Below are 144,179 nucleotides of genomic sequence, written 5' to 3' on the forward strand. Positions count from 1 at the left end.
GAATCTGAGACACCTCAAATTCCACCCCTTTTTCAGTTTGGATCCTGGGGGGGAACAGGGAGAACACTGAGAAATTTATTCAGAACTAATGGCTTGAGGAGAGATATATGAAATGAATTAGGAATTTTCAAATAAGACGGGAGCTGAAGACGATAGGAGACTGGATTGATTATTTCTGTGATGGAGTATGGTCCAATAAACCGGGGGGCGAACTTCATGGATGGTACCCTGAGGTGAAGGTTGTGGGTAGAAAGCCATACTTGATCCCCGACCCGCATCTGAGGAACTTTTCTTAGAAGAATGATATGATGCTTTGTGCGCAAATTTGGCCCATGGAAGGGACTCGGGGGGTCATTCAGACCTGGTCGTTAGCGCCGATGCACTCGGACCGGGGCAATGGCCCCCCACAGAGAATGCGCACGACAGCGCCACGCCGTCGTGCGCATGCGTGAGACCCGCTACGACCGACAGCGCCCGTCGTAGCGGGTCTCGATCCAAAGGGGGCGAGCTGTCGATGTTGATTGACAGCTCGCCCCGTTTGGAAGGCGGGCCGGGGGGGGTGGCAGCCCAAATGGAGGCGTTCCCATACCGTTTGGGGGCGGCCCCACTGACATCACTAGTGATGTCAGTGGAGAGCTTCCGGCTCAGACAGAGCCGAAAGCTCTCCAGGGATTACGACAAGGGAGACCCTACCCTAGGGTCTCGTCGTAAGCCCGATGGTCGCGATGGCCTTGACCATCGCGACCATCACCTTAGGTGGTCGTAAGGCTGTGGGTGTTGACCCACAGCCTTACCACCGCAAAGGAGGACGTCTTGAAAATTCAAGAGGTCCTCCCTTCATTCAGACCGACCGCACGCTCTGTGCGACCGGCTCTGAATGAGGTCCTCAGACCAGTTGTCCTGGGATGAAGACATAAAGATTCTCATAAAGGTCTCGAGATCCTGGTTCACCCTCTCGATGGACCCATTACTTTGAGGGTGATAGGCCGTGGAGAAGTTGAGTTTAACTTGTAGGACAGAACAGAGGGCTCTCCAGAATTTTGCAACAAATTGGACCCCTCGGTCTGATACAATTTCTGAAGGCAGTCCATGTAGACGAAATATATGATGTACAAATAGGTGAGCCAAATCAGGTGCTGAAGGTAAGTTTTTTAATGATATGTAGTTGACCATCTTAGAGAAACGGTCTGCCACCACCCAGATGGTGGTATATCCATGAGAACTTGGCAGGTCTGTCACAAAATCCATGGACAGATGTGTCCACGGACGAGATGGCACAGGAAGGGGCACCAATTCTCCAGCTGGAGACTGTAGAGGAGATTTATGCTGTGCACACAGGGTACAGGATGAGATGAACTCGGTTATCTCTGTCTTCATCGATGGCCACCAATAGGATCTTTTTAGGAACTCCAAGGTCTTGTGAATGCCTGAGTGCCTGGCAAAACGAGACGAGTGAGCCCATGTCAGCAACTGTTTTCTCAATTCCGGGGCAACAAATGTCTTCCCAACAGGTGGTTGTAGTTGTATAGTGGCAAAAACCTTTGACTCAAGCACGGGAGTACTCCGCAATGTTTCTGGACCACTCTCACTGGACAGTGATCATGACAAGGCATCAGCCTTCAGGTTGAGAGCCCCAGAACGATACGTCAGGGTAAAACGAAAGCAGGCGAAAAATATTGCCCATCGGGCCAGACGAGGACTTACACATTGGATGTTTTTCAGGAAAAGAAGATTTCTGTGGTCTGTAAAAACTGTAAAGGGGAACTTAGCGCCCTCTAGGATGTACCACCATTCCTCTAAAGCCAACTTGACAGCTAATAGTTCCTGCTCACCTATGGCATAGTTTATTTCAGCAGGGGAGAACTTCTTCGAAAAGAAACCACATGGGTGGAACCAGTTATCCTCAAAGCGCTGAGATAGTACAGCTCCCACTGCTTCAGACGAAGCATCCACTTCCAATAAAAATGGCCTATTGACATCCGGTTGTCTCAAAATGGGAGCTGTGATAAGGGCTTGTTTGAGAAGTTGAAAGGCTGTCTCCGCCTCAGGGGGCCATAGAGCAGGATTGGCACCCTTACAAGTTAAGGCTGTGTTGGGAGCCACCAAGGAAGAGAATCCCTTAATAAAATGTCGATAATAATTGGAGAAACCGACAAGTCTCTGGATGGCTTTCAAAGATGTGGGACGGGACCAATCCAGGATTGCTTGGACTTTCTTGGGATCCATTTCCAATCCTGATCCAGAGAAGATATATCCAAGAAATTGAATACTTGGTACACTGAACACACATTTCTCCAGCTTACAATACAGTTGGTTCTTTCTCAGGCGAGACAAGACTTCTTTGACATGATTGCGATGTTCTTCAGGAGAGGATGAAAAAATCAAAATATCATCTAAATAGACAACAACTGAGACATATAAGAGATCCCTAAAGATCTCATTAACAAAACCTTGAAAAACAGCAGGTGCATTACACAGCCCGAACGGCATGACCAAAAATTCAAAATGACCATCCCTTGTGTTGAATGCTGTTTTCCACTCGTCACCTGCTCGGATACAGATGAGATTGTATGCACCTCGGAGATCTAACTTGGAGAATATCGTGGATCCCTTGACCCTGTCAAATAATTTGGCGATTAATGGTAGTGGGTATCTGTTTTTTACTGTGATATCACTCAGGCCTCTATAATCTATACACGGCCTCAGGCCTCCATCTTTTTTAGAAACAAAGAATAATCCCACTCCAGCAGGTGATGTAGATGGTCGGATAAATCCCTTTTTTAGATTATCTTGGATGTATTCCGACATGTCGTCGGTTTCTGGTAGGTACAACGGATAGGTCCGACCGCGGGGAGGCGTCTTCCCAGGCAACAAGTCGATAGGACAATTTCATTCTCTATGAGGAGGTAAGACGTTAGCTTGTTTTTCTGAGAAAACATCGGTAAATGATAGATATTCTTTAGGTATAGATGGGGCCTCTGATGTGTGAATTTTCCTCACAGGTTGAATCTTTGGAAGACAAGACCCCGGGCATTCTTCACTCCATGACAGAACCTGCATAGTTTTCCAATCAATTCTGGGATTGTGTTTACGCAGCCATGGGTATCAGAGTATAATCTCATGGGAAGCCTTGGGTATGAATAAGAAGCTGATTTGTTCAACATGAAGGGCTCCAATATGAACTAGAATAGATTGGGTTCTTTTAGACACAGATCCACTAGAAATAGGCCTACCATCGATGGAAGTCAAGGAGATAGCAGGATCCAAGGTGATGCAAGGAATTTGTAATTTATCTACCAAACAAGAGGACATGAAATTTTCTGCTGCCCCAGAATCCAGGAGGTCAGATACGAATGCAGGACTAGACTTAATGTCTAGAGCTATGTTCAAGACAGAGTCATTTTGCTTTGGGGACGGAAGTATTACTCCTAACTGAGTGTCCCCAGGACTAGTTAGGAAAGGGCGTTTCCCAGTTTGTGGGTACAGGAAGCCACCAGGTGACCCGTGTCTCCACAGTATAGAGAAAGGTTCTTTTGAATGCGTCTCTGTCGTTCTGCTTTAGAAAGACGGGTGTTATTAACCTGCATGTGTCCTTCATCTGTAGGGAGGGAGAAGAACAGGTAGGAGCAGGTAGAGGATGAGGCCCAAAACGATCAGCTCTGTGCTTCTCAGCTTGGCGCTCTCTAAAGCGTATATCCACTTTGTTGCAGAGGGAAATTAGATGATTAAGGCATGAGGGTAAATCACAAGTGGCTAGATCATCCTTTATACGATCCGATAGTCCATGCCAGAAAGTCGATGTTAGGGCTTCTTCGTTCCATCCGAGTTCTGAGGCCAACATCTGGAACTGAATGACATACTGACTGACAGGACGGATACCTTGTTTCATATTCATAATACTGAATGAAGAAGAGGTGGCTCTTCCAGGCTCATCAAAAATCCTCCTGAATGATGTTAAAAATTCTGGATAATTCTCCAGTAGTGGATCTGATCGCTCCCAGAGCGGGGAAACACAATCTAAGGCTGAGCCGGACAACAGCGACACAATATAGGCCACTTTGGTTTTAGGAGTAGGGAAATTGGAGGGTTGCAAAGTAAAATGAATATCACACTGGTTTAGAAATCCACGACACAGTTTAGGATTGCCATCAAACTTGCCAGGTGTAGGTAAATACAAATGAGGAGGAGCTCCAGAGGGAGATACCACAGCAGTGAAGGCAGGAGTAACTGCAGGCATACTTGGAGAAGGTAGTGTAGCTTGTAAATTATCCTGACGGCGTGCCATTTCTTGCACATGTTGTGCTAATTGCTGTTGCATGGTTCCCAATCCTTCCAGGCGAGAAGCCATGCCGTGAATTAAATCTGTTCTGGACTCCTGCCCAGCGGCCGAATCCATTAGGTCAGTGCAAACTATCAGTGGGCCTGATTCAGAGCCGCTCGTAAGCAGCCCTCGCTCGCTCCGAGTGATGTTCGCACATCTGCGCATGCGTATGGGTCGTAATGCGCATGCGCCAACCAGTCATTGCGTTCGTAAATCGTGCGCCTGCAAAACAGCAAGGGGCTGCTAATTTGAGTGACAGAATGAGGTGTTTGTGGGTGGTAACAGGGGAATGTGCTTGAAAACGGGGAGTGAAGATCCGAACGCAGGCGTGCCAAACGGTCAAAACGGGCGTTTAATGGGTGTGCATAACAAAGCAGCGTCAACGACCACGTCACTTGGTTGTCTCTTAGCCTGAACTGGTCGCAGTGATAGCGGGAAGTAAAACCCACCACAAGCACTGCGAGCAGTTCAGACGCCTTTCGATGTACTCGATTAATTTAATAAATAGCGGAGATGACGTATGATGCGAACGGCCAGGGGGCGTGTTTTCAAAATAGCGAGCGCATGTATCGTTCGCTCGCTCAGACAGAGGCGTCAACAGACTGCAACAGACCGCAAAGAGCGAGCGCTCAATTTAAATAGCCGGCCCCTTTTCTGAACAACCGTTCGCAAATAGCGTCCGGCTCTGAATCAGGCCCAGAGTCTATATTTGATGTGGACCCGAGGTGGAAACAGGAGCAGACACAGGTTTAAACTGAAAGGTGGGTTGTTTTAATGTGGCTGTTTCCAGACATGAATAAAGATAAACTAAAGTCCAGTAATAAACAAACTGATATATGTGGCTGAAGGGATCTGCAGGGAATGGGAGTAACAAATGTCCAGATCAGTGGCAGAGATGAATCCAGATGAACTGTGGGAGTGAAGTGGAAATCCTGGTTTGCTGAATAGTGGCTGAAGGGGATATCCAGTAATGCTGTGATGCTGGCTGAAATGGAGACCGGAAATGCTGTGATGCATGAACTGAGGAGACAGGTTCAGGCAGGAGTGGGCCTGGTTGAAGCACAGGACTGATCTCTGCAGTGCAGGCTATGCAGGGAGCCAGAGACTGACAAGGAGCTAGGGCTAGCACCGGAACACCAATCTGGGCGCAGAGAACTCTCTCTCACAGCTACGCTGTGAACACGTTGCACTGGTAACTACAGGGAGCTCCAAACACTCTTAAGTACCCAGTAGCGGAACGTGATAGGCCAGAGAGAGCAGGTGACCTACAGACGATTGGCCTGATATGTCACATGGCCAAAGACAACATGGCGGCGCCTAGACACCTGTGACACAGAGATGCCACTAGAGACCCTTGCCAGGATGGTCCAATGCTGGAAGACCTCTGCATACAGCCAATGCCAGTCTCCTCATACCATCTCCCCAACAGAAGGACCATGCCACAGCGCCCTCACCGGTAAGGACCGCAAATCTACACGCTGCGAAACCCTGGTCGTGACAGCATGCTACTATGAGGTGTGTTGTTGGAGATGGAATGTATGCTACTATGTGGTGTGTTGGAGATGGAATGCATGGTACTATGAGGTGTGTAGTTGGAGATGGAATGTGTGTTACTATGAGGTGTGTAGTTGGAGATGGAATGCATGCTACTATGAGGTGTGTAGTTGGAGATGGAATGTGTGCTACTATGAGGTGTGTAGTTGGAGATGGAATGTGTGTTACTATGAGGTGTGTAGTTGGAGATGGAATGCGTGCTACTATGAGGCGTGTAGTTGGAGATGGAATGCGTGCTACTATGAGGTGTGTAGTTGGAGATGGAATGCGTGCTACTATGAGGCGTGTAGTTGGAGATGGAATATGTGTTACTATGAGGCGTGTAGTTGGAGATGGAATGTATGTTACTATGAGGTGTGTAGTTGGAGATGGAATGCGTGCTACTATGAGGCGTGTAGTTGGAGATGGAATATGTGTTACTATGAGGTGTGTAGTTGGAGATGGAATGCGTGCTACTATGAGGTGTGTAGTTGGAGATGGAATGTATGTTACTATGAGGTGTGTAGTTGGAGATGGAATGTATGTTACTATGAGGTGTGTAGTTGGAGATGGAATGTATGCTACTATGAGGTGTGTAGTTGAAGATGGAATGTATGTTACTATGAGGCGTGTAGTTGGAGATGGAATGTTTGCTACTATGAGGTGTGTTGTTGGAGATGGAATGTATGTTACTATGAGGTGTGTAGTTGGAGATGGAATGTGTGTTACTATGAGGTGTGTAGTTGGAGATGGAATGTGTGTTACTATGAGGTGTGTAGTTGGAGATGGAATGCATGGTACCATGAGGCGTGTAGTTGGAGATGGAATGTATGTTACTATGAGGTGTGTAGTTGGAGATGGAATGTATGTTACTGTGAGGTGTGTATTTGGAGATGGAATGTTTGCTACTATGAGGCGTGTTGTTGGAGATGGACTGTGTGCTACTATGAGGTGTGTAGTTGGAGATGGAATGTATGTTACTATGAGGTGTGTAGTTGGAGATGGAATGTGTGTTACTATGAGGAGTGTAGTTGGAGATGGAATGTGTGTTACTGTGAGGTGTCTAGTTGGAGATGGAATGTATGTTACTATGAGGTGTATAGTTGGAGATGGCATGTGTGTTACTATGAGGAGTGTAGTTGGAGATGGAATGTGTGTTACTGTGAGGTGTCTAGTTGGAGATGGAATGTATGTTACTATGAGGTGTGTAGTTGGAGATGGAATGTTTGCTACTATGAGGCGTGTTGTTGGAGATGGACTGCATGGTACTATGTGGTGTGTAGTTGGAGATGGAATGTATGTTACTATGAGGTGTGTTTTTGGAGATGGAATGTATGTTACTATGAGGTGTGTAGTTTGAGATGGAATGTTTACTACTGTGAACCCCACAAGCTCGCTACCTAGCTGTCATCCTTCACTATAAACTTTCCTTTATTCCCCACATTCATTCTGTCTCCAAGTAGTGTTACATGCGTCTAAAAGAAAAACTTATCCAGAATACGCCCTTATCTTACACAAGACCAGGCACATATCTATAATGGGAGCAGGGTGTGCGGGGCACACGGGCCGCTTGGTCCGCACTGAAGACCCTGCACCCATAGTATTTCTTACCTCTCTGGAGTCCCAAGTCGGCGTGGGGGTCTGGCGCTGTAAAAACAACAAGAAAATGGCCTCCGCGGCCATTTTCCCCTCATTTGCGCATCCGCAGTACAGGGAAAATGGCCGCTGCAGCCATTTTCCCGGTGACCTGCGCATACTCTATAGACTCTGGGTGCACTCTAGTGCCCAGAGTCTATAACTTCGGCGCTGGCCGCGCACAGCTCAGTGTGCAGCCTGCTGCCGGACAGAGAGGAGTGGGCCCCGTGTCGGAGACTGTACATGGGCCCACTCCTCTCTAGAAATGCCCCTGCACAAGGCACTTTAAAATCCCTAATCCATGCACTCATTATGAATTATTAATAATTTAATATCAATTGATGACACACGTTTGTTTCAATGTTTTTATTATATTTTTTCTTGGAATATTTCACTAATAAGGCGGAAATCTTTTTAAAATAATTTATTTAATAAAAGTTATATTTTATATATAATTATCCTCTATGTGCGCCAACAAAGAGACAATACCCTTTTCTTCTCTTTTTCGTAAACTCATTATTCCCGCATTGATTATTGCAATTGTCTCCTTACTGGTCTTCCCCAAAACAGACTCTGAGCATTACAATTTATTTTGAATGCCGCTACGAGGCTGATCTTCCTCACTAAATGTTCATCATCTGCTGCTCCGTTCCGTCAGTCCCTCCATCGTTTACCTCTATTCTACAAGATTCAATTTAAAATTCTTTTACTTACACATTAGGCTATTAACCAAACTACACCAACATACAGCTCTTCATTTATCTCAAAATATCTCCTAACCCGACCTTTCTGCTCTGCACAAGATCTGCGTCTTTCATCCACACACATCACCTACCCCCATTCACAGTTACAGGACTGTATTCGTGCTGCACTCACTCGTGGAATGCCCTACAATGCACAATAAGACTTTTCTCCCCACCTTTGGAACTCTCTCCCTCTCCCCATCAGATTCTCCACCTCTCTACAATCCTTCAAACGGGCTCTCAAGACCCCCTACTGCATCAATGCTTTCCAGCTCTCATCCTAACCCAGCTCATGCTCTTTCCTCCCTATCTTCCCCTTCTGTGTCATGCCTGTCTGCCCCTCCCCTTTAGAATGTAAGCTCTTGCGAGCAGGGCCCTCTATCCTCTTTTGCTTCTCCTTTGCTTCTCCTTACTTTATTTTCATCTACTTCTTACTCACCACTAGGACACCTAACACTTGGTGCTTATGCTCTGTTTCTTATTTGGGGTGTTATGGCCACTAATGTATCAATGTATATTATCCATGTCCTTGTCCTGCATTGTATTGTATTGTTTTGTACTGTAAGTTACTTTTTTGGTTATTTACTGTGTAAGACGCTGCGGAACACTTGTGGTGCCGTATAAATAAATGATAATAATAATAAGTCTCCAAACATTCAAGTGTTCCTTGAAATTTTCCATCTTCAGGCATCAATCCCAGAACCACCCACATAATCTCCTATACTACCCAATTATATCCCCAGGAATATGATAATCTGTCTGAAGAGTTGAGTTCTCAGGGAAGGATTGGAGGTTTAGAGACCAGAGGAAAGTATTATTGCACATGGGAGGGCAATTCACAGAGTGGGCGCAGCCTGAATGAAGTCCTGTAACTGTGAATGAGAGCAGGTAATGAGTGTAAATGAGAGACGCAGATCTTGCGCAGAGCAGACGGGGTGAGCCAGGAAATGTTTTGTCTGATTTAATGGGGCACGCAATGGCGGTTTGTGCACTTGAGTGATTATTTGCTACTGCACATGCACAAAAAGTCCTGAAAACCCCTATGGTGCAGGTATTCCCCTGAGTGTCCCCAGAAAAGTGCTGTTGCATACGGGACTGCTGGCATTAGGAACAGCAAGGTGGCAACTGAGAAGTGGCCCTAAGTGAATGGAAAAAAAGCCATCTCATGGGCATGATACGGGAGTGTTGCAAGTTGCATAAGAGTAAGCAGCTGAGTTTTCAGACGCACAGCAGCAGCCATAAAGGCCATGTTTAGCTGGAGTCCAGAATGAGACACTGCGCCAGCTATATGCAAGTGTCGCTGTTGATTGCGATGGTGGATTGTTAAGAATGACCAGCAGTGTTGCTGCATCCATGGGCACTGAAAGTGGGCATCCCAGGGCATTATGATATTGTTAAGGCTCAGGTCAGGCAATAGCATATTAGTCCCGTCACAGCCTTGAGGGCTGGTATTCTTTGGCTTGCTGCGGCCATGTAGCAGCCTTGAGGGCTGGAAGTGTCTTGGCTGACTGTAGCCAGTGGGCCAGTAAAGCAGGATGCGGCCTTAGGGCTGGTAGCAGCCTTGAGGGCTGGAGGTGACTTGGTAGGTAGTGGCCTGTGGGCAGGAAAGGTAAGTTGCGGCCTTTGGGCTGGTAGCAGCCCAGGCTGGTTGGGCCTGTGGGCCAATAAGGGAGATGTGGCCTTTGGGCCAGTAACAGCCTTGAGGGATGGTTGGGCCTGTGGGCCAATAAGGTGAGATGTGGCCTGTGAGCCAGTAGCAGCTTCTAGGCTGGGTAGCAGCCTTGAGGGCTGGGAGACCTTGGCTAGCTGCTGCCTGGGGGCCGAGGATGAGATGCAGGCTTTGGGCTGTGTGGCAGTCTAGATGGCTGAAAAGTCCTTGGCTTGGACGCGCCCTTTGGATGCTGAGGTGCGACCACTGCCGCCGAGTTGACACTGGGGTTGGTGCATCGGGTTGCGCACTTTGGATGCTGATGTGAGACCAATGCCGCCAGGATGACACTAGCCACCGGATGCTGGCGTGCACCCCTGGACGTGGATGCACTCTGTACAGCTGGGATGATACAAACGGCTGAGGACAGAGATGCACACTGTGCTGCCTAGATGACTCGAGCACACAGCAGATGGAATGCGGACTGTGCCACATGGATGGAACAAACGTCAGAAGATTGATAGCAAACTGGACACAGGAACTTGACTGAATAACAGGAGACTGGCACTACTTGAAACACGAGTAACTACTATCACCGGCATGGAGTGAAGGGCTGGCTGGAATTTAACAAAAACAGGGCCCAAACAGAGCAAGCCTCCCTAATGAGGGACTATTAAGCACCTGGGCTGTGCACAGACAGGAAAATCAATTAGTGCGCACCTGATACTGCACACAGACAGCCAGCAATTAGTGCAGAGCCTCAGCAGCAACCAAGACTGTAACTGCAAACAATATGCTGCTACCACAGATCCTAACAGGAAGGAGGAAACTTCAGCAAACATTTGCCCGGCGTTCACCCCGCACAGCAATGGCAGCGTGGCGGCTTGTGACAGATATGATGAAAGATATGGAGGTTGGTGGAATTGGGCAGATAACATTATGGGGCCTATTCATGATGTTAATTATCGGGGTCCAAACGGACCCCGATAATTAACATTCTAATTCGCCGTGGCTACCGGAGTAATTCAGCATTGCTCCGGCCTGTGGCAGCTGATATGAAATCAGCTGTCCCCGTGAGCGGCTTCACTGCTCCTTTTCGGAGCAGTGAATCTTTTCACTGCTCCTGTCAGAGCACTGACAGCGATGCGCATGCACGACCTACAGGTCGCGCATGAGCGCAAGAGCCCCGACGTCCAGCGGAAGGAGCCAGACAGGGGCGGAGGGATCCAAAAGGATCTGAAGATGGCGAATGCCCCCGCAGTCAAGCTTGATGAATTCTGTCCCCATACTAGTGTATGGGGACAGCGGGCCATTCCGCAAACAGAAGGTAAGCAGGAGATATCTGTGATACTAGTGTATGGGGACAGCGGGCCATTCCGGGAGAGGAAGGTAAGCAGGAGATATCTGTGATACTAGTGTATGGGGATAGCAGCCATTCCGGGAGAGGAAGGTAAGCAGGAGATATCTGTGATACTAGTGTATGAGGACAGCGGGCCATTCCGGGAGAGGAAGGTAAGCAGGAGATATCTGTGATACTAGTGTATGAGGACAGCGGCCATTCCGGGAGAGAAAGGTAAGCAGGAGATATCTGTGATACTAGTGTATGAGGACAGCGGGTCATTCTGGGAGAGGAAGGTAAGCAGGAGATATCTGTGATACTAGTGTATGGGGACAGCGGGCCATTCCGGGAGAGAAAGGTAAGCAGGAGATATCTGTGATACTAGTGTATGGGGACAGCGGGCCATTCCGGGAGAGGAAGGTAAGCAGGAGATATCTGTGATACTAGTGTATGGGGACAGTGGCTATTCCGGGAGAGGAAGGTAAGTAGGAGATATCGGTGATACTAGTGCATGAGGACAGCAGGCCATTCCGGGAGAGGAAGGTAAGCAGGAGATATCTGTGATACTAGTGTATGGGGACAGCGGCCATTCCGGGAGAGGAAGGTAAGCAGGATGTATCTGTGATATTAGTGTATGGGGATAGCGGCCATTCTGGGAGAGGATGGTAAGCAGGAGATATCTGTGATACTAGTGTATGAGGACAGCGGGACATTCATTGAAAGGAAGGTAAGCAGGAGATATCTGTGATACTAGTGTATGGGGACAGCGGCCATTCCGGGAGAGGAAGGTAAGCAGGAGATATCTGTGATACTAGTGTATGAGGACAGCGGCCATTCCGGGAGAGGAAGGTAAGCAGGAGATATCTGTGATACTAGTGTATGAGGACAGCGGGACATTCATTGAAAGGAAGGTAAGCAGGAGATATCTGTGATACTAGTGTATGGGGACAGCGGCCATTCCGGGAGAGGAAGGTAAGCAGGAGATATCTGTTATACTAGTGTATGAGGACAGCAGGCCATTCCGGGAGAGGAAGGTAAGCAGGAGATATCTTTGATACTAGTGTATGGGGTGTATATCTGTGATATCTCCTGCTTCATCTTCTTAATGAATGGCCCGAATACTTAATTGTCACAATTGCAGGTGAATGTGCTTTTTCACCTGCTTTTGTGACAATTAAGTGATGATGAATAGGCCCCTATGCGCCAGAAGAATGGTGTCTGTGCAGCGCCTGGGGGTACAATGCAGCTCCCATTTCCTCACTGCGATATACTGTACAAGGACTTAAATGATATTCTCTAGTCTTTTCCCATCTTGTCCAAGTCTATAACTTTATCTTTCATTTTCTGAGAATGCTCATTGGGCTCAAGGTCTCAGCTTTCCTCCAGATTCCCGGTATGACCAATGTTATATGAATTATGGATAATTCTCTAGCAGGTGTTAGGGTAATATCAAATATCGGTGTAAGCTTTGAGATTACACAGCACAAGGGTTGAATACCTATGCAAATAGCATTTTTCTGCAAATAATGTATGAGAAGTTAAAAAATGTACTATGTGAGAGCCTCTAATGTAAGAGCCTCCTGGTTCCGCACTGCGAGAACCTTCTGGTTCCGTACTGCGAGAGCCTCCTGGTTCGGTTCTACGAGAGCCTCCTGGTTCCGTACTGCGAGAGCCTCCTGGTTCCGCACTGCGAGAGCCTCCTGGTTCCGTACTGCGAGAGCCTCCTGGTTCCGTACTGCGAGAGCCTCCTGGTTCCACACTGCGAGAGCCTCCTGGTTCCACACTGCGAGAGCCCCCTGGTTCCGTACTACGAGAGAGAAAGTGGGCGGCCCTGGGGTGCGATTACGCGATTCACGCTGAATGGTGTCATTGTATTCCCGCCCCCTGCTTTATAATGGCGATAATAGCATTATAAAGTGGGAGGTGGGGCTGCAATGACGCGATCACGTCGGCACGCCCCCTCTCCCCCTGACTACACCGCCCCCACCATCCCTGCTGCACCGACCTGGCAGTCTCCTCTCCTGGAGGGGGATGTATTATAGGATGTACAGTTTGCTGAAATATTTATTTCTGAGAGCCCCTGAGCCAGAGCCAGATTAGGTAAAGGAGGCCAGGGGGAAGGAGTCCTGGAGGAGACAGAAGGGGCAGAGGAAGGAGAGAGTGACGGACATCGGGGCATACTCTCACACCACACACTGAGCACAGCAACACGTCATAGTTATCAAAGGGGAACCGGGGAAAGTGTCTCCTATTCTACCCATGTATAGTGCAGTGTCAGGGGTTCTAGAGCTGCCGCCCCTGTTGCAGACTACCAGAAGTGGTGGCAGATGGGCCCATTAGTGCCTGCCGGGCCCTAGGCAAGTGCATAGTTCACCTAGCTGATCATTTTGCCCTGCCCTGTGGGCATGGTGGGGAACCAGTCTTATGCTTTCCATATACCTGCATGTCCCTCTCACATCATCAGTAACTGGGACAGGTGGGGGGAGGGGATACAAAAAAGAATCATCTCTGTGGAAATTAATTAATTGTTATATAAGCATTTTGACTAAATACCAGTGACTGACAAAACCCACCAGTGACACACCCGAGTGACATCCCATGACTGGTGGCCATAGAGTGGTCGCTCTTTGGGCAAGCCATAGAGGACGATCCCTAGGATGCCAGGGAGCGAGGCGTAGCGCAGAGCTGGGAGAAAAACAGGTTTGTCATCTTGTTCTGTTTCAGGGTCTTACAGTCCTGGCGCTGGGTCCCAGGGGGCAGGGAGAAGGTGAATTTCTGGAGCAGGGCACAGAAAAGCAGGAAAAGTTCCATACGAGCCAGGTTTTCTCCAGCACAGATACGTTTCCCTAACAGAGAGGGAAGAAGGTTATACAGTGCCGGGGGAGAGTTATATCAGTATATAATATATCGGTATATAATATATGGTGTATCACAGCACCTGTACCTCACAGGACACACAGCTCCTAAATCCCCCAATTCTTACAGTTATCTTACATCAATGGAGAATTGCGGGTCCTGAGATGGACATGTGCACCCACAGTGGTGATACCTGTCGGTGGCTCGGGCCTACACCCCACCCTGCTGACAGCTCCCACGGTGGGGAGGCTGGGAATGTGGGCGGTATGTGGGCAGGGCACGGGTGGGCATACATTAAGCTGGTTCATTATTACTAGTGTAACATTAATATTCTTGGCTCTGGTGCAGAGTTGCCTGCAGTTGTATAGTGTGCATGGAGAATGATGGGGATGCCTGTGTGCATACTGTATATGTGGCCGGACCGCCCCTATCCGTTTACTTCATAGCGATCACCGTTATCAGCGCACACGTGTAGCAGCCCTGCCCATTGCGCAAACTGCGTTCTGTCTGGCACATACTGTACACACAGCTCTAAGCATCCCGCAATACCACCGAAACACCCTCAGCAAGCCATCGCCCGCACCGCGTTGTGCCCTCGCCATCTGCGTACATCCCATAACTGCCTACAGATGTGCCCCTTCTGTATAATGGCATGTAACTGTACACCGTACCCTTCTGTATAACGGCATGTAACTGTACACCGTACCCTTCTGTATAACGGCATGTAACTGTACACCATCCCCTTCTGTATAACGGCATGTAACTGTACACTGTCCCCTTCTGTATAACGGCATGTAACTGTACACCGTACCCTTCTGTATAATGGCATGTAACTGTACACCGGCCCCTTATGTATAATGACATGTAACTGTACACCGGCCCCTTCTGTATAATGGCATGTAACTGTACACCATCACCTTCTGTATAATGGCATGTAACTGTACACCATCACCTTCTGTATAATGGCATGTAACTGTACACCGGCCCCTTCTGTATAATGGCATGTAACTGTACACCGGCCCCTTCTGTATAATGGCATGTAACTGTACACCGGCCCCTTCTGTATAACGGCATGTAACTGTACATCGCCCCCTTTTGTATAATGGCATTAACTGTACACCGTACCCTTGTGTATAATGGGATGTAACTGTACATCGCCCCCTTATGTATAATGGCATGTAACTGTACATCGCCCCCTTTTGTATAATGGCATGTAACTGTACACCGTCCCCTTCTGTATAATGGCATGTAACTGTGCATCGTCCCGTTATGTATAATGGCATGTAACTGTACATCGTCCCCTTGTGTATAATGGCATGTAACTGTACATCGTCCCCTTGTGTATAATGGCATGTAACTGTACATCATCCCCTTATGTATAATGGCATGTAACTGTACATCATCCCCTTATGTATAATGGCATGTAACTGTGCATCGTCCCCTTCTGTATAATGGCATGTAACTGTACATCGTCCCCTTGTGTATAATGGCATGTAACTGTACATCGTCCCCTTATGTATAATGGCATGTAACTGTACATCGTCCCCTTGTGTATAATGGCATGTAACTGTACATCATCCCTTATGTATAATGGCATGTAACTGTACATCATCCCTTATGTATAATGGCATGTAACTGTACATCTTCCCCTTATGTATAATGGCATGTAACTGTACATCGTCCCCTTCTGTATAATGTAGGGGTGTGCACCGGCCACTTTTCGTGTTTTGAGTTTTGGTTTTGGATCTGGATCTTTCTTCGTGTTTTGGATCTGGATTGGTTTTGCCAAAACCAACCATCCGTGTTTTGGGTTCTGGATTTTGTGTTTTGGATCTGGAATTTTTTTTAAAAAAGCATAAAAACAGATAAAATCACAGAATTTGTGGGTTTTTCTGCTCCTATGCTATTATTAACCTCAATAACCTTCATTTCCACTCATTTCCAGTCTATTCTGAACACCTCACAATATTGTTGTTATGGCCAAAAGGTTGCACCGAGGTAGCTGGATGACTATGCTAAGCGACACAAGTGGGCGGCACAAACACGTGGCCCATCTAGGAGTGACACTGCAGTGGCAGACAGGATGGCAGTTTGAAAAACTAGGCCCCAAACAGTACATAATGCAAAGAAAAAAAGAGGTGCAAGATGGAATTGTCCTTGGGTCCTCCCACCCACCCTTATGTTGTATAAATAGGACATGCACACTTTAACAAACCAATCATTTCAGCGCCAGGGTCTGCCACACGACTGTGGCTGAAATGATTGGTTCGTTTGGGCCCCCACAAAACAAGCCGGCAATTAATGTGTCCCTGCACAAACTGGCTCTACGGAGGCAAGATGTCGTCCTCATCCTCCTCATCCACCAATTCCTTGGATAAAACAGGAAAAAGGGATTTAGGTGTCCCTGGACTGCTTACGGTCTTAGCCAAAGTTTCTGAACTTGACAGTAACTTTTTATGAACACGCTGCAGGTGCCGTATAAGGGAGGATGTTCCTAGGTGGTTGACGTCCCTACCCCTACTTATTTCACCTTTACATATGGTACATATGGCAAGACAGTTGTTGTCCGGATTTGGATAGAAATATTGCCAGACCAAAGAGGTGGAATGTTTGGTCTTCTGCCCAGGCATGACCGTGATGGGCTTTTTCATCCCACGGACAACAACTGTCTCCCCCGGAGCCTGATTTAAACAAACCACATCACCATCAGAATCCTCCTCGCCAACTTCCTCCTCAGTGCCAGCTACACCAGTATCCTCATCCTGTTGTACTTCAACAGTGACATCTTCAATTTGCATATCAGCAAGTGGACTGTGGGTGCTCCTTTCAGCACTTGCAGGGGGCGTGCAAATGGTGGAAAGAGCCACCTCTTCCCGTCCAGTGCTGGGAAGGTCAGGCATCGGAACCGCCACCACACTTGGACTCTCCTTGGGGATTTGTGATATCTTCTTAGAAAGCACAGTTCTTCGCTGTGCTTTTGCCAGCTTAACTCTTTTGATTTTTTTAGCGGGATGAGGGCTTCCATCGTCATGTGAAGCTGAACCACTAGTCATGAACATAGGGAAAGACCTTAGCCGTTCCTTGCCACTCCGTGTCGTAAATGGCATATTGGCAAGTTTACGTTTCTCTTCAGATGATTTAAATGTTTTTTTCAAGGTCATTTTCCTGAACTTTGTCATTTGGGATTCTATGTGCCCTCTACTATGACATTGGGCATCGGCCTTGGCAGACGACGTTGATGGCATGTTATCGTCTATGTCATGACTAGTGGCAGAAGCTTCAGCACTAGGAGGAAGTGGTTCTTGATCTTTCCCTATTTTATTTTTATCAGAGAAAGTTTGGTCCTCCATTTATGTTATATTGTTATATACGTGCGGCTAAGGCGCACACAAACACAGAAAATCATTTTTTATTTTTGTTGGAGACTAGTGCACTTTGTGGGTTACACCACCCTTTAAGAAATGAGCCAGCCGGCCCTTTACTTATGGGACACAGGCGCACGCCCTTGCGCTGCTCCTTTGTTGATGCACGTGCAGCCACAGTGCACACAAGTCACAAACACAGAAATTTTTTTTTTTTTTTTGCACTTGGGGGGAGCACCCCTGATGGACAGAGCACCCCCTGGACAACACTACAGCACCCCTTTAGGACTGGGATACTGCACAGGACTTTGGAGTGGACACAGCCCCTATGGACAACTGACTGCACAGCACAGTCCAGCCAGCCCCTATGGACTTTGGAGGAGTGGACACAGCCCCTATGGACAACAGCAGCACAGCGCAGCACAGCACAGCACAACACTACACTGCACTACACTACACTACACAGCCCAGCCAGCCCTAACTCCCACCCTCCCTCTTCACTGTCCACAGCCAAGTGAGAAAATGGCGCCGACGCGGGTACCTTATATAGGATCCAAAACCCGCAAGACCCGGAAGGCGGGATGATGACGTTTTGCCTCGATTTCAGATCCGAGTTAGGCGGGAAAAGTCGAGCCTGACTCGGATCGGCCTCGGATCAGGGGGGGCTCGGGGGGGTTCAGATTTCAGAAATCCGAACCCGCTCACCCCTAGTATAATGGCATGTAACTTTACATCGTCCCCATCTGTATAATGGCATGTAACTGTACACTGGCCCCTTCTGTATAACGGCATGTAACTGTACACCGGCCCCTTCTGTATAATGGCATGTAACTGTACATCTTCCCCTTATGTATAATGGCATGTAACTGTACATTGTCCCCTTCTGTATAATGGCATGTAACTGGACACCGGCCCCTTATGTATAATGGCATGTAACTGTACACCGTCCCCTTATGTATAATGGCATGTAACTGTACACCGGCCCCTTATGTATAATGGCATGTAACTGTACACCGTCCCCTTATGTATAATGGCATGTAACTGTACACCGTCCCCTTATGTATAATGGCATGTAACTGTACATCGGCCCCTTTGTATAATGGCATGTAACTGTACATCGCCCCCTTATGTATAATGGCATGTAACTGTACATTGTCCCCTTCTGTATAATGGCATGTAACTGGACACCGGCCCCTTATGTATAATGGCATGTAACTGTACACCGTCCCCTTATGTATAATGGCATGTAACTGTACACCGGCCCCTTATGTATAATGGCATGTAACTGTACACCGTCCCCTTATGTATAATGGCATGTAACTGTACACCGTCCCCTTATGTATAATGGCATGTAACTGTACACCGGCCCCTTCTGTATAATGGCATGTAACTGTACATCGTCCCCTTATGTATAATGGCATGTAACTGTACATTGTCCCCTTATGTATAATGGCATGTAACTGTACTCCGGCCCCTTATGTATAATGGCATGTAACTGTACACCGGCCCCTTCTGTATAATGGCATGTAACTGTACATCGTCTCCTTATGTATAATGGCATGTAACTGTTCATCGTCCCCTTCTGTATAATGGCATGTAACTGTACATTGTCCCCTTATGTATAAATGGCATGTAACTGTACTCCGGCCCCTTATGTATAATGGCATGTAACTGTACACCGGCCCCTTCTGTATAATCGCATGTAACTGTACATCGTCTCCTTATGTATAATGGCATGTAACTGTACATCGTCTCCTTCTGTATAAAGGCATGTAACTGTACATTGTCCCCTTATGTATAAATGGCATGTAACTGTACACCGGCCCCTTCTGTATAATCGCATGTAACTGTACATCGTCTCCTTATGTATAATGGCATGTAACTGTATATCGTCCCCTTCTGTATAAAGGCATGTAACTGTACACCGGCCCCCTACGTATAATGGCATGTAACTGTACACCGTCCCCTTATGTATAATGGCGTGTAACTGTACACCGGCCCTTATGTATAATGGCATGTAACTGTACACCGGCCCCTTATATATAATGGCATGTAACTGTGCTCCGGCCCCTTATGTATAATGGCATGTAACTGTACACCGGCCCCTTATGTATAATGGCATGTAACTGTACATCGTCCCCTTATGTATAATGGCGTGTAACTGTACACCGGCCCTTATGTATAATGGCATGTAACTGTACATCATCCCTTATGTATAATGGCATGTAACTGTACATCGTCCCCTTATGTATAATGGCGTGTAACTGTACACCGGCCCCTTATGTATAATGGCATGTAACTGTACACCGGTCCCTTATGTATAATGGCATGTAACTGTACCCCGTCCCCTTATGTATAATGGCATGTAGCTGTACACCGGCCCCTTATGTATAATGGCATGTAACTGTATATCGTCCCCTTCTGTATAATGGCATGTAACTGTACACCGGCCCCTTATGTATAATGGCACGTAACTGTACACCGGCCCCTTATGTATAATGGCATGTAACTGTACACCGGCCCCTTATGTATAATGGCATGTAACTGTACACCGGCCCCTTATGTATAATGGCATGTAACTGTACACCGGCCCCTTATGTATAATGGCATGTAACTGTACCTAGTCACCCTTATGTATAATGCATGTAGCTGTACACCGGCCCTTTATGTATAATGGCATGTAACTGTACACCGGCCCCTTATGTATAATGGCACCAGAAAAAACGTTGTTAATCTCACCTGCTGAAAACACCATAAACGCTGGTTTTGTCCGAAACTGACCCTTGTCATCGAGGAAATGCCCCGGGTTGAACATTTCAGGGGTCTCCCACTGGGTGGGGTCAGAGAGCACTGATGACAGGAATGGGATCACGATTGTTCCCTATATTGGTAATGGAGAGAACCAGTTACGTAATGTATTGTTTGAAGAACGCATGAGATGAAAATATAAAATTTTAAAGTAAATCATTCTTGTAAACTAGGTTAAATGTTTTACTGCATATAATCAAAAATATCACTTATTAACCATAGAAGTGACATTCTCCTGTGTGATGTACAAGGGAGTGCTGGTAGGGTCCATATAATGACAATGCAGCCATAAAACAAATTGTGGAATTATGGTAATATAATATATATATATCTGTATAATAAATGAGAACGCCTGTCTGCCAGTCTGTCTGTTTGTCCTTTGTGCACAGCCAGAGTTTTGGACCTAGCTCCCCTAAATTTGGCAGGGTGGTGTAGTTTGAACAGGATTAGCTTTTTGCCTACTGTAGGTTTGACCTTCATCAGGGCCACACACTGTCACACAATCCCTAAAAATGGGGACACTCTTACACATTACATTTCGGGGCTAGCTCCAGGGAAAATTGGCAGTAGGTCAAAAAGCTTTGAGAAAGCTACAAAAGTACAGTATCCTTTTAAACTCATTCTAAGCAAACTTGATGACTCCTGCAAGTTCATGCTGTATTAAATCCAGAGCCTCTGTGTTTGCATGCAAGGTTGTAACTAGAACTTTAGGGGCCACATAGCAAGATCTTAAAAGAGCCCCCCAGAAGTAAAAAAAAGAAAACATACATTTGCCCCCACACAGAGCCCATTTAGGTTATGCCACACACAGGGCCATACTAAGCTAGCTTGGGTCTTAGAACTATTAAGGGGACGTGGCCTAATCATTGGAGGTGTGGCCACACCCCCTTTGTAAAAATATTAAAAACCCTATTTGCACAGAGTCTGAGCTTCTGCTATTGCGTTTCCTGCTGTCTGTAAGTACATAAGCTTGTTATGACATCAGCATTGATGGGTGGTGCACTGAGTCTGAGCTTCTGTTATTGTGTGTCCTGCTGTCTGTAAGTACATAAGCTTGTTATGACATCAGCATTGATGGGTGGTGCATGGAGTATGAGCTTCTGTTATTGTGTGTCCTGCTGTCTGTAAGTACATAAGCTTGTTGTGACATCAGCATTGATGGGTGGTGCATGGAGTATGAGCTTCTGTTATTGTGTGTCCTGCTGTCTGTAAGTACATAAGCTTGTTATGACATCAGCATTGATGGGTGGTGCACTGAGTCTGAGCTTCTGTTATTGTGTGTCCTGCTGTCTGTAAGTACATAAGCTTGTTGTGACATCAGCATTGATGGGTGGTGCACTGAGTCTGAACTTCTGTTATTGTGTGTCCTGCTGTCTGTAAGTACATAAGCTTGTTATGACATCTGCATTGAGGGGTGGTGCATGGAGTATGAGCTTCTGTTATTGTGTGTCCTGCTGTCTGTAAGTACATAAGCTTGTTATGACATCTGTATTGATGGGTGGTGCATGGAGTATGAGCTTCTGTTATTGTGTGTCCTGCTGTCTGTAAGTACATAAGCTTGTTGTGACATCAGCATTGAGGGGTGGTGCACGGAGTCTGAGCTTCTGTTATTGTGTGTTCTGCTGTCTGTAAGCACATAAGCTTGTTATGACATCAGCATTGATGGGTGGTGCACGAAGTCTGAGCTTCTGTTATTGTGTGTCCTGCTGTCTGTAAGTACATAAGCTTGTTATGACATCAGCATTGATGGGTGGTGCACGAAGTCTGAGCCTCTGTTATTGTGTGTCCTGCTATCTGTAAGCACATAAGCTTGTTATGACATCAGCATTGATGGGTGGTGCACAGAGTCTGAGCTTCTGTTATTGTGTGTCCTGCTATCTGTAAGTACATAAGCTTGTTATGACATCAGCATTGATGGGTGGTGCACGAAGTCTGAGCCTCTGTTATTGTGTGTCCTGCTATCTGTAAGCACATAAGCTTGTTATGACATCAGCATTGATGGGTGGTGCACAGAGTCTGAGCTTCTGTTATTGTGTGTCCTGCTATCTGTAAGTACATAAGCTTGTTATGACATCAGCATTGATGGGTGGTGCACGGATTCTGAGCCTCTGTTATTGTGTGTCCTGCTGTCTGTAAGCACATAAGCTGGGTGGTGCACTGAGTCTAAGCTTCTGCTGGCACATGCAGTAACAATATTTTGTGTAGCCACATACTGTAAATAATATCAGCTTGTTATAGAGTAAATAATGGGAATACTCTGCATCAGAGTTGATGTATTACTACACACAGACTAGTGGTGCTGCTTATTAGAGTTCAGTCTACTTGAAACAGAATGAATGAACTTAGTGCTTCTTATTAATTTGCTTGTTACAGCATCTATAGTTGGTTTATTGAGGCAGCTTTTTGCAAAAGTGAATATTAATAACGCTCTGCATCAGTCTTCATTCACATGTTACAGCCTAAGTAATAGATCACTTTGGTACTTTATATCACTTTATATCACTTAGCTTATTATAGCATCTATAATAATAACTCTCTGCATAAGGCTTTAATCAGCTTATACAGTGCATCCGGAAAGTATTCACAGCGCTTCACTTTTTCCACATTTTGTTATGTTACAGCCTTATTCCAAAATGGAATAAATTTGCTTTTGTCCTCATACTTCTACACACAATACCCCATCATGACAACATGTAAAAAGTTTTTTGGATTTTTACAAATTTAATTAAAAAAACAACTAAGAAATCACATGTACATATACTGTAAGCAGGGTAGGTGTATGTAATAAAGCTTACTAATCACGGTGTGTGTGTTTTGTCTTTATTTAACTATTTATATTACAGTGGGGGTACAGGTGCCGCCCGTCTGCTGGCACTTGTAGTTCCACAAGTGCCAAAGGGCAGGCATGCTGGCACCTGTAGTCCCACTGTAAAATACAATAGTTTACTTATATTTCCCCACTTTATTACTCCCGTACCCAACACACCAGGGGTGCGGGGAAGAGCCCCGGGCTTCAGACCATGCCTGTGGTTAAGGGAGAGGGTGGACCCATATTTTGGAGTGTCCTCACCTCCCCTGAGATCCCCGGCTTGGCCTGACCAGCTTGGGCTGATAATGCTTTGGACCCGGAGCCCCAGTGAAAGGGTCCCTGGGCTGTGGCATTAAAGCCCGGCCGTTTTGGGTCTGGTGCCGGTTTTAAATATAGGGGGGACCCTACGCAATTTTTTCCCCCCTCTATTTAAAATCAGGACTGGCCCTGCAGCCTGGTGTTGGTTTCTAAATTACGGGGGAACCCTACACAATTTATTCCCTGTAATTTTAGAAACCAGGACAGGCTGGCAAGCCTGGGGCTGGTTAAGCTTTAGGGGAGTCCCTATGTCATTTTTTTTTTTACACTTTTAACCCGTTTTTTTACAGATACAACACAAGCAGCTTACACATATCTCACTGATCTATCTCACTGATATGTGCAGGCTGCTGGCTCAGGAGAGTATTGAAGAGAGAAGACACTGCAATCTCAGGTCAGTCATCTCCTGCAAAACCTGCTACTCGGGGGAGAAATCTCGTTCTGCTTCACCATCGGCCATCTCACTCTCAGCCAAACTCCCTTCTTTGTAAATTTGCGAGTATCAGGATCTTCAAATCATCCGAGTTTAGGTGACGTTAATCGAGTTGAAAAAAAGACCAAACTCTCCCAGACTCGATTCTTAGTAAATTTACCCCTATGAGTCCTCAGGCTACGTAGGGTAATGCAGTGGGTAATTTATGCACGCTCCTGCAATGGCGTTCAAATGCACTGGAACATCTGCGTTTCCCTGACCACTCACCTGTCACCACCCACAAATGGCACTTCCTGTCAATCGCTCTGTGATGGGTCTGCGTAGTCTCTGCAGTCCTGGTCGTGATGGTCGGTTTGCGCGTACTACAATGCATGCACGGAACGCAACAATCGGCCGATTTGGTGTGTAATCGCAGTTACGAACTGTAGTGACTCAGGCCCTAAGTGTGTTGTAGTTGGTACCAGTTTTTTTTTTTGTATTTTTTTTAAATCCAAATCCAAATGTTATTGTGTATTATCCCTCATACTCAGACTCTCTGGTGCTCATAAATGTACTACAGGGGTGGGTTACCCAATAGGGAGAGGGGCTGTGTGGCCAGCAGCTCAGTCTCCTCTTTTTTTAGTATACAGGTTGAGTCTCCCATATCCAAATATTCCGAAATACGGAATATTTTTAGCATGCCTTGTTTTTTGATGGATCAATGTACACAAACTTTGTTTAAAGCACAAAATTATTAAAAATATTGACTAAGATTACTTGCAGGCTGTATGTATAAGGTGTATATGAAACATAACTTAATTTCATGTATGTACACAAACTTTGTTTGAGCCACAAAATTATTGAAAATATTGTATAAAATTACCTGAATTCAGTGTGTATAAGGGGTATATAATACATAAATGCATTTTGTGTTTAGATTTGGGTCCTATTCCCAAGATATTTCCTTATAGTATGCAATTATTCCAAAATACGGAATATTCCGATATCCAAAATGCCCCCGGTCCCAAGCATTTTGAATATGGGAGACTCAACCTGTACGATGATTTGGAGTTAGCAGTGCATATATTATGTTTCTCCTTCATCCACTAGGGGACAGTGGAGTCTCAGTACAATGGGGTATAGAAGTGGGATAACCGGGAGCTGGCACCTTTAAAAATCTGAATGGTAGCTAGCTCCTTCCCATCTATACGCCCCCCCCCAGGTCAGTCTAAAATTTGTGCCCTGGGAGCTGGACCTATGCTCTTTAGGGCTCAACATTAACTGAAACTACAATTAGCAAGAGAACAGACAGGCAGCTCACTGCCCCTGCCTGTCTGCACCAATGGAGCTGCCGGGGAGACCTCACTGGAGCTGCCTGCGTTGTGCCCTGAGGTCTCCTGCTACAGAGACCTCAGTCTCTAGGGAGCCCGGACGCGCTGAATGCGGCGCACATCGCAGGCTCCCATAGCACATGCCCGCCGCCGGCAGCACAGGTTAGTGTATCCTGGCTCTCTGACTAGCAGATGAGCCAGGACATTACATTAGGCGGGCATACATTAGCGGTCCACTAGTGCTGAGTGAGTGCCACAGCGGAGGGCGGAGCCTAAGTGACTCTTCTGCTCCTGCCTCCCAGCAGCCTCAGCGCTTCCACAAGGATGCTGGAGGCCATTTTAGCTGCTGCATACACCCGGAGACTGTCTGCATAAGACGCTGTGATGCCGTGAGTCAGGCCAGTGCTACGGTTTCACAGCACTTATTACAAGTACAGCACTATTCAGTTATCCCTGCAGGGGTCATAGCATATCTCCCTCTATACCCTTTCCAGTTCTCTCAGGGGCCTATTCATCAACACTAAAATAACGTTTTTAAGGACATTTTCCTTAAATAACGTTATTTTGGTATTCATGTAGCCACTTAGCACAGGAGATATCACAGATATCTCCTTGCTAAGTTCCCCTGCGTTAATTTCCATACTCCCCATACATTAGTACATTAGTACATTAGTGTGGGTACATTAGTACATTAGTATGGGTACATTAGTACATTAGTATATGGGTACATTAGTATGGGTACATTAGTACATTAGTGTGGGTACATTAGTACATTAGTATGGGTACATTAGTACATTAGTATATGGGTACATTAGTACATTAGTATGGGTACATTAGTACATTAGTACATTAGTGTGGGGACATTAGTACATTAGTATGGGTACATTAGTACATTAGTACATTATTACATTAGTATGGGTACATTAGTACATTAGTATGGGACATTAGTACATTAGTACATTAGTATGGGTACATTAGTATTGGTACATTAGTACATTAGTATGGGTACATTAGTACATTAGTATGGGTACATTAGTACATTAGTACATTAGTATATGGGTACATTAGTACATTAGTATGGGTACATTAGTATGGGTACATTAGTACATTAGTATGGGTACATTAGTACATTAGTATGGGTACATTAGTACATTAGTACATTAGTATGGGTACATTAGTACATTAGTATATGGGTACATTAGTATTGGTACATTAGTACATTAGTATGGGTACATTAGTACATTAGTATGGGTACATTAGTACATTAGTACATTAGTATATGGGTACATTAGTACATTAGTATGGGTACATTAGTACATTAGTACATTAGTGTGGGTACATTAGTACATTAGTATGGGTACATTAGTATGGGTACATTAGTACATTAGTATGGGACATTAGTACATTAGTACATTAGTATGAGACATTAGTACATTAGTATGGGGACATTAGTACATTAGTATGGGACATTAGTACATTAGTATGGGTACATTAGTACATTAGTACATTATTACATTAGTATGGGTACATTAGTACATTAGTATGGGTACATTAGTACATTAGTGTGGGTACATTAGTACATTAGTATGGGACATTAGTACATTAGTACATTAGTATGGGACATTAGTACATTAGTATGGGTACATTAGTACATTAGTATATGGGTACATTAGTACATTAGTATGGGTACATTAGTACATTAGTATGGGTACATTAGTACATTAGTATGGGTACATTAGTACATTAGTACATTAGTATGGGACATTAGTACATTAGTATGGGTACATTAGTACATTAGTATATGGGTACATTAGTACATTAGTATGGGTACATTAGTACATTAGTATGGGTACATTAGTACATTAGTATGGGGACATTAGTACATTAGTATGGGACATTAGTACATTAGTATGGGTACATTAGTACATTAGTATATGGGTACATTAGTACATTAGTATGGGTACATTAGTACATTAGTATGGGACATTAGTACATTAGTATATGGGTACATTAGTACATTAGTATGGGTACATTAGTACATTAGTATGGGTACATTAGTATGGGTACATTAGTACATTAGTGTGGGTACATTAGTACATTAGTATGGGACATTAGTACATTAGTACATTAGTATGGGACATTAGTACATTAGTATGGGTACATTAGTACATTAGTATATGGGTACATTAGTACATTAGTATGGGTACATTAGTACATTAGTATATGGGTACATTAGTACATTAGTATGGGTACATTAGTACATTAGTATGGGTACATTAGTACATTAGTGTGGGTACATTAGTACATTAGTATGGGACATTAGTACATTAGTACAATAGTATGGGACATTAGTACATTAGTATGGGTACATTAGTACATTAGTATATGGGTACATTAGTACATTAGTATGGGTACATTAGTACATTAGTATGGGTACATTAGTACATTAGTACATTAGTATATGGGTACATTAGTACATTAGTGTGGGTACATTAGTACATTAGTATGGGTACATTAGTACATTAGTATATGGGTACATTAGTACATTAGTATGGGTACATTAGTACATTAGTACATTAGTGTGGGGACATTAGTACATTAGTATGGGTACATTAGTACATTAGTACATTATTACATTAGTATGGGTACATTAGTACATTAGTATGGGTACATTAGTACATTAGTATGGGACATTAGTACATTAGTACATTAGTATGGGTACATTAGTACATTAGTATATGGGTACATTAGTATTGGTACATTAGTACATTAGTATGGGTACATTAGTACATTAGTATGGGTACATTAGTACATTAGTACATTAGTATATGGGTACATTAGTACATTAGTATGGGTACATTAGTACATTAGTATGGGTACATTAGTACATTAGTACATTAGTATATGGGTACATTAGTACATTAGTATGGGTACATTAGTATGGGTACATTAGTACATTAGTATGGGTACATTAGTACATTAGTATGGGTACATTAGTACATTAGTATGGGACATTAGTACATTAGTACATTAGTATGGGTACATTAGTACATTAGTATATGGGTACATTAGTATTGGTACATTAGTACATTAGTATGGGTACATTAGTACATTAGTATGGGTACATTAGTACATTAGTACATTAGTATATGGGTACATTAGTACATTAGTATGGGTACATTAGTACATTAGTACATTAGTGTGGGTACATTAGTACATTAGTATGGGTACATTAGTATGGGTACATTAGTACATTAGTATGGGACATTAGTACATTAGTACATTAGTATGAGACATTAGTACATTAGTATGGGGACATTAGTACATTAGTATGGGACATTAGTACATTAGTATGGGTACATTAGTACATTAGTACATTATTACATTAGTATGGGTACATTAGTACATTAGTATGGGTACATTAGTACATTAGTGTGGGTACATTAGTACATTAGTATGGGACATTAGTACATTAGTACATTAGTATGGGACATTAGTACATTAGTATGGGTACATTAGTACATTAGTATATGGGTACATTAGTACATTAGTATGGGTACATTAGTACATTAGTATGGGTACATTAGTACATTAGTACATTAGTATGGGACATTAGTACATTAGTATGGGTACATTAGTACATTAGTATATGGGTACATTAGTACATTAGTATGGGTACATTAGTACATTAGTATGGGTACATTAGTACATTAGTATGGGGACATTAGTACATTAGTATGGGACATTAGTACATTAGTATGGGTACATTAGTACATTAGTATATGGGTACATTAGTACATTAGTATGGGTACATTAGTACATTAGTATGGGACATTAGTACATTAGTATATGGGTACATTAGTACATTAGTATGGGTACATTAGTACATTAGTATGGGTACATTAGTATGGGTACATTAGTACATTAGTGTGGGTACATTAGTACATTAGTATGGGACATTAGTACATTAGTACATTAGTATGGGACATTAGTACATTAGTATGGGTACATTAGTACATTAGTATATGGGTACATTAGTACATTAGTATGGGTACATTAGTACATTAGTATATGGGTACATTAGTACATTAGTATGGGTACATTAGTACATTAGTATGGGTACATTAGTACATTAGTGTGGGTACATTAGTACATTAGTATGGGACATTAGTACATTAGTACATTAGTATGGGACATTAGTACATTAGTATGGGTACATTAGTACATTAGTATATGGGTACATTAGTACATTAGTATGGGTACATTAGTACATTAGTATGGGTACATTAGTACATTAGTACATTAGTATATGGGTACATTAGTACATTAGTATGGGTACATTAGTACATTAGTACATTAGTGTGGGTACATTAGTACATTAGTATGGGTACATTAGTATGGGTACATTAGTACATTAGTATGGGACATTAGTACATTAGTACATTAGTATGAGACATTAGTACATTAGTATGGGGACATTAGTACATTAGTATGGGACATTAGTACATTAGTATGGGTACATTAGTACATTAGTACATTATTACATTAGTATGGGTACATTAGTACATTAGTATGGGTACATTAGTACATTAGTGTGGGTACATTAGTACATTAGTATGGGACATTAGTACATTAGTACATTAGTATGGGACATTAGTACATTAGTATGGGTACATTAGTACATTAGTATATGGGTACATTAGTACATTAGTATGGGTACATTAGTACATTAGTATGGGTACATTAGTATGGGACATTAGTACATTAGTATGGGTACATTAGTACATTAGTATATGGGTACATTAGTACATTAGTATGGGTACATTAGTACATTAGTATGGGTACATTAGTACATTAGTATGGGGACATTAGTACATTAGTATGGGACATTAGTACATTAGTATGGGTACATTAGTACATTAGTATATGGGTACATTAGTACATTAGTATGGGTACATTAGTACATTAGTATGGGTACATTAGTACATTAGTATGGGACATTAGTACATTAGTATATGGGTACATTAGTACATTAGTATGGGTACATTAGTACATTAGTATGGGTACATTAGTACATTAGTATGGGTACATTAGTACATTAGTACATTAGTGTGGGTACATTAGTACATTAGTATGGGTACATTAGTATGGGTACATTAGTACATTAGTATGGGACATTAGTACATTAGTATGAGACATTAGTACATTAGTATGGGGACATTAGTACATTAGTATGGGACATTAGTACATTAGTATGGGTACATTAGTACATTAGTATATGGGTACATTAGTACATTAGTATGGGTACATTAGTACATTAGTATGGGACATTAGTACATTAGTACATTAGTATGGGTACATTAGTACATTAGTATATGGGTACATTAGTACATTAGTATGGGTACATTAGTACATTAGTATGGGTACATTAGTACATTAGTACATTAGTATGGGTACATTAGTACATTAGTACATTAGTATGGGTACATTAGTACATTAGTATGGGTACATTAGTACATTAGTACATTAGTATGGGTACATTAGTACATTAGTATGGGTACATTAGTATGGGTACATTAGTACATTAGTATGGGTACATTAGTACATTAGTATGGGTACATTAGTAAATTAGTATGGGTACATTAGTACATTAGTATGGGACATTAGTACATTAGTATATGGGTACATTAGTACATTAGTATGGGTACATTAGTACATTAGTATGGGTACATTAGTACATTAGTATGGGTACATTAGTACATTAGTACATTAGTGTGGGTACATTAGTACATTAGTATGGGTACATTAGTATGGGTACATTAGTACATTAGTATGGGACATTAGTACATTAGTACATTAGTATGAGACATTAGTACATTAGTATGGGTACATTAGTACATTAGTATGGGACATTAGTACATTAGTATGGGTACATTAGTACATTAGTATATGGGTACATTAGTATGGGTACATTAGTACATTAGTATGGGTACATTAGTACATTAGTATGGGACATTAGTACATTAGTACATTAGTACATTAGTATATGGGTACATTAGTACATTAGTATGGGTACATTAGTACATTAGTATATGGGTACATTAGTACATTAGTATGGGTACATTAGTACATTAGTATGGGTACATTAGTACATTAGTACATTAGTACATTAGTATGGGTACATTAGTACATTAGTACATTAGTATGGGTACATTAGTACATTAGTATGGGTACATTAGTACATTAGTACATTAGTATGGGTACATTAGTACATTAGTATGGGTACATTAGTATGGGTACATTAGTACATTAGTATGGGTACATTAGTACATTAGTATGGGTACATTAGTACATTAGTATGGGTACATTAGTACATTAGTACATTAGTGTGGGTACATTAGTACATTAGTATGGGTACATTAGTACATTAGTATGGGACATTAGTACATTAGTACATTAGTATGAGACATTAGTACATTAGTATGGGGACATTAGTACATTAGTATGGGACATTAGTACATTAGTATGGGTACATTAGTACATTAGTATATGGGTACATTAGTACATTAGTATGGGTACATTAGTACATTAGTATATGGGTACATTAGTATATTAGTATGGGTACATTAGTACATTAGTACATTAGTGTGGGGACATTAGTACATTAGTATGGGTACATTAGTACATTAGTACATTATTACATTAGTATGGGTACATTAGTACATTAGTATGGGACATTAGTACATTAGTACATTAGTATGGGTACATTAGTATTGGTACATTAGTACATTAGTACATTAGTATGGGTACATTAGTACATTAGTACATTAGTATATGGGTACATTAGTACATTAGTATGGGTACATTAGTATGGGTACATTAGTACATTAGTATGGGTACATTAGTACATTAGTATGGGTACATTAGTACATTAGTACATTAGTATGGGTACATTAGTACATTAGTATATGGGTACATTAGTATTGGTACATTAGTACATTAGTATGGGTACATTAGTACATTAGTATGGGTACATTAGTACATTAGTACATTAGTATATGGGTACATTAGTACATTAGTATGGGTACATTAGTACATTAGTACATTAGTGTGGGTACATTAGTACATTAGTATGGGTACATTAGTATGGGTACATTAGTACATTAGTATGGGACATTAGTACATTAGTACATTAGTATGAGACATTAGTACATTAGTATGGGGACATTAGTACATTAGTATGGGACATTAGTACATTAGTATGGGTACATTAGTACATTAGTACATTATTACATTAGTATGGGTACATTAGTACATTAGTATGGGTACATTAGTACATTAGTGTGGGTACATTAGTACATTAGTATGGGACATTAGTACATTAGTACATTAGTATGGGACATTAGTACATTAGTATGGGTACATTAGTACATTAGTATATGGGTACATTAGTACATTAGTATGGGTACATTAGTACATTAGTACATTAGTATGGGACATTAGTACATTAGTATGGGTACATTAGTACATTAGTATATGGGTACATTAGTACATTAGTATGGGTACATTAGTACATTAGTATGGGTACATTAGTACATTAGTATGGGGACATTAGTACATTAGTATGGGACATTAGTACATTAGTATGGGTACATTAGTACATTAGTATATGGGTACATTAGTACATTAGTATGGGTACATTAGTACATTAGTATGGGACATTAGTACATTAGTATATGGGTACATTAGTACATTAGTATGGGTACATTAGTACATTAGTATGGGTACATTAGTATGGGTACATTAGTACATTAGTGTGGGTACATTAGTACATTAGTATGGGACATTAGTACATTAGTACATTAGTATGGGACATTAGTACATTAGTATGGGTACATTAGTACATTAGTATATGGGTACATTAGTACATTAGTATGGGTACATTAGTACATTAGTATATGGGTACATTAGTACATTAGTATGGGTACATTAGTACATTAGTATGGGTACATTAGTACATTAGTATGGGTACATTAGTACATTAGTGTGGGTACATTAGTACATTAGTATGGGACATTAGTACATTAGTATGGGACATTAGTACATTAGTATGGGTACATTAGTACATTAGTATATGGGTACATTAGTACATTAGTATGGGTACATTAGTACATTAGTATGGGTACATTAGTACATTAGTACATTAGTATATGGGTACATTAGTACATTAGTATGGGTACATTAGTACATTAGTGTGGGTACATTAGTACATTAGTATGGGTACATTAGTACATTAGTATATGGGTACATTAGTACATTAGTATGGGTACATTAGTACATTAGTACATTAGTGTGGGGACATTAGTACATTAGTATGGGTACATTAGTACATTAGTACATTATTACATTAGTATGGGTACATTAGTACATTAGTATGGGTACATTAGTACATTAGTATGGGACATTAGTACATTAGTACATTAGTATGGGTACATTAGTACATTAGTATATGGGTACATTAGTATTGGTACATTAGTACATTAGTATGGGTACATTAGTACATTAGTATGGGTACATTAGTACATTAGTACATTAGTATATGGGTACATTAGTACATTAGTATGGGTACATTAGTACATTAGTATGGGTACATTAGTACATTAGTACATTAGTATATGGGTACATTAGTACATTAGTATGGGTACATTAGTATGGGTACATTAGTACATTAGTATGGGTACATTAGTACATTAGTATGGGTACATTAGTACATTAGTATGGGACATTAGTACATTAGTACATTAGTATGGGTACATTAGTACATTAGTATATGGGTACATTAGTATTGGTACATTAGTACATTAGTATGGGTACATTAGTACATTAGTATGGGTACATTAGTACATTAGTACATTAGTATATGGGTACATTAGTACATTAGTATGGGTACATTAGTACATTAGTACATTAGTGTGGGTACATTAGTACATTAGTATGGGTACATTAGTATGGGTACATTAGTACATTAGTATGGGACATTAGTACATTAGTACATTAGTATGAGACATTAGTACATTAGTATGGGGACATTAGTACATTAGTATGGGACATTAGTACATTAGTATGGGTACATTAGTACATTAGTACATTATTACATTAGTATGGGTACATTAGTACATTAGTATGGGTACATTAGTACATTAGTGTGGGTACATTAGTATGGGACATTAGTACATTAGTACATTAGTATGGGACATTAGTACATTAGTATGGGTACATTAGTACATTAGTATATGGGTACATTAGTACATTAGTATGGGTACATTAGTACATTAGTATGGGTACATTAGTACATTAGTACATTAGTATGGGACATTAGTACATTAGTATGGGTACATTAGTACATTAGTATATGGGTACATTAGTACATTAGTATGGGTACATTAGTACATTAGTATGGGGACATTAGTACATTAGTATGGGACATTAGTACATTAGTATGGGTACATTAGTACATTAGTATATGGGTACATTAGTACATTAGTATGGGTACATTAGTACATTAGTATGGGACATTAGTACATTAGTATATGGGTACATTAGTACATTAGTATGGGTACATTAGTACATTAGTATGGGTACATTAGTATGGGTACATTAGTACATTAGTGTGGGTACATTAGTACATTAGTATGGGACATTAGTACATTAGTACATTAGTATGGGACATTAGTACATTAGTATGGGTACATTAGTACATTAGTATATGGGTACATTAGTACATTAGTATGGGTACATTAGTACATTAGTATATGGGTACATTAGTACATTAGTATGGGTACATTAGTACATTAGTATGGGTACATTAGTACATTAGTGTGGGTACATTAGTACATTAGTATGGGACATTAGTACATTAGTACATTAGTATGGGACATTAGTACATTAGTATGGGTACATTAGTACATTAGTATATGGGTACATTAGTACATTAGTATGGGTACATTAGTACATTAGTATGGGTACATTAGTACATTAGTACATTAGTATATGGGTACATTAGTACATTAGTATGGGTACATTAGTACATTAGTACATTAGTGTGGGTACATTAGTACATTAGTATGGGTACATTAGTATGGGTACATTAGTACATTAGTATGGGACATTAGTACATTAGTACATTAGTATGAGACATTAGTACATTAGTATGGGGACATTAGTACATTAGTATGGGACATTAGTACATTAGTATGGGTACATTAGTACATTAGTACATTATTACATTAGTATGGGTACATTAGTACATTAGTATGGGTACATTAGTACATTAGTATGGGACATTAGTACATTAGTACATTAGTATGGGACATTAGTACATTAGTATGGGTACATTAGTACATTAGTATATGGGTACATTAGTACATTAGTATGGGTACATTAGTACATTAGTATGGGTACATTAGTATGGGACATTAGTACATTAGTATGGGTACATTAGTACATTAGTATATGGGTACATTAGTACATTAGTATGGGTACATTAGTACATTAGTATGGGTACATTAGTACATTAGTATGGGGACATTAGTACATTAGTATGGGACATTAGTACATTAGTATGGGTACATTAGTACATTAGTATATGGGTACATTAGTACATTAGTATGGGTACATTAGTACATTAGTATGGGACATTAGTACATTAGTATATGGGTACATTAGTACATTAGTATGGGTACATTAGTACATTAGTATGGGTACATTAGTACATTAGTACATTAGTGTGGGTACATTAGTACATTAGTATGGGTACATTAGTATGGGTACATTAGTACATTAGTATGGGACATTAGTACATTAGTATGAGACATTAGTACATTAGTATGGGGACATTAGTACATTAGTATGGGACATTAGTACATTAGTATGGGTACATTAGTACATTAGTATATGGGTACATTAGTACATTAGTATGGGTACATTAGTACATTAGTATGGGTACATTAGTACATTAGTATGGGACATTAGTACATTAGTACATTAGTATGGGTACATTAGTACATTAGTATATGGGTACATTAGTACATTAGTATGGGTACATTAGTACATTAGTATGGGTACATTAGTACATTAGTACATTAGTATGGGTACATTAGTACATTAGTACATTAGTATGGGTACATTAGTACATTAGTATGGGTACATTAGTACATTAGTACATTAGTATGGGTACATTAGTACATTAGTATGGGTACATTAGTATGGGTACATTAGTACATTAGTATGGGTACATTAGTACATTAGTATGGGTACATTAGTAAATTAGTATGGGTACATTAGTACATTAGTATGGGACATTAGTACATTAGTATATGGGTACATTAGTACATTAGTATGGGTACATTAGTACATTAGTATGGGTACATTAGTACATTAGTATGGGTACATTAGTACATTAGTATGGGTACATTAGTACATTAGTACATTAGTGTGGGTACATTAGTACATTAGTATGGGTACATTAGTATGGGTACATTAGTACATTAGTATGGGACATTAGTACATTAGTACATTAGTATGAGACATTAGTACATTAGTATGGGGACATTAGTACATTAGTATGGGACATTAGTACATTAGTATGGGTACATTAGTACATTAGTATATGGGTACATTAGTACATTAGTATGGGTACATTAGTACATTAGTATGGGTACATTAGTACATTAGTATGGGACATTAGTACATTAGTACATTAGTACATTAGTATATGGGTACATTAGTACATTAGTATGGGTACATTAGTACATTAGTATATGGGTACATTAGTACATTAGTATGGGTACATTAGTACATTAGTATGGGTACATTAGTACATTAGTACATTAGTACATTAGTATGGGTACATTAGTACATTAGTACATTAGTATGGGTACATTAGTACATTAGTATGGGTACATTAGTACATTAGTACATTAGTATGGGTACATTAGTACATTAGTATGGGTACATTAGTATGGGTACATTAGTACATTAGTATGGGTACATTAGTACATTAGTATGGGTACATTAGTACATTAGTATGGGTACATTAGTACATTAGTATGGGTACATTAGTACATTAGTACATTAGTGTGGGTACATTAGTACATTAGTATGGGTACATTAGTACATTAGTATGGGACATTAGTACATTAGTATGAGACATTAGTACATTAGTATGGGGACATTAGTACATTAGTATGGGACATTAGTACATTAGTATGGGTACATTAGTACATTAGTATATGGGTACATTAGTACATTAGTATGGGTACATTAGTACATTAGTATGGGTACATTAGTACATTAGTATGGGACATTAGTACATTAGTACATTAGTACATTAGTATATGGGTACATTAGTACATTAGTATGGGTACATTAGTACATTAGTATATGGGTACATTAGTACATTAGTATGGGTACATTAGTATGGGTACATTAGTACATTAGTACATTAGTACATTAGTATGGGTACATTAGTACATTAGTATGGGTACATTAGTACATTAGTATGGGTACATTAGTACATTAGTACATTAGTATGGGTACATTAGTATATTAGTATGGGTACATTAGTATGGGTACATTAGTACATTAGTATGGGTACATTAGTACATTAGTATGGGTACATTAGTACATTAGTATGGGTACATTAGTACATTAGTATGGGTACATTAGTACATTAGTATGGGTACATTAGTACATTAGTACATTAGTGTGGGTACATTAGTACATTAGTATGGGTACATTAGTATGGGTACATTAGTACATTAGTATGGGACATTAGTACATTAGTACATTAGTATGAGACATTAGTACATTAGTATGGGGACATTAGTACATTAGTATGGGACATTAGTACATTAGTATGGGTACATTAGTACATTAGTATATGGGTACATTAGTACATTAGTATGGGTACATTAGTATGGGTACATTAGTACATTAGTATGGGACATTAGTACATTAGTACATTAGTACATTAGTATATGGGTACATTAGTACATTAGTATGGGTACATTAGTACATTAGTATATGGGTACATTAGTACATTAGTATGGGTACATTAGTACATTAGTACATTAGTACATTAGTATGGGTACAATAGTACATTAGTACATTAGTATGGGTACATTAGTACATTAGTATGGGTACATTAGTATATTAGTACATTAGTATGGGTACATTAGTACATTAGTATGGGTACATTAGTATGGGTACATTAGTACATTAGTATGGGTACATTAGTACATTAGTATGGGTACATTAGTACATTAGTATGGGTACATTAGTACATTAGTATTGGGACATTAGTACATTAGTACATTAGTATGGGGATGTGGAAATTGTGGTATTCATCCAATTCCGAAAATTATGAATTTTCGGAATTTGATGCAGTTACTATTCACCACTGTGAGGTGGCGAATAGCAGAATCCACTTACCTGTATCAACGTGTGCAGGTCCCCCGACGAGTCCCTCCGGCGCTCTGCTCCGTCCTCAGGCTCCGGAGGCTGGTCTGTCATGTGTGCTCCCCAGCAGAGCACAAGAAAGTTTAGACAAAAAAAAAAAGTTTTTTTTTTTTCTAATCTGTCATGTGGCCTGCTGGGAAACCACATGACAGACCAGCAGGACGGACCCGGAGGCTGCTGTGCGGACAGGTAAGTCAGGGGGGGAGGGAGGTGAGCCGGTGCTTTGTTTGTTCGGTTTGATTTAGCGCGTCCAGGTTGGCCGGCTTCCAAACAAACCATTTCAAGATGGATTCGTCTGGCTATCAGACAGGCTTATGTGGCAGCTTTCGTAGGAATTCGTAGTGGCGGTTTCTGCAATCTTCATCCCAGGAGTGGAAAATTGGGAGGCCGACTACCTCAGTCGGGTACACACACTTAACGCATCTGTAGGCAGTGCTGCGCATGCGCTGGTATTACAGATGTAACAGCGCATGCGCAGCACTGTTTCCAGACGCGATAAGGTAGTGTAGGCAGGAAAAGTATCTATTTCCCGAAAAGCTGTCATCGCAAAAATGACACCGGAATAGATACTTATGGAGAGGTGGAATGATTAATTCCACCTATAATTAGCTAGAACTCCATGAGAGTTCTAAAGCTAATTATCTCCAGAGATTTTTTACGTTTAATGAATAGGCCCCACAGTCTCTGTTGTAATCTGTATTAATCTCATCTCACTGTCCCTATCATCTACGTGTGTGTGTGTGTGTGTGTAAGTGTGTGTGACAGTACATTGCAAATATGTTAAACAAGGGTTCTAAGGCTGACCAAAAATCATTCTCCTGCAAAAATTCACACAGGGACAGTCTAATTCTTCCCTGCTGTGTGACAAGTGTGTTTCTCAGTCTCAGACTGCTGATTTACCAGCTCAGCCTATATGGTCTGATCAATTGACATCTGTTATATATAATCTGTCTGAAAGTAGGAAATTATGCAAAATACTTGGATGAGCTCCTGATTAAGGCCCCGTCAATAGCTCGTCAATAGCTCGTTTGTTACTGGACATTCAATTAACCCAGAATCTTCTCTTGCAAAATGGGTGGATTCTAAATTTCCAAAAATCCTCCCCGATTCCAACACAACGCCTGCTATTCCTGGGCATGATATTGGACACGGTGGAACAAAAGGTGTTTCTGCCTCAGGACAAGGTCTCCTCAATTCAGCACATGGTGCGTCTGATTCTGCGACATCACAGAGTGTCTGTACATCTCTGTATCCGCCTTCTGTGGAAGATGGTGGCGACATTCGAGGCGATTCAATATGCAAGATTTTACGCCCGGCCATTTCAGTTGGACCTTCTCTCCGAGTGGTCAGGGTCCCACCTCGTTCTCCACCAGTGAGTCCTATTGTCTCCCCAAACCCGTACATCTCTCATTTGGTGGTTGAGCCCCTCTCACCTGCTGGCAGGAAGACGGTTTGCAGTGTGGGATTGGATTCTCCTCACCACAGACGCAAGTCTGAGAGGGTGGGGAGCAGTGGCCCTGGGGAAACATTTTCAGGGGCACAGGACTCAGCAAGACTTCCTATAAATATTCTAGAATTAAGAGCAGTGTTTTATGCTCTCCAGCTGGCGCATCCTCTGTTGTCCAAAGTACCGTTGGACAATGCCACAGCGGTGGCGTATATAAACAGACAAGGCGGCAGCAAAAGCAGGGCCGCCATGAGAAAAGTAAGCAGAATTCTACTTTGGGTGGAGGAATTCGTAGTGGCGGTTTCTGCAATCTTCATCCCAGGAGTGGAAAATTGGGAGGCCGACTACCTCAGTCGACAGGACATTCAACCGGGGGAATGGTCACTCAATCCTCATGTATTTTACCAACTGACTCTGCAGTGGGGCCGACCGCAAGCTGACCTCATGTCGTCGAGGTTGAACCACCAATTACCAATTTACTGTTCATGAACAAGGGGCCCGCAGGCAACAGCAGTGGATGCACTGATAACTCCATGGACATCTGACTACATATCCCGCTCATCCCCCGCTTGCTTCAAAGAATCAAGCGCGAAAATGTCAAGGTGCTACTAGTAGCTCCAGATTGGCCCAGACAAGCGTGGTACTCACAGATGCGGAATCTGTTGATAGACGAGCCGTGGCCGCTCCCTCTACAAGACGACCTCCTTCTTCAGGGGCCGTTTATTTATCAAGACGGCATGGCTATTGAAAGGGCCATCCTCAGGAAAAAGGGTATCCCATCAAGTGTGATTCCTACCATGATTCAGGCTAGGAAAGAAGTTATTACTATTACTATCGTATATGGAAGACGTATGTAGCTTGGTGTGAATGACGCAATTCTCCTCTGTCAGTATTTAAGGTATCATGTCTCCTTCTTTTCCTTCAGGCTGGTTTAACTACAGGCCTTCGTCTTGGTTCCTTAAAGGTACAGGTATCCGCGTTGTCTATTTTCTTTCAGAGGAAATTAGCTTTATTGCCGGATATCCAAACCTTTCTCCAGGGCATAGTCAGAATTCAGACTCCTTTTGTGCCTCCATGGAACTTAGATTTGGTACTGACTTTTCTCCAGTCTGACATGTTTGAGCCGTTACAGAGGGTGGAGATAAAGTACTTAACGTGGAAGATGGTTCTTCTTTTGGCACTCGCCTCAGCGAGACGTGTGTCTGAACTGGGTGCTTTATCATGTCGCCCTCCTTATCTAATTTTCCACGAAGATAGGGCGGAGTTGCGCACACAAAAGTCCTTCCAAAAGTAGTATCGGCTTTTCATATAAACCAACCAATTGTGGTCCCTGTGTTTAAAGATGAGTCTCCAGCCTCTAGGTCTTTAGATGTCGTCAGAGTGCTTCGGATTTATGTAGACAGGACTGCTTCTCTCCGAAAGTCCGGTGCTTTGTTTGTTCGGTTTGATTTAGCGCGTCCAGGTTGGCCGGCTTCCAAACAAACCATTTCAAGATGGATTCGTCTGGCTATCAGACAGGCTTATGTGGCGGCTTCAACACAACCACCGGTTTCCATTACTGCGCATTCAACGTGCTCAGTAGGCCCTTTATGGGCAGCTGCTCGTGGAGTCTCTTTAATACAGCTTTGCCGAGCAGCCTCGTGGTCAGGCAGGAATACTTTTCTAAAGTTCTACCACTTTGATACTTTTGCAGCCTCTGCTTTGGAGTTTGGCCGTGATGTTTTGCAGGGTTCTCAGCGCTCTCCCACCCGGGATGTGAGCTCTGGGATGTCCCCATTGTACTGAGACTCCAGTGTCCCCTAGTGGATGAAGGAGAAATTAGGGTTTTGGTACTTTCCGATAATCCCTTTCTCAGATTCCACAGGGGACACTGGATGCCCACCCTGCGCTGTTCTACCTGCATTAGTTACCATTTTTCATGTTCAGACGGTTGCTTGTGTTTCCATAGTCTGATTGGAATGTTGTTTTTTTCCTCTTATACAACTGTTTACTTCTTTGTACATGAATGCTGTAGCTTTTCTGTCTCCTTCTCCTTTCTTTCCAGTTCCCCTCGGGCACAGTTTGTTTAGACTGACCTGGGGGGCGTATAGATGGGAAGGAGCTAGCTACCATTCAGATTTTTAAAGGTGCCAGTTCCCGGTTATCCCACTTCTATACCCCATTGTACTAAGACTCCAGTGTCCCCTGTGGAATCGGAGAAAGGGATTTATTGGCAAGTACCAAAATCCTAATTTCTTGTTTTCTCTTTGTACCCTTTCGTGACATCCTTGGCTAAAGACAACATAATTTTATGGCCTTAAATTAAATTTAATTCAATGAATCAATCAATTAATGCACCACTTTGATCTAGAGATGTACACCGGACCTTTTTTGCTGGCTTTGGATCGAATTTGTTGTCGGGTTTTGGTTTTTCCAAAATGCAGTGACTGGTTTTGGTTTCGGATTTTTTCCAAACACTTACAAAAAACCTAAAATCACATAATTTGAGCATTTGTTTTGTTTTTGTTTCTAGAGTATTATTAATTTCAATAACATTAATTTCCAGTCAATTTTGACCAACTTACATCTCACAATATTGTTTTCATCCAGTTTAGGCCAAAAGGTTGCACCAAGCTAGCTGGCTGACTAAGCTATGTAACAGCAGTGGGCGGCACATACATGTGGCAGTTCAGCTTACAACATGGCACATCTAGGAAAGGCACTGCAGTGGCAGGCAGAATGGCAGTTTAATAAAATATACGACCCCTTAGAATGAAACCAAGAATGTTTGAAGGCCGAGAAAGAATGGAAGGATTGATTCGTTTGTAAATTAATTTTATTTTTTTTGATTCTGAAGAAAATTTATGAGGTAGGATCAAGTTCTTCAGTTCCTGAAAGACATCTGTGATCTGGAGAAGGTTCGCTATGTGAGCGTGGAGAGTTTGTCAGAAGATATTATGCAGTGTCTGCACCATCGCACAGAGATGCTGGGGGCGTATATGGGAGCAGGATCCCTGAAGCCCACTTGTGTCCAATCCTATATGAACCAACCAGCTAAAACCTGATCACCTGAGTGACATCTGCAGAGCACTTGTCGCTAATACACAGTGAGGGCAGCCATTTTGTGCCACATCCTGATTGAATATTGATTCAGCCCATACACACTGTATATATTTTTTATACATCTAATAGAAATGCGGTGGCCTTGCTTGTGGAGGTGCTAAATAGTCCACACTGTAAACAGATGTTTATTTTGTGCTCAGGGAGGTTGTTGGGGATAATGGGACCAAGTCTTGCTCTTTACATCAGAGGAAAGCAGCCTGTAGCTCTCTGGCTGAACTGCAACTCCCAGCATCCATGCTGTTTGCTGGGCCTGCTGGAGGTTGTTTGTTAACAACGGGTGGTGTGCCTCAGGTTACCTCAGCCTTCTCTACGCACTGTATGTAACATGTAAATATGTATGTATGAGACCAATATACATAACTAATTTTTGTATTAAGCGTATGGGCACGTTATTGCACACATCCTGGCAGGAAGACGCTCTGTGCTGCTGCTGCTCATATTTCTGGTCTCTCACATGAAACCCATCATCTACATTATCCAGTTATTCCGCTTAGAGTCACCTACATACAGAGGAGGCAGGCGTTTATTGAGCTGAACCGTTATTTATAACAGCATATCAATTCACCAGGGTCCTGGGGCAACCGGTTGGGGTTGAGGAGGGAGCAATAAAAAAAAAAACTGGGTAAATTTAAAAATCTACCATGTTTTTCCCTCCCAATCAACTTGGTGGTTCAGAATTTTTTTTTAAATAAAAGGGGCATACAGGACATGCTGTCTGTGGCCATAACAATTTCTGGACATTTTTAGGATTCATCAACCACATGTAGAAGATTTCAGCAGCTGTGGCAGTGCAACTTCCAATGTGGCACATCTAGGAAATGAGCAAAGAAAGGTGGTTCAAGATGGAATTGTCCTTGGGCTCTCCCACCCACCCTTATGTTGTATATATTGTATATATTAAACCAGACACGCACAGTTTAACAAACCAATCACTTCAGCCACAAGGACTGACACGTGTGGCTGAAGTGATTGGTTTGTTTGGGCCCCCACAAAACAAGCTACCAATGGGCATCTGACATTGCTGGCAATTACCTCTACGTGCACAAACTGGCTCTACAGAGGCAAGATGTTGTCACCATCATCATCCTTTTCCTCACCCTTCTCAGAGTGTACATCATCCTTGTACATTATTAATTCATCCATGATGGAATCCACCATTACAGGTACCTCCTGTATTTTTTTGACGTAATTGGTGGTAAAGGTCTTCCTTGTGTAATTTCCATCTATTCCACATTTTGAGGAAGTAGACTCCTACTCCGATCGCTGACAAGGTTCCTGGCTGTGCTGAAAACTCTTTCTGAGTACACACTGGAGCGTGGGCAGCTCAAGTAAAGCAAAGGCAGTTTGTGCAAGGGCCTACAGATTGCCTTTTTGCCTGTCCAGTAGTCAAAGGGACTCTGGGCCTGATTCAGAGATGGATGCTAAAGCGATTTGCATGCAGATCTAGCGATTGTTTGCAATTGCCCATGCTTATAAGCTGCACTGCCTGTGCGCATTGTGATTACAAACACACAGAGGATCCCATCACAAAGTGACTGAGAGGTTGTCTGCGTTTGGAGGTGGTAGCGGGAGTGGTTAGAAAAACGCAGACGTGCCTCTCCTTTTAAATGCTGTTACATGGGCGTGAATAAATTAGCCACTGCGAGTGCATTCGCAGCTCTGCGTGTCATTAGAGCTGCTGAGTCTGCTGCTGGTCATACAGCCACAAGGGCAAGATGGCTGCTCAATGTGCATTGATGTTACCAATATTTACACTGGTAAGCAGTGACATACGCAGGTAAGGCAGCAGTGGGCATCACTATGCTCGGGTGATTTGAACCATTAGCATATTTTTGCAGCTGCGTTCTGTACAAAATTGCAGCTGTGGATGCATTAGCGTCCATCTCTGAATCAGGCCCTCTGTGACTTGCCTATGTGTACAGTGTCATGAAAATAATCCTCCATTTTTTGGATGGTAACCCTATCATATGGAGTCACGGTAGCAGTATTACTCATTTTAGACAATTCTTTTAGACCAGACCAGATGTCACAAATTTACTTCTCTGCATCATCACTGGGTCTTTTGGGAAAACGGAGTTTTTTCCTGGCAGCTGCCGGTGAAACTGAAAGAGGAGATGTTGTTGTGTCATGTACCACTTGAGCTGCCAACTTGCTCACCAGGAGCTCTTTGCATCTCTTAAGATCTGGGTCAGTTGGAAAGAAAGACACCACATATTACTTAAAGCACAGTCGCCAAAATGTAGTGATCCAATTTTCAAGATATTGGCCACCCGTGGATCCTGGCAATGCGACCAAAGGACTTGATCTTCAGGTCTGACATACTTAGTGGAATTGCTTTGTTTAATCTCATCCTTCAATTTCTCGAGCGGATTTTCCAAAAGCCTAATTTGGGGAATCACCTGAATCAGCTAGCAGTGTCTAAACTAACTTCACAGGTGGCTACATCGAAGGGTTTGAGCACCTTGCACAAGACGGAATGCATTCTCCACTGCGCTGTACTAAGGAAAACTCCCCCTCCTCTACCAATGTCGTGGCTTGTTGTATAGTTGTGGATGGCTTTATACTATTCATTCATCCATTGCAAGAAACTCTTTCTTTATGAGAGGTGTTTTGTTCTTTACCACTGTCACATACTGATTTTTGGATTTCAGATGCCCTGATGCTTTAGTAGATGATGTTGAAGGACTAGTATCTGTTTCGTCATGATGACTGGTAGCAGCAGCTGCAGCTCTAGCATTTGCCTGCAGAGTTACAGTATAATAATTCCTGCGCTATTAAAATAATAAACAATGACGATATGCTATCTGCTTGTACTGCAGATCTAGCTTGGCCAATGTTAACACTAAAGTCATTGTTTAACACTAATGGTGCTGGTCTGGACACAGCACAGCAGCAGCCACTGGAGATGGAGAGGATGGACACAGCAGCAGCCACTGGACACAGGAACAGGAGTGGACCACAGCACAGCACCCACTGGAGGTGCAGAGGATGGACACAGCAGCAGCCACTGGACACAGGGACAGGAGTGGACCATAGCACAGCACCCACTGGAGGTGCAGAGGATGGAGACAGCAGCAGCCACTGGACACAGGGACAGGAGTGGACCACAGCACAGCACCCACTGGAGGTGGAGGATGGACACAGCCACTGGACATGTTAGCCTAGACTGGGGTCAGTGTGAAATGGTGCCAGAATCACTGGAGGAAGGACTTAAGTAGAATCCAAAACCCATGAGAATCCGACTCCAGGATGATGAAATTTTGCCTTGATTTGGAATCAAAGCAAGGCAGGAAAACCCAAGCTGCCGCTCCGATTCACTCAGATGGGGGAAGTTCGGGTGGCCTCCATTTACAGAAAACCAAGCTCACACATTTCTAATATAACATATAGAAACATTTTTTAACTGTAAAAAAAATATTTTTTCCAAAAATATACCCCAAATTTTTGCTTTTTAAATGATCAATTTACATAAATAAGAGCTATTTATTTGTTAATAAAATTATACTGAATCGGGTTTAAATAGATATTATTTACATAATTTGATAATAAAAAAAAAAATAGACAATTTTTGGAACATTTAAAAAAAAAAAATAATATCTACTTAAGTGGACACCATGCTATTTATGCTCTCTTCATGGGCTGGGACACACGCTCTAAAAATCGCGCATTTGGAAACCCCTCTAAAAATCCTGTGTTTGTCCCTGGGAGCTGAACACACTTTGTCTATAGGTGTAAGTGTGAACACATAGTAATTCCATACCTTAGGGATGGTATATCCTCGAAACTGAGTGTCCTTGGTCAGCGCGTGGTAATGAGCCACCGGTGCCAGGTCTAAGATCCTCTGTATCTCGTGGACCACGGCATTAGTGTACGGCATCTGTGCCCGGTCCAAGATCCCAGGTGGGCGCAATGATTGGGTCACCTCATCAATCTCCTGCTGGACTTTCCCTGGAATATGCAGAAAATGAATGTGTTGGTCATGTAATTAAATAAATATGAAACAATCTAATATTGAATGAATGATACTATTTCAATATGGTAGCCTTAGGCTGGATCAAAGACGTTGTTACACCTTTGACAGAAATGGTCACTGGCAGGAATAATGAAACGGGGCCTCAAATCAGGAAAAGAATCTGGAGGTAACATACAAGACAAAAACAAAGAGCAGAGGACAGGAATAACCGAACAATAAACCAATCTGGAATCTGTGGTGGATTATATAGGTGATGTCACCAGAAAGCTGAGAAGCCAGGAGAGGACTATAGTGCTGGGCACCAATGATAATGAGCGGCTGGTTTAGGGTGCCAGTATTCCCTTACCAACTGAAATGAGTTGGATATTTAACAAGCTTAGCGGTCTATGTACTAAGCAGTGATAAGTGACAGAGTGAAAAGTGATAAGGTGCCAGCCAATCAGCTTCCAACTGTCATCTCACAGGCTGTGTTTGAAAAATGACAGTTGGGAGCTGATTGGCTGGCACCTTATCACTTTTCACTCTGTCACTTATCACTGCTTAGTACATAGACCCCTAAATCTGATTGTCAGAAACACAGAACACAGAACATTGCATCCATGCCGTCTCACAGCCATGAAGGGAGCTCCGTTCAGAGCTCCAGGGCTGGGATAACAAACAGACCTGGCCTGATTCTCACACGTGATGTCACATACACCGGCTGTGTCTTACATTACACGTCTGGGAAATTGCTGATTACAGCCATGCAGGGAGCATCGTGCAGAGCTCCAGGGCTGGGATAACATACAGACCTGGCCTGATCCTCACACGTGATGTCACATATACCGGCTGTGTCTTACATTACACGTCTGGGAAATTGCTGATTACAGCCATGCAGGGAGCATCGTGCAGAGCTTCAGGGCTGGGATAACAAACAGACCTGGCCTGATTCTCACACGTGAGGTCACATATACCGGCTGTGGCTCTTACGTTGCACGTCTGGGAAATTGCTGATTACAGCCAGAGAGAAATTTGTGGTAGAGCTTGTGGTTTCCATCCCAGCTGCGAGCAGATCCACCACAATCATCAGGAGGCTCATATCACAGAAGTGACTGCCCAACAAATGTTCCTCCTGGTAAAGAAACAACCGCGATTATCATCACCGACCTTTCAAAGAAGGAATATAGGATTATTTACAATAAACTGCAAAGCATGGTCTATAAATAGCGTTCCTTCCCGCTTGGCTGCGAAAACAACCTGCTGGGTGACAACCCCACCCGCGGGCCGCAATGTCCCGTGAATGGAAAAATAGAGGTGCAGCTATCACCGCTGGTGAATAAATGCCGTGCTCGTGTGCCCGGCATCTATTCACAGAGTAGGGTGAGCTTGAGGGTAGCCTGGCATGTCCATAAGTGGCGGGCACACCCCCAAGAGTGGTGGAGGCGTCCTGCACACACCCCCTTTTGGCCGAATGCAGGAGTTCCACTTTCTAGGTCCTAGAGTGAACACCATATAAAGTAGTAATAACATAATTATATATACACCAAAGAGCCTGCTGATTACACCCATCTACTTGGACTGCATATGTGACCATAGTGGCTATTCCGGCACGCGGGGATGGTCGGTCATATGGGATTGTCTTGGGCGTGGTTGCGTACACAGAAGCTTAATCACTCACATTGGAGGCCATATTGATAATAGGGCTGGTGCCAGGTTTGATGGGGCGAGCGATGATGGCGTGCAAAGAAGCACCAAGCAGGGTTGCAGCGTATTGAAACACTGAAAGCGGGCGTCCCAGTCCTTGTACACTCAGACGCCCGGCTGTACACCAGGGGAAGGGTCTATTATTAGCATATAGTCATAGACGCCCGGCTGTACACCAGGGGAAGGGTCTATTATTAGCATATAGTCATAGACGCACGGCTGTACACCAGGGGAAGAGTCTTTTATTAGCATATAGTCATAGACGCCCGGCTGTACACCGGGGGAAGGGCTTTTATTAGCATATAGTCACAGACGCACGGCTGTACACCGGGGGAAGGTCTTTTATTAGCATATAGTAACAGACGCACGGCTGTACACCGGGGGAAGGGCTTTTATTAGCATATAGTCACAGACGCCCGGCTGTACACCGGGGGAAGGTCTTTTATTAGCATATAGTCACAGACGCCCGGCTGTACACCGGGGGAAGGGTTTTTATTAGCATATAGTCACAGATGTGACAAAGATGCTACAGTAGTAGCAGCAGAACGAGCCCCTCTATGCAAAGGTCACAAACTTCTGCTACTAGTTGTGGAACTTGCAATGGATTTCTATGAGCTGTTAGTAGGTCACTGTATATCCCATGCGCTGCTCTCTGCACCAGAGCCGTAACTAGACTTTTTGGTGTCCTGTGCCAGAAAGAGCATTGGCACCCCCCATTTTTCAAATAGGGACATAACGCACCTAAAGAAGGGAATGGCCTCATGGGGAAGGGTCAGGGAAGAGATAGGGGAGGCCAGGAGATGCTGGGGATAAATAGGGGCATAATATAGTGCACCTAAAGAAGGGAATGGCCTCATGGGGAAGGGCCAGGGAAGAGATAGGGGAGGCCAGGAGATGATGGGGATAAATAGGGACATAATATAGTGCACCTGAGAGAGGGCCATGGCCTCATGGGGGAAGGCCAGGTGAGAGATAGGAGAGGCCAGGAGATGCTGGGGATAAATAGGGACATAATATAGTGCACCTGAGAGAGGGCCATGGCCTCATGGGGAATGGCCAGGGAAGAGATAGGGGAGGCCAGGAGATGCTGGGGATACATAGGGACATAATATAGTGCACCTGAGAGAGGGCCATGGCCTCATGGGGAAGGGCCAGGGAAGAGATAGGGGAGGCCAGGAGATGCTGGGGATACATAGGGACATAATATAGTGCACCTGAGAGAGGGCCCCGGCCTCATGGGGAAGGGCCAGGGAAGAGATAGGAGAGGCCAGGAGATGCTGGGGATAAATAACATAATATAGAGCAACTGAGAGAGGGCCATGGCCTCATAGGGAAGGGCCAGGGAAGAGATAGGAGAGGCCAGGAGATGCTGGGCATAAATAAGGACATTTTGTACTGCACCTGAGAGAGGGCCATGGCCTCATGGGGAAGGGCCAGGGAAGAGATAGGGGAGGCCAGGAGATGCTGGGGATAAATAGGGTCATAAGACAGTACACCTGAGAGAGGGCCATGGCCTCATGGGGAAGGGCCAGGGAAGAGATAGGGGAGGTCAGGAGATGCTGGGGATAAATAGGGGCATAATATAGTGCACCTGAGAGAGGGCTATGGCCTCATGGGGAAGGGCCAGGGAAGAGATAGGAGAGGCCAGGAGATGCTGGGGATAAATAGGGACATAATATAGTGCACCTGAGAGAGGGCCATGGCCTCATGGGGAAGGGCCAGGGAAGAGATAGGAGAGGCCAGGAGATGCTGGGGATAAATAGGGACATAATATAGTGCACCTGAGAGAGGGCCATGGCCTCATGGGGAAGGGCCAGGGAAGAGATAGGGGAGGCCAGGAGATGCTGGGGATAAATAGGGGCATAATATAGTGCACCTGAGAGAGGGCTATGGCCTCATGGGGAAGGGCCAGGGAAGAGATAGGAGAGGCCAGGAGATGCTGGGGATAAATAGGGACATAATATAGTGCACCTGAGAGAGGGCCATGGCCTCATGGGGAAGGGCCAGGGAAGAGATAGGAGAGGCCAGGAGATGCTGGGGATAAATAGGGACATAATATAGTGCACCTGAGAGAGGGCCATGGTCTCATGGGGAAGGGCCAGGGAAGAGATAGGGGAGGCCGGGAGATGCTGGGGATGAAAGAAGAGGAAGCTACAAGTGAGAATGATAATATAAAGGGAAAGTGACAGGCCCAAACAGCGACCCATGCCCTGCGGTGCCCTGTGCACTGGTCACACCACCCTAGTTATTTCCCTGCTCTGCAGAGGTCCAGCCACTGGTCTGTGGTAGGTCTAGGGGGGATTCTGATGATTGTGTCCCAAAGTGAAGAACTGGCATTAATATTCCAAGTGCTCCTGATGCGCTTCATTATGGAAAAGTAGTTTCAGGTAACTTAGGAGCTGATGCAGATACATACATAAAGCCCATGGTCTTCGTAAATATCTGGTTGTTGTGTGTCTGCGTCTGTGCAGAACAGGCCCATGAGTAACATGCTGCAGCATTTGTGGGCAGAGACCAGGACTGTTGCATGTGAACCCTGTTTTGTAGGCGTGCCAAGAGCTGTCCCTTGAGAAGAGAAGTAGTCCTATTGTGCATGCGTGGTTATTGGCCTGCACATGCGTAGTCCACAGGCTTCTCAGTAGGTCGCACCAACTATAGATGCCGCTCCCTATCGTGCAGAATCTCTGGGTAGTTATTCAGAGCTTTGCTGCTTACCGGCACATCACAGTCCCACAGAATTCTATGTACCACAAGCCCTCAGGGCATCTCTCTGATCATCTGCTGCAGAACCTCTTTAATATGAGCCATTATGTATTTCAGAGAACCTCCAAATACACCAGTTTTCTGAGGTGTTCCTGCATTTTTGGGATTGATACATCCAGTCTCCTGTGACCTAGCAGCTTAGTGGTTTCTACTACTATCACTACTATGGTTTCTACTACAAGTTGTGTCTCCCATATACAAATATTTAGACACAAAGGGGCATATCCTAATTATCGCGCAGGTTAGGATTCAATTAGCGGGGACCCCACGCGCGAGTCCCCGCTGTCAGGCTTTACCTCGCAACTCATGTAGGTGCGAGGTAAAATCTGCGTGAGGCCGCCCTATTCAGCCTCGCGCGAGCATGAATAACACACTGATTCCGCAGTTCTCGCGGAATCAGTGTATTCTCGCGTAGAAGTCCTGTTTTTGGAAGCGGAGAAAAAGCTTAACCCTGCGCCGCGGGACTTTCACCCCTCAATTACTCGTGGGAGAAGTCCCGCGGGTAATTGGATATGCCCCAAAGAATATTCCGAAATCCAAAATTTTTTTTTCCATGGCTGAGAAAGTGACACCTTTGGGCCTGATTCAGACCCACTCGCGAGCGGCTATCCGCTCGCAAGTGGGTCACAGATCTGCACTGAGCATGCGCACGACGGATGGAGCTCCGTCGTGCGCATGCGCCAGATGCGACGAGCGAAGGACTTTCCTTCGCTCGTTGTGTCTGATCAAAGGGGACGTGCTGTCGATGTTGATTGACAGCACGCCCCCTTTGGTGGGCGTGCCTCCCTGACGGGGGCGTTCCTAAGGGAACGCCTACCGTCAGAAGCCGACCCACTGACATCACTAGTGATGTCAGTGGGAGTGATTTTGGCTCTGATAGAGCCAAAATCACTCCGGGCCTTGCGGTTGAAAACCTCAACCGCAGGCTCCGGCTCGCAGTTTCGATGGTCGCGATGGTCAGGACCATCGCGGCCATCAAACTGCGCGCTCGTATAGGCTGTGGGTGGTGATCCACAGCTATACGAGCGTCCAGGAGGACACTCCATAGTTATGGAGGATGGCCCTCATTCAGAGCGTGCGCTCTGCTCAGAGCGTACGGCTCTGAATGAGGGCCTTTGTTTTCTGATGGTTCATTGTACACAAACTTTGTTTAAGGCACAAAATATAATATTACCTTTATGTGTATAAGGTGTATATGAAACATAAATGGATTTCATGTATGTACACAAACTTTGTTTGAGTCACAAAATTATTGAAATATTGTATAAAATGCCCTCAGGCTGTGTGTGTATAAGGTGTATATAATGAGCTGCAGGCTGTGTGTGTAAGGTGTATATAATGACCTGCAGGCTGTGTGTATTATTATTATTATTATTATTATTAGCATTTATTTATATGGCGCCACAAGTGTTCCGCAGCGCCTTACAAAGTACAAAAACAAATTGTATACAAGTGACTTACAGAACAATACAATACAGGACATGGATAATATATATTGCTACATTAGTGACCATATCACCTAGATAAGCAACCAAGTGTTAGGTGCCCTAGTGGTGAGTAAGAAGTAAATGACACTATAGTAAGGAGAAGCACAAGAGGGTAGATGGCCCTGCTCATGGGAGCTTACATTCTAAAAAGGTGGGGGAAGACAAACTGGGTTGACACAGATGGGGTAGATGGGGACGAATGAGCATGTAGCAAGGAGTTAGAATGATAGCTGGAAGGCTTTGATGAAGTAGTGGGTCTTGAGAGCCCGTTTGAAGGATTGCAAACAGGTGGAGAGTCTGATGCAGAGTGGGAGAGAGTTCCAGAGGTGGGGAGCAGTGCGGGCAAAATCTTGGAGGCGGGAGTGGGAGGAAGTAATCAGCTGGCATGAAAGGCGGCGTGCATTAGTTGAGCGAAGAGGGCGGAGAGGAGCGTGAAGGGAGATGAGATCAGAGATGTATATGGGAGAAGATTGGGTGAGGGCTTTGTGAGCGAGTGTGAGAACCTTAAATTGGACTCTGAAAGGGAAGGGGAGCCAGTGTAGGACTTGTAGGAGAGGGGAGGCAGATGCAGAATGTTTGGAGAGGAAGATAAGCCGTGCAGCAGCATTGAGGACAGACTGGAGAGGAGAGAGATGGGATTTGGGGAGGCCAGATAGGAGGAGGTTACAATAGTCCAATCTGGAGATGACCAGTGAGTGTATGAGGGTTTTAGTAGCATCCTGGGTGAGATAGGGTCTGATCTTAGAAATATTTTTGAGATGGAAACGACAGGACTGTGAAAGGTTCTGGATATGTGGTTTGAAGGAGAGGGATGAGTCCAGGATAACTCCAAGACAGCGCACCTTGGGACTAGATGAGATAGTTATTCCATCAATTTATAAAGAAATAGTGGGAAGTGAGGTGATGTGGGAAAGTGGGAAGATAATATGTCTAAGACAGAGCTAATCAAGTTTAAGAAATCGCTGGGACATCCAGGAAGAGACAGCAGAGAGACAGTTGGAGATACGAGTCAGAAGAGAGGGGGAGAGATCAGGGGAGGAAAGGTAGATTTGAGTATCATCAGCATAGAGATGATAATGGAGGTCAAAAGAGCTGATGAGTTCACCTAGAGAGGAAGTATAGAGGGAGAATAGGAGAGGACCAAGAACAGAACCTTGGGGAACACCTACTGTAAGAGGCTGTGGAGGGGAAGAGGAGTCGTGAGAGGAAACAGAAAAAGATCGGTCAGAGAGGTAGGATGACAGCCAGGAGAGGGCAGTTTCACGTAGACCAAGGGAGTGAAGGATATTCAGCAGGAGAGGGTGGTCCACAGTGTCAAAAGCAGCAGAGAGATCAAGGAGAATGAGAAGAGAGTAGTGGCCTTGGGATTTGGCAGCAAGGAGGTCATTGCTGACTTTTGTGAGGGCAGTTTCAGTGGAGTGGAGAGAACGGAAGCCAGACTGAAAAGGGTCAAGGAGGGAGTGGGAGGAAAGAAAAGTGGTAAGGCGGTTGTAGACAATCCGCTCAAGGAGTTTGGAGGCAAAGGGGAGGAGAGAGATGGGACGGTAGTTAGAAAGAAGGTTAGGAACAAGGGTAGGTTTTTTAAGAATGGGGGAGACAAGGGCATGTTTGAATGCAGAAGGAACAGTGCCTGATGAGAGGGAGAGGTTAATGAGGAGGGCAAGATGGGAGCAGGCTGAGAGAGAGAGGAAGCGGAGGAGGCGGGAGGGGATGGGATCAAGGGGGGAGGTGGAAGGGGGGGGGAGGACCGGATGAGGGCCATGACTTCCTCTCCAGATACAGGGGAGAAGGATGTTAGAGTTGGTAAAGTTGATGGGGAGGGGTGACTAGGGAAAGGAGGAGGTGGAGAGCTGGGGGACTGATTGGATATGATGTCCTGACGTATGGAATCAATTTTAGATGTAAAGTAGGTAGCAAAGTCAAGGGCAGTGAGCAAGGAGGGGAGACGAGGAGGGGGTGGGCGAAGGAGGGAGTTGAAAGTAGTGAAGAGACGCTGGGGATTAGAGGACTGAAAGGAGATGAGGTTCTTAAAGTATGACTGTTTAGAGAGGGAGAGCGCAGCACTATAGGATGAGAGCATAAATTTGAAATGGAGAAAATCTGCCTTAGAGCGTGATCTTCTCCACTGTCGCTCGGCAGTTCAAGAACACTTTTGCAGGTATCTGGTGCATTTGGAATGCCAGGGGTGAGGAGTAGATCAGCGAGTGTGAATAGTGATCGCTGGGGCAACAGAGTCCAAAGCAGAAGTAAGGGAGGCATTGTATAGGGAGGTGGCTTGTTCAGGGCAGGAGAGAGAGAGGATAGGGGAGAGAAGTGAGTCAAGCAGGGAAGAAAAGGAACCTGTGTCGATAGTGTCAATGTTACGCTTAGTAATGGAGGCTTTTGGAGGTAGAGGAGGGGAAGGAGAGAGGGACAGGTTAAAAGAGAGAAGGTGATGGTCAGAAAGAGGGAATGGGGAATTGAGGTGGTCAGAAATATCACAATGGTGTGTGAAGACCAGATCAAGCACATGGCCACTCACATGGGAGGGTGAGGAGGTCCATTGGGAGAGACCAAGTGACGATGTGAGGGAGAGGAGTTTGGAGGCAGAGGATTCTGTGGGAATATCAATTGGAATATTGAAGTCACCTAGGATAATGGAGGGAAGGTCTGAGGAGAGAAAGTGAGGGAGCCAGGAAGCAAAGTTGTCAAGGAACTTGGAGGGAGGGCCAGGGGGACGGTAAATAATAGCTACTTGGAGGTGTACTGGGTGGAAGAGGCGTATAGCATGGACTTCAAATGAAGAGAATGTGAGGGATGGTTCAGAGGGAATGGGTTGGTATGAGTAACCAGGGGATAGAAGGACCCCAACACCACCACCATGGCGACCCCCAGGTCGTGGGGTGTGGGAAAAGGTGAGGCCCCCAAAGGAGAGAGCTGCAGGAGAAGCGGTGTCAGAGGGTGAAATCCAGGTTTCAGTAATAGCTAGGAGATTCAGGGAGTTGGAGATGAAAAGGTCATGGGTTGGGACCAGTTTATTACAGACTGACCTGGCATTCCAGAGGGCACAGGATAGAGGGACAGAGTTTCTTGGAGAGATTTGAATGAGATTATCAGGGTTGCTATAGCGTGGGGGTGAGATTAATTTGGGGGACCGAGCTGAATAGAGTGTAGCGATGGTGCGGACTCCAGTGCTAGAAGGGGAGACAGTAGAAGGTGGGCAGGAAGGGAAATTAATGATGTGTGGATGGATGTGGGGTAAAGTGACATGGAGAGGGGAGTGGGAGGAGGGATTAGCAGTGAGGTTGTAGGACCCCTGTGGAGTATAAGAGAATGAAAGTGAAGTAATGGGAGAAGATGGGGAGGAAGGTGTATAAGGTGTATATAATGACCTCCAGGCTGTGTGTGTATAAGGTGTATATAATGAGCTGCAGGCTGTGTGTGTATAAGGTGTATATAATGACCTGCAGGCTGTGTGTGTATAAGGTGTATATAATGAGCTGCAGGCTGTGTGTGTATAAGGTATATATAATGACCTGCAGGCTGTGTGTATAAGGTGTATAGAATGACCTGCAGGCTGTGTGTGTATAAGGTATATATAATGACCTGCAGGCTGTGTATATAAGGTGTATAGAATGACCTGCAGGCTGTGTGTGTATAAGGTATATATAATGACCTGCAGGCTGTGTGTGAGTATAAGGTGTATAGAATGAGCTGCAGGCTGTGTGTGTGTATAAGGTGTATAGAATGAGCTGCAGGCTGTGTGTGTGTATAAGGTGTATAGAATGAGCTGCAGGCTGTGTGTATAAGGTGTATATAATGACCTCCAGGCTGTGTGTGTATAAGGTGTATATAATGAGCTGCAGGCTGTGTGTGTATAAGGTGTATATAATGACCTGCAGGCTGTGTGTGTATAAGGTGTATATAATGACCTGCAGGCTGTGTGTGTATAAGGTGTATATAATGACCTGCAGGCTGTGTGTATAAGGTGTATATAATGAGCTGCAGGCTGTGTGTGTGTATAAGGTATATATAATGACCTGCAGGCTGTGTGTATAAGGTGTATAGAATGAGCTGCAGGCGGTATGTGTATAAGGTGTATAGAATGAGCAGCAGGCTGTGTGTGTGTGTATAAGGTGTATATAATGACCTGCAGGTGATGTGTGTATAAGGTGTATAGAATGACCTGCAGGCTGTGTGTGTATAAGGTGTATAAAATGACCTGCAGGCTGTGTGTGTATAAGGTGTATATAATGACCTGCAGGCTGTGTGTGTATAAGGTGTATATAATGACCTGCAGGCTGTATGTGTATAAGGTGTATATAATGACCTGCAGGCTGTGTGTGTATAAGGTGTATATAATGACCTGCAGGCAGTGAGTGTATAAGGTATATATAATGACCTGCAGGCTGTGTGTGTATAAGGTGTATATAATGACCTGCAGGCTGTGTGTATAAGGTGTATATAATGACCTGCAGGCTGGGTGTGTATATAAGGTATATATAATGACCTGCAGGCTGTGTGTGTATAAGGTGTATAGAATGACCAGCAGGCTGTGTATATAAGGTGTATATAATGACCTGCAGGCTGTGTGTGTATAAGGTGTATAGAATGACCAGCAGGCTGTGTATATAAGGTGTATATAATGACCTGCAGGCTGTGTGTGTGTATAAGGTGTATATAATGAGCTGCAGGCTGTGTGTATAAGGTGTATATAATGAGCTGCAGGCGGTGTGTGTAAGGTGCATAGAATGAGCTGCAGGCTGTGTGTATAAGGTGTATATAATGACATGCAGGCTGTGTGTATAAGGTGTATAGAATGACCTGCAGGCTGTGTGTATAAGGTGTATAGAATGTGCTGCAGGCTGTGTGTGTATAAGGTGTATATAATGACCTGCAGGCTGTGTGTATAAGGTGTATATAATGAGCTCTAGGCTGTGTGTATAAGGTGTATAGAATGTGCTGCAGGCTGTGTGTGTATAAGGTGTATAGAATGAGCTGCAGGCTGTGTGTATAAGGTGTATAGAATGACCTGTAGGCTGTGTGTGTATAAGGTGTATAGAATGAGCTGCAGGCTGTGTGTGTATAAGGTGTATAGAATGAGCTGCAGGCTGTGTGTGTGTATAAGGTGTATAGAATGAGCTGCAGGCTGTGTGTGTATAAGGTATATAGAATGAGATGCAGGCTGTGTGTATAAGGTGTATATAATGACCTGCAGGCTGTGTGTATAAGGTGTATATAATGACCTGCAGGCTGTGTGTGTATATAAGGTGTATATAATGACCTGCAGGCTGTGTGTATAAGGTGCATATAATGACCTGCAGGCTGTGTGTGTATAAGGTGAATAGAATGACCTGCAGGCTGTGTGTGTATAAGGAGTATATAATGAGCTGCAGGCTGTGTGTATATAAGGTGTATATAATGACCTGCAGGCTGTGTGTATAAGGTGTATAGAATGACCTGCAGGCTGTGTGTATATAAGGTGTATATAATGAGCTGCAGGCTGTGTGTATATAAGGTGTATATAATGACCTGCAGGCTGTGTGTATAAGGTGTATAGAATGACCTGCAGGCTGTGTGTATATAAGGTGTATATAATGACCTGCAGGCTGTGTGTATAAGGTGTATATAATGACCTGCAGGCTGTGTGTATATAAGGTGTATATAATGACCTGCAGGCTGTGTGTGTATAAGGTGTATATAATAACCTGCAGGCTGTGTATATAAGTTGTATAGAATGACCTGCAGGCTGTGTGTATAAGGTGTATAGAATGAGCTGCAGCTGTGTGTGTGTATAAGGTGTATAGAATGAGCTGCAGGCTGTGTGTGTATAAGGTGTATAGAATGATCTTCAGGCTGTGTGTGTGTGTATAAGGTGTATATAATGAGCTGCAGGCTGTGTGTGTGTATAAGGTGTATAGAATGAGCTGCAGGATGTGTGTATAAGGTGTATATAATGAGCTGCAGGCTGTGTGTGTGTATAAGATGTATAGAATGAGCTGCAGGCTGTGTGTGTATAAGGTGTATAGAATGAGCTGCAGGCTGTGTGTGTAAAAGGTGTATAGAATGAGCTGCAGGCTGTGTGTGTATAAGGTGTATAGAATGAGCTGCAGGCTGTGTGTGTATAAGGTGTATAGAATGAGCTGCAGGCTGTGTGTATATAAGGTGTATAGAATGACCTCCAGGCTGTGTGTGTGTATAAGGTGTATAGAATGACCTGCGGGCTGTGTGTGTATAAGGTCTATAGACTGAGCTGCAGGATGTGTGTATAAGGTGTATATAATGAGCTGCAGGCTGTGTGTGTGTATAAGATGTATAGAATGAGCTGCAGGCTGTGTGTGTATAAGGTGTATAGAATGAGCTGCAGGCTGTGTGTGTATAAGGTGTATAGAATGAGCTGCAGGCTGTGTGTGTATAAGGTGTATAGAATGAGCTGCAGGCTGTGTGTGTATAAGGTGTATAGAATGACCTGCGGGCTGTGTGTGTATAAGGTGTATAGAATGACCTGCAGGCTGTGTGTGTGTATAAGGTGTATATAATGACCTGTAGGCTGTGTGTGTATAAGGTGTATATAATGAGCTGCAGGCTGTGTGTGTATAAGGTGTATATAATGAGCTGCAGGCTGTGTGTGTATAAGGTGTATATAATGACCTGCAGGCTGTGTGTATAAGGTGTATAGAATGAGATGCAGACTGTGTGTGTATAAGGTGTATAGAATGACATGCAGGCTGTGTGTGTATAAGGTATATAGAATGACCTGCAGGCTGTGTGTACATAAGGTGTATAGAATGACCTGCAGGCTGTGTGTATAAGGTGTATAGAATGAGATGCAGGCTGTGTGTGTATAAGGTATATAGAATGAGCTGCAGGCTGTGTGTGTGTATATGAGGTGTATATAATGACCTGCAGGCTGTGTGTGTATAAGTTGTATAGAATGACCTGCAGGCTGTGTGTATAAGGTGTATATAATGACCTGCAGACTGTGTGTGTATAAGGTGTATAGAATGAGCTGCAGGCTGTGTGTGTGTGTATAAGGTGTATAGAATGACCTCCAGGCTGTGTGTGTGTATAAGGTGTATAGAATGAGCTGCAGGCTGTGTGTATAACGTGTATATAATGAGTTGCAGGCTGTGTGTGTGTGTATAAGGTGTTTATAATGACCTGCAGGCTGTGTGTATAAGGTGTATAGACTGACCTGCAGGCTGTATGTGTTTAAGGTGTATAGAATGAGCTGCAGGCTGTATGTGTATAAGGTGCATAGAATGAGCTGCAGGCTGTGTGTATAAGGTGTATATAATGACCTGCAGGCTGTGTGTATAAGGTGTATATAATGACCTGCAGGCTGTGTGTATAAGGTGTATAGAATGACCTGCAGGCTGTGTGTATAAGGTGTATAGAATGTGCTGCAGGCTGTGTGTGTATAAGGTGTATATAATGACCTGCAGGCTGTGTGTGTATAAGGTGTATAGAATGACCTGCAGGCTGTGTGTATAAGGTGTATATAATGAGCTCTAGGCTGTGTGTATAAGGTGTATAGAATGTGCTGCAGGCTGTGTGTGTATAAGGTGTATAGAATGAGCTGCAGGCTGTGTGTATAAGGTGTATAGAATGACCTGTAGGCTGTGTGTGTATAATGTGTATAGAATGAGCTGCAGGCTGTGTGTGTATAAGGTGTATAGAATGAGCTGCAGGCTGTGTGTGTGTATAAGGTATATAGAATGAGATGCAGGCTGTGTGTATAAGGTGTATATAATGACCTGCAGGCTGTGTGTATAAGGTGTATATAATGACCTGCAGGCTGTGTGTGTATATAAGGTGTATATAATGACCTGCAGGCTGTGTGTGTATATAAGGTGTATATAATGACCTGCAGGCTGTGTGTGTATAAGGTGTATATAATGACCTGCAGGCTGTGTGTATAAGGTGCATATAATGACCTGCAGGCTGTGTGTATAAGGTGCATATAATGACCTGCAGGCTGTGTGTATATAAGGTGTATATAATGACCTGCAGGCTGTGTGTATAAGGTGTATAGAATGACCTGCAGGCTGTGTGTATATAAGGTGTATATAATGAGCTGCAGGCTGTGTGTATATAAGGTGTATATAATGACCTGCAGGCTGTGTGTATAAGGTGTATAGAATGACATGCAGGCTGTGTGTGTATAAGGTATATAGAATGACCTGCAGGCTGTGTGTACATAAAGTGTATAGAATGACCTGCAGGCTGTGTGTATAAGGTGTATAGAATGAGATGCAGGCTGTGTGTGTATAAGGTGTATAGAATGACATGCAGGCTGTGTGTGTATAAGGTATATAGAATGAGCTGCAGGCTGTGTGTGTGTATATGAGGTGTATATAATGACCTGCAGGCTGTGTGTGTATAAGTTGTATAGAATGAGCTGCAGGCTGTGTGTGTATAAAGTGTATAGAATGAGCTGCAGGCTGTGTGTATAAGGTGTATATAATGACCTGCAGGCTGTGTGTGTATAAGGTGTATAGAATGAGCTGCAGGCTGTGTGTGTATAAGGTGTATAGAATGACCTCCAGGCTGTGTGTGTGTATAAGGTGTATAGAATGAGCTGCAGGCTGTGTGTATAACGTGTATATAATGAGTTGCAGGCTGTGTGTGTGTATAAGGTGTTTATAATGACCTGCAGGCTTTGTGTATAAGGTGTATAGAATGAGCTGCAGGCTGTATGTGTATAAGGTGCATAGAATGAGCTGCAGGCTGTGTGTATAAGGTGTATATAATGACCTGCAGGCTGTGTGTATAAGGTGTATAGAATGACCTGCAGGCTGTGTGTATAAGGTGTATAGAATGTGCTGCAGGCTGTGTGTGTATAAGGTGTATATAATGACCTGCAGGCTGTGTATATAAGGTGTATATAATGAGCTCTAGGCTGTGTGTATAAGGTATATAGAATGTGCTGCAGGCTGTGTGTGTATAAGGTGTATAGAATGAGCTGCAGGCTGTGTGTATAAGGTGTATAGAATGACCTGTAGGCTGTGTGTGTATAAGGTGTATAGAATGAGCTGCAGGCTGTGTGTGTATAAGGTGTATAGAATGAGCTGCAGGCTGTGTGTGTGTATAAGGTGTATATAATGACCTGCAGGCTGTGTGTGTATAAGGTATATAGAATGAGATGCAGGCTGTGTGTATAAGGTGTATATAATGACCTGCAGGCTGTGTGTATAAGGTGTATATAATGACCTGCAGGCTGTGTGTGTATATAAGGTGTATATAATGACCTGCAGGCTGTGTGTGTATATAAGGTGTATATAATGACCTGCAGGCTGTGTGTGTATAAGGTGTATATAATGACCTGCAGGCTGTGTGTATAAGGTGCATATAATGACCTGCAGGCTGTGTGTGTATAAGGTGAATAGAATGACCTGCAGGCTGTGTGTGTATAAGGAGTATAGAATGAGCTGCAGGCTGTGTGTATATAAGGTGTATATAATGACCTGCAGGCTGTGTGTATAAGGTGTATAGAATGATCTTCAGGCTGTGTGTGTGTGTATAAGGTGTATATAATGAGCTGCAGGCTGTGTGTGTGTATAAGGTGTATAGAATGAGCTGCAGGATGTGTGTATAAGGTGTATAGAATGAGCTGCAGGCTGTGTGTGTATAAGGTGTATAGAATGAGCTGCAGGCTGTGTGTGTATAAGGTGTATAGAATGAGCTGCAGGCTGTGTGTGTATAAGGTGTATAGAATGAGCTGCAGGCTGTGTGTGTATAAGGTGTATAGAATGAGCTGCAGGCTGTGTGTATATAAGGTGTATAGAATGACCTCCAGGCTGTGTGTGTGTATAAGGTGTATAGAATGACCTGCGGGCTGTGTGTGTATAAGGTGTATAGAATGACCTGCAGGCTGTGTGTGTGTATAAGGTGTATAGAATGAGCTGCAGGCTGTGTGTGTATAAGGTGTATAGAATGAGCTGCAGGCTGTGTGTGTATAAGGTGTATAGAATGAGCTGCAGGCTGTGTGTGTGTGTATAAGGTGTATATAATGAGCTGCAGGCTGTGTGTGTATAAGGTGTATATAATGAGCTGCAGGCTGTGTGTGTATAAGGTGTATATAATGACCTGCAGGCTGTGTGTATAAGGTGTATAGAATGAGATGCAGACTGTGTGTGTATAAGGTGTATAGAATGACATGCAGGCTGTGTGTGTATAAGGTATATAGAATGACCTGCAGGCTGTGTGTACATAAGGTGTATAGAATGACCTGCAGGCTGTGTGTATAAGGTGTATAGAATGAGATGCAGGCTGTGTGTGTATAAGGTGTATAGAATGACATGCAGGCTGTGTGTGTATAAGGTATATAGAATGAGCTGCAGGCTGTGTGTGTGTATATGAGGTGTATATAATGACCTGCAGGCTGTGTGTGTATAAGTTGTATAGAATGAGCTGCAGGCTGTGTGTGTATAAAGTGTATAGAATGAGCTGCAGGCTGTGTGTATAAGGTGTATATAATGACCTGCAGGCTGTGTGTGTATAAGGTGTATAGAATGAGCTGCAGGCTGTGTGTGTGTGTATAAGGTGTATAGAATGACCTCCAGGCTGTGTGTGTGTATAAGGTGTATAGAATGAGCTGCAGGCTGTGTGTATAACGTGTATATAATGAGTTGCAGGCTGTGTGTGTGTGTATAAGGTGTTTATAATGACCTGCAGGCTGTGTGTATAAGGTGTATAGACTGACCTGCAGGCTGTATGTGTTTAAGGTGTATAGAATGAGCTGCAGGCTGTATGTGTATAAGGTGTATAGAATGACCTGCAGGCTGTGTGTATAAGGTAGGGGTGTGCACCGGCCACTTTTCGTGTTTTGTGTTTTGGATCTGGATCTTTCTTCGTGTTTTGGATCTGGATTGGTTTTGCCAAAACCACCCTTCCGTGTTTTGGGTTCTGGGTTTTGTGTTTTGGATCTGTATTTTTTTTAAAAAAAGCATAAAAACAGCTAAAATCACAGAATTTGTAGGTTTTTCTGCTCCTATGCTATTATTAACCTCAATAACCTTAATTTCCACTCATTTCCAGTCTATTCTGAACACCTCACACCTCACAATAGTGTTTTTATGTCCAAAAGGTTGCACCGAGGTAGCTGGATGACTATGCTAAGCAACACGAGTGGGCGGCACAAACACGTGACCCATCTAGGAGTGACACTGCAGTGGCAGACAGGATGGCAGTTTGAAAAACTAGGCCCCAAACTGTACATAATGCAAAGAAAAAAAAGAGGTGCAAGATGGAATTGTCCTTGGGCCCTCCCACCCACCCTTATGTTGTATAAACAGGACATGCACACTTTAACAAACCAATCATTTCAGCGCCAGGGTCTGCCACACAACTGTGGCTGAAATGATTGGTTCGTTTGGGCCCCCACAAAACAAGCTGGCAATTAATGTGTCCCTGCACAAACTGGCTCTACGGAGGCAAGATGTCATCCTCATCCTCCTCATCCACCGATTCCTCACCCTCTTCAGTGTGTACATCCTCATCCTCACAAAGTATTAACTCGTCCCCACTTGAATCCACCACCACAGGTCCCTCTGTACCTTCTGGAGGCTGGTCTCCCTGGAAGAGCTGATAATTCATTTTGATGAACATCATCTTCTCCACATTCTGTGGAAAGCAACCTCCTACGCCTTTCGCTGACAAGGTTCCCGGCTGCACTAAACACTCTTTCGGAGTACACACTGGAGGGGGGGCAACTCAGGTAAAATAGAGCCAGTTTGTACAGAGGCCTCCAAATTGCCTCTTTTTCCTGCCAGTACAGGTATGGACTGTCTGACATGCCTACTTGGATGCTGTCACCGATGTAATCCTCCACCATTCTGTCAATGGTGACAGTATCATATGCAGTGACAGTAGACATGTCAGAAATTGTTGCCAGGTCCTTCAGTCCGGACCAGATGTCCAAACTTGGTCCTGCCTGCCCTGCATCACCGCCAGCGGGTTGCTTAGGATACCTAAGTTTTTTCCTGGCAGCCCCAGTTGCGGGAGAAAATGAAGAAGGAGCCGTTGACGTGTCACGTTCCGCTTCAGCTGACAGTGTGTTCACCAGCAGGTCTTTGCACCTCTGCAGGCTTGTGTCGGCCGGAAAGAGAGACACCACATAGGCTTTAAACCTAGGATCGAGCACGGTGGCCAAAATGTAGTGGTCTGATTTCAACAGATTGACCACCCTGGAATCCTGGCAAAGCGAATGAAGGGCTTCATCCACAAGTCCCACATGCCGAGCGGAATCGCTCCGTCTTAGCTCCTCCTTCACTTTCTCCAGCTGCTTCTGCAAAAGCCTGATGAGGGGAATGACCTGACTCAAGCTGGCAGTGTCTGAACTGACTTCACGTGTGGCAAGTTCGAAGGGCTGGAGAACCTTGCACAACACGGAAATCATTCTCCACTGCGCTTGAGGCAGGTGCATACCCCCTCCTTTGCCTATGTCATAGGTGGATGTATAGGCTTGTATGGCCTTTTGCTGCTCCTCCATCCTCTGAAGCATATAGAGGGTTGAGTTCCACTGTGTCACAACCTCTTGCTTCAGGTGATGGCGGGGCAGGTTCAAGAGTGTTTGCTGGCGCTCCAGTCTTCGGCACGCAGTCGCTGAATGGCGAAAGTGGCCAGAAATTTTTCGGGCCACCCAAAGCGTCTCCTGCACGCCCCTGTCGCTTTTCAGAAAATTCTGCACCACCAAGTTTATTGTGTGAGCAAAACATGGGACGTGCTGGAATTTGCCCAGATGTAATGCCCGCACAATATTGGTGGCGTTGTCAGATATCACAAATCCCCAGGAGAGTCTAAGTGGGGTAAGCCACTGGGCGATGATTTCCCTCAGTTTCTCTAAGAGGTTGTCGGCGGTGTGCCTCTTACTGAAACCGGTGATACACAGCGTAGCCTGCCTTGTAACGAGCTGGCGTTTCTGAGATGCTGCTACTGGTGACGCTGCTGCTGTTGCTGCGTAAGGTGATACATCTACCCTGTGGGCTGTCACAGTCATATAGTCCTTAGTCTGCCCTGTTCCACTTGTCCACATGTCCGTGGTTAAGTGGACATTGTGTACAACGGCATTTTTCAGGACACTGAGGACACTTTTTCTGACGTTTCTGTACAGTCTCGGTATCGCCTGCCTAGTGAAGTGGAATCTAGACGGGATTTGGAACCGGGGACACACTACCTCCATCAATTGTCTAAATCCCACTGCACTAATGGCGGATACCGGACGCACGTCTAACACCAACATAGCAGTCAAGGCCTCAGTTATACGTTTTGCTTCAGGATGACTGCTGTCGTACTTCATCCTCCTCGCTAAGGACTGTTGGAGGGTCAATTGTTTAGTAAAAGTAGTGGTGTTCCTACTTCCTCTCTGGGATGATGAACGACTCCCAGCAGCAGCAACAGCAGCAGCGGCAGCAGTAGGCATAGCAATGCAGGATCCTCCGGAGGAATCCCGGATAGGAGAGTCAGTCATGCCAGTGACATGGCCTGCAGGACTACTTCCGATCCTGACTAAGGAGGAAATTGACGAGGAGGGAGTTGACGGTGTGGTTTGCAGGCGCTTGGATACAACAGGACAATGGGATTTAGGTGTCCCTGGACTGCTTACGGTCTTAGCCAAAGTTTCTGAACTTGACAGTAACTTTTTATGAATGCGCTGCAGGTGCCGTAAAAGGGAGGATGTTCCTAGGTGGTTGATGTCCCTACCCCTACTTATTTCACCTTTACATATGGTACATATGGCAAGACAGTTGTTGTCCGGATTTGGATAGAAATATTGCCAGACCAAAGAGGTGGAATGTTTGGTCTTCTGCCCAGGCATGACCGTGATGGGCTTTTTCATCCCACGGACAACAACTGTCTCCCCCGGAGCCTGATTTAAACAAACCACATCACCATCAGAATCCTCCTCGCCAACTTCCTCCTCAGCGCCAGCTACACCAGTATCCTCATCCTGTTGTACTTCAACAGTGACATCTTCAATTTGCATATCAGCAAGTGGACTGTGGGTGCTCCTTTCAGCACTTGCAGGGGGCGTGCAAATGGTGGAAAGAGCCACCTCTTCCCGTTCAGTGCTGGGAAGGTCAGGCATCGCAACCACCACCACACTTGGACTCTCCTTGGGGATTTGTGATATCTTCTTAGAAAGCACAGTTCTTCGCTGTGCTTTTGCCAGCTTAACTCTTGATTTTTTTAGAGGGAGGAGGGCTTCCATCGTCATGTGAAGCTGAACCACTAGTCATGAACATACTAGGGATCGACCTTAGCCGTTCCTTGCCACTCCGTGTCGTAAATGGCATATTGGCAAGTTTACGTTTCTCTTCAGATGATTTAAATGTTTTTTTCAAGGTCATTTTCCTGAACTTTGTCATTTGGGATTGTATGTGCCCTCTACTATGACATTGGGCATCGGCCTTGGCAGACGACGTTGATGGCATGTTATCGTCTATGTCATGACTAGTGGCAGCAGCTTCAGCACTAGGAGGAAGTGGTTCTTGATCTTTCTCTATTTTATTTTTATCGGAGAAAGTTTGGTCCTCCATTTATGTTATATCGATTTGATATATACGTGCGGCTAAACACAGAAAATATTTTTTTATTTTTGCTGGAGAGTAGTGCACTTTGTGGGTTACACCAGCCTTTAAGAAATGAGCCAGCCGGCTCTTTACTTATGGGACACAGGCGCACGCTTGGCGCTGCTCCTTTGTTGATGCACGTGCGGCTACTGCGCACACAATTCACAAACACAGAAAATTTATTTTTTTTTGGTTTGGAGTGTACTTTGGGGGTTACAGCACCCTTTAACGGTCAAGCCAGCTGGCCCTTTACTTATGACACAGGCGCACGCTTGGCACTACTTTGTTGATGCACGTGCGGCTACTGCGCACACAATTCACAAACACAGAAAATAATTTTTTTTTTGGACTGGAGTGTACTTTGGGGGTTACAGCACCCTTTAACGGTCAAGCCAGCCGGCCCTTTACTTATGACACAGGCGCACGCTTGGCACTACTTTGTTGATGCAGGTGCGGCTACTGCGCACACAATTCACAAACACAGAAAATATATTATTTTTTTAGCACTTGGGGGGAGCACCCCTGATGGACAGAGCACCCCCTGGACAACACTACAGCACCCCTTTAGGACTGGGACACTGCACAGGACTTTGGAGTGGACACAGCCCCTATGGAGAACTGACTGCACAACACAGTCCAGCCAGCCCCTATGGACTTTGAAGTAGTGGACACAGCCCCTATTAACAACAGCAGCACAGCACAACACAGCCAGCCCCTATGGACTTTGAAGTAGTGGACAACAGCAGCACAGCGCAGCACAGCACAGCACAGCACAACACTACTCTGCACTACACTACACTACACTACACAGCCCAGCCAGCCCTAACTCCCACCCTCCCTCTTCACTGTCCACAGCCGAGTGAGAAAATGGCACCGACGCGGGTACCTTATATAGGATCCAAAACCCGCGAGACTCGGAAGGCGGGATGATGACGTTTTGCCTCGATTTCAGATCCGAGTCAGGCGGGAAAAGTCGAGCCTGACTCGGATCGGACTCGGATCGGGGGGGCTCGGATTTCAGAAATCCGAACCCGCTCACCCCTAGTATAAGGTGTATATAATGACCTGCAGGCTGTATGTGTATAAGGTGTATATAATGACCTGCAGGCTGTGTGTGTATAAGGTGTATATAATGACCTGCAGGCTGTGTGTGTATAAGGTGTATATAATGACCTGCAGGCTGTATGTGTATAAGGTGTATATAATGACCTGCAGGCTGTGTGTGTATAAGGTGTATATAGTGACCTGCAGGCTGTGTGTGTATAAGGTGTATATAATGACCTGCAGGCACATGGGACGATACAATGAACAATGCGGTGCTGTTACATGGAGCATGTAATGATGGCACATTGCGTCATTGTACACCAGACAGTGCAGTATGCACGGCACGCGCTCTGCACGGTTACTGTACATCACATTACACCATCGCTGGGACGCACCATCGTTTGGTTTGTACCCAGTTTTGGAATAAAGCTGCCCAGCATTTGGAGGCTGCATACAAAAGCAGACCGTATTTACCCTGAATGCAAAAAATAATGCATGCATTTCACCCCATGCATTGCAACATGGTTAGTACAGAATCAGGCCCAAACACAATATAATATCCAGCAATGGTTTTACCTCTTTCATCTTCACCAAGAAGAAATCAATTAAGTCTCTGGGCGACGCTGGGTTTAGCATCTGCTTGTGTTGCTCAATGTACTTTTTGACAAAGGACATGAGATGCGAACTCTCCCTGAAGATTTTCTGCTTGAGAATTGGTACATGGAGGAGAACCGGGAACGTGTTTGCGAGCTATAGACCCAGAAAACACAAATACATGAGATCTGTTAGTTACACTTTTCTGGTTATTCTGGTAGATTTAAACCATGTTTACTAGTGTGACGTTTCTGTCCTGTGCAGGTAATGACAGAAAGGACCCACAGAGAGGGTAACAGAGCGCATTGCAGCAACTCAGCACTGGGGTCATAGGTTCAATTCCCACCAAGACCCTCTCTGTCTATCATCTATCTGAGCTCTGACCTGCACCATCATGCAAAATGAATGAATTTGCAACAAGCTTACTGTGCTTGTATGCGGGACATTTGGAGCGCTGAGAGAAATGGCGGTCACCACAGTTCACACAGCGTTGGTGTATGCGGGACATTTGGAGCGCTGAGAGAAATGGCGGTCACCACAGTTCACACAGTGCTTGTTGTATGTGGGACATCTGGAGCGCTCAGAGAAATGGCGGCCACCACAGTTCACATAGCGCTTGTTGTATGTGGGACTTTGGAGCGCTCAGAGAAATGGCGGCCATCACAGTTTAGTGCTTGTTGTATGCGGGCCATTTGGAGCACTGAGAGAAATGGCGGCCACCATATGAAAGGTTCATCTGGAGATCCTAGGACACATAAAATGTATTGATGTCCCCTATTTAGCTATATGATGAGAAAGCCAATAACTTGCTTGGATGAACAGCAAAGGTCAGAGGCGTTGGACGATGACAGAAGCAGTCACCAAGATACTCACCAAGTTACCACAGAGGGACTCGTAAAAACCTTGCAGAGCACAGAGTGTGCCCACATCAGCTGCCCTTACAGGCATACCCTGGTGCCTCTAGTTCCCAATGATGGCAGGCTGCTGTGCTAAGGATGCAGCTAGCAGCATTAGGAAACTGTATCTCCATGGAGTAGTCGCTAGTTATGCAGACATGGGCTAATGAAGGGGGCTTCGGCCTACTGAGATCAGTCTTCCCAGGATGAACTTTCCCACAGCCAATGTAATCCTGACTAATTCCTCTAACCCAGGTCCAGGAGTCGTCTTCTTTGTAGTAAGGCAACACCGACTTATTACTCCAGCCAGTAAACTGGAGGTAAGAAGGAATGTGCGTACCTCAGTGGAAAGAGCCACTAGTGGGGAAACATGATGCTACAAAAATATTTGGAGGCACCAGTACCTCATGGGACTCAATCATTGTGGCAGTCGTGACAATAGAAAAGGAAAACATCAACTGAGGGTCTCTCAGGTATTTTCTGTCAGTTGCCAGAACATTTCCTCTGTCTGGCAACCAAAGTAAGGGACATACCACTAAAGTGCCTGACCTGGCATGGGAGATGGTCAATGGCTGGTCTGACCAAGGAGTACTAGTAGGATTGGCCTGTGGTGTCGCTTGGACAGACCACTCTGGTGCACAGTTGAATGAGCAGCTGGTTTGGTCAGGTGGCACCAGCGGAAGTGGTCAGTAACAGCAGGTTACTGACTGTAAGCATAACACCAAGCAAACAGGTGCCAACATAAGCTCTTCCTGTGGTGGCATTACTGACTGTAAATAAGGAATGATGGCAGTATAAAGGAACAACATGAGTAATAATCATCATCATTAATACATGGCAAATGTCCTTCTCTGAAGCCTCAAACAAGTGTCACAGACAATCCAGAAACACCACAAAGAGGAAAGAAAGGGATAAGTATCGTGATAACAAAATGTTTACTCTGAAGGATATAGTGTCCTCAGTTCTCTGCAAAGTCCCAATGGGCATCACTGCGCACATTAATGCTTAATAGTGTAGGAAGTCTGTGCTGAATTTCCTGCGTGCCTCTATTGGGTGCAAGGAATTATGAGCGATAACATTGGTCGGAGAGTGCCTTCACTCCACTCTTCCAGAGGAACTGCAATGTAACTAATTTTTAGTGTAATATACTGTATATGCAGGTTAGATAGGTAATAGCCTCCTGGGGCATACAGCCAACTATGCAGGATTTTTATTACTGCTACTCAGTGTGAAGTGCTCTCACATATGGTAGCATGCTTTGAGCAACTTCTGAAAGTGCTTTGTGGAAGTAAACTGTTTTGCTATTTAATGAAATGTGACATAACAGTGATTACCAGTCTCCACCACATACAGTATCACGTTATGTTTGGGGATTCGTTTAGTTACTGTAAACTTCTCTGCTGCTCCTGGTACCATCTGATATAGGGGGGACTAGAGGCGTCATGTACAACAGTCCTGTGCAGGCCTTTGAGAAACCTTTAGAGAAGTGACCTAAATATTGGGGTGGGGAGATGATAAATAAAAATGTTTTATAGTAATAAGAGGACATGTCTTACCTAGTTAAGTCCTTTTCTTTGAACTTTATAGGGGACACAGGCTCATGCCATGGGTATAGGGTGGAGCAGGAGGAGTCTGGGCACCAAACAGCTAAACTTCTTCTCCCAGAAGACCCGGCTCCTCCCCCTCATACCGTGCCCCAGGCAGGCCAGTTAAGTTAGCAAGCCCAAGGTAGGAGCGAGAAAGAGAAGGAAGACCGACCTACACGTACTGGTCCAAACACCCAGAAACACTAAAGGAGGACTGGAACAGAGTAGAAAGCCCTGCCAGCCTGGTGCATCAGGGTGGGTGCCCTGTGTCCCCCATGGAGTTCAAAGAAAAGGACTTAACCAGGTAAGACAGAAGTCCTCTTTTCTTCTTCACACTTCCATAGGAGACACAGGCTTTGACCATAGGACGTCCCAAAGCTACCCCATTATGGGAGGGGACGCATCAAATCTGCGCTGAGAACTCTTCAGCCAAAAGCCAAGTCCGTGGTAGCGAAGGTGTCAAATGAACAGAGCTGGAGGAAAGCATGGTCGGTGGACCCTAGGGTCACTCTATAAAGCTGCTCAGCTGAGACACCCCTCGCGTGCTGCCCAAGAAGTACCTACCAATATGGAGAAATTATTTAATATCAAAGATGGGACAGTGAGGTCCGCCACTGCTGAAGCATGATGGATAAGCAAACATAATCATCTTGCCAAAGTCTGAGTGGCGACCGGCCAGTCATATGTATGGAAGTTCAAAAGGACCAAAAGGTGTTCCGTCCTATGGAGAACCAAAGACCCACCCAGAAAGATCCAGAGGGCCTGCACAATGTCCAAAGAGGCCCCCTCCAAAGAACAATCAGGAGTCTAAAACAGAGAGACCACAAAGTCCCAGGTGAGGAGAAACTAAGATTACTGTAGGAAGGTAGCCAGTACAAGGAACGACTCGGTACCAGTGACAAACCAACAATGGGGAGAGACAGGGCAACTCGCTCCACCAAGCTGACGGTATAGCCATCAGGAAAATGGTTATCGACATTAGCCAGCAAATGTCAACAGAGTTCAAGGGCTCAGAGGGCGATAACTGAAGAGCTTGAAGCATCAATGACAAATATCAAGTAGCCAAAAGGAACATTGTATGCAGAGAACACCTTGAAGAAAAAGATGTACGTATAGCATCAGAGCAATCTGTCCCCGCAAGAGAACAGAAAGTGCAGAAACCTGCACCTTCAAGGAAGCGAGGCCGAATGCTAAATCCAGACCCGCCTGCAGATGGGAGAGGACCCAAGAGAGGGAAACACTCTAGTATGAAAATTCCTGTTAGAACACCAAGCAAAGTAAATCCACCAAAGCAGTGAAAATCTTACAAAGGAAGGACACTGTGGAACGCTGATCGAATATCTGCTTACCAAGTTTGTCATGGCCAATAGGAGGCAACCAGGATTACCATGCTGTCCTTCCATTGCAACCTATGGAGGACAAATGGAGAGAGAAATCCCACTGGCCACCAAAGCATCCACCCGTAGGGCTGTCACACCTCCAGCATTGCAGCGATACCTCGAGAAACCTGCATTTGTGCCAAGATGCCATCAAGGCAACATCTGTCAACTCCCAGCGAAGAAACTAGAATCCAAAAAGGTGTCCGAATAAAGCACCCATTTGCCTGGGTGGACTTCCAATGCTGCTGACACTCTTTTCCCAATTCCAAACTCTGGGTAAGAAGACTACTGACAGAACCAAAAGCTGACACACTGCCCAGATGAAAATGCAACCTACTGTACCTCCATCATGGCACTACTAGTGGGAGTGCTGCCCTAACAGTTCAGATATGTTGGAATGTACCTGGATTGGCCTATGTTGTAAGAGCGGCCGAGCCAGATAGAAAGCTCTGAAGATTATTCTGAGATCCAGAAAGTTGATCTGCAGCTGGCTCCTGGAAGATATTCAATGACCCTGGAAGGTTGTTGACATCAGTGGTGAGGAGGACCTTGTGTGGAATCCCAAAGGGGGTGGCCCCTGTCTAAGTGGGATGCCTGGACCACAAGAGTAAAAATTGAACCTCCCAGGAGAGGTCTGACCCGTTGTTGGGACTTGTTCCACCGGGACACATCCTTCATCTGAAGAGGCTGGGCGAGAAACTGGGCATACTCCACTACAATGAGGCGGAGACAAGTGAGCACAGGATCAGAATGCAAAAGTGTATTGGCACTCAGGAATGACTTAAGAACTTGCGAATCCTGCTGTGTTGGTCCCCAAAGTTTTTCTGCAGGGAGGAAGACTCCATGCAGAAAAATCCATCGGCTTCTGCACCTGGAAGAGACTGGCATATACGCCCTAGCCTCGATGAGTCAGGGGAACTGGAACAAGAACTCTGAAGGCCACCAGCAGGTGAATAGAGTCCCCCAGTGCTTCCGCCTTGTCTGGAACCTCCAAAAAGCATGTGGAGAATAGGCTTTGAAGCCATTCCTGAAAGACTGTGGCGTAGCCTAGGGAGAGAAAACCATGCCCTCAGACATCTGACTTGGTCGCCATCCTGGTGTTGGAAACAACAGAAGACCTCCTTTCATGCTGGGACCCCCCTGATAGAGGTCTGCCTTGTCCAATGGCAAGCTTGTCAGTAGGCCTGGAGGTAGAATAACTGGTAGACCTAGGCTGTTGAGCTCAGGGCCTGGAACCCTTGGAAGAGTAACCCAGATACCTTAAGAAAGGCTTGCCCCTTGGCCCTACCCACCGGTCTGAAGGAGCGTAAATTAGAAGTTTGCAACATAGGTCACAAAAGGGAGGAAGGCCGTCTTGGACACCGTCATCAAAGCTACAATTGTGTCCTAGCCAGGACGCCCCGAATGCGGAAGAGCCCTTATGGCCCTTGTAAACCAAGCCAGAGGGGGCAAAGACACTAGTATCTGTAGTTGTCTTTCCTAGATAGTAGGCCACTGATATGCTACCCTAACACTAATAGCTCATTCCTATGGAGACTCGTGCTGAGGCTCTCCTGAAGACTGTCTATCCAACCTCCGATGGCTTTAGCTACCTAAGCGGAAGTCAGGGCTGGACATGCGAAGGCGTCTGCAGAATTAAGCCTTTGAAGGGAAGCGTCTGACAAGGCGGGCCATGTGAGGAGACTGCACAGAAAATGGGAATCCTGCAGAGCAACATCCACTGACGCCAGGGCGCTAGCCTTAGGGGCCTACTCGGCATCCTTGATGCGGAGAACAGCTCCCACCACATTAAACGGGGTCATTACATCTATCCGCGGTAGGGAATCCTCCTGGATAGATGAAGGTCTCAGCATCCAAAATATAAGACATAACGACCTAGTGAGCTGAGGAACCTCAGTTTGAATCCCAACTGGACAGGGGCGCAGAAGTATCTCGACTGGAGGGTCTGTGCCTGAAGTGTGGTCTCTGTCCAGTCTCTGCTGGAAAGATGCAGACACCTGCACTAAATGCTAGAAGAACTGCATTTATTTCGTCCTAAGGCAGAATCCTGTAAGGTACCCTGAGACGGTACAACTGGGGACAGCCGGGTACCTGCTGGGATACTAGTAGAGGGAGCGGGCCCTGGGGTTGACAGTCCGCTAGCCAACTGCAATCTTACCTGTGAGAGGTAGCCCAAGCCGGTTCCAGGTGGAAGTCATGTCTGGGTGAAAACATAGTACCACAATCCAGGGCAGTCCCCACACACCAATTAGGTAAACTACTGTGTGCAATAAAAGGGGGAGTGCAATGAATGAGACCTCATCCCACAATACGTGGGCTTTACAGACGAGGATTTATTAAGCCGAAATTAACTGTACTCCTAAACAGAAACACATACACACAGAAACATTCAGGCCCTCATTCAGAGCCGCTCGCAATTAGTGCTCGCTCGTTCAGAAAAAGGGGGTGGCTATTCAAATGAACCATTCGCTCTTTGCGGTCTGTTGACGCCTCCATGTCTGAACGAGCGAACAAAACATGTGCTCGTTTATTTGAAAAATACGCCCCCTGGCCGCTCGCATCATACATCATGTCCGCTATTTATTAGATTAATCGAGTACATCGAACAGCGTATGAACTGCTCGCTAGTCTTGTGGTTGGTTTTTCCTACCGCAATCTTGCGAGCAGTTTTGGCTAAAAGACACCCAACTGACGAGGTTGATGACGCTGCTTTGTTAATTATGCACACCCATAAAAACGCCCGCTTTGACCTTTAAGCACGTCTGCGTTCAGATCTCCACTCCCCGTTTTCAAGCACCTTCCCCTGTTACCACCCACATACGCCTCAATCTGTCACTCAAAATAGCAGGCACTCGCTATCTAGCGAACAAACAATTTTCCGCCGCACAGACTGGTTCGCGCATGCGTATTACGATCCGTACGCATGCGCAGTTGTGCAAACATCGTTCGGAGCAAACGAGCAGCCGCTAACGAGCGGCTCTGAATCAGGCCCTCAGTGTTGTAATAATGGGCAGTTAATGCTCAACAATCCAAACCCTAGTCGGTAGGAAGGAGTGTAGTGTATAACCTGACCTCAGGGGAACAGGTATACATGGAGACAGGAGCCCTTTACTGCTTCCCAGAGACTGACTGAAGCAAGCACCATTTAAAATGGCCGCTCAGTGTCTCAGTTTGGAGGTGAAGGAGTAATGAGAATCCCTGCGGCATAGCTGTCGCAGACCATCCGGCTGCGGGACCCTGGTTTGCGCTGAGGGATCGGCCGAAGTCACTGACCCGCTCGCCAGTGCCGCGGCAGCCGGTGCAGGGGGTCAGTGGAGTGGCAGTGCGGGCGTGTTATAGGACTCCTAGCGCTGTCCACTCAGATAAAATAAATAAAATTGAATAAAAAGAAGCTTAGACTGCAGGGCAGTCTCTAATATGTGCCTTGCTCCTGCAAGGCACCAACTTGAACTGGCCTGCCTGGGGCTGGAGGCGGAGTATAGGGGGGAGAAGCTTAACTATTTGGTGCCCGGAATCCTCCTGCTCCACCCTTTACCCATGGTCTAAGCCTGTCCTCTATGGAACGTGAAGAAGAAAATTAAATTTTGTTTCCTTTTTACCACTATTTAGCAAAAAGTTTTTGCCAATAATACATCAATCAGTTAATTAAATGACCACAGTAAGTATAGAAGTGAGACAGATAATGACCGATACTGTACCTCGTGTAACGGGGAATGAAAATTCAGTACAAACTTTCTTGTAGTTATAACAAGTTCTTGTAACTCTGGATCCTCATAATCAAAGTGCTCCCCCAACAGCGCATAACTGGTGATATTCCCGACAGCGCAGCCCAGAAGCGTAATAGGGTTGAAGGCCTTTCCTGGGAAACAATATCATATATTAACGTTATGCGATTGACTGCAACACAAGTTCCAATACATCCCCGTCTTGTATGTGATTAGTAATTTGTTAAGGGCATTATTTAGCAATAAGCATAGGACATTACATAAGGAACCAACAACATGCACCATGCTCTTATAGGATATCGGAGCTCATTCAGAGCCACTCGCAAGCGGCTGCTCGCTCGTTAGCGGCCGATGGTACTGCACGTGCGTGAACTACTCTGTGTGATCGCAAACTGCTCGCTCACCCAGCGAAGACAGCCCAGTGTAATGAGTGACAGGAGAGGCCGTATGTGTATGTGGGTGGTATCAGGGGCGGGACACTAGTAACGGGGGAGTGGAGGTGCAAACGCAGGCGTGCCTGAGTGTTTCAACGCCATTTCTAAGGCGTGCATAATTATCAGCCAGCGTCATAGTACACGTCACATGCCTGGTTTTTACACTGAAGTCCTCGCAGTGCTTGCGGCAGGGTAAGGCAACCACAAGCGCTGAGTTAGCTTCCGATGGTCCTCGATGTACCAATGTTTTAATACACTTCCTAGAGATGACGTGTGCTGGTGGGCGCCTCAACATACGATACTGTGTGTTTCCATACACAGAGCGATCGCTCGTACAGCCAAAGTGGGTGTGCTTATGCCTTTCCGAGCGAGCGCCTGCCATGGCGTCACTATGCCGAATTTGCATACGCTGGATGCGAGCGGCTCTGAATGAGCTCCATGGTCCACAGTCCATACCTCCCAACTGTCCTGCTTTTGGCGGTACAGTCCCACCCATAGACCGCAGTGTCCCGTGGCGGTGGTGGGGGGAGCACTCTCACCGCTCCTCTGCTATACATGCGCACGGCTTCTGTACACTGTGAGGGGAGAGCCCTGGGGCAATCTCTGAGTAATGACAATGGGGGCGTGCTGCAAGCCCATGCCCCTTTCATCACGAGGCTTCTGGCGCACAGAATACCCGAATCTTCACACATCCATGTTGGGAGGTATGCAGAGACACATGGCGGTCAGTAGATGGTGCTGGGCGAGTAATTCCGGGGTCGCAGCCGCACTTACTGTACATTTATAGGTGTAATATTGTGTCACAAGATATCATGTTATCTGTAAAAGTATTCGGATCATATCTATAATGATACACTACCAGGGGTATATTTATCAAAGTGCACGTTTATAGAAGTGTAGGCGTTTCCCATAGCAACCAATCGGATTCTAGCTATTATATTCTAGAAGGTGTTAGATGAATAAGTAGAATGTGATTGGTTGCTATGGGCAACATCTCCACTTCTATAAACCTGCACTTTAGTAACTATACCTCCCAGTCTCTGAGGTAAACATCACGGCAATTGGCAGCTGTTCCTGCAAACTGGGTATATTGCGCTGTGATGACAGATTTATTATTTTACAGACTGTGAATGGGGCGACTTTATGCGCTATTGGTGTATGTAATTATCAGTATATAAGCCCCTTCTCACCTCCTGTTTGTGACACAGCTTGGATGAGACTCTGGGACTCCTCCAACACCCGTTTCTCCATGGCCGCCTTCCCCATCCCAAAATCCCTGAGTGACGTTATTGCGAATCTGCGCAGCTGGCGCCACCTCTCACCATCAACGTTGGCGAAACCTACAGAGAAAGAGGTCACATGATCAGCGTAGGTAAGGGGAATTGGATAAGAGAACACCTGTATATTCCATAGTGCTCAACAATTGGGAACAAACACAGTAATAAAATTACACTAGGTAACAGGTAGATACCAGCATGGTCTGTAGGGGAAGAGGGGCCTACATTGCCTAACGGGTTACAACGGGGTCTACACTGCGTATCAGGTTACAATAGGGGCCTACACTGTGTATCGGGGCCTACACTGCATATCATGTTACAATAGGGGCCTACAATGCCTGTAATGTTACAATGGGGGCTTACACTCCGTATCATGTTACAAATTACAATAGGGGCCTAAACTGTGTCTGTGTATTATGTTACAATAAGGGTTTACACTTCCTATCATGTTACAATAGGGGTCTACACTGTGTATAATGTTAGAATAGGGGCCTACACTGCATATCATGTTACAATAGGGGCCTACACTGTGTATTATGTTACAATAGGGGCCTACACTGTGTATAATGTTAGAATAGGGGCCTACACTGTGTATTATGTTACAATAGGGGCCTACACTGCCTATCATGTTACAATAGGGGCCTACACTGCCTATCATGTTACAATAGGGGCCTACACTGCTATCATGTTACAATAGGGGTCTACACTGCGTATCATGTTACAATAGGGGTCTACACTGCTATCATGTTACAATAGGGGCCTACACTGCGTATCATGTTACAATAGGGGTCTACACTGCGTATCATGTTACAATAGGGGTCTACACTGCTATCATGTTACAATAGGGGTCTACACTGCTATCATGTTACAATAGGGGCCTAACTGCTATCATGTTACAATAGGGGTCTACGCTGTGTATAATGTTAGAATAGGGGCCTACACTGTGTATTATGTTACAATAGGGGTCTACACTGCCTATCATGTTACAATAGGGGCCTACACTGCCTATCATGTTACAATAGGGGCCTACACTGCGTATTATGTTACAATATGGGCCTACACTACGTATTATGTTACAATATGGGCCTACACTGCCTATCATGTTACAATAGGGGCCTACACTGCGTATTATGTTACAATAGGGGCCTACACTGCGTATAAGGTTACAATAGGGGCCTACACTGCTATCATGTTACAATAGGGGTCTACACTGCGTATCATGTTACAATAGGGGTCTACACTGCTATCATGTTACAATAGGGGCCTACACTGCTACCATGTTACAATAGGGGTCTACACTGCATATCATGTTACAATAGGGGTCTACACTGCTATCATGTTACAATAGGGGTCTACACTGCGTATGATGTTACAATAGGGGCCTACACTGCGTATCATGTTACAATAGGGGTCTACGCTGTGCATAATGTTAGAATAGGGGCCTACACTGCTATCATGTTACAATAGGGGTCTACACTGTGTATAACGTTAGAATAGGGGCCTATACTGCATATCATGTTTCAATAGGGGCCTACACTGCGTATCAGGTTACAATAGGGGCCTACACTGCTATCATGTTACAATAGGGGTCTACACTGCATATCATGTTACAATAGGGGTCTACACTGCCTATCATGTTACAATAGGGGCCTACACTGCTATCATGTTACAATAGGGGTCTACACTGCGTATCATGTTACAATAGGGGTCTACACTGCTATCATGTTACAATAGGGGCCTACACTGCTATCATGTTACAATAGGGGTCTACACTGCATATCATGTTACAATAGGGGTCTACACTGCTATCATGTTACAATAGGGGCCTAACTGCTATCATGTTACAATAGGGGTCTACACTGCGTATGATGTTACAATAGGGGCCTACACTGCGTATGATGTTACAATAGGGGCCTACACTGCGTATCATGTTACAATAGGGGTCTACGCTGTGTATAATGTTAGAATAGGGGCCTACACTGCTATCATGTTACAATAGGGGTCTACGCTGTGTATAATGTTAGAATAGGGGCCTATACTGCATATCATGTTTCAATAGGGGCTTACACTGTGTATTATGTTACAAGAGGGGCTTACATTGCATACAATGTTACCGGCCACTTTTCGTATTTTGTGTTTTGGTTTTGGATCTGGATCTTTCTTCGTGTTTTGGATCTGGATTGGTATTGCCAAAACCACCCTTCCGTGTTTTGGGTTTTGTTTCTTGGATCTGTATTTTTTTTTTTTTAAAAACCATAAAAACAGCTAAAATCACAGAATGAGTTGGTTTTTCTGCTCCTACGCTATTATTAACCTCAATAACCTTAATTTCCACTCATCTCCAGTCTATTCTGAACACTTCACACCTCACAATATTGTTTTTAGGCCAAAAGGTTGCACCGAGGTAGCTGGATGACTATGCTAAGAGATATGAGTGGGCGGCACAAACACGTGACCCATCTAGGAGCGGCACTGCAGTGGCAGACAGGATGGCAGTTTGAAAAACTATGCCCCAAACAGAACATAATGCAAAGAAAAAAAAGAGGTGCAAGATGGAATTGTCCTTGGGCCCTCCCACCCACCCTTATGTTGTATAAACAGGACATGCACACTTTAACAAACCAATCATTTCAGCGCCAGGGTCTGCCACACGACTGTGGCTGAAATGATTGCTTCGTTTGGGCCCCCACAAAACAAGCTGGCAATTAATCTGGCCCTGCACAAACTGACTCTACGGAGGCAAGATGTCGTCCTCATCCTCCTCATCCACCGATTCCTCACCCTCTTCAGTGTTGTGTACATCCTCATCCTCACAGACTATTAATTCGTCCCCGCTGGAATCCACAACCACAGGTCCCTCTGTACGTTCTGGAGGCTGGTTTCCCTGGAAGAGTTGATAATTCATTTTATGAACATCTCCACATTTTGTGGAAGCAGCCTCCTACGCCTTTCGCTGACAAGGTTCCCGGCTGCACTAACACTCTTTCGGAGTACACACTGGAGGGGGGCAACTCAGGTAAAATAGAGCCAGTTTGTACAGGGACCTCCAAATTGCTTCTTTTTCCTGCCAGTACATGTACGGACTGTCTGACATGCCTACTTGGATGCTGTCACCGATGTAATCCTTTAACAGACGACTCACGCTTGTCGCTGCTGCTTTGAGGATGCAAGTGCGGCTACAGCCCACACAATTCACAAAGAGAAGAAATTTTAATTTTGTTTGGAGAGCACTTTGGGGGTTACAGCACCCTTTATCGGACAAGCCAGCCTGCCCTTTACTTATGACACAGGCGCACGCAGTCGCTGAATGGCAAAAGTGGCCAGAAATTTTTTGGGACACCCAAAGCGTCCCCTGCACGCCCCTGTCGCTTCTCAGAAAATTCTGCACCACCAAGTTTATTGTGTGAGCAAAACATGGGACGTGCTGGAATTTGCCCAGATGTAATGCCCGCACAATATCGGTGGCGTTGTCAGATATCACAAATCCCCTGGAGAGTCTAAGTGGGGTAAGCCACTGGGCGATGATTTCCCTCAGTTGTCGGCGGTGTGCCTCTTACAGAAACCGGTGATACACAGCGTAGCCTGCCTTGGAACGAGCTGGCATTTCTGAGATGCTGCTACTGGTGACGCTGTTGTTGCTGCGTAAGGTGATACATTTACCCAGTTGGCTGTCACAGTCATATAGTCCTTAGTCTGCCCTGTTCCACTTGTCCACATGTCCGTGGTTAAGTGGACATTGGGTACAACGGCATTTTTCAGGACACTGAGGACACTTTTTCTGACGTTTCTGTACAGTCTCGGTATCGCCTGCCTAGTGAAGTGGAATCTAGACGGGATTTGGAACCGGGGACACACTACCTCCATCAATTGTCTAAATCCCACTGCACTAATGGCGGATACCGGACGCACGTCTAATACCAACATAGCAGTCAAGGCCTCAGTTATACGTTTTGCTTCAGGATGACTGCTGTCATACTTCATCCTCCTCGCTAAGGACTGTTGGAGGGTCAATTGTTTAGTAAAAGTAGTGGTGTTCCTACTTCCTCTCTGGGATGATGAACAACTCCCAGCAGCAGCAACAGCACTAGGAGGAAGTGGTTCTTGATCTTTCCCTATTTTATTTTTATTGGAGAAAGTTTGGTCCTCCATTTATGTTATATTGCACTTTGTGGTTTATACCACCCTTTAAGAAATGAGCCATCCGGCCCTTTACTTATGGGACACAGGCGCACGCTTGGCACTACTTTGTTGATGCACGTGCAGCCACAGTGCACACAATTCACAAACACAGAAAATATTTTTTTTTTTGGTTGGACTGGAGTGTACTTTGGGGGTTACAGCACCCTTTAACGGTCAAGCCAGCCGGCCCTTTACTTATGACACAGGCGCACGCTTGGCGCTACTTTGTTGATGCACGTGCGGCTACTGCGCACACAATTCACAAACACAGAAAAAATATTTATTTTTTTAGCACTTGGGGGGAGCACCCCTGATGGACAGAGCACCCCCGGGACAACACTACAGCACCCCTTTAGGACTGGGACACTGCACAGGACTTTGGAGTGGACACAGCCCCCATGGACAACTGACTGCACCACACAGTCCAGCCAGCCGTTATGGACTTTGGAGGAGTGGAGACAGCCCCTATGGACAACAGCAGCACAGCGCAGCACAGCACAGCACAACACTACACTGCACTACACTACACAGCCAGCCCTAACTCCCACCCTCCCTCTTCACTGTCCACAGCCGAGTGAGAAAATGGCGCCGACGCGGGTACCTTATATAGAATCCAAAACCCGCGAGACCCCGAAGGCGGGATGATGACGTTTTGCCTCTATTTCAGATCCGAGTCAGGTGGGAAATGTCGAGCCTGACTCGGATATGCCTCGGATCGGGGGGGCTCGTGGGGGTTCGGATTTCATAAATCGGAACCCGCTCACCCCTAGTTACAGTAGGGGCCTACACTGCGTATCATGTTACAATAGGGGCCTACATTGCGTATCATGTTACAATAACTGCGTATCATGTTACAATAGGGGCCTACACTGCGTATCATGTTACAATAGGGGCCTACACTGCGTATCATGTTACAATAGGGGCCTACACTGCGTATCATGTTACAATAGGGGCCTACACTGCATATCATGTTACAATAGGGGCCTACACTATGTATCATGTTACAATAGGGGCCTACACTATGTATCATGTTACAATAGGGACCTACATTGCGTATCATGTTAGAATAGGGGCCTACACTGTGTACTCCCCCTCTCTGACCATCACCTCCTCTCTTTTAACCTATCCCTCTCTCCTTCCCCTCCACTACCTCTGAAAGCCACCATCACTAAGCGTAACATTGAAGCTATCGACACTGCTTTCTTTTCTTCCCTACTTGACTCACTTCTCTCCCCTATCCTCTCTCTCTCCTGTGCTGAACATGCTGCTTCCCTATACAATGCCTCCCTTACTTCTGCTTTTGACTCTGTTGCGCCGGCAATCGCTACTCACCCTCGCAAATCCACACCTCAACCCTGGCATTCCAAAAGCACCAGATACCTGCAAAAGTGTTCACGAAACTGCCGAGCGACAGTGGAGAAGATCACGCTCTGAGGCAGATTTTCTCCATTTCAGATTCATGCTGTCATCCTACAGTCCTGCCCTTTCCCTCTCTCAACAGTCATAGTTCAAGAACCTCATCTCCTCTCAGTCCTCAATCCCCAGCGTCTCTTTTCCACCTTCCACTCCCTTCTCTGCCCACCCCCTCCTCTTCTCCCCTCCTTGCTCTCTGCCACTGACTTTGCTACCCATTTCACATCTAAAATTTATTCCATACGTCAGGACATCATATCCAACCAGTCCCCCAGCTCTCCACCTCCTCCTTTCCCGGATCACCCCTCCCCATCCATTTTACCGACTCTGACATCCTTCTCCCCTGTGACTGGAGAGGAAGTTAAGGCCCTTATCCAGTCCTCCCCCTCCCACCTCCTCTGCTACCTCTCTCCTTCTGCCTGCTCCCATCTTGCCCACCTCCTTAATCTCTCCCTCTCTTCTGGCACTGTTCCTTCTGCATTCAAGCATGCCCGCGTCTCCTCGATTCTTAAAATACCTAACCTTGATTCTCTCTAACTACCGACCCATCACTCTCCTCCTTTTTGCCTCCAAACTCCTTGAGCGTATTGTTTACAAGTGCCTCACCACATTTCTTTCCTCCCACTCCCTCCTTGACCCTTTTCAGTCTGGCTTCCGTTCTCTCCACTCCACTGAAACTGCCCTCATAAAAGTCAGCAACGACCTCCTTGTTGCCAAATCCAAGGGCCACTACTCTCTTCTCATTCTCCTTGACATCTCTGCTGCTTTTGACACTGTGGACCACCCTCTACTGCTGCATATCCTTCACTCCCTTGATCTACGTGACGCTGCTCTCTTCTGGCTGTCCTCCTACCTCTCTGACCATTCCTTCTCCATTTCCTCTCATGGCGACTCCTCCCCCCCACAGCCTCTTACAGTAGGTGTTCCCCAAGGTTCTGTTCTTGGAACCCTCCAATTCTCTCTCTATACGTCTTCTCTAGGTAAACTCATCAGCTCTTTTGACCTCCATTATCATCTCTATGCTGATGATAGTCAGATCTACCTTTCCTCACCTGATCTTTCCCCCTCTCTACTGACTGGTATCTCTAACTGTCTCTCTGCTATCTCTTCCTGGATGTCCCAGCGATTTCTCAAACTTAATATGTCTAAGACTGAGCTGATAGTCTTCCCACCCTCCCACGTAACATTATGTCCCACTATTTCTTTATTAATAGATGGCATTACTATCTCATCTAGTCTCAAAGTGCATTGTCTTGGAGTCATTTTGGACTCTTCCCTCTCCTTAAAACCACATATCCAGAGCCTCTCGTAGTCCTGTCATTTCCATCTCAAGAATATTTCCAAGATCAGACCCTTTCTCACCCAGGATGCTACCAAAACCCTTGTACATTCACTGGTCATGTCCAGATTGGACTACTGTAACCTTCTCCTAGCTGACCTCCCCAAATCCCATCTCTGTCCTCCCCAGTCTGTGCTAAATGCTGCTGCTCGGCTCATCTTCCTCTCCATACGCTCTACATCTGCCTCCCCTTTCTTACAAGCCCTCAACTGGCTCCCCTTCCCTTTCAGAACCCAACTCAAGTTTCTCACACTCACTTACAAAGCCCTCACCCATTCCTCTCCCATTTACATGTCTGATATCATCTCCCTTCACTCTTCTATCCGCCCTCTTCATTCACTTAATACACACCGCCTTTCCTGCCAATTGATTACTTCCTCCCACTCCCGCCTCCAAGACTTTGCCCGTGCTGCTCCTCACCTTTGGAACTCTCTCCCTCTCCCCATCAGACTCTGCACCTCTCTACAATCTTTCAAACAAGCTCTTAAGACCCCACTATTTCATTATAGCCTTCCAGCTCTCATCCCAACTTGCTGCTACATCTTCCTTTCTCCCCGCCCACCCCATTCTGTGTCACTCCTGTTTGTCTTCCCCTCCCTTAAAGAATGTAAGCTCTTTCGAGCAGGGCCCTCTAGGCTCTTGTGCTTCTCCCTACTGTAATTTAATTTATCTCTTAATCCCCACTAGGGCAACTAACACCTGGCTGCTTATGCGGGCGTTAATGTCACTAAAATAGCAATGTTTATCCATGTCCTGTATTGTATTGTATTGTAAGTCAATGGTTACTTTTTTGTCTATGTACTTTGTAAGGCACTGCGGAACACTTGTGGCGCCATATAAATAAATGATAATCATCATAATAATAATAATAATAATAATAGGGGCCTACAATGCGTATCATGTTGCAACAGGGGCCTAAGCTGCATATCATTGTGCATATCACTGTGCCTTATACCCATGTTACAATTGGGCCTACACTGAGTATTTTGTTACAATAGGGGCTTACACTGCTATCATGTTACAATAGGGGCTTACACTGCATATCATGTTACAATAGGGGCCTATACTACGTATCATTATACAATAGGAGCCTACACTGCGTATCATGTTACAATATGGGCCTATACTACGTATCATTATACAATAGGAGCCTACACTGCGTATTATGTTACAATAGGGGCCTACACTGCGTATCATGTTACAATAGGGGCCTACACTGCGTACCATGTTACAACAGGGGCCTACACTGCGTATGATGTTACAATAGGGGCCTACACTGCATATCATGTTACAATAAGGGCCTACACTGTATATCATGTTACAATAGAGGCCTACACTGCGTATGATGATACAATAGGGGCCTACACTGCTATCATGTTACAATAGGGGCCTACACTGTGTATGATGATACAATAGGGGCCTACACTGCGTATCATGTTACAATAGGGGCCTACACTGCGTATCATGTTACAATATGGGCCTACACTGCTATCATGTTACAATAAGGGCCTACACTGCATATCATGTTGCAATAGGGGCCTACACTGCGTATGATGTTACAATAGGGGCCTACACTGCGTATCATGTTACAATAGGGGCCTACACTGCGTATCATGTTACAATAAGGGCCTACACTGCATATCAAGTTGCAATAGGGGCCTACACTGCGTATGATGTTACAATAGGGGCCTACACTGCTATCATGTTACAATAAGGGCCTACACTGCGTATCATGTTACAATAGGGGCCTACACTGCGTATCATGTTACAACAGGGGCCTACACTGCTATCATGTTACAATAAGGGCCTACACTGCTATCATTTTACAATATGGGCCTACATTGCTTATCATGTTACAATTAGGGGTGAGCAGATTCGGTTCTACTCGGTTCCGTTCGGATTTAAAAACCGAATCTAATTGGCTATCCAAAACTCGTGACAGCTGATACCCAATAAGATTCGGTTTTTAAATCCGAACGGAACAGAGTAGAACTGAATCCGCTCACCCCTAGTTACAATAGGGGCCTACACCGCATATTGGGCAATTACAGGGGCCTACACTGCATATCATGTTACAATAGGGGCCTACACTGCGTATCATGTTACAATAGGGGTCTACACTGCTATCATGTTACAATAGGGGCCTACACTGCGTACTGTTACAATATGGGCCTACAGTGCCTATCATTATACAATAGGGGCCTATACCGTGCATCATGTTACAATTGGGCCTACACTGCTATCATGTTACAATAGGGGCCTACACTGCGTATCAGGATACAATAGGGGCCTATACTGCATATCATGTTACAATAGGGGCCTACACTGCGTATCATGTTACAATAAGGGCCTACACTGCATATCATGTTACAATAGGGGCCTACACTGCGTATCATGTTACAATAGGGGCCTACACTGCGTATCATGTTACAATAGGGGCCTACACTGCTATCATGTTACAATAGGGGCCTACACTGCATATCATGTTACAATAGGGGCCTACACTGCGTATCATGTTACAATAGGGGCCTACACTGCGTATTATGTTACAATATGGGCCTACACTGCGTATCATGTTACAATAGGGGCCTATACCGCGTATCAGGTTACAATAGGGGCCTACACTGCGTATTGGCAAACTACAGGGGCCTACACTGAGCCATTCAGTGGGGGAAATTCACTTGCTGGAGATATGCTGCGGTGCATTGCCTCGATGCTCGGATATGCTCATATTCTCACACTTACCCTACTTTTGAAAAAGCATTACAGGGAGATTGTGAAAGCGACAACTACAGTATGAGCGCGGCGGTAAAGTTGGCGCGTACTGCTACATCTGAGAGGCATGTCATAAATTTGATTTACAGCCAAATGTAAATGAGCCCCAAAGCAGTTAGTAAGATCTATATGTTGATGAAAACACGCTGATGCTTTTCAGAAAATACATGTAGCCATAGGAATCATTGTGCCTTATAACCATAGGGATCATTGTGCCTTATAACCATAGGGATCATTGTGCCTTATAACCAATGCAGGGAAACTATACTAATGATCCCATTTGAATGTATATATCTCTGTAAGGTGTAATATGCAATCAGGGAGATTGCTGGACACTTCAGGTAGACAGGGAGATTGCTGCTATGTCAGGGAGATGGGGAGATTACTGCTATGTCAGGGAGATGGGGAGATTGCTGCTATGTCAGGGAGATGGGGAGATTGCTGCTGATCAGGGAGACGGGGAGATTACTGCTATGTCAGGGGGACGGGGAGATTAATGCTATGTCAGGGAGACGGGGAGATTGCTGCTATGTCAGGGGGACGGGGAGATTAATGCTATGTCAGGGAGACGGGGAGATTGCTGCTATGTCAGGGAGACGGGGAGATTGCTGCTATGTCAGGGAGACGGGGAGATTGCTGCTATGTCAGGGAGACGGGGAGATTGCTGCTATGTCAGGGAGACGGGGAGATTGCTGCTATGTCAGGGAGACGGGGAGATTGCTGCTATGTCAGGGAGACGGGGAGATTGCTGCTATGTCAGGGAGACGGGGAGATTGCTGCTATGTCAGGGAGACGGGGAGATTGCTGCTATGTCAGGGAGATGGGGAGATTGCTGCTATGTCAGGAAGACGGGGAGATTGCTGCTATGTCAGGGAGACAGGGAGATTGCTTCTATGTCAGGGAGATTGCTGCTATGTCAGGGAGACAGGGAGATTGCAGCTATGTCAGGGAGACAGGGAGATTACTGCTATGTCAGGGAGATTACTGCTATGTCAGGGAGACAGGGAGATTGCTGCTGTGTCAGGGAGATTGCTACTATGTCAGGGAGATTGCTGCTATGTCAGGGAGACCCCATGTTAATGAACTGCGCATGCGCTGCATCCGGCGTGCGCATGTACGAGCCCCTCTGAGCGACTGAAGTTCAGTCGCTACGGGGCTTGCAACAAGACGGGACGGCTGTCAATGGTGATTGACAGCTCGCCCCATTTTGTGGGCGGGTAGGGGGGGTGGCTGTACAAATGATTTGTCTTGATTTTGAATTCGAGCCTGGAGGGAAAACCTCAGCCGGGGCTCCAATCCTATTCCATCTCGCTCCTCCCTCATAAATTTCCTTTGGAATCAAACATTTTTATTAAATTTATTAACAAATCAATTCTTCCTTTCCCATCCTTCCACTACATACATACATACTCTGCCTCCCTCGGACCACTGATCTAGTTCTTCAATAATTACTGCTACTCTGTTTCCTAAATGTGTCACAGCCACTGAAATCTTCGACATGCGGTTGCTGAATGTCAAAAATGTCCAGAAATGTTTATAGCAGCAGACAGCATCTCCTGGATGTCCTTTTCATTTAAAAAAAAAAACATTCTGAACCACCAAGTTGATTTTGTGGGCAAGACATGTGACATGTTGTTCACCCATGCTTTCCCATCCTTCTTCATAAATTTGCTTCGGAATCAAAAAATTAAGTGAAATTTACAAGCTAATCAATCTGTCCTTTCCTTGCCTTCAACTACATACATACTCCATCTCCCTCAGGCCTCTTGATTAATGAAATTTTTTTTTTTTCCTGATGTGTCACTTTGGAAGTTAAACTGCCACATGTTTGTGCCGCCAACTACTGTCGCTTACCTTAGTTAGACAGGTAGCTTGGCGCAACCTTTTGGCCTAAACTGGATGAAAGCAATATTGTGAGGTGGTCAAAATTGACTGGAAATTAATGGTATTTAGGTTAATAATATTGTAGGAACAAAAAAAGAGGCTCAAATTATGTGATTTATTCTTTTTTGCCCATTTTTTAGAAAAAAATCCAAACCAAACCAAAGACCAGTCACAGTGGTAAGGCAAAACCAAAACCGGCCAATGAATTAGAACCAAAATCATCAAAAATGGTCCATGTTCAGCTTTCTTTGTGTGCACTAACACCATCAGTCTCCATATCTGTTATTCCCCGATTGGTGGCCGTATACGACTCCTGCTCCCTTCTGACTGCACTATTACTCCTCATGTATCCTGCTGGTCTCTGGCTGCCGACACTTCATGTTCCTGAGTCCACGGCTGCAGCCTCATGGGTCCTAATGATCAGGTAAGTTCAGCCTGTCTCCTGCGTGGTTCCTTCTCGTTCCTTTATCCAAATGCACAATCAGTGCTGCTGTCATCATTTACAGCGCTGTTATCATACATTGGACTCTCTGCGTCCCAGATGCTTCTTTGTGACTGTTGTGCGACTGGGCTGCTGGCCAGTATCATCTAGCTGACGTGCCCATATTGATTGGAATGCAGCGCTCCATGTAATTCAGTCCCTGTATTGTGTGCAGTGTTCCTTCCTGTATTTATGCTTTTGCGTGGTGAGATTATATATATATATTTGTTGTTGTTATATGTTGCATTTTGCTCATTCTGCAGAGTGATCTCTGGGCCTGATTCAGACCCGCTCGCAAGCGGGTCAATGTTGGGCCAGTGTGAACACGCGGCGTGCACGAGCCCAGGAGAAAGCACAAAAAGCACTCGCTCCGGCGCTCGCATCCAAAAGGGGCGGCTGTCGATGTTGATCGACAGCTTGCCCCGTTTGGAAGGCGGGGAGAGGGGGGTGGCTGGGCAAACGGAGGCGTTCCCATGCGAATGCCTGCCGTTTGTGGGTGGCCCCACTGACATCACCAGTGATGTCAGTGGGAGAGATTTCGGCTCTATTAGAGCCGGAAGCTCTCTGGGGCTTGCGGCAATGAGACCCTACCACAAGGGTCTCCTCGCAAGCCCCAATGGTCGCGATGGTCGGAAGGCCGCACAAAAATAAAAAACGCCCTGATTCAGAGCGAGCATTTATATATCCAAGAAACAATAGGCGGCACTCCAAGACTTGGTATATAGATCAAGCTGTATTAAAGCATGTCACAGCAACCAACGTTTCAGAGCAAGGCTGGGCTCTTTTCTTCAAGCGTTCGTCTCTGAATCAGGCCCTCTGTACGCTGTTTAGATCGTTCTGTGGTTCCTCAAAGCCTCCATGCGGCTTCTTTGTACAGTATATTATGCGTGTGTTTGTGTATAACATAGTCATCATGTTACCTTGAAAAAAAAAAGAGCCCAGCCTTGCTCTGAAACGTTGGTTGCTGTGACAAGCTTTAATACAGCTTGATTTATATACCAAGTCTCGGAGTGCCGCCTATTGTTTCTTGGATATATAAGTGTGTGTGTGTGTGTGTGTGTGTGTATGTTAAGCAGTTTAGATTAGGTAGCTCTAAGTTAGAATTGTTTAGCCTCACTCTTATGGGATCCGTTCTGCAAGTAATTGGGACAATTCCTCCTTCTGCAGGTGACTGTGTCGGGGATCGTGAAAATCCACAGTTCCCCCAAAAATCGCAGATCAGATATCGATGAATTAGATCACGAATCGGTGAATCGGTCTCAGGGAATCACCTGGCAGATGTATGATCCGCATTACTCTCTCTTTATAACATTGAGGAAGATCCGCTAGACTGTAAGCTCTCCTGATCAGGGCCCCCATACTCTGATCCTGTCTGTCTGCTGTCCCCAGGGCACAAGGAAGGAGATAAATACCTTATAATGGATCTGACCTCTACGGTTATTGCCCTAAGTGTATTGTTCAAGTGTTACAATTGTGGCAATTCTCCCCTCATTTAGGAGACTTGCACCATTACACACTGTATACAGATGAACATTTAGAGAACCCATAAAGTGACCAGGGAGACTTACTGTATCCCCCCGAGTAGCGATCAATCACCGGAAAGAACGGGCGCCCACTAAACTCCTCTCTGTGATTTAACAACGCGTCTTTCACCACCTCATAGCCGCAGAGAACCACGACAGGGCGCGTCAGTTTCCACACTGTGAATATAGGACCATACTTCTTATGGAGCTGTAATAAAAGCGTAAGTATTGGTTAGAACAGGCACCGATGAAGTAAACACTGAATTGAAAATGTCTTAATTGTATAGTTTTATATAAATATATTTACTTACGTGTTTTTTTTTTAAATTGGTATTTCCTTTTCTTTATAAGAGAAAGTAGTCAGATGTTTTTTAAATTTTTTTGTTTTTAAACATTTCTATCTTGGAGCTGAATGGGAGCAATACTTCAATATAATTGTATTTAGTCTGACAGAAGGAGGATTGCTGGCTTGTTAAATAAGATTACAAAATATTAGTTTCTATTTCCCGTTTTGAATGAGTAAAGAAGAGACCAGAACCCATAAGGTGAAGGGCTTGATGATATCCCAATAACTAATATTGAACTCTGAGCCATATTTGGCTATCACTCCTTGTTGAAGTTTTCAGGATAAAATGTAACCAATCATTTGTAGCTATTGTCGTACAGACCAATCATGATGTAAGAATTTAATATTTGCCTATTTTTGTACTACCCGTTTTCTCTCCATTTTGTAAGACATATGAAACCTTATGTAATACTATGTTTGGGCGCTGAAACCCAGAATCATATCTGTTCTCTAACAACACTGAAGGAGCTGTTGCTAATAGTAATACCCTCATATATTGCATATTATTATGACTCAGCAGGCCTTTGTTATTATTGGTAATCTTTGGATAATTGCCTTAACATTACAATGACATCATATCAACAGATAGCCCAATAAATCTACCCAGATAGATGTCAGAGAAAATAAAAACACCTTGTGTCCGAAGTAGAAAGTTGTTGCATGGGTATCAGATCTCGAGCGAATGGAGATGAACGTCATGTAGAGATTTCTTGGAGGCAAGAATTAAGATGCATTGAGCGGCTGTGACTGATGGGAGCATCATTGGAGAGCCGGGGGCATGTAGCCTGCCTTCCATCCATGGGTGCAGTTGGGACGCCCATATCAGACAGATGTTTTGCACTCGGGATGAGGTGACAGCCTCAGCACAGACGCAAAAAAAACCCACTGGGTGGTGCGACCGGGACACATGACAACGAACTAATATGCATGACAGGCAGCTATAGAAGCCGGACAGGCAGCTACATGTCACAAGCCGCCGCTTTGTCTTGTCTGCCAATAGTGCTCCAGGTGGTTCTCTCAGGCCCATTGCTATGAGACCGGGATGCTGGGCTGTCACTCTGTGAGATCCTCCTACCTGGCTGCTCCGTCATCTCCGCCCTGTCCTGATTGGATCCCTCCCTTTTTTTTCCTCTGCTGAGTCTCTGCTCGGATGCCGGCTATAGCGTTCATTACCTGGCGATTCCGTGTATGATATTATCCTCCTGGTGTGTTCCAGTCTCTCCTGTCTAGTGTGCATCAAGCCTGTCACTACTGTACTGTGGCATCTGAGGGGACTTTATATCTACATTCCTCTAATACATACACAGAAGCTCAACCTACCTCATCATTATCTACATTCCTCTAATACATACACAGGAGCCCAAACTACCTCATCATTATCTACATTCCTCTAATACATACACAGGAGCTCAACCTACCTCATCATTATCTACATTCCTCTAATACATACACAGGAGCCCAACCTACCTCATCATTATCTACATTCCTCTAATACATACACAGGAGCCCAACCTACCTCATCATTATCTACATTCCTCTAATACATACACTGGAGCCCAACCTACCTCATCCTTATCTACATTCCTCTTATACATACAGAGGAGCCAAACCTACCTCATCATTATCTACATTCCTCTAATACATACACAGGAGCCCAACCTACCTCATCATTACCTACATTCCTCTAATACATACACAGGAGCCCAACCTACCTCATCCTTATCTACATTCCTCTTATACATACAGAGGAGCCAAACCTACCTCATCATTATCTACATTCCTCTAATACATACACAGGAGCCCAACTTACCTCATCATTATCTACATTCCACTTGTATATATATACAGGAGCCCAACCTACCTCATCCTTATCTACATTCCTCTAATACATACACAGGAGCCCAACCTATCTCATCATTATCTACATTCCTCTTATACATACAGAGGAGCCAAACCTACCTCATCATTATCTACATTCCTCTAATACATACACAGGAGCCCAACCTACCTCATCCTTATCTACATTCCTCTAATACATATACAATAGCCCAACCTACCTCATCATTATCTACATTCCTCTAATACATACACAGGAGCCCAACTTACCTCATCATTATCTACATTCCACTTATATATATACAGGAGCCCAACCTACCTCATCCTTATCTACATTCCTCTAATACATACACAGGAGCCCAACTTACCTCATCATTATCTACATTCCACTTATATATACACAGGAGCCCAACCTACCTCATCATTATCTACATTCCTCTTATATATACACAGGAGCTCAACCTACCTCATCATTATCTACATTCCTCTAATACATACACAGGAGCCCAACCTACCTCATCATTATCTACATTCCTCTAATACATACACAGGAGCCCAACCTACATCATCATTATCTACATTCCTCTAATACATACACAGGAGCCCAACCTACCTCATCATTATCTACATTCCTCTAATACATACACAGGAGCCCAACCTACCTCATCATTATCTACATTCCTCTAATACATACACAGGAGCCCAACCTACCTCATCATTATCTACATTCCTCTAATACATACACAGGAGCCCAACCTACCTCATCATTATCTACATTCCTCTAATACATACACAGGAGCTCAACCTACCTCATCTTTATCTACATTCCTCTAATACATACACAGGAGCCCAATCCTACCTCATCATTATATACATTCCTCTATTACATACACAGGGGCCCAGCCTCCCTCATCCTTATCTACATTCCTCTGATACATACACAGTAGCCAACCCTACCTCATTATTATCTACATTCCTCTGATACATACACAGGAGCCCAAACTACCTCATCATTATCTACATTCCTCTGATACATACACAGGAGCCCAAACTACCTCATCCTTATCTACATGACGTTCATCTCCATTCGCTCGAGATCTGATACTGATGCAACAACTTGCTACTTCTTACTTAGGGGTATGCACCGGCCACTTTTCGTGTTTTGTGTTTTGGTTTTGGATCTTTCTTCGTGTTTTGGATCTGGATTGGTTTTGCCAAAACCACCCTTCCGTGTTTTGGGTTCTGGGTTTTGTGTTTTGGATCTGTATTTTTTTTAAAAAAGCATAAAAACAGCTAAAATCACAGAATGTGTTGGTTTTTCTGCTCCTATGCTATTATTAACCTCAATAACCTTAATTTCCAGTCTATTCTGAAAACCTCACACCTCACAATAGTGTTTTTATGTCCAAAAGGTTGCACCGAGGTAGCTGGATGACTATGCTAAGCGACACGAGTGGGCGGCACAAACACGTGGCCCATCTAGGAGTGACACTGCAGTGGCAGACAGGATGGCAGTTTGAAAAACTAGACCCCAAACTGTACATAGTGCAAAGAAAAAAAAGAGGTGTAAGATGGAATTGTCCTTGGTCCCTCCCACCCACCCTTATGTTGTATAAACAGGACATGCACACTTTAACAAACCAATCATTTCAGCGCCAGGGTCTGCCACAGAGCTGTGGCTGAAATGATTGGTTCGTTTGGGCCCCCACAAAACAAGCTGGCAATTAATCTGTCCCTGCACAAACTGGCTCTACGGAGGCAAGATGTCGTCCTCATCCTCCTCATCCACCGATTCCTCACCCTCTTCAGTGTGTACATCCTCATCCTCACAGAGTATTAATTCGTCCCCGCTGGAACCACAGGTCCCTCTGTACGTTCTGGAGGCTGGTCTCCCTGGAAGAGTTGATAATTCATTTTGATGAACATCATCTTCTCCACATTCTGTGGAAGCAACCTCCTACGCCTTTCGCTGACAAGGTTCCCGGCTGCACTAAACACTCGTTCGGAGTACACACTGGAGGGGGGGCAACTCAGGTAAAATAGAGCCAGTTTGTACAGGGACCTCCAAATTGCTTCTTTTTCCTGCCAGTACAGGTACGGACTGTCTGACATGCCTACTTGGATGCTGTCACCGATGTAAGAGACAGACGCACGCTTGTCGCTGCTGCTTTGAGGATGCAAGTGCGGCTACAGCCCACACAATTCACAAAGACAGAAAAAAAAAGAACAATATTTTAATTGTTTGTGTAGCACACTTTGAGGGTGTCACCACCCTTTAACAGAAAGACGCACGCTTGTCGCTGCTGCTTTGAGGATGCAGGTGGAATCTAGACGGGATTTGGAACCGGGGACACACTACCTCCATCAATTGTCTAAATCCCACTGCACTAATGGCGGATACCGGACGCACGTCTAACACCAACATAGCAGTCAAGGCCTCAGTTATACGTTTTGCTTCAGGATGACTGCTGTCGTACTTCATCCTCATCGCTAGGGACTGTTGGAGGGTCAATTGTTTAGTAAAAGTAGTGATGTTCCTACTTCCTCTCTGGGATGATGAACAACTCCCAGCAGCAGCAATAGCACTAGGAGGAAGTGGTTCTTGATCTTTCCCTATTTTATTTTTATCGGAGAAAGTTTGGTCCTCCATTTATGTTATATTGATATATACGTGTGGCTAAAGCGCACACAAACACAGAAAATATTTTTTTATTTTTGCTGGAGAGTAGTGCACTTTGTGGGTTACACCACCATTTAAGAAATGAGCCAGCCGGCTCTTTACTTATGGGATACAGGCGCACGCTTGGCGCTGCTCCTTTGTTGATGTACGTGCAGCCACAGTGCACACAATTCACAAACACAGAAAATATATATTTTTTTGGTTTGGAGTGTACTTTGGGGGTTACAGCACCCTTTAACGGTTAAGCCAGCCGGCCCTTTACTTATGACACAGGCGCACGCTTGGCACTACTTTGTTGATGCATGTGCGGCTACTGTGCACACAATTCACAAACACATAAAATATTTTTTTTTTTAGGTTTGGACTGGAGTGTACTTTGGGGGTTACAGCACCCTTTAACGGTCAAGCCAGCCGGCCCTTTACTTATGACACAGGCGCACGCTTGGCACTACTTTGTTGATGCACGTGCGGCTACTGCGCACACAATTCACAAACACATAAAATATTATTTTTTTTTGGTTTGGACTGGAGTGTACTTTGGGGGTTACAGCACCCTTTAACGGTCAAGCCAGCCGGCCCTTTACTTATGACACAGGCGCACGCTTGGCACTACTTTGTTGATGCACGTGCGGCTACTGCGCACACAATTCACAAACACAGAAAATATTTTTTTTTTTTGGTTTGGACTGGAGTGTACTTTGGGGGTTACAGCACCCTTTAACGGTCAAGCCAGCCGGCCCTTTACTTATGACACAGGCGCACGCTTGGCACTACTTTGTTGATGCACATGCGGCTACTGCGCACACAATTCACAACTACACAAAAAATATAATTTTTTTAGCACTTGGGGGGAGCACCCCTGATGGACAGAGCACCCCCTGGACAACACTACAGCACCCCTTTAGGACTGGGACACTGCACAGGACTTTGGAGTGGACACAGCCCCTATGGAGAACTGACTGCACAACACAGTCCAGCCAGCCCCTATGGACTTTGAAGTAGTGGACACAGCCCCTATTAACAACAGCAGCACAGCACAACACAGCCAGCCCCTATGGACTTTGAAGTAGTGGACAACAGCAGCACAGCGCAGCACAGCACAACACTACTCTGCACTACACTACACAGCCCAGCCAGCCCTAACTCCCACCCTCCCTCTTCACTGTCCACAGCCGAGTGAGAAAATGGCGCCGACGCGGGTACCTTATATAGGATCCAAAACCCGCGAGACTCGGAAGGCGGGATGATGACGTTTTGCCTCGATTTCAGATCCGAGTCAGGCGGGAAAAGTCGAGCCTGACTCGGATCGGCCTCGGATCGGGGGGGCTCGGGGGGGTTCGGATTTTAGAAATCCTAACCCGCTCACCCCTACTTCTTACACAAGGTGTTTTTATTTTCTCTGACATCTATCTGGGTAGATTTATTGGGCTATCTGTTGATATGATGTCATTGTAATGTTAAGGCAATTATCCAAAGATTACCAATAATAACAAAGGCCCTGTTGAGTCATAATAATATGTAATATATGAGGGTATTACTATTAGCAACAGCTCCTTCAGTGTTGTTAGAGAACAGATATGATTCTGGGTTTCAGCGCCCAAACATAGTATTACATAAGGTTGGGCTCCTGTGTATGTATTAGAGGACTGTAGATAAGGATGAGGTAAGTTGGGCTCCTGTGTATGTATAAGAGGAATGTAGATAATGATGAGGTAGGTTGGGCTCCTGTGTATGTATTAGAGGAATGTAGATAATGATGAGGTAGGTTGGGCTCCTGTGTATGTATTAGAGGAATGTAGATAATGATGAGGTAGGTTGGGCTCCTGTGTATGTATTAGAGGAATGTAGATAATGATGAGGTAGGTTGGGCTCCTGTGTATGTATTAGAGGAATGTAGATAATGATGAGGTAGGTTGGGCTCCTGTGTATGTATTAGAGGACTGTAGATAATGATGAGGTAGGTTGAGCTCCTGTGTATGTATTAGAGGAATGTAGATAATGATGAGGTAGGTTGGGCTCCTGTGTATGTATTAGAGGAATGTAGATAATGATGAGGTAGGTTGGGCTCCTGTGTATGTATTAGAGGAATGTAGATAATGATGAGGTAAGTTGGGCTCCTGTGTATGTATAAGAGGAATGTAGATAATGATGAGGTAGGTTGGGCTCCTGTGTATGTATTAGAGGAATGTAGATAATGATGAGGTAGGTTGGGCTCCTGTGTATGTATTAGAGGACTGTAGATAATGATGAGGTAGGTTGAGCTCCTGTGTATGTATTAGAGGAATGTAGATAATGATGAGGTAGGTTGGGCTCCTGTGTATGTATAAGAGGAATGTAGATAATGATGAGGTAGGTTGGGCTCCTGTGTATGTATTAGAGGAATGTAGATAATGATGAGGTAAGTTGGGCTCCTGTGTATGTATTAGAGGAATGTAGATAATGATGAGGTAGGTTGGGCTCCTGTGTATGTATTAGAGGAATGTAGATAATGATGAGGTAGGTTGGGCTCCTGTGTATGTATTAGAGGAATGTAGATAATGATGAGGTAGGTTGGGCTCCTGTGTATGTATTAGAGGAATGTAGATAATGATGAGGTAGGTTGGGCTCCTGTGTATGTATTAGAGGAATGTAGATAATGATGATGTAGGTTGGGCTCCTGTGTATGTATTAGAGGAATGTAGATAATGATGATGTAGGTTGGGCTCCTGTGTATGTATTAGAGGAATGTAGATAAGGATGAGGTAGGTTGGGCTCCTGTGTATGTATTAGAGGAATGTATATAATGATGAGGTAGGTTGGGCTCCTGTGTATGTATTAGAGGAATGTATATAATGATGAGGTAGGTTGGGCTCCTGTGTATGTATAAGAGGAATGTAGATAATGATGAGGTAAGTTGGGCTCCTGTATATGTATTAGAGGAATGTAGATAATGATGAGGTAGTTTGGGCTCCTGTGTATGTATTAGAGGAATGTAGATAAGCATGAGGTAGGTTGGGCTCCTGTGTATGTATTAGAGGAATGTAGATAATGATGAGGTAGGTTGGGCTCCTGTGTATGTATTAGAGGAATGTAGATAAGCATGAGGTAGGTTGGGCTCCTGTGTATGTATTAGAGGAATGTAGATAATGATGAGGTAGGTTGGGCTCCTGTGTATGTATTAGAGGAATGTAGATAATGATGAGGTAGGTTGGGCTCCTGTGTATGTATTAGAGGAATGTATATAATGATGAGGTAGGTTGGGCTCCTGTGTATGTATTAGAGGAATGTAGATAATGATGTGGTAGGTTGGACTCCTGTGTATGTATTAGAGGAATGTAGATAATGATGAGGTCGGTTGAGCTCCTCTGTATGTATAAGAGGAATGTAGATAAGGATGAGGTAGGTTGGGCTCCTGTGTATGTATTAGAGGAATGTAGATAATGATGAGGTAGGTTGGGCTCCTGTGTATGTATAAGAGGAATGTAGATAAGGATGAGGTAGGTTGGGCTCCTGTGTATGTATTAGAGGAATGTATATAATGATGAGGTAGTTTGGGCTCCTGTGTATGTATTAGAGGAATGTAGATAAGCATGAGGTAGGTTGGGCTCCTGTGTATGTATTAGAGGAATGTAGATAATGATGAGGTAGGTTGGGCTCCTGTGTATGTATAAGAGGAATGTAGATAAGGATGAGGTAGGTTGGGCTCCTGTGTATGTATTAGAGGAATGTAGATAATGATGAGGTCGGTTGAGCTCCTGTGTATGTATTAGAGGAATGTAGATAAGCATGAGGTAGGTTGGGCTCCTGTGTATGTATTAGAGGAATGTAGATAATGATGAGGTAGGTTGGGCTCCTGTGTATGTATTAGAGGAATGTAGATAATGATGTGGTAGGTTGGACTCCTGTGTATGTATTAGAGGAATGTAGATAATGATGAGGTCGGTTGAGCTCCTGTGTATGTATTAGAGGAATGTAGATAATGATGAGGTAGGTTGAGCTCCTGTGTATGTATTAGAGGAATGTATATAATGATGAGGTAGGTTGGGCTCCTGTGTATGTATTAGAGGACTGTAGATAATGATGAGGTAAGTTGGGCTCCTGTGTATGTATAAGAGGAATGTATATAATGATGAGGTAGGTTGGGCTCCTGTGTATGTATTAGAGGACTGTAGATAATGATGAGGTAAGTTGGGCTCCTGTGTATGTATAAGAGGAATGTATATAATGATGAGGTAGGTTGGGCTCCTGTGTATGTATTAGAGGAATGTAGATAATGATGAGGTAGGTTGGGCTCCTGTGTATGTATTAGAGGACTGTAGATAATGATGAGGTAGGTTGAGCTCCTGTGTATGTATTAGAGGAATGTAGATAATGATGAGGTAGGTTGGGCTCCTGTGTATGTATTAGAGGAATGTAGATAATGATGAGGTAGGTTGGGCTCCTGTGTATGTATTAGAGGAATGTAGATAATGATGAGGTAAGTTGGGCTCCTGTGTATGTATAAGAGGAATGTAGATAATGATGAGGTAGGTTGGGCTCCTGTGTATGTATTAGAGGAATGTAGATAATGATGAGGTAGGTTGGACTCCTGTGTATGTATTAGAGGACTGTAGATAATGATGAGGTAGGTTGAGCTCCTGTGTATGTATTAGAGGACTGTAGATAATGATGAGGTAGGTTGGGCTCCTGTGTATGTATTAGAGGAATGTAGATAATGATGAGGTAGGTTGGGCTCCTGTGTATGTATTAGAGGAATGTAGATAATGATGAGGTAAGTTGGGCTCCTGTGTATGTATTAGAGGAATGTAGATAATGATGAGGTAGGTTGGGCTCCTGTGTATGTATTAGAGGAATGTAGATAATGATGAGGTAGGTTGGGCTCCTGTGTATGTATTAGAGGAATGTAGATAATGATGAGGTAGGTTGGGCTCCTGTGTATGTATTAGAGGAATGTAGATAATGATGAGGTAGGTTGGGCTCCTGTGTATGTATTAGAGGAATGTAGATAATGATGATGTAGGTTGGGCTCCTGTGTATGTATTAGAGGAATGTAGATAATGATGATGTAGGTTGGGCTCCTGTGTATGTATTAGAGGAATGTAGATAAGGATGAGGTAGGTTGGGCTCCTGTGTATGTATTAGAGGAATGTATATAATGATGAGGTAGTTTGGGCTCCTATGTATGTATTAGAGGAATGTATATAATGATGAGGTAGGTTGGGCTCCTGTGTATGTATAAGAGGAATGTAGATAATGATGAGGTAAGTTGGGCTCCTGTATATGTATTAGAGGAATGTAGATAATGATGAGGTAGTTTGGGCTCCTGTGTATGTATTAGAGGAATGTAGATAAGCATGAGGTAGGTTGGGCTCCTGTGTATGTATTAGAGGAATGTAGATAATGATGAGGTAGGTTGGGCTCCTGTGTATGTATTAGAGGAATGTAGATAAGCATGAGGTAGGTTGGGCTCCTGTGTATGTATTAGAGGAATGTAGATAATGATGAGGTAGGTTGGGCTCCTGTGTATGTATTAGAGGAATGTAGATAATGATGAGGTAGGTTGGGCTCCTGTGTATGTATTAGAGGAATGTATATAATGATGAGGTAGGTTGGGCTCCTGTGTATGTATTAGAGGAATGTAGATAATGATGTGGTAGGTTGGACTCCTGTGTATGTATTAGAGGAATGTAGATAATGATGAGGTCGGTTGAGCTCCTCTGTATGTATAAGAGGAATGTAGATAAGGATGAGGTAGGTTGGGCTCCTGTGTATGTATTAGAGGAATGTAGATAATGATGAGGTAGGTTGGGCTCCTGTGTATGTATAAGAGGAATGTAGATAAGGATGAGGTAGGTTGGGCTCCTGTGTATGTATTAGAGGAATGTAGATAATGATGAGGTAGGTTGGGCTCCTGTGTATGTATTAGAGGAATGTATATAATGATGAGGTAGTTTGGGCTCCTGTGTATGTATAAGAGGAATGTAGATAATGATGAGGTCGGTTGAGCTCCTGTGTATGTATTAGAGGAATGTATATAATGATGAGGTAGTTTGGGCTCCTGTGTATGTATTAGAGGAATGTATATAATGATGAGGTAGGTTGGGCTCCTGTGTATGTATTAGAGGAATGTATATAATGATGATGTAGGTTGGGCTCCTGTGTATGTATTAGAGGAATGTAGATAAGGATGAGGTAGGTTGGGCTCCTGTGTATGTATAAGAGGAATGTAGATAATGATGAGGTAAGTTGGGCTCCTGTATATGTATTAGAGGAATGTAGATAATGATGAGGTAGTTTGGGCTCCTGTGTATGTATTAGAGGAATGTAGATAAGCATGAGGTAGGTTGGGCTCCTGTGTATGTATTAGAGGAATGTAGATAATGATGAGGTAGGTTGGGCTCCTGTGTATGTATTAGAGGAATGTAGATAAGCATGAGGTAGGTTGGGCTCCTGTGTATGTATTAGAGGAATGTAGATAATGATGAGGTAGGTTGGGCTCCTGTGTATGTATTAGAGGAATGTAGATAATGATGAGGTAGGTTGGGCTCCTGTGTATGTATTAGAGGAATGTATATAATGATGAGGTAGGTTGGGCTCCTGTGTATGTATTAGAGGAATGTAGATAATGATGTGGTAGGTTGGACTCCTGTGTATGTATTAGAGGAATGTAGATAATGATGAGGTCGGTTGAGCTCCTCTGTATGTATAAGAGGAATGTAGATAAGGATGAGGTAGGTTGGGCTCCTGTGTATGTATTAGAGGAATGTAGATAATGATGAGGTAGGTTGGGCTCCTGTGTATGTATAAGAGGAATGTAGATAAGGATGAGGTAGGTTGGGCTCCTGTGTATGTATTAGAGGAATGTATATAATGATGAGGTAGTTTGGGCTCCTGTGTATGTATTAGAGGAATGTAGATAAGCATGAGGTAGGTTGGGCTCCTGTGTATGTATTAGAGGAATGTAGATAATGATGAGGTAGGTTGGGCTCCTGTGTATGTATAAGAGGAATGTAGATAAGGATGAGGTAGTTTGGGCTCCTGTGTATGTATTAGAGGAATGTAGATAATGATGAGGTCGGTTGAGCTCCTGTGTATGTATTAGAGGAATGTAGATAAGCATGAGGTAGGTTGGGCTCCTGTGTATGTATTAGAGGAATGTAGATAATGATGAGGTAGGTTGGGCTCCTGTGTATGTATTAGAGGAATGTAGATAATGATGTGGTAGGTTGGACTCCTGTGTATGTATTAGAGGAATGTAGATAATGATGAGGTCGGTTGAGCTCCTGTGTATGTATTAGAGGAATGTAGATAATGATGAGGTAGTTTCGGCTCCTGTGTATGTATCAGAGGAATGTAGATAATGATGAGGTCCGTTGAGCTCCTGTGTATGTATTAGAGGAATGTAGATAAGCATGAGGTCGGTTGAGCTCCTGTGTATGTATTAGAGGAGTGTAGATAATGATGAGGTAGGTTGGACTCCTGTGTATGTATTAGAGGAATGTATATAATGATGAGGTAGGTTGAGCTCCTGTGTATGTATTAGAGGAATGTAGATAAGGATGAGGTAGGCTGAGCTCCTGTGTATGTATTAGAGGAATGTAGATAATGATGAGGTAGGTTGGGCTCATGTGTATGTATTAGAGGACTGTAGATAAGGATGAGGTAGGTTGGACTCCTGTGTATGTATTAGAGGACTGTAGATAAGGATGAGGTAGGTTGGACTCCTGTGTATGTATTAGAGGACTGTAGATAAGGATGAGGTAGGTTGGTCTCCTGTGTATGTATTAGAGGACTGTAGATAAGGATGAGGTAGGTTGGACTCCTGTGTATGTATGATGTGGCCAATAGATACAGTTCTCTAATAGTGTATGTTTTGTGTGTCCAGAGCTGGCACTAGGCATAGGCATGTAGGGAAATGCCTAGAGTGCCTTTGCTCCAGGTGTCACCCAGGAGGCACGGAAGCCTGACCCTACATCATTTAAGGGACACCAGCTAATTTCCAGCCTGTTTTGCAGTAAGTTTATCACATTCTATGTTCTATGACATTAGGAAATTATTCTTTGCTCTCACTCTCCTATAACATATTGGATGTGTGTTACATTTGATGCACCTGTTATGTTCTGTGTTACGTACCTCTGCATAGTGTTTGCAGGCAGCTTGTTCTCCAATATATTTGGGGGTCCCCAGGAGAGGAAGCGGGGCTGGTCCGGGAGGCAGGAATTGGTATTTCTTCCGTTTTGTCAGGAGCGAGAGGAGGAAGAGGAGCGAGAGGAGGAAGAAGGCCGCCAGGGACAGCGCTGGGAGAACGCTCATCCTGTCAGCTATCAGGTGTAGGGGAAACGTGTGGTTCTGTATTTGCCATTATGGAGGGAACATAGGATGGTGTTAGTACTGAGGAACGTGTTCTACCCCTCCTCTGTCATTATTCCCTACAGTATCTTGTCCGGCAGCATTTATGGGATCAGCCTCCTCTCCCATAGATCTTTATAGATATTCTTTTGGTACAATATAAAGAGGTCTGATTCTGGGACCATTTGGATGACTGTTGCCGTTTCAGGGATTCCAATCTGACATATTACATTGGCAGCACAGGGTGTCAGGATGACTCCCTGCAGGACGATCAGGGCCAAATGTAATAGGGGGAGAGTTTAGAAAATGTGAGAGTTTAGCAGTAACCTCTCACATTGGTCGAGTTTCATCTTTAAAATGGGAAAACATCTGGATGAGATTGTAAATCATGAAAGTTTCTTGAGTCTGAAAAACATGTGAGTCTGCTCTGTTACTTTGTTCTCAGACTCTGACATTTCCTAAACTCTCACCCCATTACATTTGGCCCTGATCGTCCTGCAGGGAGTCATCCTGACACCTTGTGCTGCCAATATAATATGTGAGACATATTACATACTGGAACATACTGTGTTTGTGCACGCCCATAGAGGCGCCAGCTCTGCGGCGATTAGCCTGGACTGTACTATGGGGGAAGGGCTTACACCAGCTTTCGCGTAAAGTCGCAGTCGCACCTACGATAACAGATGCTAATGCGGGTGCAGCAGTGTACAACTCTGTGATATATTCTGCAGATTATTACATTACTGACCTCTCTAGTGATCTGCAGACCATTGCTCTGTCCCATCTATCCCCTAACAGATGCATAATGCTATATTCTGCAGATTATTACATTACTGACCTTTCTATAGACCCGCAGAACATTGCTCTGTTCCATTTACCCCCTTACAGATACATAGTGATATATATTCTGCAGATTACTACTTTACTGACCTCCCTAGTGATCCGCAGATGATTGCTCTGTTCCATCTACCCCCCGTCAGATCATCTATACAGAAGGTCCCCAGAGACAAGACTGTGACAATGTAGCTGGTTATTTGTCCTCACCTGTATCAGACTATGAATCCTCACTGAGATGTGTAACTTAGAGTCCCTGTGATGCCCGTTCCCCTCACCTGTCCTCTCTCCCGCAGGGATGCCCGTTCCGCTCACCTATCCACTCTCCCGCAGGCATGTCTGTTCCCCTCACCTGTCCTCTCTCCCACAGGGATGCCCGTTCCGCTCACCTGTCCTCTCTCCCGCAGGGATGCCCGTTCCCCTCAACTGTCCTCTCTCCCGCAGGGATGCCCATTCCCCTCAACTGTCCTCTCTCCCGCAGGGATGCCCGTTCCCCTCAACTGTCCTCTCTCCCGCAGGGAAGTCCGTTCCCCTCACCTGTCCTCTCTCCCGCAGGGATGCCCGTTCCCCTCACCTGTCCTCTCCCCCGCAGGGATGCCCGTTCCCCTCACCTATCCACTCTCCCGCAGGGATGCCCATTCCCCTCACCTGTCCTCTCTCCCGCAGCGATGCCCGTACCCCTCACCTATCCTCTCTCCCGCAGCGATGGCCGTACCCCTCACCTATCCTCTCTCCCGCAGCGATGCCCGTACCCCTCACCTGTCCTCTCTCCCGCAGCGTTGCCCGTTCCCCTCACCTGTCCTCTCTCCCGCAGGGATGCCCGTTCCCCTCACCTGTCCTCTCTCCCGAAGCGATGCCCTTTCCCCTCACCTGTCCTCTCTCCCTCAGCGATGCCCTTTCCCCTCACCTGTCCTCTCTCCCGCAGCGATGCCCGTTCCCCTCACCTGTCCTCTCTCCCGCAGCGATGCCCGTACCCCTCACCTATCCTCTCTCCCGCAGCGATGGCCGTACCCCTCACCTATCCTCTCTCCCGCAGCGATGCCCGTACCCCTCACCTGTCCTCTCTCCCGCAGCGTTGCCCGTTCCCCTCACCTGTCCTCTCTCCCGCAGGGATGCCCGTTCCCCTCACCTGTCCTCTCTCCCGAAGCGATGCCCTTTCCCCTCACCTGTCCTCTCTCCCTCAGCGATGCCCTTTCCCCTCACCTGTCCTCTCTCCCGCAGCGATGCCCGTTCCCCTCACCTGTCCTCTCACCCGCAGCGATGCCCATTCCCCTCACCTGTCCTCTCACCCGCAGCGATGCCCATTCACCTCACCTGTCCTTTCTCCCGCAGCGATGCCCGTTCCCCTCACCTGTCCTCTCTCCCGCAGCGATGCCTGTTCCCCTCACCTGTCCTCTCTCCCGCAGCGATGCCCGTTCCCCTCACCTGTCCTTTCTCCTGCAACGATGCCCGTTCCCCTCACCTGTCCTCTCTCCCGCAGCGATGCCCGTTCCCCTCACCTGTCCTCTCTCCCGCAGCGATGCCAGTTCCCCTCACCTGTCCTCTCTCCCGCAGCGATGCCCATTCACCTCACCTGTCCTTTCTCCCGCAGCGATGCCCGTTCCCCTCACCTGTCCTCTCTCCCGCAGCGATGCCCGTACCCCTCACCTGTCCTCTCTCCCGCAGCGATGCCTGTTCCCCTCACCTGTCCTCTCTCCCGCAGCGATGCCCGTTCCCCTCACCTGTCCTTTCTCCTGCAGCGATGCCCGTTCCCCTCACCTGTCCTCTCTCCCGAAGCGATGCCCTTTCCCCTCACCTGTCCTCTCTCCCTCAGCGATGCCCTTTCCCCTCACCTGTCCTCTCTCCCGCAGCGATGCCCGTTCCCCTCACCTGTCCTCTCACCCGCAGCGATGCCCATTCCCCTCACCTGTCCTCTCACCCGCAGCGATGCCCATTCACCTCACCTGTCCTTTCTCCCGCAGCGATGCCCGTTCCCCTCACCTGTCCTCTCTCCCGCAGCGATGCCTGTTCCCCTCACCTGTCCTCTCTCCCGCAGCGATGCCCGTTCCCCTCACCTGTCCTTTCTCCTGCAACGATGCCCGTTCCCCTCACCTGTCCTCTCTCCCGCAGCGATGCCCGTTCCCCTCACCTGTCCTCTCTCCCGCAGCGATGCCAGTTCCCCTCACCTGTCCTCTCTCCCGCAGCGATGCCCATTCACCTCACCTGTCCTTTCTCCCGCAGCGATGCCCGTTCCCCTCACCTGTCCTCTCTCCCGCAGCGATGCCCGTACCCCTCACCTGTCCTCTCTCCCGCAGCGATGCCTGTTCCCCTCACCTGTCCTCTCTCCCGCAGCGATGCCCGTTCCCCTCACCTGTCCTTTCTCCTGCATCGATGCCCGTTCCCCTCACCTGTCCTCTCTCCCGCAGCGATGCCCGTACCCCTCACCTGTCCTCTCTCCCGCAGCGATGCCCGTTCCCCTCACCTGTCCTCTCTCCCGCAGCGATGCCCGTACCCCTCACCTGTCCTCTCTCCCGCAGGGATGCCCATTCCCCTCACCTGTCCTTTCTCCGGCAGCTGATGTTCCTCCTGTTTATACTTTAATATACTATAGGAGCAAACACAGGTGAAAGACTTCTGTCTATAGGACTTGGGGGATGGTTCTCTGCTCTCTGTAGTTGGACTTTGTGCTTTGGGACCATATCCAGAAGCATATAACGTATAAATGGGTTGGGTGTGATATGCTGACATTTATCATGTAGGCTTCACCTGGCGACATTCTGAGAATATAGACACGATGGCTGTTGACATCGTATCAATGGTGATATAACCTTCAACATTGTGGTGTCGACGTTGTGAATAATGAATGTCGACATTGTCATTGTCGACCATATGCATACTGTATTTCTAATTTTTAATACTTTTACTTATACTCCAGAAGAGACAGAAGGGGGTATTTACTAAGCAGTATATGATGTATACAAGAGCTATCCGTGTGCAACCACCAGGATGGCAGCCACAGATAATGCGGAGCAATGTGCGGTCACAGATAATGCGGAGCAATGTGCGGTCACAGATAATGCGGAGCAATGTGCGGTCACAGATAATGCGGAGCAATGTGCGGTCACAGATAATGCGGAGCAATGTGCGGCCACAGATAATGCGGAGCAATGTGCGGTCACAGATAATGCGGAGCAATGTGCGGCCACAGATAATGCGGAGCAATGTGCGGCCACAGATAATGCGGAGCAATGTGCGGCCACAGATAATGCGGAGCAATGTGCGGTCACAGATAATGCGGAGCAATGTGCGGCCACAGATAATGCGCAGCAATGTGCGGCCACAGATAATGCGGAGCAATGTGCGGCCACAGATAATGTGGAGCAATGTGCGGCCACAGATAATGCGGAGCAATGTGCGGTCACAGATAATGCGGAGCAATGTGCGGCCACAGATAATGCGGAGCAATGTGCGGCCACAGATAATGCGGAGCAATGTGCGGCCACAGATAATGCGGAGCAATGTGCGGCCACAGATAATGCAGAGCAATGTGCGGTCACAGATTACTGTGCCAAATTTAGAATAATAATATTATTACTTTAATAACTATAATCTATGCCAGGGATGGGGAACCTCAGTCCCGGGGGCCATATAAGGCCCAGGGCCGTAGAGAGCCTGGCCGGCCCAGGTAAAGGAGGGGGTGTGGCCTAATTGTGGGAGGTGTGGCCACGGGACCTCCTTGAAAAAAAAAAAAAACTTTTTCAGTGCCATGTAGAGGCGCTGCGCGCTGAAGAGGGGGGCGCTGTAAGCCCCCCCAGCCCGGCGCTAAGCAGGGGGGGCACGATCAGTGTGATTGTTCCCCCCCACAGCACAAGCTGTGTGCTAAGCTGCTGTGAGGAAGGGGGGTGGCGACGCCGGACCTGGGCCCCGCCGGGCCCCTCTAGCAAGCCCGGGCCCCGGATAAACTGTACCCGCTCCCCCCCCTCTCGGCGCCCATGATAAGGCCCGCGGAATCATTTGGTCTGGCCCTCTGAGCTTTTCTCTGCCAGCCTCATCTGGGTAGTACGGTGCCTATAATGGTACCTAGCAGCCAGGATCTATGCAGCAGTGCGGCCAGGAGCGTCCTTAGGTCACTACAGACGGTCACACCCCGCACTTACAGCTCTCCGCAGCATCCTCAGGGTGTGCCGGACATTGATGTAATCACGGCGATTGGGGCCCTGCCCCCCATGTGACATCACATGGAGGGGGCGTGGCCTGCACCGGACCAGCAAATAATGTGATATATATATCAAAATGGCCCTCGGCAGAAAAAAAGCTTCCCCACCCCTGACCTATGCCCATTTTAGTCTAATGATAATGTGTACCCTCTGTGCATCTCACAGTCACTGACGCACACTAGGGGGTAAATTTATCAAAGGTGGATTTGAGGAGTGATTTAGCACTTCTCAAATCGACTCAAACCCGTTTTTTCACTGCATTTACTATTATTCGATTTGAGTCGGTTTTGAGCAGTGATTTTCTGTTCGATTTGGCATGTTCATTATGGATTCTTACCTACCTATACACTCTAAAATTGTCACTGTTTAGCGTTATGAGTCGCACAAGAAATAAATGCTTTCAGACTTTGGTTGTGGTTCCAAAGCACAAAAAACTGGAACTGGAAATCTGCAAATACACAGTGGTTTAGAATAACACCAAACATGGTCTGCTTATCATGCACTAAACCTTAGATATCAAATAACATGTATTTCACAACATTACTGATAAAGAATAAAACCTTAAATATTAACCTTATTGCTAGGGAACCTTTTTATGTAAGTGTGCAGTGTGTAAGTATTGGGGTATTAAGAAAAGACGCTAGTTAGCATTGTGTGACTACGTGTTTTGTGGAGTACACCGTGGTACGTGTTTTGCAGGGTTGATCATATTATATGTTTTAGTAACTGTCTATATTTATATAATGAGGACTTTTAACCTCTTTCTATTGCGTGGGAATCGCACGACGCTAAATAATAGCATCGCCATATGTGCTTATGTGTGAGATTCACTAAAATGGCGCTGGACGGTCAGTCGCAAAATGGCGTCTTGTTGCCATTTGCAAAATGGCATCTTACAGATTTAATTTTAAACAGATTCCGTCTCAGCCAATTATCCAGCTTCGACATGTACGAATCGAACTGCAAATCACACTTCAAAATGAACTGCAAATCCCCGACTGCATAGAACTGCTTCATGCTTTCACTTTCAGCATGAGCGGTTCGTTCTCACACAGATACATGCAGACATCAGTGAGATGCCTGCATGTATCTGACTGTAAACAGTAGAGTTAAAACTTAAAAAAAAATTATGTGAGGTCCCCCCCCAAAAAAACACAACCAGTCTCGGACTGCTCAAACCCAGATCTCTTTGATTAAGTACAGGGAAAACAATGACGTAGGGTCTCCCTGTACTCAGTACAACCAGCACTGGGCTATGGGAACCGGGGCTGGTTCTGGAATTACAGGGAAAAATTTGTGTAGGGTCCTCCTATAATTCACAGTACCAGCCATGAACCCTTTCTAATGGGGGACTGATGCCAGAGCCAGGGGAGCCCCATCACCGGTCCCCCAGCCGCAGCATCAGCCCTGACCACTAGTCAGCCTAGGCCAGGGACCCCAATAAAGGGGTCTCCCTCTCCAGGGCACCCCTAGCCTAGGCTGACAACTATTTTTCCGATGATTCGATTTTACATTCGATTTGGCCTTTAGTAAATACCCAAAAGCAAAATCGAATACATATCAAATGAAAAATCGCACCTCAAATCACTCAAAATGCAAAATCGACCTATATCTTTCACAAACACTGTGCCACACCCACCAGTGTGCCACACACACACACACACATACGTGTCAGACTTGCCTACCTTTCCGATTTGGCCGGGAGCCTCCCGAAAATCAGGTGCCACTCCCGGCCCACCAGAATGACAGGCAAGCATCCCGGCGGCAGACAACCCCTCCCCCTTTCCCGCTGTAACAATAGAAACCCTCGCAGCAGGGGGCCGGAATTGCATCATCGTGGCCCCACCCCCTGCTTCAAAATGCAGGTAATTTCAGCATTGTGAAGAGGGGACGGGACCACGATGATGCAATCGCGTGGTCACGCCCCTGCTCTGCAACCAATGGAGCATAGATCCGCATCACGCCCCCTTTCAGATGTAACATGCCCCCCCGCCGTGGAAGCCAAGACAGCTTCCTCCTGGAAGGAGGGAGTTGAAAGTGGGCAAGTATGATCAGTGTGCCAGACACACACCCACGCTGTGCCACACACAGAAAATGTGTACCCTCTGTACATCTCACAGTCACTGACTCACATTGTGTCACACACACTGTGCCTCGCACACACACACACACACACACACTGTGCCTCACACACACACTGTGCCACACACACACACTGTGCCACACACACACAAACTGTGCCTCACACACACACACACACAAACTGTGCCTCGCACACACACAAACTGTGCCTCGCACACACACAAACTGTGCCTCGCACACACACAAACTGTGCCTCGCACACACACAAACTGTGCCTCGCACACACACAAACTGTGCCTCGCACACACACACACACACACAAACTGTGCCCAGTGGCTTAGTCAGCTTTTGACAGCAGGGGGCAGCAAAGATTGAAAATAGGTGCTTCAGGCATTTCAAAATTAAAATATCAAAATGTAAATAAATGTAAGTGTAAAGTGATTGTAGTTCCTTATTTTACTACCTTTATTATCATAAATGTGTGTCCAGTGTGTCCATTCCTGTAACTTGGAGCCCACTGTAACTGTGCGCTTAGTGTGACTAGGTGTGCCCACTGTGTCCGTCCCTGTAACTGTGCGCTTAGGGCCTGATTCAGACCCGGTAGCAAGCGCTGTGCGCTTGCAACCGGGTCGATGGTGGCCCAGAGCTCAGGGTCTCGCACCAAAGGGGGCGTGCTGTTGATGTTGAGTGACAGCACGCCTCCTTTGATGGGCGGGTCCGGGGGGTGGCTGCCCAGACGGAGGCGTTCCCATCGCCTACTGTTTGGGGGGCGGTCCCACTGACATCACAAGTGATGTCAGTGGGAGAGCTTTCGGCTCTGTTTGAGCCGAAAGCTCTCCGGGGCTTGCGGCCACGAGACCCTACCACTAGGGTCTCATCGCAAGCCCGATGGTCGCGATGGTCTTGACCATCAAAACCATCATCATGGTCACTCGAATTAGCTGTGGGTGGCAACCCACAGCAATGCGAGCGGCCGGGAGGCCACTCCATACAAAAAAAAAAAAAAAAAAAGACGCCCTGATTCAGACCGAGCGCTCTGTCAGAGCGTCCGGCTCTGAATCAGGGCCTTAAGCTGGCCACACACTAGACCAACTTACATCCAACCAGCCAACTTGTTGATTGGTTGGAATGAAAATCTGGTAACGTATGGGAGTAACTGATGATCAGCAATTTGGTCCTAAACACTAGAAAACAGATGAAAATGGTCATTCAGACAAGTTTATTAAATGTTCAAACAACAGTTTTTGTCCATTTTCCGGCGTTTGGGAGCAAATTGCTGATTGTCATTTGCTTTCATACATTACCAGATTTTCATTCCAACCAATCAACTAGTTGGCTGGTTGGATGTAAGTTGGTCTAGTGTGTGGCCAGCTTTAGTGTGACTAGGAGTGCACACTGTGGGGGTCACTCAGACCCGCTCGCGAGCGCAGGACGCTCGCAAGTGGGTTGATGTTCCCCCACTGCGCATGCGCACGATGGAGGGAGCTCCATCGTGCGCATGCGTGAGACCCGGCGAGCGACGGGCTCTCCATCGCTCCGGGTCTCGCACCAAAGGGGGCGTGCTGTCGATGTTGATTGACAGCACGCCCCCTTTGGTGGGCGTGTCGGGGGCGTGCCTGCCAGACGGAGGCGTTCCCATGAGAACGCCTACCGTCTGAAGCCGGCCCCACTGACATCAATAGTGATGTCAGTGGGAGTGATTTTGGCTCTGATAGAGCCAAAATCACTCCAGGGCTTGCGGCAGCGAGACCCTACCGCAGGGTCTCCGTCACAAGCCCGATGGTCAAGACCATCGCGACCATCATCATGGACGCTCGCATATGCTGTGGGTGGTCACCCACAGCTATGCGAGCGGCCAGGAGGCCGCTCCATTTTCATGGAGGAGGGCACTGATTCAGAGCGAGCGCTCTGGTCAGAGCGTTCGGCTCTGAATCAGGCCCTGTGTCCGTCCCTGTAACTGTGCGCTTAGTGTAACTAGGTGTGCCCACTGTGTCCATCCCTGTAACTGTGCGCTTAGTATAACTAGGTGTGCCCACTGTGTCCGTCCCTGTAACTGTGCGCTTAGTGTAACTAGGTGTGCCCACTGTGTCCATCCCTGTAACTGTGCGTTTAGTGTAACTAGGTGTGCCCACTGTGTCTGTCCCAGTAACTGTGCGCTTAGTGTAACTAGGTGTGCCCACTGTGTCCGTCCCTGTAACTGTGCGTTTAGTGTAACTAGGTGTGCCCGCTGTGTCCATCCCTGTAACTGTGCACTTAGCTTCCCTTGGTGGAAACACCATATCTCATAAATCCCAAGTGACTGGATGAAAGTGGTGGAGCAGATAACGGGTCACTCCCCGGCTCAGGAGAGACAGACACCCTACCCAGCCAGGGCCGGATTCAGATGGGGCCGTCTCTAGGCCCCCTCAGAATTGGGCACTGCCTATGGCAGAGGAAAAGTCCTCACAACACGCCAGTCACCTGTACTGATGTCTCCACAAATCCCAGCGTTACAGCTGCAGTAATAAGGAGCGAGTCTCTGCGGATACAGTATGTACAGTAATAAGGAGCGAGTCTCTGCGGATACAGTATGTACAGTAATAAGGAGCGCATCTCTGCAGGTACAGTATGTACAGTAATAAGGAGCGCGTCTGCAGGTACAGTATGTACAGTAATAAGGAGCGCGTCTCTGCAGGTACAGTATGTACAGTAATAAGGAGCGCGTCTCTGCAGGTACAGTATGTACAGTAATAAGGAGCGCGTCTCTGCGGATACAGTATGTACAGTAGTAAGGAGCGCGTCTCTGCAGGTACAGTATGTACAGTAGTAAGGAGCGCGTCTCTGCAGATACAGTATGTACAGTAATAAGGAGTGCGTCCCTACGGATACAGTATGTACAGTAATAAGGAGCGTGTCTCTGCGGATACAGTATGTACAGTAATATGGAGCGCATCTCTGCGGATACAGTATGTACAGTAATATGGAGCGCATCTCTGCGGGTACAGTATGTACAGGAATAAGGAGCGCGTCTCTGCGGATACAGTATGTACAGTAATAAGGAGCGCGTCTCTGCGGATACAGTATGTACTGTAGTAAGGAGCGCGTCTCTGCAGGTACAGTATGTACAGTAGTAAGGAGCGCGTCTCTGCAGATACAGTATGTACAGTAGTAAGGAGCGCGTCTCTGCGAATACAGTATGTACAGTAATATGGAGCGCATCTCTGCGGGTACAGTATGTACAGTAATAAGGAGCACGTCTCTGCGAATACAGTAAGTACAGTAATAAGGAGCGCGTCTCTGCAGGTACAGTATGTACAGTAATAAGGAGCGCGTCTCTGCTAATACAGTATGTACATTAATAAGGAGCGCGTCTCTAATACAGTATGTACAGTAATAAGGAGCGCGTCTCTGCTAATACAGTATGTACATTAATAAGGAGCGAGTCTCTGCAAATACAGTATGTACAGTAATAAGGAGCGCGTCTCTGCAGGTACAGTATGTACAGTAATAAGGAGCGCGTCTCAGCAGGTACAGTATGTACAGTAATAAGGAGCGCGTCTCTGCAGGTACAGTATGTACAGTAATAATGAGCGCGTCTCTGCTAAAACAGTATGTATAGTAATAAGGAGCGCGTCTCTGCAGGTACAGAATGTACAGTAATAAGGAGCGAGTCTCTGCAGGTACAGTATGTACAGTAATAAGGAGCGCATCTCTGCAGGTACAGTATGTACAGTAATAAGGAGCGAGTCTCTGCAGGTACAGTATGTACAGTAATAAGGAGCGCGTCTCTGCGGATACAGTATGTACAGTAATAAGGAGCGCGTCTCTGCGGATACAGTATGTACAGTAATAAGGAGCGCGTCTCTGCGGATACAGTATGTACAGTAATGAGGAGCGCGTCTCTGCGGATACAGTATGTACAGTAATAAGGAGCGCGTCTCTGCAGGTACAGTATGTACAGTAATAAGGAGCAAGTCTCTGCAGGTACAGTATGTACAGTAATAAGGAGCGCGTCTCTGCGGATACAGTATGTACAGTAATAAGGAGCGAGTCTCTGCAGGTACAGTATGTACAGTAATAAGGAGCGAGTCTCTGCGGATACAGTATGTACAGTAATAAGGAGCGAGTCTCTGCAGGTACAGTATGTACAGTAATAAGGAGCGCGTCTCTGCAGGTACAGTATGTACAGTAATAAGGAGCGCGTCTCTGCAGGTACAGTATGTACAGTAGTAAGGAGCGCGTCTCTGCGGATACAGTATGTACAGTAATAAGGAGCGCGTCTCTGCGGATACAGTATGTACAGTAGTAAGGAGCGCGTCTCTGCTAGTACAGTATGTACAGTAATAAGGAGCGCGTCTCTGCGGATACAGTATGTACAGTAATAAGGAGCGCATCTCTGCGGATACAGTATGTTCAGTAGTAAGGAGCGCGTCTCTGCAGGTACAGTATGTACAGTAATAAGGAGCGCGTCTCTGCGGATACAGTATATACAGTAATAAGGAGCGCGTCTCTGCGGATACAGGGCCTGATTCAGAGCCGGACGCTATTTGCGCTCGCTCGTTCAGAAAAAGGGGCCGGCTATTTTAATTGAGCGCTCGCTATTTGCAGTCTGTTGACGCCTCTATGTCTGAGCGAGCGAAAGAAAAATGCGCTCGTTAATTTGTAAAGACGCCCCTTGGCAGTTCACATCATACGTCATCTCCGCTATTTATTAGATTAATCGAGTACATCGAAAGGTGTCTGAACTGCTCGCAGTGCTTGTGGTTGGATTTTCCTACCGCAATCATGCGAACAGTTCAGGCTCAGAGACAACCAAGTGACGTGGTCGATGACGCTGCTTTGTTAATTATGCACACCCTTAAAATGCCCGTTTGGCACGCCTGCGTTCGGATCTCCACTCCCCGTTTTCAAGCACCTTCCCCTGTTGCCACCCCCAAACACCTCATCCTGTCACTCAAATTAGCAGGCACTCGCTATTTTGCGAACACACGATTCCGACCGCACTGACTGGTTGGCGCATGCGCATTACGACCCATCCACAGGTGCAGATGTGTGAAGATAGCTCGGAGCGAACGAGCGGCCTCTTACGAGCGGCTCTGAATCAGGCCCTCAGTATGTATAGTAATAAGGAGCGCTTCTCTGCGGATACAGTATGTACAGTAATAAGGAGCGCGTCTCTGCGGATACAGTATGTACAGTAATAAGGAGCGCGTCTCTGCAGGTACAGTATGTACAGTAATAAGGAGCGCGTCTCTGCAGGTACAGTATGTACAGTAGTAAGGAGCGCGTCTCTGCAGGTACAGTATGTACAGTAGTAAGGAGCGCGTCTCTGTAGGTACAGTATGTACAGTAGTAAGGAGCGCGTCTCTGCAGGTACAGTATGTACAGTAATAAGGAGCGAGTCTCTGCAGGTACAGTATGTACAGTAATAAGGAGCGCGTCTCTGCAGGTACAGTATGTACAGTAATAAGGAGCGCGTCTCTGCGGATACAGTATGTACAGTAATAAGGAGCGCGTCTCTACGGATACAGTATGTACAGTAATAAGGAGCGCCTCTCTGCGGATACAGTATGTACAGTAGTAAGGAGCGCGTCTCTGCAGGTACAGTATGTACAGTAATAAGGAGCGCGTCTCTGCGGATACAGTATGTACAGTAATAAGGAGCGCGTCTCTGCGGATACAGTATGTACAGTAATAAGGAGCGCGTCTCTGCAGGTACAGTATGTACAGTAATAAGGAGCGCGTCTCTGCGGATACAGTATGTACAGTAATAAGGAGCGAGTCTCTGCAGGTACAGTATGTACAGTAATAAGGAGCGCGTCTCTGCGGATACAGTATGTACAGTAATAAGGAGCGCGTCTCTACGGATACAGTATGTACAGTAATAAGGAGATCGTCTCTGCGGATACAGTATGTACAGTAATAAGGAGCGCGTCTCTGCGGTTACAGTATGTACAGTAGTAAGGAGCGCTTCTCTGCAGGTACAGTATGTACAGTAATAAGGAGCGCGTCTCTGCAGATACAGTATGTACAGTAATAAGGAGCGCGTCTCTGCAGGTACAGTATGTACAGTAATAAGGAGCGCGTCTCTGCAGGAACAGAATGTACAGTAATAAGGAGCGCGTCTCTGCAGATACAGTATGTACAGTAATAAGGACCGAGTCTCTGCGGATACAGTATGTACAGTAATAAGGAGCGCGTCTCTGCTGATACAGTATGTACAGTAATAAGGAGCGAGTCTCTGCAGGTACAGTATGTACAGTAATAAGGAGCGAGTCTCTGCGGATACAGTATGTACAGTAATAAAGATCGCGTCTCTGCTGATACAGTATGTACAGTAATAAGGAGCGAGTCTCTGCGGATACAGTATGTACAGTAATAAAGATCGCGTCTCTGCAGGTACAGTATGTACAGTAATAAGGAGCGCGTCTCTGCAGTTACAGTATGTACAGTAATAAGGAGCGAGTCTCTGCAGGTACAGTATGTACTGTAATAAGGAGCGCGTCTCTGCTAATACAGTATGTACAGTAATAAGGAGCGCGTCTCTGCGGGTACAGTATGTACGGTAATAAGGAGCGCGTCTCTGCTAATACAGTATGTACAGTAATAAGGAGCGCGTCTCTGCAGGTACAGTATGTACAGTAATAAGGAGTGCATCTCTGCTAATACAGTATGTTCAGTAATAAGGAGCGCGTCTCTGCAGATACAGTATGTACAGTAATAAGGAGCGTGTCTCTGCGGATACAGTATGTACGGTAATAAGGAGCGAGTCTCTGCAGGTAGAGTATGTACAGTAATAAGGAGCGCGTCTCTGCAGGTACAGTATGTACAGTAATAAGGAGCGAGTCTCTGCAGGTACAGTATGTACAGTAATAAGGAGCGCGTCTCTGCAGGTACAGTATGTACAGTAATAAGGAGCGCGTCTCTGCGGATACAGTATGTACAGTAATAAGGAGCGCGTCTCTACGGATACAGTATGTACAGTAATAAGGAGCGCCTCTCTGCGGATACAGTATGTACAGTAGTAAGGAGCGCGTCTCTGCAGGTACAGTATGTACAGTAATAAGGAGCGCGTCTCTGCGGATACAGTATGTACAGTAATAAGGAGCGCGTCTCTGCGGATACAGTATGTACAGTAATAAGGAGCGCGTCTCTGCAGGTACAGTATGTACAGTAATAAGGAGCGCGTCTCTGCGGATACAGTATGTACAGTAATAAGGAGCGAGTCTCTGCAGGTACAGTATGTACAGTAATAAGGAGCGCGTCTCTGCGGATACAGTATGTACAGTAATAAGGAGCGCGTCTCTACGGATACAGTATGTACAGTAATAAGGAGATCGTCTCTGCGGATACAGTATGTACAGTAATAAGGAGCGCGTCTCTGCGGTTACAGTATGTACAGTAGTAAGGAGCGCTTCTCTGCAGGTACAGTATGTACAGTAATAAGGAGCGCGTCTCTGCAGATACAGTATGTACAGTAATAAGGAGCGCGTCTCTGCAGGTACAGTATGTACAGTAATAAGGAGCGCGTCTCTGCAGGAACAGAATGTACAGTAATAAGGAGCGCGTCTCTGCAGATACAGTATGTACAGTAATAAGGACCGAGTCTCTGCGGATACAGTATGTACAGTAATAAGGAGCGCGTCTCTGCTGATACAGTATGTACAGTAATAAGGAGCGAGTCTCTGCAGGTACAGTATGTACAGTAATAAGGAGCGAGTCTCTGCGGATACAGTATGTACAGTAATAAAGATCGCGTCTCTGCTGATACAGTATGTACAGTAATAAGGAGCGAGTCTCTGCGGATACAGTATGTACAGTAATAAAGATCGCGTCTCTGCAGGTACAGTATGTACAGTAATAAGGAGCGCGTCTCTGCAGTTACAGTATGTACAGTAATAAGGAGCGAGTCTCTGCAGGTACAGTATGTACTGTAATAAGGAGCGCGTCTCTGCTAATACAGTATGTACAGTAATAAGGAGCGCGTCTCTGCGGGTACAGTATGTACGGTAATAAGGAGCGCGTCTCTGCTAATACAGTATGTACAGTAATAAGGAGCGCGTCTCTGCAGGTACAGTATGTACAGTAATAAGGAGTGCATCTCTAATACAGTATGTTCAGTAATAAGGAGCGCGTCTCTGCAGATACAGTATGTACAGTAATAAGGAGCGTGTCTCTGCGGATACAGTATGTACGGTAATAAGGAGCGAGTCTCTGCAGGTAGAGTATGTACAGTAATAAGGAGCGCGTCTCTGCAGGTACAGTATGTACAGTAATAAGGAGCGCGTCTCTGCAGGTACAGTATGTACAGTAATAAGGAGCGCGTCTCTGCAGGTACAGTATGTACAGTAATAAGGAGCGCGTCTCTGCAGGTACAGTATGTACAGTAATAAGGAGCGCGTCTCTGCAGGTACAGTATGTACAGTAATACGGAGCGCGTCTCTGCGAGTACAGTATGTACAGTAATAAGGAGCGAGTCACTGCAGGTACAGTATGTACAGTAATAAGGAGCGCGTCTCTGAGAGTACAGTATGTACAGTAATAAGGAGCGAGTCTCTGCGGATACAGTATGTACTGTAGTAAGGAGCGCGTCTCTGCAGGTACAGTATGTACAGTAGTAAGGAGCGCGTCTCTGCAGATACAGTATGTACAGTAGTAAGGAGCGCGTCTCAGCGAAAACAGTATGTACAGTAGTAAGGAGCGAGTCTCTGCGAATACAGTATGTACAGTAATAAGGAGCGCGTCTCTGCGGATACAGAATGTACTGTAGTAAGGAGCGCGTCTCTGCGAATACAATATGTACAGTAGCAAGGAGCGCGTCTCTGCGAATACAGTATGTACAGTAATAAGGAGCGCGTCTCTGCAGATACAGGGCCTGATTCAGAGCCGGACGCTATTTGCGCTCGCTCGTTCAGAAAAAGGGGCCGGATATTTTAATAGAGAGCTCGCTCTTTGCAGTCTGTTGACGCCTCTATGTCTGAGCGAGCGAAAGAAAAATGCGCTCGTTAATTTGTAAAGACGCCCCTTGGCAGTTCGCATCATACGTCATCTCCGCTATTTATTAGATTAATCGAGTACATCGAAAGGTGTCTGAACTGCACGCAGTGCTTGTGGTTGGATTTTCCTACCGCAATCATGCGAACAGTTCAGGCTCAGAGACAACCAAGTGACGTGGTCGATGACGCTGCTTTGTTAATTATGCACACCCTTAAAATGCCCCTTTGGCACGCCTGCGTTCGGATCTCCACTCCCCGTTTTCAAGCACCTTCCCCTGTTGCCACCCACAAACGCCTCACCCTGTCACTCAATAAGGAGCGCGTCTCTGCTAATACAGTATGTACATTAATAAGGAGCGAGTCTCTGCTAATACAGTATGTACAGTAATAAGGAGCGCGTCTCTGCTAATACAGTATGTACAGTAATAAGGAGCGCGTCTCTGCAGGTAGTATATACAGTAATAAGGAGCGCGTCTCTGCAGGTACAGTATATACAGTAATAAGGAGCGCGTCTCTGCAGGTAGTATATACAGTAATAAGGAGCGCGTCTCTGCAGATACAGTATATACAGTAATAAGGAGCGCGTCTCTGCAGATACAGTATATACAGTAATAAGGAGCGAGTCTCTGCAGATACAGTATGTACAGTAATAAGGAGCGCGTCTCTGCAGGTACAGTATGTACAGTAATAAGGAGCGCGTCTCTGCAGGTACAGTATGTACAGTAATAAGGAGCGCGTCTCTGCAGGTAGTATATACAGTAATAAGGAGCGCGTCTCTGCAGATACAGTATGTACAGTAATAAGGAGCGCGTCTCTGCAGATACAGTATGTACAGTAATAAGGAGCGCGTCTCTGCAGGTAGTATATACAGTAATAAGGAGCGCGTCTCTGCAGGTACAGTATGTACAGTAATAAGGAGCGCGTCTCTGCAGGTAGTATATACAGTAATAAGGAGCGCGTCTCTGCAGATACAGTATGTACAGTAATAAGGAGCGCGTCTCTCCAGATACAGTATGTACAGTAATAAGGAGCGCGTCTCTGCAGGTAGTATATACAGTAATAAGGAGCGCGTCTCTGCAGGTACAGTATGTACAGTAATAAGGAGCGCGTCTCTGCAGGTAGTATATACAGTAATAAGGAGCGCGTCTCTGCAGGTAGTATATACAGTAATAAGGAGCGCGTCTCTGCAGGTACAGTATGTACAGTAATAAGGAGCGCGTCTCTGCAGGTACAGTATGTACAGTAATAAGGAGCGCGTCTCTGCAGGTACAGTATGTACAGTAATAAGGAGCGCGTCTCTGCAGGTACAGTATGTACAGTAATAAGGAGCGCATCTCTGCAGGTACAGTATGTACAGTAATAAGGAGCGCGTCTCTGCAGGTACAGTATGTACAGTAATAAGGAGCGCGTCTCTGCTAATACAGTATGTACAGTAATAAGGAGCGCGTCTCTGCAGGTAGTATATACAGTAATAAGGAGCGCGTCTCTGCAGATACAGTATATACAGTAATAAGGAGAGCGTCTCTGCAGGTAGTATATACAGTAATAAGGAGCGAGTCTCTGCAGATACAGTATCTACAGTAATAAGGAGCGCGTCTCTGCAGGTACAGTATGTACAGTAATAAGGAGCGCGTCTCTGCGGATACAGTATGTACAGTAATAAGGAGCGTGTCTCTGCAGGTACAGTATGTACAGTAATAAGGAGCGCGTCTCTGCAGGTACAGTATGTACAGTAGTAAGGAGCGCGTCTCTGCAGGTACAGTATGTACAGTAGTAAGGAGCCCGTCTCTGTAGGTACAGTATGTACAGTAGTAAGGAGCGCGTCTCTGCAGGTACAGTATGTACAGTAATAAGGAGCGAGTCTCTGCAGGTACAGTATGTACAGTAATAAGGAGCGCGTCTCTGCAGGTACAGTATGTACAGTAATAAGGAGCGCGTCTCTGCGGATACAGTATGTACAGTAATAAGGAGCGCGTCTCTACGGATACAGTATGTACAGTAATAAGGAGCGCCTCTCTGCGGATACAGTATGTACAGTAGTAAGGAGCGCGTCTCTGCAGGTACAGTATGTACAGTAATAAGGAGCGCGTCTCTGCGGATACAGTATGTACAGTAATAAGGAGCGCGTCTCTGCAGGTACAGTATGTACAGTAATAAGGAGCGCGTCTCTGCAGGTACAGTATGTACAGTAATAAGGAGCGCGTCTCTGCGGATACAGTATGTACAGTAATAAGGAGCGAGTCTCTGCAGGTACAGTATGTACAGTAATAAGGAGCGCGTCTCTGCGGATACAGTATGTACAGTAATAAGGAGCGCGTCTCTACGGATACAGTATGTACAGTAATAAGGAGATCGTCTCTGCGGATACAGTATGTACAGTAATAAGGAGCGCGTCTCTGCGGTTACAGTATGTACAGTAGTAAGGAGCGCTTCTCTGCAGGTACAGTATGTACAGTAATAAGGAGCGCGTCTCTGCAGATACAGTAATAAGGAGCGCGTCTCTGCAGGTACAGTATGTACAGTAATAAGGAGCGCGTCTCTGCAGGAACAGAATGTACAGTAATAAGGAGCGCGTCTCTGCAGATACAGTATGTACAGTAATAAGGACCGAGTCTCTGCGGATACAGTATGTACAGTAATAAGGAGCGCGTCTCTGCTGATACAGTATGTACAGTAATAAGGAGCGAGTCTCTGCAGGTACAGTATGTACAGTAATAAGGAGCGAGTCTCTGCGGATACAGTATGTACAGTAATAAAGATCGCGTCTCTGCTGATACAGTATGTACAGTAATAAGGAGCGAGTCTCTGCGGATACAGTATGTACAGTAATAAAGATCGCGTCTCTGCAGGTACAGTATGTACAGTAATAAGGAGCGCGACTCTGCAGTTACAGTATGTACAGTAATAAGGAGCGAGTCTCTGCAGGTACAGTATGTACTGTAATAAGGAGCGCGTCTCTGCTAATACAGTATGTACAGTAATAAGGAGCGCGTCTCTGCGGGTACAGTATGTACGGTAATAAGGAGCGCGTCTCTGCTAATACAGTATGTACAGTAATAAGGAGCGCGTCTCTGCAGGTACAGTATGTACAGTAATAAGGAGTGCATCTCTGCTAATACAGTATGTTCAGTAATAAGGAGCGCGTCTCTGCAGATACAGTATGTACAGTAATAAGGAGCGTGTCTCTGCGGATACAGTATGTACGGTAATAAGGAGCGAGTCTCTGCAGGTAGAGTATGTACAGTAATAAGGAGCGCGTCTCTGCAGGTACAGTATGTACAGTAATAAGGAGCGCATCTCTGCAGGTACAGTATGTACAGTAATAAGGAGCGCGTCTCTGCAGGTACAGTATGTACAGTAATAAGGAGCGCGTCTCTGCAGGTACAGTATGTACAGTAATAAGGAGCGCGTCTCTGCAGGTACAGTATGTACAGTAATAAGGAGCGCGTCTCTGCGAGTACAGTATGTACAGTAATAAGGAGCGAGTCACTGCAGGTACAGTATGTACAGTAATAAGGAGCGCGTCTCTGAGAGTACAGTATGTACAGTAATAAGGAGCGCGTCTCTGCAGGTACAGTATGTACAGTAATAAGGAGCGAGTCTCTGCGAGTACAGTATGTACAGTAATAAGGAGCGCATCTCTGCGGATACAGTATGTACAGTAATAAGGAGCGAGTCTCTGCGGATACAGTATGTACTGTAGTAAGGAGCGCGTCTCTGCAGGTACAGTATGTACAGTAGTAAGGAGCGCGTCTCTGCAGATACAGTATGTACAGTAGTAAGGAGCGCGTCTCAGCGAAAACAGTATGTACAGTAGTAAGGAGCGAGTCTCTGCGAATACAGTATGTACAGTAATAAGGAGCGCGTCTCTGCGGATACAGAATGTACTGTAGTAAGGAGCGCGTCTCTGCGAATACAATATGTACAGTAGCAAGGAGCGCGTCTCTGCGAATACAGTATGTACAGTAATAAGGAGCGCGTCTCTGCAGATACAGGGCCTGATTCAGAGCCGGACGCTATTTGCGCTCGCTCGTTCAGAAAAAGGGGCCGGATATTTTAATAGAGAGCTCGCTCTTTGCAGTCTGTTGACGCCTCTATGTCTGAGCGAGCGAAAGAAAAATGCGCTCGTTAATTTGTAAAGACGCCCCTTGGCAGTTCGCATCATACGTCATCTCCGCTATTTATTAGATTAATCGAGTACATCGAAAGGTGTCTGAACTGCACGCAGTGCTTGTGGTTGGATTTTCCTACCGCAATCATGCGAACAGTTCAGGCTCAGAGACAACCAAGTGACGTGGTCGATGACGCTGCTTTGTTAATTATGCACACCCTTAAAATGCCCCTTTGGCACGCCTGCGTTCGGATCTCCACTCCCCGTTTTCAAGCACCTTCCCCTGTTGCCACCCACAAACGCCTCACCCTGTCACTCAATAAGGAGCGCGTCTCTGCTAATACAGTATGTACATTAATAAGGAGCGAGTCTCTGCTAATACAGTATGTACAGTAATAAGGAGCGCGTCTCTGCTAATACAGTATGTACAGTAATAAGGAGCGCGTCTCTGCAGGTAGTATATACAGTAATAAGGAGCGCGTCTCTGCAGGTACAGTATATACAGTAATAAGGAGCGCGTCTCTGCAGGTAGTATATACAGTAATAAGGAGCGCGTCTCTGCAGATACAGTATATACAGTAATAAGGAGCGCGTCTCTGCAGATACAGTATATACAGTAATAAGGAGCGAGTCTCTGCAGATACAGTATGTACAGTAATAAGGAGCGCGTCTCTGCAGGTACAGTATGTACAGTAATAAGGAGCGCGTCTCTGCAGGTACAGTATGTACAGTAATAAGGAGCGCGTCTCTGCAGGTAGTATATACAGTAATAAGGAGCGCGTCTCTGCAGATACAGTATGTACAGTAATAAGGAGCGCGTCTCTGCAGATACAGTATGTACAGTAATAAGGAGCGCGTCTCTGCAGGTAGTATATACAGTAATAAGGAGCGCGTCTCTGCAGGTACAGTATGTACAGTAATAAGGAGCGCGTCTCTGCAGGTAGTATATACAGTAATAAGGAGCGCGTCTCTGCAGATACAGTATGTACAGTAATAAGGAGCGCGTCTCTGCAGATACAGTATGTACAGTAATAAGGAGCGCGTCTCTGCAGGTAGTATATACAGTAATAAGGAGCGCGTCTCTGCAGGTACAGTATGTACAGTAATAAGGAGCGCGTCTCTGCAGGTAGTATATACAGTAATAAGGAGCGCGTCTCTGCAGGTAGTATATACAGTAATAAGGAGCGCGTCTCTGCAGGTACAGTATGTACAGTAATAAGGAGCGCGTCTCTGCAGGTACAGTATGTACAGTAATAAGGAGCGCGTCTCTGCAGGTACAGTATGTACAGTAATAAGGAGCGCGTCTCTGCAGGTACAGTATGTACAGTAATAAGGAGCGCATCTCTGCAGGTACAGTATGTACAGTAATAAGGAGCGCGTCTCTGCAGGTACAGTATGTACAGTAATAAGGAGCGCGTCTCTGCTAATACAGTATGTACAGTAATAAGGAGCGCGTCTCTGCAGGTAGTATATACAGTAATAAGGAGCGCGTCTCTGCAGATACAGTATATACAGTAATAAGGAGAGCGTCTCTGCAGGTAGTATATACAGTAATAAGGAGCGAGTCTCTGCAGATACAGTATCTACAGTAATAAGGAGCGCGTCTCTGCAGGTACAGTATGTACAGTAATAAGGAGCGCGTCTCTGCAGGTACAGTATGTACAGTAATAAGGAGCGCGTCTCTGCAGGTACAGTATGTACAGTAATAAGGAGCGCGTCTCTGCAGGTACATAATGTACAGTAATAAGGAGCGCGTCTCTGCAGGTACAGTATGTACAGTAATAAGGAGCACGTCTCTGCGGATACACTATGTACAGTAATAAGGAGCGCGCCTCTGCAGGTACAGTATGTACAGTAATAAGGAGCGCGTCTCTGCGGATACAGTATGTACAGTAATAAGGAGCGCGTCTCTGCGGATACAGTATGTACAGTAATAAGGAGCGCGTCTCTGCAGGTACAGTAGGTACAGTAATAAGGAGCGCGTCTCTGCAGGTACAGTATGTACAGTAATAAGGAGCGCTTCTCTGCTAATACAGTATGTACAGTAATAAGGAGCTCTTCTCTGCTAATACAGTATGTACAGTAATAAGGAGCGCGTCTCTGCAGGTACAGTATATACAGTAATAAGGAGCGCGTCTCTGCAGGTACAGTATGTACAGTAATAAGGAGCGCGTCTCTGCAGGTACAGTATGTACAGTAATAAGGAGCGCGTCTCTGCAGGTACAGTATGTACAGTAATAAGGAGCGCGTCTCTGCAGGTACAGTATGTACAGTAATAAGGAGCGCGTCTCTGCAGGTACAGTATGTACAGTAATAAGGAGCGCGTCTCTGCAGGTACAGTATGTACAGTAATAAGGAGCGCGTCTTTGCAGATACAGTATGTACAGTAATAAGGAGCGCGTCTCTACGGATACAGTATGTACAGTAAGGAGCGTGTCTCTGCGGATACAGTATGTACAGTAGTAAGGAGCGCGTCTCTGCAGGTACAGTATGTACAGTAATAAGGAGCGCGTCTCTGCGGATACAGTATGTACAGTAATAAGGAGCGCGTCTCTGCGGATACAGTATGTACAGTAATAAGGAGCGCGTCTCTGCAGGTACAGTATGTACAGTAATAAGGAGCGCGTCTCTGCAGGTACAGTATGTACAGTAATAAGGAGCGCGTCTCTGCAGGTACAGTATGTACAGTAATAAGGAGCGCGTCTCTGCGGATACAGTATGTACAGTAATAAGGAGCGCGTCTCTGCGGATACAGTATGTACAGTAATAAGGAGCGCGTCTCTGCAGGTACAGTATGTACAGTAATAAGGAGCGCGTCTCTGCAGGTACAGTATGTACAGTAATAAGGAGCGCGTCTCTGCAGGTACAGTATGTACAGTAATAAGGAGCGCGTCTCTGCAGATACACTATGTACAGTAATAAGGAGCGCGCCTCTGCAGGTACAGTATGTACAGTAATAAGGAGCGCGTCTCTGCGGATACAGTATGTACAGTAATAAGGAGCGCGTCTCTGCGGATACAGTATGTACAGTAATAAGGAGCGCATCTCTGCGGATACAGTAGGTACAGTAATAAGGAGCGCGTCTCTGCAGGTACAGTAGGTACAGTAATAAGGAGCGCTTCTCTGCTAATACAGTATGTACAGTAATAAGGAGCTCTTCTCTGCTAATACAGTATGTACAGTAATAAGGAGCGCGTCTCTGCAGGTACAGTATATACAGTAATAAGGAGCGCGTCTCTGCAGGTACAGTATGTACAGTAATAAGGAGCGCGTCTCTGCAGGTACAGTATGTACAGTAATAAGGAGCATGTATCTGCAGGTACAGTATGTACAGTAATAAGGAGCGCGTCTCTGCAGGTACAGTATGTACAGTATTAAGGAGCGCGTCTCTGCAGGTACAGTATGTACAGTAATAAGGAGCGAGTCTCTGCAGGTACAGTATGTACAGTAATAAGGAGCGCGTCTCTGCAGGTACAGTATGTACAGTAATAAGGAGCGCGTCTCTGCGGATACAGTATGTACAGTAATAAGGAGCGCATCTCTACGGATACAGTATGTACAGTAATAAGGAGCGCGTCTCTGCGGATACAGTATGTACAGTAGTAAGGAGCGCGTCTCTGCAGGTACAGTATGTACAGTAATAAGGAGCGCGTCTCTGCGGATACAGTATGTACAGTAATAAGGAGCGCATCTCTGCGGATACAGTATGTACAGTAATAAGGAGCGCGTCTCTGCAGGTACAGTATGTACAGTAATAAGGAGCGCGTCTCTGCAGATACAGTATGTACAGTAATAAGGAGCGAGTCTCTGCAGGTACAGTATGTACAGTAATAAGGAGCGCGTCTCTACGGATACAGTATGTACAGTAATAAGGAGCGCGTCTCTGCGGATACAGTATGTACAGTAATAAGGAGCGCGTCTCTGCGGATACAGTATGTACAGTAGTAAGGAGCGCTTCTCTGCAGGTACAGTATGTACAGTAATAAGGAGTGCGTCTCTGCAGGTACAGTATGTACAGTAATAAGGAGCGCGTCTCTGCAGGTACAGTATGTACAGTAATAAGGAGCGCGTCTCTGCAGGTACAGTATGTACAGTAATAAGGAGCGAGTCTCTGCAGGTACAGTATGTACAGTAATAAGGAGCGAGTCTCTGCAGGTACAGTATGTACAGTAATAAGGAGCGCGTCTCTGCGGATACAGTATGTACAGTAATAAGGAGCGCGTCTCTGTGGATACAGTATGTACAGTAATAAGGAGCGCGTCTCTGCAGGTACAGTATGTACAGTAATAAGGAGCGCGTCTCTGCAGGTACAGTATGTACAGTAATAAGGAGCGCGTCTCTGCAGGTACAGTATGTACAGTAATAAGGAGTGCGTTTCTGCGGATACAGTATGTACAGTAATAAGGAGCGCGTCTCTGCAGGTACAGTATGTACAGTAATAAGGAGCGCGTCTCTTACAGTATGTACAGTAATAAGGAGCGCGTCTCTGCAGGTACAGTATGTACAGTAATAAGGAGCGCGTCTCTGCAGGTACAGTATGTACAGTAATAAGGAGCGCGTCTCTGCAGGTACAGTATGTACAGTAATAAGGAGCGCGTCTCTGCAGGTACAGTATGTACAGTAATAAGGAGCGCGTCTCTGCAGGTACAGTATGTACAGTAATAAGGAGCGCGTCTCTGCAGGTACAGTATGTACAGTAATAAGGAGCGCGTCTCTGCGGATACAGTATGTACAGTAATAAGGAGCGCGTCTCTGCAGGTACAGTATGTACAGTAATAAGGAGCGCGTCTCTGCAGGTACAGTATGTACAGTAATAAGGAGCGCGTCTCTGCAGGTACATAATGTACAGTAATAAGGAGCGCATCTCTGCAGGTACAGTATGTACAGTAATAAGGAGCGTGTCTCTGCAGGTACAGTATGTACAGTAATAAGGAGCGCGTCTCTGCAGGTACAGTATGTACAGTAATAAGGAGCGCGTCTCTGCGGATACAGTATGTACAGTAATAAGGAGCGCGTCTCTGCAGGTACAGTATGTACAGTAATAAGGAGCGCGTCTCTGCAGGTACAGTATGTACAGTAATAAGGAGCGCGTCTCTGCACGTACATAATGTACAGTAATAAGGAGCGCGTCTCTGCAGGTACAGTATGTACAGTAATAAGGAGCACGTCTCTGCGGATACACTATGTACAGTAATAAGGAGCGCGCCTCTGCAGGTACAGTATGTACAGTAATAAGGAGCGCGTCTCTGCGGATACAGTATGTACAGTAATAAGGAGCGCGTCTCTGCGGATACAGTATGTACAGTAATAAGGAGCGCGTCTCTGCGGATACAGTAGGTACAGTAATAAGGAGCGCGTCTCTGCAGGTACAGTATGTACAGTAATAAGGAGCGCTTCTCTGCTAATACAGTATGTACAGTAATAAGGAGCTCTTCTCTGCTAATACAGTATGTACAGTAATAAGGAGCGCGTCTCTGCAGGTACAGTATATACAGTAATAAGGAGCGCGTCTCTGCAGGTACAGTATGTACAGTAATAAGGAGCGCGTCTCTGCAGGTACAGTATGTACAGTAATAAGGAGCGCGTCTCTGCAGGTACAGTATGTACAGTAATAAGGAGCGCGTCTCTGCAGGTACAGTATGTACAGTAATAAGGAGCGCGTCTCTGCGGGTACAGTATGTACAGTAATAAGGAGCGAGTCTCTGCAGGTACAGTATGTACAGTAATAAGGAGCGCGTCTCTGCAGGTACAGTATGTACAGTAATAAGGAGCGCGTCTCTGCGGATACAGTATGTACAGTAATAAGGAGCGCGTCTCTACGGATACAGTATGTACAGTAATAAGGAGCGCGTCTCTGCGGATACAGTATGTACAGTAGTAAGGAGCGCGTCTCTGCAGGTACAGTATGTACAGTAATAAGGAGCGCGTCTCTGCGGATACAGTATGTACAGTAATAAGGAGCGCGTCTCTGCGGATACAGTATGTACAGTAATAAGGAGCGCGTCTCTGCAGGTACAGTATGTACAGTAATAAGGAGCGCGTCTCTGCGGATACAGTATGTACAGTAATAAGGAGCGAGTCTCTGCAGGTACAGTATGTACAGTAATAAGGAGCGCGTCTCTACGGATACAGTATGTACAGTAATAAGGAGCGCGTCTCTGCGGATACAGTATGTACAGTAATAAGGAGCGCGTCTCTGCGGATACAGTATGTACAGTAGTAAGGAGCGCTTCTCTGCAGGTACAGTATGTACAGTAATAAGGAGCACGTCTCTGCAGATACAGTATGTACAGTAATAAGGAGCGCGTCTCTGCAGGTACAGTATGTACAGTAATAAGGAGCGCGTCTCTGCAGGAAGAGAATGTACAGTAATAAGGAGCGCGTCTCTGCAGATACAGTATGTACAGTAATAAGGACCGAGTCTCTGCGGATACAGTATGTACAGTAATAAGGAGCGCGTCTCTGCTGATACAGTATGTACAGTAATAAGGAGCGAGTCTCTGCAGGTACAGTATGTACAGTAATAAGGAGCGAGTCTCTGCGGATACAGTATGTACAGTAATAAAGATCGCGTCTGCTGATACAGTATGTACAGTAATAAGGAGCGCGTCTCTGCAGTTACAGTATGTACAGTAATAAGGAGCGCGTCTCTGCAGGTACAGTATGTACAGTAATAAGGAGCGCGTCTCTGCTAATACAGTATGTACAGTAATAAGGAGCGCGTCTCTGCGGGTACAGTATGTACGGTAATAAGGAGCACGTCTCTGCTAATACAGTATGTACAGTAATAAGGAGCGCGTCTCTGCAGGTACAGTATGTACAGTAATAAGGAGTGCATCTCTGCTAATACAGTATGTTCAGTAATAAGGAGCGTGTCTCTGCAGATACAGTATGTACAGTAATAAGGAGCGTGTCTCTGCGGATACAGTATGTACGGTAATAAGGAGCGAGTCTCTGCAGGTAGAGTATGTACAGTAATAAGGAGCGCGTCTCTGCAGGTACAGTATGTACAGTAATAAGGAGCGCGTCTCTGCAGGTACAGTATGTACAGTAATAAGGAGCGCGTCTCTGCAGGTACAGTATGTACAGTAATAAGGAGCGCGTCTCTGCAGGTACCGTATGTACAGTAATAAGGAGCGCGTCTCTGCGAGTACAGTGTGTACAGTAATAAGGAGCGAGTCACTGCAGGTACAGTATGTACAGTAATAAGGAGCGAATCTCTGCGAGTACAGTATGTACAGTAATAAGGAGCGCGTCTCTGCAGGTACAGTATGTACAGTAATAAGGAGCGAGTCTCTGCGAGTACAGTATGTACAGTAATAAGGAGCGCATCTCTGCGGATACAGTATGTACAGTAATAAGGAGCGAGTCTCTGCGGATACAGTATGTACTGTAGTAAGGAGCGCGTCTCTGCAGGTACAGTATGTACAGTAGTAAGGAGCGCGTCTCTGCAGATACAGTATGTACAGTAGTAAGGAGCGCGTCTCAGCGAAAACAGTATGTACAGTAGTAAGGAGCGAGTCTCTGCGAATACAGTATGTACAGTAATAAGGAGCGCGTCTCTGCGGATACAGAATGTACTGTAGTAAGGAGCGCGTCTCTGCGAATACAGTATGTACAGTAGCAAGGAGCGCGTCTCTGCGAATACAGTATGTACAGTAATAAGGAGCGCGTCTCTGCGGATACAGGGCCTGATTCAGAGCCGGACGCTATTTGCGCTCGCTCGTTCAGAAAAAGGGGCCGGATATTTTAATAGAGAGCTCGCTCTTTGCAGTCTGTTGACGCCTCTATGTCTGAGCGAGCTAAAGAAAAATGCGCTCGTTAATTTGTAAAGACGCCCCCTGGCAGTTCGCATCATACGTCATCTCCGCTATTTATTAGATTAATCGAGTACATCGAAAGGTGTCTGAACTGCTCGCAGTGCTTGTGGTTGGATTTTCCTACCGCAATCATGCGAACAGTTCAGGCTCAGAGACAACCAAGTGACGTGGTCGATGACGCTGCTTTGTTAATTATGCACACCCTTAAAATGCCCCTTTGGCACGCCTGCGTTCGGATCTCCACTCCCCGTTTTCAAGCACCTTCCCCTGTTGCCACCCACAAACGCCTCACCCTGTCACTCAATAAGGAGCGCGTCTCTGCTAATACAGTATGTACATTAATAAGGAGCGAGTCTCTGCTAATACAGTATGTACAGTAATAAGGAGCGCGTCTCTGCTAATACAGTATGTACAGTAATAAAGAGCGCGTCTCTGCAGGTAGTATATACAGTAATAAGGAGCGCGTCTCTGCAGGTACAGTATATACAGTAATAAGGAGCGCGTCTCTGCAGGTAGTATATACAGTAATAAGGAGCGCGTCTCTGCAGATACAGTATATACAGTAATAAGGAGCGCGTCTCTGCAGGTAGTATATACAGTAATAAGGAGCGAGTCTCTGCAGATACAGTATGTACAGTAATAAGGAGCGCGTCTCTGCAGGTACAGTATGTACAGTAATAAGGAGCGCGTCTCTGCAGGTACAGTATGTACAGTAATAAGGAGCGCGTCTCTGCAGGTACAGTATGTACAGTAATTAGGAGCGCGTCTCTGCAGGTACAGTATGTACAGTAATAAGGAGCGCGTCTCTGCAGGTACAGTATGTACAGTAATAAGGAGCGCGTCTCTGCAGGTACAGTATGTACAGTAATAAGGAGCGAGTCTCTGCAGATACAGTATGTACCGTAATAAGGAGCGAGTCTCTGCAGATACAGTATGTACAGTAATAAGGAGCGCGTCTCTGCAGGTACAGTATGTACAGTAATAAGTAGCACGTCTCTGCAGGTACACTAAGGAGCGCGTCTCTGCAGGTACAGTATGTACAGTAACAAGGAGCGCGTCTCTGCAGGTACAGTATGTACAGTAGTAAGGAGCGCGTCTCTGCTAGTACAGTATGTACAGTAATAAGGAGCGCGTCTCTGCGGATACAGTATGTACAGTAATAAGGAGCGCATCTCTGCGGATACAGTATGTTCAGTAGTAAGGAGCGCGTCTCTGCAGGTACAGTATGTACAGTAATAAGGAGCGCGTCTCTGCGGATACAGCATATACAGTAAGAAGGAGCGCGTCTCTGCGGATACAGGGCCTGATTCAGAGCCGGACGCTATTTGCGCTCGCTCGTTCAGAAAAAGGGGCCGGCTATTTTAATTGAGCGCTCGCTATTTGCAGTCTGTTGACGCCTCTATGTCTGAGCGAGCGAAAGAAAAATGCGCTCGTTAATTTGTAAAGACGCCCCCTGGCAGTTCACATCATACGTCATCTCCGCTATTTATTAGATTAATCGAGTACATCGAAAGGTGTCTGAACTGCTCGCAGTGCTTGTGGTTGGATTTTCCTACCGCAATCATGCGAACAGTTCAGGCTCAGAGACAACCAAGTGACGTGGTCGATGACGCTGCTTTGTTAATTATGCACACCCTTAAAATGCCCGTTTGGCACGCCTGCGTTCGGATCTCCACTCCCCGTTTTCAAGCACCTTCCCCTGTTGCCACCCCCAAACACCTCATCCTGTCACTCAAATTAGCAGGCACTCGCTATTTTGCGAACACACGATTCCGACCGCACTGACTGGTTGGCGCATGCGCATTACGACCCATCCACAGGTGCAGATGTGTGAAGATAGCTCGGAGCGAACGAGCGGCCTCTTACGAGCGGCTCTGAATCAGGCCCTAAGTATGTATAGTAATAAGGAGCGCTTCTCTGCGGATACAGTATGTACAGTAATAAGGAGCGCGTCTCTGCGGATACAGTATGTACAGTAATAAGGAGCGTGTCTCTGCAGGTACAGTATGTACAGTAATAAGGAGCGCGTCTCTGCAGGTACAGTATGTACAGTAGTAAGGAGCGCGTCTCTGCAGGTACAGTATGTACAGTAGTAAGGAGCGCGTCTCTGTAGGTACAGTATGTACAGTAGTAAGGAGCGCGTCTCTGCAGGTACAGTATGTACAGTAATAAGGAGCGAGTCTCTGCAGGTACAGTATGTACAGTAATAAGGAGCGCGTCTCTGCAGGTACAGTATGTACAGTAATAAGGAGCGCGTCTCTGCGGATACAGTATGTACAGTAATAAGGAGCGCGTCTCTACGGATACAGTATGTACAGTAATAAGGAGCGCCTCTCTGCGGATACAGTATGTACAGTAGTAAGGAGCGCGTCTCTGCAGGTACAGTATGTACAGTAATAAGGAGCGCGTCTCTGCGGATACAGTATGTACAGTAATAAGGAGCGCGTCTCTGCGGATACAGTATGTACAGTAATAAGGAGCGCGTCTCTGCAGGTACAGTATGTACAGTAATAAGGAGCGCGTCTCTGCGGATACAGTATGTACAGTAATAAGGAGCGAGTCTCTGCAGGTACAGTATGTACAGTAATAAGGAGCGCGTCTCTGCGGATACAGTATGTACAGTAATAAGGAGCGCGTCTCTACGGATACAGTATGTACAGTAATAAGGAGATCGTCTCTTCGGATACAGTATGTACAGTAATAAGGAGCGCGTCTCTGCGGTTACAGTATGTACAGTAGTAAGGAGCGCTTCTCTGCAGGTACAGTATGTACAGTAATAAGGAGCGCGTCTCTGCAGATACAGTATGTACAGTAATAAGGAGCGCGTCTCTGCAGGTACAGTATGTACAGTAATAAGGAGCGCGTCTCTGCAGGAACAGAATGTACAGTAATAAGGAGCGCGTCTCTGCAGATACAGTATGTACAGTAATAAGGACCGAGTCTCTGCGGATACAGTATGTACAGTAATAAGGAGCGCGTCTCTGCTGATACAGTATGTACAGTAATAAGGAGCGAGTCTCTGCAGGTACAGTATGTACAGTAATAAGGAGCGAGTCTCTGCGGATACAGTATGTACAGTAATAAAGATCGCGTCTCTGCTGATACAGTATGTACAGTAATAAGGAGCGAGTCTCTGCGGATACAGTATGTACAGTAATAAAGATCGCGTCTCTGCAGGTACAGTATGTACAGTAATAAGGAGCGCGTCTCTGCAGTTACAGTATGTACAGTAATAAGGAGCGCGTCTCTGCAGGTACAGTATGTACTGTAATAAGGAGCGCGTCTCTGCTAATACAGTATGTACAGTAATAAGGAGCGCGTCTCTGCGGGTACAGTATGTACGGTAATAAGGAGCGCGTCTCTGCTAATACAGTATGTACAGTAATAAGGAGCGCGTCTCTGCAGGTACAGTATGTACAGTAATAAGGAGTGCATCTCTGCTAATACAGTATGTTCAGTAATAAGGAGCGCGTCTCTGCAGATACAGTATGTACAGTAATAAGGAGCGTGTCTCTGCGGATACAGTATGTACGGTAATAAGGAGCGAGTCTCTGCAGGTAGAGTATGTACAGTAATAAGGAGCGCGTCTCTGCAGGTACAGTATGTACAGTAATAAGGAGCGCGTCTCTGCAGGTACAGTATGTACAGTAATAAGGAGCGCGTCTCTGCAGGTACAGTATGTACAGTAATAAGGAGCGCGTCTCTGCAGGTACAGTATGTACAGTAATAAGGAGCGCGTCTCTGCAGGTACAGTATGTACAGTAATAAGGAGCGCGTCTCTGCGAGTACAGTATGTACAGTAATAAGGAGCGAGTCACTGCAGGTACAGTATGTACAGTAATAAGGAGCGCGTCTCTGAGAGTACAGTATGTACAGTAATAAGGAGCGCATCTCTGCAGGTACAGTATGTACAGTAATAAGGAGCGAGTCTCTGCGAGTACAGTATGTACAGTAATAAGGAGCGCATCTCTGCGGATACAGTATGTACAGTAATAAGGAGCGAGTCTCTGCGGATACAGTATGTACTGTAGTAAGGAGCGCGTCTCTGCAGGTACAGTATGTACAGTAGTAAGGAGCGCGTCTCTGCAGATACAGTATGTACAGTAGTAAGGAGCGCGTCTCAGCGAAAACAGTATGTACAGTAGTAAGGAGCGAGTCTCTGCGAATACAGTATGTACAGTAATAAGGAGCGCGTCTCTGCGGATACAGAATGTACTGTAGTAAGGAGCGCGTCTCTGCGAATACAATATGTACAGTAGCAAGGAGCGCGTCTCTGCGAATACAGTATGTACAGTAATAAGGAGCGCGTCTCTGCAGATACAGGGCCTGATTCAGAGCCGGACGCTATTTGCGCTCGCTCGTTCAGAAAAAGGGGCCGGATATTTTAATAGAGAGCTCGCTCTTTGCAGTCTGTTGACGCCTCTATGTCTGAGCGAGCGAAAGAAAAATGCGCTCGTTAATTTGTAAAGACGCCCCTTGGCAGTTCGCATCATACGTCATCTCCGCTATTTATTAGATTAATCGAGTACATCGAAAGGTGTCTGAACTGCACGCAGTGCTTGTGGTTGGATTTTCCTACAGCAATCATGCGAACAGTTCAGGCTCAGAGACAACCAAGTGACGTGGTCGATGACGCTGCTTTGTTAATTATGCACACCCTTAAAATGCCCCTTTGGCACGCCTGCGTTCGGATCTCCACTCCCCGTTTTCAAGCACCTTCCCCTGTTGCCACCCACAAACGCCTCACCCTGTCACTCAATAAGGAGCGCGTCTCTGCTAATACAGTATGTACATTAATAAGGAGCGAGTCTCTGCTAATACAGTATGTACAGTAATAAGGAGCGCGTCTCTGCTAATACAGTATGTACAGTAATAAGGAGCGCGTCTCTGCAGGTAGTATATACAGTAATAAGGAGCGCGTCTCTGCAGGTACAGTATATACAGTAATAAGGAGCGCGTCTCTGCAGGTAGTATATACAGTAATAAGGAGCGCGTCTCTGCAGATACAGTATATACAGTAATAAGGAGCGCGTCTCTGCAGATACAGTATATACAGTAATAAGGAGCGCGTCTCTGCAGATACAGTATGTACAGTAATAAGGAGCGCGTCTCTGCAGGTACAGTATGTACAGTAATAAGGAGCGCGTCTCTGCAGGTACAGTATGTACAGTAATAAGGAGCGCGTCTCTGCAGGTAGTATATACAGTAATAAGGAGCGCTTCTCTGCAGATACAGTATGTACAGTAATAAGGAGCGCGTCTCTGCAGATACAGTATGTACAGTAATAAGGAGCACGTCTCTGCAGGTAGTATATACAGTAATAAGGAGCGCGTCTCTGCAGGTACAGTATGTACAGTAATAAGGAGCGCGTCTCTGCAGGTAGTATATACAGTAATAAGGAGCGCGTCTCTGCAGATACAGTATGTACAGTAATAAGGAGCGCGTCTCTGCAGATACAGTATGTACAGTAATAAGGAGCGCGTCTCTGCAGGTAGTATATACAGTAATAAGGAGCGCGTCTCTGCAGGTACAGTATGTACAGTAATAAGGAGCGCGTCTCTGCAGGTAGTATATACAGTAATAAGGAGCGCGTCTCTGCAGGTAGTATATACAGTAATAAGGAGCGCGTCTCTGCAGATACAGTATGTACAGTAATAAGGAGCGCGTCTCTGCAGGTACAGTATGTACAGTAATAAGGAGCGCGTCTCTGCAGGTACAGTATGTACAGTAATAAGTAGCGCGTCTCTGCAGGTACAGTATGTACAGTAATAAGGAGCGCATCTCTGCAGGTACAGTATGTACAGTAATAAGGAGCGCGTCTCTGCAGGTACAGTATGTACAGTAATAAGGAGCGCGTCTCTGCTAATACAGTATGTACAGTAATAAGGAGCGCGTCTCTGCAGGTAGTATATACAGTAATAAGGAGCGCGTCTCTGCAGATACAGTATATACAGTAATAAGGAGAGCGTCTCTGCAGGTAGTATATACAGTAATAAGGAGCGCGTCTCTGCAGGTACAGTATATACAGTAATAAGGAGCGCGTCTCTGCAGGTAGTATATACAGTAATAAGGAGCGCGTCTCTGCAGATACAGTATATACAGTAATAAGGAGCGCGTCTCTGCAGATACAGTATATACAGTAATAAGGAGCGAGTCTCTGCAGATACAGTATGTACAGTAATAAGGAGCGCGTCTCTGCAGGTACAGTATGTACAGTAATAAGGAGCGCGTCTCTGCAGGTACAGTATGTACAGTAATAAGGAGCGCGTCTCTGCAGGTAGTATATACAGTAATAAGGAGCGCGTCTCTGCAGATACAGTATGTACAGTAATAAGGAGCGCGTCTCTGCAGATACAGTATGTACAGTAATAAGGAGCACGTCTCTGCAGGTAGTATATACAGTAATAAGGAGCGCGTCTCTGCAGGTACAGTATGTACAGTAATAAGGAGCGCGTCTCTGCAGGTAGTATATACAGTAATAAGGAGCGCGTCTCTGCAGATACAGTATGTACAGTAATAAGGAGCGCGTCTCTGCAGATACAGTATGTACAGTAATAAGGAGCGCGTCTCTGCAGGTAGTATATACAGTAATAAGGAGCGCGTCTCTGCAGGTACAGTATGTACAGTAATAAGGAGCGCGTCTCTGCAGGTAGTATATACAGTAATAAGGAGCGCGTCTCTGCAGGTAGTATATACAGTAATAAGGAGCGCGTCTCTGCAGATACAGTATGTACAGTAATAAGGAGCGCGTCTCTGCAGGTACAGTATGTACAGTAATAAGGAGCGCGTCTCTGCAGGTACAGTATGTACAGTAATAAGGAGCGCGTCTCTGCAGGTACAGTATGTACAGTAATAAGGAGCGCGTCTCTGCAGGTACAGTATGTACAGTAATAAGGAGCGCGTCTCTGCAGGTACAGTATGTACAGTAATAAGGAGCGCGTCTCTGCAGGTACATAATGTACAGTAATAAGGAGCACGTCTCTGCGGATACACTATGTACAGTAATAAGGAGCGCGCCTCTGCAGGTACAGTATGTACAGTAATAAGGAGCGCGTCTCTGCGGATACAGTATGTACAGTAATAAGGAGCGCGTCTCTGCGGATACAGTATGTACAGTAATAAGGAGCGCGTCTCTGCAGGTACAGTAGGTACAGTAATAAGGAGCGCGTCTCTGCAGGTACAGTATGTACAGTAATAAGGAGCGCTTCTCTGCTAATACAGTATGTACAGTAATAAGGAGCTCTTCTCTGCTAATACAGTATGTACAGTAATAAGGAGCGCGTCTCTGCAGGTACAGTATATACAGTAATAAGGAGCGCGTCTCTGCAGGTACAGTATGTACAGTAATAAGGAGCGCGTCTCTGCAGGTACAGTATGTACAGTAATAAGGAGCGCGTCTCTGCAGGTACAGTATGTACAGTAATAAGGAGCGCGTCTCTGCAGGTACAGTATGTACAGTAATAAGGAGCGTGTCTCTGCATCTGCAGGTACAGTATGTACAGTAATGAGCGCGTCTTTGCAGATACAGTATGTACAGTAATAAGGAGCGCGTCTCTACGGATACAGTATGTACAGTAAGGAGCGTGTCTCTGCGGATACAGTATGTACAGTAGTAAGGAGCGCGTCTCTGCAGGTACAGTATGTACAGTAATAAGGAGCGCGTCTCTGCGGATACAGTATGTACAGTAATAAGGAGCGCGTCTCTGCGGATACAGTATGTACAGTAATAAGGAGCACGTCTCTGCAGGTACAGTATGTACAGTAATAAGGAGCGCGTCTCTGCAGGTACAGTATGTACAGTAATAAGGAGCGCGTCTCTGCAGGTACAGTATGTACAGTAATAAGGAGCGCGTCTCTGCAGGTACAGTATGTACAGTAATAAGGAGCGCGTCTCTGCGGATACAGTATGTACAGTAATAAGGAGCGCGTCTCTGCAGGTACAGTATGTACAGTAATAAGGAGCGCGTCTCTGCAGGTACAGTATGTACAGTAATAAGGAGCGAGTCTCTGCAGGTACAGTATGTACAGTAATAAGGAGCGCGTCTCTGCAGATACACTATGTACAGTAATAAGAAGCGCGCCTCTGCAGGTACAGTATGTACAGTAATAAGGAGCGCGTCTCTGCGGATACAGTATGTACAGTAATAAGGAGCGCGTCTCTGCGGATACAGTATGTACAGTAATAAGGAGCGCGTCTCTGCGGATACAGTAGGTACAGTAATAAGGAGCGCGTCTCTGCAGGTACAGTATGTACAGTAATAAGGAGCGCTTCTCTGCTAATACAGTATGTACAGTAATAAGGAGCTCTTCTCTGCTAATACAGTATGTACAGTAATAAGGAGCGCGTCTCTGCAGGTACAGTATATACAGTAATAAGGAGCGCGTCTCTGCAGGTACAGTATGTACAGTAATAAGGAGCGCGTCTCTGCAGGTACAGTATGTACAGTAATAAGGAGCATGTCTCTGCAGGTACAGTATGTACAGTAATAAGGAGCGCGTCTCTGCAGGTACAGTATGTACAGTAATAAGGAGCGCGTCTCTGCAGGTACAGTATGTACAGTAATAAGGAGCGAGTCTCTGCAGGTACAGTATGTACAGTAATAAGGAGCGCGTCTCTGCAGGTACAGTATGTACAGTAATAAGGAGCGCGTCTCTGCGGATACAGTATGTACAGTAATAAGGAGCGCGTCTCTACGGATACAGTATGTACAGTAATAAGGAGCGCGTCTCTGCGGATACAGTATGTACAGTAGTAAGGAGCGCGTCTCTGCAGGTACAGTATGTACAGTAATAAGGAGCGCGTCTCTGCGGATACAGTATGTACAGTAATAAGGAGCGCGTCTCTGCGGATACAGTATGTACAGTAATAAGGAGCGCGTCTCTGCAGGTACAGTATGTACAGTAATAAGGAGCGCGTCTCTGCGGATACAGTATGTACAGTAATAAGGAGCGCGTCTCTGCAGGTACAGTATGTACAGTAATAAGGAGCGCGTCTCTGCAGGTACAGTATGTACAGTAATAAGGAGCGCGTCTCTGCAGGTACAGTATGTACAGTAATAAGGAGCGCGTCTCTGCGGATACAGTATGTACAGTAATAAGGAGCGCGTCTCTGCGGATACAGTATGTACAGTAATAAGGAGCGCGTCTCTGCAGGTACAGTATGTACAGTAATAAGGAGCGCGTCTCTGCGGATACAGTATGTACAGTAATAAGGAGCGCGTCTCTGCAGGTACAGTATGTACAGTAATAAGGAGCGCGTCTCTGCAGGTACAGTATGTACAGTAATAAGGAGCGCGTCTCTGCGGATACAGTATGTACAGTAATAAGGAGCGCGTCTCTGCAGGTACAGTATGTACAGTAATAAGGAGCGCGTCTCTGCAGGTACAGTATGTACAGTAATAAGGAGCGCGTCTCTGCGGATACAGTATGTACAGTAATAAGGAGCGCGTCTCTGCGGATACAGTATGTACAGTAGTAAGGAGCGCTTCTCTGCAGGTACAGTATGTACAGTAATAAGGAGCGCGTCTCTGCAGGTACAGTATGTACAGTAATAAGGAGCGCGTCTCTGCAGGTACAGTATGTACAGTAATAAGGAGCGCGTCTCTGCAGGTACAGTATGTACAGTAATAAGGAGCGCGTCTCTGCAGGTACAGTATGTACAGTAATAAGGAGCGCGTCTCTGCAGGTACAGTATGTACAGTAATAAGGAGCGCGTCTCTGCGGATACAGTATGTACAGTAATAAGGAGCGCGTCTCTGCAGGTACAGTATGTACAGTAATAAGGAGCGCGTCTCTGCAGGTACAGTATGTACAGTAATAAGGAGCGCGTCTCTGCAGGTACATAATGTACAGTAATAAGGAGCGCGTCTCTGCAGGTACAGTATGTACAGTAATAAGGAGCGTGTCTCTGCAGGTACAGTATGTACAGTAATAAGGAGCGCGTCTCTGCAGGTACAGTATGTACAGTAATAAGGAGCGCGTCTCTGCGGATACAGTATGTACAGTAATAAGGAGCGCGTCTCTGCGGATACAGTATGTACAGTAATAAGGAGCGCGTCTCTGCAGGTACAGTATGTACAGTAATAAGGAGCGCGTCTCTGCAGGTACAGTATGTACAGTAATAAGGAGCGCGTCTCTGCAGGTACATAATGTACAGTAATAAGGAGCGCGTCTCTGCAGGTACAGTATGTACAGTAATAAGGAGCACGTCTCTGCGGATACACTATGTACAGTAATAAGGAGCGCGCCTCTGCAGGTACAGTATGTACAGTAATAAGGAGCGCGTCTCTGCGGATACAGTATGTACAGTAATAAGGAGCGCGTCTCTGCGGATACAGTAGGTACAGTAATAAGGAGCGCGTCTCTGCAGGTACAGTATGTACAGTAATAAGGAGCGCGTCTCTGCAGGTACAGTATGTACAGTAATAAGGAGCGCGTCTCTGCAGGTACAGTATGTACAGTAATAAGGAGCATGTCTCTGCAGGTACAGTATGTACAGTAATAAGGAGCGCGTCTCTGCAGGTACAGTATGTACAGTAATAAGGAGCGCGTCTCTGCAGGTACAGTATGTACAGTAATAAGGAGCGCGTCTCTGCAGGTACAGTATGTACAGTAATAAGGAGCGAGTCTCTGCAGGTACAGTATGTACAGTAATAAGGAGCGCGTCTCTGCAGGTACAGTATGTACAGTAATAAGGAGCGCGTCTCTGCGGATACAGTATGTACAGTAATAAGGAGCGCGTCTCTACGGATACAGTATGTACAGTAATAAGGAGCGCGTCTCTGCGGATACAGTATGTACAG

The 144,179-nt window shown here is 45.3% G+C and overlaps 1 protein-coding gene across 2 annotated transcripts; it reads right to left on the bottom strand.

The window, feature by feature from the left end:
* Positions 1 to 13,871: 13,871 nt before the first annotated feature.
* On the bottom strand, positions 13,872 to 105,323 carry LOC148473838 (cytochrome P450 2C20-like). 2 transcript variants are annotated; one of them, XM_088459394.1, is made up of 9 exons: positions 105,144 to 105,323; positions 92,215 to 92,377; positions 78,489 to 78,638; positions 76,838 to 76,998; positions 69,261 to 69,434; positions 48,125 to 48,263; positions 46,943 to 47,130; positions 20,177 to 20,318; positions 13,872 to 14,065 (listed from the first exon to the last, which is right to left on the bottom strand). In XM_088459394.1, exons 1-9 carry the CDS (start codon positions 105,321 to 105,323, stop codon positions 13,872 to 13,874), a joined length of 1,491 nt encoding a protein of 496 aa, XP_088315520.1. The 2 variants fall into 2 exon arrangements, with proteins under 2 accessions (XP_088315520.1, XP_088315519.1); XM_088459393.1 differs by having other exon boundaries at positions 48,125 to 48,266.
* Between the last annotated feature and the right edge of the window lie 38,856 nt (positions 105,324 to 144,179).

This window comes from Taudactylus pleione, unplaced genomic scaffold (genome assembly GCF_031769625.1).
Source record: "Taudactylus pleione unplaced genomic scaffold, aTauple2 ptg000907l, whole genome shotgun sequence".
In the NCBI taxonomy this organism is placed as follows: Eukaryota; Metazoa; Chordata; class Amphibia; order Anura; family Myobatrachidae; genus Taudactylus; species Taudactylus pleione.

Bases quoted from the DNA above. Each gene is read 5' to 3' on its own strand.
- LOC148473838 (XM_088459393.1), bottom strand. From the start codon at position 105,323: ATGAGCGTTCTCCCAGCGCTGTCCCTGGCGGCCTTCTTCCTCCTCTCG. The intron at 78,639-92,214 runs GTAAGTCTCCCT...CTTTCTCTGTAG, and splicing joins TCGCTACTCGGGGGGATACA to GTTTCGCCAACGTTGATGGT. The intron at 14,066-20,176 runs GTGAGATTAACA...CCTCTCTGTTAG, and splicing joins GTTTATGGTGTTTTCAGCAG to GGAAACGTATCTGTGCTGGA.